General features: G+C 40.1%; 2 protein-coding genes across 4 annotated transcripts; one reads left to right on the top strand and one right to left on the bottom strand.

Annotated features, from left to right (window-relative positions):
• Positions 1-56,206: 56,206 nt before the first annotated feature.
• On the bottom strand, positions 56,207-61,810 carry GPR65 (G protein-coupled receptor 65). The gene is made up of 2 exons (XM_063290193.1): positions 61,674-61,810; positions 56,207-57,855 (listed from the first exon to the last, which is right to left on the bottom strand). The coding sequence occupies exon 2, from the start codon at positions 57,707-57,709 to the stop codon at positions 56,699-56,701; it is 1,011 nt and encodes a 336-aa protein (XP_063146263.1). The 5' UTR covers positions 57,710-57,855; positions 61,674-61,810; the 3' UTR covers positions 56,207-56,698.
• A 13,088-nt stretch (positions 61,811-74,898) lies between these two features.
• Positions 74,899-138,443, top strand: GALC (galactosylceramidase). Of its 3 annotated transcripts, none has more exons than XM_063290191.1 (17): positions 74,899-75,112; positions 76,726-76,794; positions 80,281-80,344; positions 81,414-81,527; positions 92,441-92,580; positions 96,706-96,744; positions 111,630-111,757; positions 121,304-121,459; positions 122,069-122,193; positions 124,551-124,678; positions 126,379-126,468; positions 129,630-129,719; positions 130,528-130,672; positions 131,312-131,492; positions 133,163-133,323; positions 134,052-134,128; positions 135,038-138,443. In XM_063290191.1, exons 1-17 carry the CDS (start codon positions 74,981-74,983, stop codon positions 135,179-135,181), a joined length of 1,983 nt encoding a protein of 660 aa, XP_063146261.1. In that variant the 5' UTR covers positions 74,899-74,980; the 3' UTR covers positions 135,182-138,443. The 3 variants fall into 3 exon arrangements, with proteins under 3 accessions (XP_063146261.1, XP_063146260.1, XP_063146262.1); XM_063290190.1 differs by lacking the exon at positions 111,630-111,757 and adding an exon at positions 117,867-117,997 and having other exon boundaries at positions 74,900-75,112; XM_063290192.1 differs by lacking the exon at positions 111,630-111,757 and adding an exon at positions 117,867-117,997 and having other exon boundaries at positions 74,931-75,116.
• The last annotated feature ends 5,736 nt before the right edge of the window (positions 138,444-144,179 follow it).

Below are 144,179 nucleotides of genomic sequence, written 5' to 3'. Positions count from 1 at the left end.
TTCCAGTGTAAGGGAACACCTGGAGCTTAGAATGAACAACTTGGACACTCTTCCCCAAAAGCTACTGAACTATTTAAATTTGAAAAATAAATAAACAAACAAACAAATTTGTCTCATTCTTTTATTGGTAGCACTGCCCCTGATCTTAAACAATGTGTTAAATGTGAAATGCTCATGACTGCTGTGGGCTGAGGACCATTGTTTGAATTTTAAGAGTGGATAAAGCCTACTTGAGGATTAAAATGTACTTAGACCTAGTTTCAACTGGTTTGAAGATGAGGCTTTTACTGTTATTGTCATATTTATGACTTGAATAAGTACTGAATTTTTTCAAAACCCAGAAGATTGAACTGATATTCATAAGTCAAGTTTTTGCTGAATAAAGCTGAGATCTTGGTCTGGGGATTGATTTTAGCCAAAGTTTCCTCAAAGCACAATAGTGGAGATGATTGGGCATATAAACAGTGTCCTCTCTGAATTATTACTAATAACTGCTCTTCTTTCATAAGGGCTTAATGTTTTCCATTATTTTGTATTTTTCTAACTTTTTTTCCTCATGGCGCTTGGCAAAAAGCATTTTTAGAATAGAACACATGGATTCTAAATACTAAATACACTTGTTACCATCTCAATAGGTTCTGCTATTATCCTTTTAAAAATAATTATAATATTACATTTTTCAATAATGGATAACCTTCTGGAGGTTTACAACCATCTTTCCTGTTATTTTTCTTCTCTCAAATCTTTTAATAGCTGGATCCCTTCTGTTTACCTTTTGTACTTCAATATCAATGTGTCATCAATATCATTAAAAGGTTGTGGCTTGGTGAACAGGAAATGATCCAGATGTTATGGCAATTCTCTGAGGAGCAAAAATAGGAGGGCATAAAATTATGTGTAGTATATTGGGAAAATGAATACAAAGATTTTTCTCTCTTTCTCATACTATTACAACCCAGGTAAGCTAACAAAAAGGAAAAGTTGGAGATTCAACATGCTTGGAAATGCTGCTTTCTCAGCAAAGCTCTCTGTCAATGTTGCAGGGACATCCATTGAGGGTGGTGGTCGAAAAGTCATGTCAGATGTGACTGTAAGAAACTCTGCACCCTTTTTTGCACATGTTGCACACACGTCATGCCCCCATCTTGACTTTTTTGAACCTCCTTGTAGACATCCCTGCAAGGTAGTATTTTCACAAATGAAATCTGATCAGCATACAGCACCAGCTAAACAGGCACAATCAAGGGTCTTGATGCATAGATGATATAGTTTATTAGGTACAGGGAAATGTTTTTTTTAAAGAAAAGTCAGGGGAGAGCACAGTGATGGTGAGTGAGGGTTGTTCATTGTATTATGGAGGGTACAAAATCAAACATACTAGAAAATATTGGAAGACCATGTACCTCTATAAAAGCAGTATGGATGCTAATATCTGTTTACAAATGTAGATTAGATGTGATCTCAAATGTAAATTAGGAATAAACTAGCAACTATATGGTCAAAATGCTGAGAGTGATCTTGAGATAGTGAAAGAAATCAGAGATGTGTGAAAAGAAAACTAAGTTGTATTAAATAAAATAAAATATACATACATACTAACGGGAGACACAATTACTGGCTACTAAAGGAAAAATCAATAGGGTCAGATCTCTTCCTAGTGCTTATTTAAAACAACAGTAATTGAATCTCAATTGTAATGCCTTCCAAAATGTAAGAAAAAGTCTACCAAGTCTAGAAGCATTTAGTTGTAGAAGTGAAGAAGCTTTCCTTTAGGAAATGGAAGACCTGTCCTGAAAAGAAGAATACAAGAATACAGTCTCTGGCAGAAAAAGTGGTATATACTGTATGATAATAAGGAATTAGCCCCACCCTCCCAAATAAGCCCTTGATGAGTGAATGGGGGAAAAAATAAGGGAAACAGTAAGAACTTACTTACATATATATTCAGAACAGAAAACCAGCCAGGGAAGCCATTAGGCTAGAGCAATGTTTCTCAACCTTGACAACTTTAAGACGTGTGGATTTCAGCTCCCAGAATTCCCCAGCCAGCCATGTTTCCCCATGCTGGCTGCAGAATTCTGGGAATTGAAGTCCACACATCTTAAAGTTGCCAAGGTTGAGAAACACTGGGCTAGAGTGAAAGGGATGCTCAAGAAGGATGTGGATATAGGAAAGAAACTGAGTAAATTCCTTACATTTGTCTTTACTGTAGAAAATATGAAATAGATACCTTAGTCTGTACTGACCTGCCAGTGAAGGAAATGGAATGACTGAAGCAAATTCAGGTGACATGAGATTTTATGATAATTTAAGAGACTACACAGTAACAAATCACAGGATCCTGAGGACATCTGTAGAGTTTTTAAAGAACTCAGATCTTAAATTGCTGAACTCCTAGGAAATTCATGTAACTTGTCCCTCTATCTGGGTTCAGTATCAGAGGATTGGAGGCTAACCAATCTAACACAAATATTTTAAAAGGGACAAGGGGGGAGCTGGAAAATTATAAACTTAACATCTCTTTTGAGCAAGTTGGTGGAAATGGTAATCAAAGAAAAAATGACTAAGCACATAGTGAAACAAAACTTATTGAAAGAAAACTAGGATGGTTTTTGCAAAGGTAAGTTCTGTCTCATCAACTTTCTAGAGTTTTTTTAGAGTGTTAACAGGCACCTGGAGGGAGGTGACCCTGTTTACCCTGCAAAAGTGTTTTTGAAATCCAAGTAAATGAAATTCCTTAAGCTGGCTGGATGATCTTGGGCCAGGCCTTCTCTCTCAGCCCTAGGAAGGAGGCAATGGCAAACCACTTCCAAAAAACCTTGCCAAGAAAACTGCAGGGACTAGTCCAGGCAGTTGCCAGGAGCCAATACTGACTTGAAGGCTGGCTAGATTAAGTAAGTAAGTAAATAAATGGTTTATAGCTCATTGTGATATGCAGATCTAGAAAATCATAGATCTTAATTAGTAAATGTGCCCCGTGAATGTCACATGTTTTAGGAGATTCCACTAGTATGTGGATTCTCCAAAAGTTTACTCATGTGTTGATTCTGATAGTATATCTCTTTTATATTATTATTATTATATCTCCAGATATTAATTTTATTATTCATGGAGAGAGAAGAAATGTAAGAGATAGTTAACAGTTTCCATTGAGTTGTCTAGAATTAAGAATTGCAGGTAGTTTAGGACATTACTGGGCACATTATAGCTGGGCAGGAGTTGCCTGGGCACATTATAGCTATGATCAGATTTCCATTATAACTGCATTAAATTATGAAGGAAATCCATCCACTGTGTATCAGTTGACTGATCCCTCTCCTCCATAGAAATTGATGGACTTTATAAACAAAGTCACATTACACATCACAGTAAATTTCCAAATTTGTGGAGAGGCTCTGGGGAGGCACAGGTGCACACTCTGGATTAAAACAGCAAGTCATGTAGTTACAAATTGCATCTGTGTTTACTTTAAATCTTTCTTACTGAGTTAATAGGACCTAAAAGTATTTTTCTATGGCTGGATTTTCACCAAGTTTGTGGTGAAAATTCCAATCTGTGTTGATGATGGATCAACTTTAGAACACGACATAATAGAAGAAAGTCTGTGACTCCATCTTGTTATCCATACCAGAAGAGAATTTTGTGGTTTTAAACAGCAATTTGCCACAATTTCCTGTTATTTTCATAAGGTTTTCTTTGAGCCATCCCATCACAGCAGGGACAGAAAAAAGGAAAGACACTGCCATTAATAATGCAGTATATTTCATGCCTGGATTTTAACATGTCTTGATTTGCTACTATAAGCACTCATCGATACTGTAGTCTTTTCCTCTCTTGCTGAAGCTGCTGAAGAAAAATGGTTTATAATCTCCCCCTCCCCCCACTTTGGTTGTTATTTAACTTCTTTAATTAGGTAATGTCTTCATTGCCCTTTAGTGCTCAACTACACTAATAATATCTTGTTGGTGACATCCAGTTTATTCAGCATTATGATATAAATATTTTAACTCATTCCTTTGAAAAATGATACTAGACATCTACAGTGAGTCAGATCAACAGTGTTTCTAGATCAATACCACTTATTCAGAATGATAGTTACTATTTTGTGTCTCAGGCAAAAATCTTTCTGGACTTCTGTGTGAAATGCTCAAATTATGGATTATTATGTTTCCTAATTCACAAAATATACTCTGTTCTGGGTAGAGACGAAGAATTATGAATAAGCAAAAGCTTGGAATGCCTTGCTAGATTCCCTTGAACTTTAAACTTCTGAGTACAAAAATAGAAAAACAGAACTCATGGTGGCTTGGGATTCTGAAAGTTGGCATGTTTCAAGTAGGACTTGCCCTGCCATTAGACAGAATGAAGATGCTGGGGGACATAAATGTCGGCCCTATTTTAATCCATTTTTTTTCTTCTGCACTATTTCCAGTCTTATGGAGCTGTTCTGGAAGTTCTGATGCTTACTTGTGGGTGCTTTGACAATGTCATTTAGTTGCCTTCTCTATACCTAACAGACAGTATTATTGAGATATTGTTGCAGAACTACAAGTCCTAGCAGGTCCACCAAACCTGATTCATGCTGAAGAACCCTACCAGACTAATTTAGCAACATTTGGAATACAATACATTACCTATTTCTGGTCTCTGCCCTTCTCATAATTTCTTATGTGTAAGTCAGATTCTCCTCCCAGCTAAGAATCATCATGACAACCTGTTTCTGAGTTTCCATGGCTCCACTATTGGATTATAATAATCGTGTTTACTTAGAATATTTTCTTACTTATGGAATAAAGTGGGCAAACTAAACAGCATACATTTAAATCCATGAAATATAACCTCTGAATATTTTAACCAGGAACCCACATTTTGTGATATAGTGTCCTAACAGTCAGGAACAACGCTGAGACAAGGAATAGATCTCTAGTGTTTTATTACTGCTACATTAGACAGAAAATCCTAACAAACTGAAGAAGCGTGGGAAAACCCAGACAGATGAACCCCAAGAGTCAAGGCGGGTCTGTTCTGTGTCTCTTTGAATGGCTGCTTAATTCCTCAGTACTACTCATGTGTTTTCCCCCCTGGATAGGGGCCCCCTCCTGCTCACCATCAGTACTCATGACATATAGCATAGGTAGAGTGAAGTAGAAAATTTATTCTGAAAAACAAGATAAAATGCCAACATGGTTTATTGTTCCTATGCTTCTTGGTAAACTGCCTAAAGGAAGAAGAATAGTAACCTGATTACAACTCAATATTTATTACCTAATTGGAAATCCTTTTATATTGATACAGCATTCCTTAAATGTGTACACATAGCACACATATCTCTAAAGACTCAAAGCTGTATTAGAAATTGAATGAATTGTATTTACTCTGACTTTTTAAACTTTTTTCCCCCCTAATGTTTTCTTTCTGGGCAACTTAAAATGTATACTCCATTTACAGCTATATTTGTACCTCTTGAGTGAAATGGAAGGACAGAATGTTCTGACATTATATAAGTTTAGCTGAAATGATTCCAATCAGTGTTTTGTTAAGAAGCCAGTGGAAAGTAAGCTCTAAGATAGGGATGCACAACTTTTGTTTAATGCAAAGGCTGTGCTTTGAGATGGATGCTGCACTCCCCCAAATAGGTTGAATTCAGGATAAAGAAGTAGGAAGTGGGAGTAAAAGATTTAAATGCCATTTACATTTAAATTAAGCTAGATAAATATAGTAAAATATTCCAATAGAACAGAATATTTGTAGCTCAGGGTTAAACTGTGGAGTCCTTGGTGCTCTCTGAGCCTTGTTGTTTTCTTGCAGACGTTTCATTGCCAGACTTGGTAATATCATCAGTGCAAGTGTGGGGTTTGCTCCCTGTTTATATACAGTAGCTTACCCTGCCTGTGTTGGTGGGGGTGTGGTTTTCTCCTTGGTGGTTCCTTGATTAGGGTATTGTTTTCTGCTTGCTTGTTTGACTGGTGTTAATCCCCGCTTATCTGGCTGCTTGAGAGGATGTGTTCTGTTCTTTTTGTTCACACTCGCAATGAGACATCTGCAAGCAAACAATCAAGCTCAGAGAGCACTAAGGACTCCATAGTAAAATACATTGCTCTTTATATGTTAAATTATTTCCTCTTTCCATCAAACACAAGTTCCAATTTGTTTATAAATTTTAAAGGCACTTTAGGGACTATTACCAAGCTTTCAGGCATGGGGTTCTATGGGGATGGGTCAAAATAATCAAGATGGTGGTCTTTTTTAATATGTGTTACATGCTCTTGGGTGCCGTATGGAACCCTGGGGCCTCTGATTCTGTTCTCAGATGTTCAAGAAAAGATACTGTGTATAACCAAGTTACATTTCCTATCAGGATCTCTTAAGGCTTTACAGCCCACCATCTGTTTTATTTTGGTTTACGGAAAACAATATCCTCTCACTATAAACTTGCCAGAATTAAAGAATACTAGACTTGACAATGCCAGAGGTCATTGATGTCAAATAAAGCCATTCATTTTATGTTTGAAGAACAAACCTTCCATGTATCACTAATTGGCTGATTTGAGACTAATTGAAACAGTACTGTACTGACAATTCCCTCAGGCAGCGGTTTGGGGTAACTAAATAATGTATTATCACTGTATTTTTACTGTCATCAATGGGATTAAGTATTGTAGGATTTTCTCTCACATACTAAAATAACTCGTGGATTTCAGATACTGTGAAGCTTGATTTTGGTAGGTGCAGGGCTCTATTTGCTACTTTGCCTTAGAGCAGTGTTTCTCAACCTTGGCAACTTTAAGATGTGTGGCTGGGGAATTCTGGGAGTTGAAGTCCACACATCTTAAAGTTGCCAAGGTTGAGAAATCCTGCCTTAGAGAGCAAAATGTCTTGGCCAGGGCCTGAGTGTTTGCTGTTTCCAGGCAGATCTGTCTCATGATGCAATGCTTACTTTCAAAATAGATTGCTCAGGGGATGAGTAAATCTCAAAAACAGTTCTCTCACCAGCATTCCTGGCCCTCAAGACAATTTGACCTAGATATGAGAATGTTAATGTGATCAAGCTAATTCTTCAAATTCAAATAGACACTTCAAATGTCGAAAGCTTCATATGTGACTGGGCCATATGAAAGCACAATTATGCCACTTGAGTGATAGCAACAACCTCAGAAACCAGAAATAAAGGCACAATACTAAGGATTTATAGTCAGTCAAATTTCCTTTAAATTTTAAGCATCTTTTTAAGTTCCACCCCTCACTTCAAGGATCTTTTAAAATTCTACCCCTCAGTTAGGAGGCCACACTTCATCAGGTCAGAACTTCTCCAGACAAAATTATATAAATGCCTTGATTAGTGTTAGCCATTTGAGAGCTCTCCTTCCTTTGGAAAATGTGAGCTAGTTCACAGCTGAATAAGTTTTTCTTTTGTTCATAAAGCTTTGGAGCAGCAACACAGATCCAATGTGGCTTCCATGGCAGATTTATAGTTCTTTTGATTAATGTTCTCAGAACCTGGCATGTTCCATTATAAACATCTATTAAAAAAAAAAACAAATAAAAGGAGGCTTGGAAATCAGGTACCTTCCTTGTCTTTAAAATTTATAGCAGCAAAGGACTAAATTTTTCACATCACTCCTACATGTTCTTCCAATCTCTCTACAAGCAGATACAATGGAAAAACAAAGTCCATGGGATTTGCACCATCACATCCTTTCTATTAGTTTCCTTTTAATAAGATTGTTGTGTTCTCAAATTACATTAAATTGGCACTATTTCCTGGATCTGAAAATGAGTCTAATATTTGCAATGCAGAACAGTCAAAGGAGGTCATAAATTATACAGTTTTAGATGGCCTTTCTATATGAAGATTAATCACTCTTTGAATGTAGGAACAAAAGTCTACACCAGATTGCCCTCTTCTGAGCTACTTAATTCAGTACTTTCTTTTTAAAATAATTATACTGTGCTTGCCAATATAGATGCAGAAATCTATTTGAAAATTAGGACAATTGATCTTCAAAGTGTCACATTTGTGTGTGTAACACTGTATTCTACAACCTGTAAGTGATTATTTTTGATCTATAGGAGCCATTCTTTATGCAAATTGGAATTCATTGTCTGAACAATGAGTTCAGTGTTGTGCATTACATCATGCAGGTGCAATTTGGTTTTCAGTCTGGGATGACAGACCTTATGTGAATTTATAGGAATGGTGCACACTTCAAATAAAAGAATCTGAGATATTTAAAAAAAGATTGAAGAGTTAACAATCTACATGAAAGAGGGATTCTTCTAGGTAGAGAAGAGTTGGCCAATTCAAAGAAGACTTGGAATATATAATTTGGGCACTAGTAGTTGAATGTCAGGATGAGTCTTGAGTCTGCCCTCTCCAGTGCATATAGCAGCTGTAAAAACATCAGAAACCATGCAATGTGATCAATGTCTAAATTACATGAAGAAAATGAAAAACAAAATAAATATATATTTTGGAATATATTTTTCAGGTAAAAATCGTGAATATAAAGGAGCACTTGTCTGGCTGCCTAAACATGCAGACACTCACATATGTATGGCATACCATCACAGTGGCCAATTCAAGAGTTCTAAATTGTGGAAAGGATCTACATACTGCAAATGGTATGAAGTTCTCTCTTCAGACTTTCTATCTGTTACCTGTATGGTGGAGTGTGTGAAGTGAAAGGTCCCCTGTGCAAGCACCGAGTCATGTCTGACCCTTGGGGGGACGCTGCTTTCATTATGTTTTCTTGGCAGACTATAGCAGGGTGAATTGCCATTGCCTTCCCCAGTCTTCACCTTTCCCAGCAAGCTGGGTACTCATTTTACCAACCTCGGATGGAAGGTTGAGTTGACCTGAGCCAGCTACCTGAGAATCCAGCTTCCGCTGGGATCGAACCTGGGTCATGGGGAGAGTTTCAGTGGCAATACTGTCACCTACCACTCTGTGCCACATGAGGCTGTTAAGGTGGAGTGGGAGGTAGCATATGTATAAGCACGCACAACCCGATTCTCTCCCCATTCTTGTTAAATGCCCAAATAAGGCTAGAGTTGGATAGGCAATATGGATACTTCTGTGCTCCCAAGCAGTTGGCAATTCAAATGATTGAGTGTGTAGAAAACTTGACTTTTTCTTTTTCTTTCTTTCTTTCTTTCTTTCTTTTTCTTTCTTTCTTTCTTTCTTCTTCCTTTATCCCTTTTAATTTAGAAGTTGCTATCATTCAAGAAACCGACTTTTTAAAGCAAATAATATAAAATAACAGGACTAGCTACCTATGCTATGTTTTCTACCCAGTGGCTTATTGTTGAATGCCCAGATATTGTGTTTGGATGTTTCTCCCCCTTCTAGCTTCCTTTGGTGTTACCTTATGAAGGAGATAGAAACTGCAATTTTAATTAACCACAGTTTAAAGTTGGCAGTTTATACCAATCATTTGTATACAACTTTTCACTACAACTTGCCTCAACTAGAAGCAAAACTTTCCACCCAGATTCCCTCAACTGGGTGCATGGAAGGAGAAAAGAAGTAAGCATACCAACCAGAGGTTCATCTAGGCTCATTCTTATAAAGAGTCATGAGAATCAGTGTTACTAATTTTCAGAAACTGTCTGAAAGAGAAGCCTGGGAATTTCAAAAAGGGGTTACAAGAGCCTCATGCATCCCTGCTGCCTCAGCTTGTTCATCCTTCTTAAAGAGTGTCTGCATTTTTAGACCACTTCCACAGGAGGATTATGCACCGTTTGCAGGCATTTCTTACCTCTACTTTCCCATGATGTCAGCAGTATATCTGACTTAGATACAATGCATCTGAAATGGCTGCAAGACAAGATCTTTAAAAAGATACCATACTTCATTTTCTTATTAGAGGGAACTCTTATCTCACCCCTCCTTCTGGCTTTCAAACTTCAAGTTCTATAAGGGAAATGTTACTTTGATTGTTTTGCAGATTTATCTATTTATTTATTTCTCAAATTTGTGCTACTGCCCATATCCCCCCAAAGAGGGACTCTGAGCTCTACTTCAGTATCTTAAGCAAAAGAGCAGAGGTGAAAGTGATAAATCTGGATAACTACACACTGGCAATAAAAAGAAAACTCTTTGCTTCCAACTATTGCTCATCTGCATTTTTGCAGCTCATACAGTATATGGTAGCCCTGATCACTTAACAACAATGAGAAGCTGGTATGCAAAGCACCAGTTAATGCTTGCTTGCTTTCTTGGAGTGGGAATGAAAGGTGAGGCATAAGTGAAGATGATTGCAGATTGCCTTTGAATTGTTTCTGAGGGTTTGGGAATGAAAGTATTGGTAGTGTGGAAATACGTTAAGTGAACAAACACCCATAGGTTTGTATGGTTAAGTTGCAGCCTGGAACATCAAAAATACTTATGCTAATTTTGTAGCAAGAACATCCTCATTATTAATTTAGAAGTGGGTTTGTGAACCTCAAATCCATATTGGGGAACCTTCACATAGAGATGAGATATTTATATCTTCTTCCAAATTTCAGGCCTCGCACAATGTTTCTTTCTTTTTAAGTGTGATTTTGTGACAACGGTGGCTTTAAAAAAAATCTGCTTGGAGGGAAGAATTTTGGGAAAAAGAAGCTGCAAATGGAAGGTATAAACCTCTCTCCCCCCCTCAGCTTTCCCTTTCTTCACTCTTCATTTCTTTTTTGCTTTCTAAAGTGAGCAATCTATTTTTTTTTTAAAAAAAGCTCAGCTCTTTCTTAGGAATTTGCTCTCCTTCTATTGAGAATATTTTAGGGACTCTGCTTCTCCTGGATAAAAGGAAAGGATGGAAAAACTTGAAGCTTTTATGAATGCCACGCAGCTCCAGATGGCTCTTGGCTAGGAATGTCTTTGATTGCTAGCTGTAAATGCCTGGGAGTTGAACCCAGAGTAACTACAGTTGGGATGTTGTGAATGGAATTTACTTGTAGGCTGAAAAAAATGCTAACTACAATGTTTATAATATGAAAACACATGCTATTAACCTAAGCGGAACCATCCAAATCTTTCTTTCTCCACTCTGTTGCAGATTGCCATTAGTAAATGGCATTGGTGCCTTTTAATTATTTAGCATTCCTGTGAGCCTTAAAGGTCCAGTTTCTATACTACAATAGCAGCTTGAAAGCAATTTAAAATGTAACCTTGTAGCCAGAATTCTATAGAGAGAATTTTTTCTAAATTACCATCTCATAAGTTTTACTGTTTTAACCACACCACTGTAAGCCCTTATTTGGGGAAATTGAAACTCTGCATAGGGCTATATAATAAATAAGAGATTATTTTAACCAGGGTAAGTAACTGCAGCTTTGGGGTTAACCTGTATAGGTTTTATGTCAATGGCAGGTTCTTTGGTTGTATTTTGTTCTCTTTCTCATCTTGGCAACCTCCATGGAGGATGGACCACAATTTCTGTTGTCATTAACTTGCCAAGTATGTTGTCTGCTGAGTGATGGGAGTTGTAATTCACCACATCTGAAAGGTACCTGGTTGGAAAAGGCTGCCATATCCTCCCACTGTCTCTTGATTGCCATCAGAGCTTTGCTTGCATGTTCTAGGTCTGCTTAGATAGCTTCCTCATGTGCATTTAGATCATATGTTTATGCTGGCTACATAATATAACATAACATCAAACCCAGTAATTAACATTCAATTACATATATCAGATTTTTGAATCTCACCTGGGTGGTTACTCCCCATTCATTTTGTCTCAAGATGGTACATGAACATGTGTAAGTGGGAAGGGCTTTATGCACAAGACCTGCCCCCTTCCCCCCCACAAACAGATCCATTGGCATCAGGTTTCTATTTGGGTTCTCTTAAATATAATAGAAGCTTCCATTCAACTAGGATTTCTGTTTTGTAACCATGGTATTGCAGATAAAACTTCATCTAATTATTGCTATTGTTATGGCAGAAGGAGCCAGCCAGCTAGAGCAGGCCTTCTTAGTAGCACTAGGAAGTAGTACCAGAAAAGAAGGACAGAGGGAGACAAAGAACTGATGTTAAGAATGGTGAAGCATAATTGATTGAATAATTTAATTTTTCATTTCTTGTTCCTAAGTTTAAAAATGGTTCCTGGAGCACGCTTGATTCCCACTTCTCTTTTTACAAAGTGTAGTGGATGAGAGAGATTGGTCTTTGGGCTACATTTCAACCAGCAAAATACTTAACTAAAAGCTCCTTATCTCCTTCTTCCCTCTAATAATTTGAGCACTGAGAGCTCATGGTAAGAGAGAGTGGCTCATCTACTATGAATATTGAACAGGCTAATGCACAACGTGTGACTGGAGCTGGGAACTATTTTGCACACATTTCCTTCCAATTCAGATGTTCAAACGGTGCCATTGTTTATACATCCAAATGACAATATTCATGTATAAGACAACATACCAAAAAAAGGGAACACAAAGCCCTAAAAATGAAAAATCCAAATCTGCTGCAAATAAATATATACAATGGTCAATGTCAGAGGTCATTGAAATGTTGACTACATTGATGGGAGGGTGAATATAATTGAGGGAAGGAAGCAAGAAAATGGGATGTTGTGCTCAGAATCCAGAGGTTTGCTTTTTAAGAAACAAAACATTATCAATATATGAAAAAGTTACAGCTGCAGCTCTTCTGTTTAGGGTTCCAATGACATTCCTTCATTCCCCCCCCTCAACCAATTTCAGAGCCAACCATTTAACTCATTCACTCTTGGCATGGAATTAATGAGAGGGCAGCTGCCAGACGGTGTCTGCATCATTATATCATGCTTCCTGAGGGAAACACAAGCATAATACATTTTCCCAGAACTACATTCATGGCATGTACAAATTGAGAACAGCAAAGTTGTGCTGTTTGGCTTAGATGGCTATTCCCTCCAGCAGCAAGAAAACATTAGGTTCCAGATCAGAGCCATAATAAGGAACCCTCAAACATATCCATCATTACAAGAGGTTCAATAATACTTCAATGCTCAATTTGCAACACACACATGCTTGTCTATCTGTTTATCCTAAAGACCAATTAAAATCAAATTGAACAGCATTTTTTAAATTAAACAATTCAGTACATGGTGTAGGAAAAGAGGGAAAAGGAAATTTCCCCCCCACCTTTCATAATATGAAAAGCCAGTACCATCCAACACAGCTGGAGCAGGAGATTCAGGACAGATGAACTACTGTTTCCCAGGTCAAACTATGGATGTCTGTGAAGTGGTGATCATCAACTTGTTGGGGGTTGAGCTGCAAAGATGATTGGTCTGGCATCTGTGGGGGAGGGTACATTTATTTTTAACTATGTTTTTTATGGATTGTTGTGAGCCTCCTAGAATCATCATAAGAGATAGGCAGCCCTATAAGTCCTATAAACAAACGAATAAACTTAGATGGATTTAAAGTAGAATTAGATAAATTCACTCAGTATAAGGCTTTCAGTGGTGACTGACCATGATGCCTATACTGTATATTACTATCATAAGTATCATAGACAATTTGCTATGGAATGTCAATTGCTCAGAACTATGAGCAAAAAAGTGCTACTGCACTCAAGTTCCCATAGGTAATTACTATAGGAAGAGAATGATGAACTTTGGCAGACCTAGGTTACCGAAGTACTTTTTTTCTCTGTATTTGCTTAGAAGGAAGGCTAATTGTCCTTAGTGGCATTTATTCCTGAATCAGTGATTGAATTTGTTGAACTTAAAGGGATTTGCTTCTGTTTAGACTGATATAGGATTGTTTGGATTATGTATTCGACCCTTCCTTTTTTGCTTTCCTTCAAAATTCACTTCAGCTATATATCCAATTCGGTTTATGCATTATCTTCCAATAGAATTCTTGAAAATGTTATTTTCTTTCATTTTTCTCCTGTCAGTCATATCTCACATTTTTACAGCACTGAACTTAGTTTAAAAACAAGTTTATTTTCCAGTTGAAAATTTACCGCTTCTGCAGTCTCATCTTATCAAAAGTTTTACCGTGCCAACACTGTTTCTCATTTCTGGTTATTTTTATTCCTAAGTGTTAAAATATTTGTCCTTGGTCTGCTTTTGGGGGGAGGGGAGGAATATTATATGTAGAGAGCTTTTCACTTAGCACAAGAAATATGACAATACTTGCATTTCAGCATAGTTTTCAGTGGAGTGAGCGACCATCTTACTGGCCAGTGAAAACATGATCTTGAAAAATCAAACACATTTCAAACATTCAATACTGATTTTTTAAAAAAAAAATCTAATATCCAGCAGTGACTTTTGAATGATCAAGTATGCTACAAAGATGGAAAAAGATGGTGCAATTGCTGTTTCACTCCAAAACCTAAAGCAGAAAAATGAGTGCTGCAACTGTACTAGAATATAACTCTGTAGGTAGCTGATTTTTAAAGAAATCTGTTTGCTCATGCCATCCAGCTTCCCACCTCTGCTTCCTAGCAAAATAATTCTAAGACCACTCAATAGAGCCCTCAATGGTCTATGATTGATTGTTGGTGGTCCTGCAGTTTCTCAGGTCCTACATTTCAGCTATTATTCCTTCAACAAAGGTGTTGTTTTTCTGCACTGCTTTATCATACTGTCATGCTGCTATAGAAAACCTTAGTGATAATTAATAGGCCAATGGAGGAGCAAGGGCGCAGTAAAACTGGGATCTTTCTGGATTCTGACTTTTAGTTAAAAGACATACACAATCAATAGGTTATATTTTAAAGTGACAGCAAAGAAAATACTGTACTATTTTTCTAACATACTGTAGGAACCATTTTTTAAAAAGCCATATCATGACATTTGTTTCCAATGAGATCAAAAAGAAACTTCTTTAATTAGGATAACAAATTTATTATATTGAGAAATTGGAAAGGTGATATTATTCCAGACATTACACATTGGCTCTTAGAAATGTATAATTTATCCATTATGGAAAAGGAAATATTTTCAGCTAGTCAGAGAGTGAAGCAATATATCTTTCTTGTGATATTTTATTTTATTTTATTTATTTATTTATTTATCTAATTTGTCCTTGCCCATCTCCTCCAGTCGGGGGACTCTTTTATTTTTTAAAATAACATTATTTTATTTTACAATAACACAGTGGTATTTTCACATAATGCCTTTTTATTTTTTGTATTTCATAATAATATAGTTTTATAAGGTAGCTTTTTTAAACCAGTAACATCTATGTTTAACATACATCTTAGATGTTTAGTATTGCAATCTGTTAAATTTTGTTGCACATCCACCATTTTATTTCCTAAGAATGCCCCATGGAATCTGTGTGGGTCCAGAAGAATTATTTTATGTAAGCATGATGTGCTAGGTAAGGATGGTGGCTTTAATCTACCAGATCTTCAGTGTTACCACTGGACTTTTATTTTAACATCTATATTTGTGTGGAATGACAATTTGTTTCCAGAGGCTCTCTACCAACTATTTAATTACACATTCCTGACATATTATCAAATGTGATAACTTTTACCACTGTAAATGCTAAGAGATGCCTTAGGACTGATACGTCTATTAAAACTATTATGAGACATATCAAATTATGCAGGAAACAATTTTAGCCATGTGAACAAAATAACTTACTATTAACAAGTGATCAATATGAAATGAAACCTAATTGAATGCATAACATTTCACGATAGATATAAAAACTGGTTTAGAATTTCGGAAAACTACTTTTATCATTATTAGTGTGAAAGCTGTTTGGAGCTGTCCTTGGTAGCTGTCTCATCTTAGATTTAAACAATACAGTGAGATCAAATTTACCCCTTTCCCAAAGATAGACAGAAAAATGGTCCATTAATTACAGATTCATTTACCTGTAACCAACAATCTTTATCTGGTTTGCTTTATTTCATTTTAATACTTTATTTAGACTAAAGACTACTCAAAGTAAATCCACAAAACAAACAGGAAATCTGAAAACAAATGTTTAGAATAATTTTTTCAAAACATTTAAAGAAGAATTCTCATTGTCTTGTGAATCAAAGTCCTTTTGCAGAAAAATATTCTACATGTCCCTCAGTGGGATACAAACAGAACAAGGCACCACAGCAGTTATAATAAAATCAATAAAACATATTGATTTACATGAATTAATCCTACATCATCTAATGCACATTAAGTATACTCATTCAGGGATGGTGCGTTAACTTGCTCGTGTGTCTTCCCGTAATTTTTGACATAGCTGCAACCAGCAACAATTGAGAGATGAATTGCCTGGAGCTAAACATGATCTGAGTCCCTGATAAACAAAGCAGTGCATAAAATTATTAAATGGTTCCTCTCACATTAGAGAGCAATATTTTCACTGAGAAAGTCAGGCAAACAAGGGAGCAGTTAATTCCCACTGCATATCCAAATTTGTGCTACTTGCTATGTCTTCAATCTTCTTCCAAGCTGAAATGGAAATACCAGGATTTCTTTTTGAAATTAGTAAAGGTGGAAGGCAGCAGAGAGGTTCAGTACAGCCCCACCCCCTTCCATACACAATCAAACAGATTTTCGTGGAAATGCATTTGTCTAAGGGTGAGTACGTCTATTGTATATTTCTCTTGAAGCTAAGAAGGCAAGAGTTTTAATTTTGTGGAGCTATGTAATTATGTTCAACTAACACATTTACATTTTTGTTACAGACCTTTGCATAATCAGATAAAGCTTGTGGTTGGACGACATAATTTCCCCTATTTTCTTGTGTCTGGGCCACAGAATTTTTCCTATTTTCAGATGCTAAATTATTAAACCTGGGATAGACTTGTCAAAATCATTCTGGAACCACGTACAAAGAGTTAGACTCATATAATTTTGATGGATTTACTATTGTAATATATGGCTTATTTTCTTTGTCAATTCTTGATAACTCACCAAATAGGTTTTAAGGATTTTATGCTAAGGAGTTTCCAGCTGATGCAGATCCTAAATCTGAGCTGTTTGGGGGCCAGTTCAGCATAGTTCAAGCTATTATACTCTCTGAGCATTTAATCTGGCTTCAAGCTGTGTTAAGTGGCCTACGTACAACCCTACTAATAACTGACTATGCAAGTAAAAAAAAAAATCTTTGTGGGGAGAGAGGGCAGGGAGTGGTGATTAAGATGATTAACACTGCTACATGACACATATTACCTTTTCCATTTTGGGACAGTTTGACTATTAGTACTTTAATTGGAGTGTTTGACTTTCCTGGGGGAATAATTTTTAATCTTCAAATCAAACTAATGTATAAGATTAGAGTAAATGTACAACTCCTGCTGTGTCAATTTCCCTCTCAAGAAACATGGTTCTGGATTGGAAGCAATATGTGATTTGCTACTGATTAAATTATATTGTGAGTTTATTGTCATAGGTTGTAAAAGATTCCTGCCTGCTAATCTTATATTTTCCAAATTAGAGTACCATTTAATAATTGCTGTAGGCACCCATCTTAGCATGTACCCACAGACAAATATTACAAAATACCAGCTCTTAAGTATTTGAACTGGAAGTATAAACATAAGAGTTTGAATGCTTCCTTGTTAGAGGTGCATATTTGCAGATTTCCAATCACTCTCCCTATTGTTTTTTCACAATAGACAGTAGTTAGTGAAGGATCAGGTTCAATTCTTTACAGAGTTTTCTAAGTGCTGTATCCTTTTCTGCAAAGCTCTAAAGAAAAAAATGTGCATTAATAGCACTGTAAAAATAATTCATAATATGAAATTGTTTTATCTGGAATTTCACCATAACTCATGACCAGATTTCCAGCTGGTGACCCTTTGGGATCTCTTAGAGATTATTCCCACCCTATGACACACCTTTAAAAGAAAGTTTGCAATACTAAGGATTGGACTGATTTTCTGCATGTAAACCCTGCAGTCTATTATGCAGCCCATCTTCAGATTACCATCACTGTCTTAGACGGATTCAGTTGAACTACTGGTTCATCTTGTTCAGTATGGTTTACTTACTTTGGCAATTGTTTTCCAAAGTCTTGAGCACATACCTTTGACATTACCTATTGAATTTTTGTGTATAAGTGTGCCTTTGAGAGGCTGGATTCCTGGCAACTACCTGGGACAAGTCATGAAGTTTTCTTGGCAAGATATTTAGCAGTGGTTTGCCATTGCCTTCTTCCTAGGGCTGAGAAAAAGTGACTAGAATAAAGTCACCCAGATGGCCTCTGTGTCTAGGATAGGACTAGAACTTGGGTGTCTCCAGCTGTAGACCACTCGGGTGTCTCCAGCTGTAGACCACTCTTTTAGCCACTGAACCAAACTGACTCTTATTTTTTCTGTTTATGAAAAAATTGAACTTGGGGCTTTCTGCCTATAAAATGTAGTCTCTCATGGAAAGATGACCATTTTGCCTTGGTTACTTTGGGAAAAAGATACTGGCTTGGATAGGTCTTTGGTCTCATCCAGAGCAGATTCCTCATATTTTTTAAGGCCTCAGATCCAAGATAAGGGACAGCAAGCAAGGAAGGACTGTATTGAAAAACATACATTTTATGTGTGACTTCTTCCTTGATAAGCTTTCTTTCCAACTGCCACTTTAACACAAGCCTGCTATAAAAATAGCAGGGCAAACAGGAATTGGGAAGCAACTTTTTAAAAAGTTAGACTTGTATTCCAAATTTATGTTTTTGTATTCTCAGCTGAGCGTTATGAGGTCAGTTGACATTACTCCCATTTTTGCCATTTAGAAAATAAGAGTCTACAAGCAGCAGCCAACTCAACTGGTAAGCTCAAGTGAATTCAGCTAGATTTACTTTTGAGAAAATGTATACATAGAATTGTATACATTTGAAACTTAGTTATTAAAGAGAAGGTCTTTGAATTTCACAATAAACATTGTCCAGATAGTGATGTTATGACTGAAAAATAATGATGTTTTAAAGTAATAAGTTATGTCATAACTGAGCAAGAATTTCAGTTTTCTGCCTCTAATTGTTGACTTTCATGTGAGTTTATACAAGAGAAAAAGCAAAGGATTAATCTTATTTCTAGTGTAAAGTGAGGGAGATGGGCGGTGATGGAAATTTGAAATATAAATAAATAAATAAATAAATGGAACCAAGTAAAGCCAAAAATACATCTAAATCCAAAACTCTGATGCTATAGTCATAAAACTCAAGATTAGATTACTTCTTGACAGGAAAGACGAACTTTTTTTTGCATTTCCTAAAATTAAGCATTCAAAGAAGTAAATGTGATTGCCATGGTAACTGACATTTCAAATCAAACCACAGCTGATAAAACTTTCTTTAAAAAATGACTAAAAAAATAGGAAGAACTCTTATAGCAAAGCAATTAGAATCAAAGGTACTAAAATGGTACTAGATCTGAATATTTATCCACACTCACTTCCTCTTACAACTTTGCTTTAAAATTCAAGGTGGAAAAAAATGTCCTGGCTTTAAAAATGAAGGGTGAAATATTTGAAGTATGAATTTTAAAATGTGAAGGATTCCTCCAGTGATCATCCTATTCTTCTAGTCACACCCAAGCATTAGCTGGGAAATTTTACTTTGGTCCTCTGTGTATAATGCACAATTCTGTCACAACATGAGGGCAATGAGGGGAGCCATTTTTAAAAATGAACCTCTTTGGCATCTGGCTAAAACAAAAGTGATTATTTTCCCAGCATATTTCTCACATAGTCCTTTAGCAAAAGTTATTGAGAAGGAAGGGTAAGATTCTAAGAATTCTGGCAACTGAACAGTAATATATCCCAAAGGGCAATGGTGCAGATACTTCTGTATCTGCTTTCTAACTACCTTCCCATGAACTAGCAAATCTTTTCATTGATAATGAAAGAGCTTGCAGCTGTCTGTCTGCATAGTGACCTCCTGGATCTTTTTCAGTCTGGGAACTATCTATTAAAAATGATCACATACAGTAGCTTCACTTCTATAGATCATGTTCCTCTTATTTTGGGTGCATGTGGCCAAGAGCCCAACCTCCTAGCCACTCAATATATATGCTCTATCTTTCTTATCTGTTTTGGACCCACTTGCTTGGGGAGCAGAGAAAATCCTGTGGGGAACAGGACTAGAGGATTCTGGTGGTTGCATTCCAGTAAATTATAATTTGTTATTTTCAGTTTCATATAAAGTATTCCATCCATGGCTTTGCAATATCTGGACGTGGTCTTTTCTACAAACTTGCTGCTGTTTCATCCTCTGCCATGTGAAATTCCATAGCAGGTATCAACTATCTTCTATCCTTTGAGATCTTTGCATATAGATAATAACACTGGAATGGAAACAGAAAAAATGCATAAAAACACAGAATTGGGCATGCAATAAGACGAGCAAGATTCCATTATTTCCCATGTTCTGTTGTCTTCTCCTGCTGATTATTTTGGATGTATTTTGCCCCCTTCCCAAGAGGGCAGGACCCTGGAGCCTAACCCATGTACTCAACAGTCACAGGCTAGAACAAACTGCCACATATACCAAGCATTATAAAGTCCTCCTCCTCCTCCTCCTCCTTCCTAAAAAAGAAAAAAGAAGAGAGAGAGAGAGTGAGAGCGAGCGAGCGAGAGAAATGAACTTTTGATTTATGTGTTTGGAATTAGAAAGGGTAGCATATGGAAAGAAGGAAATTATGATGTGACCTTAGAGAGAGAGAGGCTAACATAAAAATGCATTTATAACTGCTGTCCAAAAGATCAGAAGCTGCTTCTTTATAATCATTCCTTCCCTTCCCTTCCCTTCCCTTCCCTTCCCTTCCCTTCCCTTCCCTTCCCTTCCCTTCCCTTCCCTTCCCTTCCCTTCCCTTCCATTATTTATTTATTTACTTATCCTATTTCTTCCCTGCCCATCTTGTACAATGACTCTTATTTCTCTCTTTCTTTTCCTTTTCCTTTTCCTATTTCCTTTCTTACTTATTCACTATTTTTTCTTATTTTCTTTGTTTTTTTTCTAATATTTGTATTGTTTTTATCTTGTTAAAAATTTCTTCAATAGAAATTCTATTAAAAATAGCCAAATAGTGGTTTCTGAATCACCTTTGAACCATTTCTATTTCTGAGTTCTTTATCTTCATCTGAGTTTCAACACTTTTTAAGTATGGATTTTATGCAGATCTGCATATTCAGCAAATATGAGGATTCAACTTTCCCCAGGATTTGCTTTTCCTGCACCTATGAAGCATGTTAGATCAATTCCCTCAGAAAAATTAAATGTAATCTTCCAGGAAAGCTACTTAGCAGTGAGAACATTCACTTTTTGCTGTGCCTGAGCTTTCTTGATTTTGTACATTTGGTGATGATGCCTGTAGATCAGGTTCTGCTATGAAATGAATGGTTGGGAAAATATTTGAGATTAAATAAATCCTTTCAGTTTTCAAAAGACAGAATACAAGCTCTGATGACAGATAGGCAATATACAATGCAAGAATGTCTGCTTTGATCAACATGCTACTTGCTAAGTTAACAAAGAAATATTTTGAGCTTTTTCTCTTTGTTTTAAAAATATAGTGATACAGAACTATCCCTTTCAAGTACAAGAGAATGTTTTTACAGCATTTGTACCCCATCTCAGTCTAAGATTCTGGGAGGATCACACACATAAAAGCCAAAAAACAAGTTAGAACAGCATATCCTCTATGCAATTAAGGATCCTTAAAATTCAAACCCCAATGAAACCATAAAAGCATCAAAATTTAAAATAAAAATTACCAACAGCCAGGAATAACTTTAAATGAGTCCCAGATGTGCCTCCAAAAAAAAAAACTTAGGAAAGTCAGCAATGCAAAAATCTGGAGAACTGCAAAATGGCAGCACAGCCTTAGATGTTGAGATATGTTATGTTTTTGGGGTTCCCCTCCAAATGCGAGCTCTGTTTTTTATATAAAGTTGTGCATAATCATATGTATAATGCTGCTTTTTTCAATCTTTTGATGTCATCCAGACTTCTTTTGGGCAGCCTGGAAATTTGACAAACAAACAAACAACTTGTGATCTCTTCCATCAGGCAAAATGATATAGAGAGTAGATTGATGGTAGGAAAAGGAGGAGAAATAATGCTGACAACCTTGAAGTCAGAAAGTTTAGATGAAACGTGACTTCAAATAATAAAAAGTAATATTATGAACATGATATAGAAAGAAAATGAAATAAACATCAGTCCCAAGTTGTAACTAGACTTAAACCATCCTAAAGAGGTGATATTTAAAGTTCCTTTAAATCCTTGCATACAAATTGGTTTTAGAAATTGTTTCCATATAGAAAAAATCCAGAAAGCAGATAACTCCTCACCAGAAATTCTGGCTCTTCAGAAACACAATTGGAGCATTGCTGCAATGTTCTCCTAATCTTCGCTTTGCTTTGCAAATTTTTTGTTACAAGGGCTAATTTGTTTTTTTTTTTTTTTAGGGGCAGGGAACTGCTCTTTGAAGTATTGTAATATATGTTATGCTTCTCATGTAAATATGTATTTTAATGCTTATTTTGAAAAGGGCTTGATTTAAAATTTTTGAGCAAAGCAAAGCGTAGGAAAAGATGACAGAACAAGCCTTCAAAGCTTCCAGTGTGGAGCCAAGAGAAGTTGGCTGAACCAATGTGTATCCTACTCCAACTTAAAAATGTAAATGTTCAAGACATAGATTAAAATTTGAACTTTCAAAACTTTTTTTTTTAAAGTGCTTTTCTTTTCACTAGCATTTCTGGGTGTTGATTCCCATCTATTCTGGGGGGAGGATGAAGGGCTGGCAAGCGTGGCCTCTCCTGGAAAAGACCCCTCAATACTGGCTTGGAGGGAGTGCCAGGAAGCCCAGCTGCTTGGCAAGCTTGATCCCTCCCAGGAATGACCCCTTCAATACAGCCAGAACTCAGTTGTATCAAAAGTTGTGACCTGAAGGCAGTATAATACAGAGACAGCAGAAGCAGCATAGCAGAGTGAGATCAAATGCCACAAGAGTTTGGCAGGATGCAGAGAAATATATTGGCACAGAACAAACAGCTTCTATAACCTTTAATGGGGAGCAACTTTCAAGGAGGAATGGTGGTGGAGAACAACTACAACTATTTTTATACCTGGTTTTTACATTCTGTATAATTCAATTCCCACCTGCCCACCCCCCATTGATATTTGTTTTTCATTTTGTCCCAAGGCAAAGAAAGTCTCCCTAACTGTCAATGTAGAATACAACAAATTTAGAATCCCAGGAGATTTTCAGGAGAAAATTGGTTATGCTGAAAACCTGGAATTATCTAGGACTACATGGGAATTATTTCCTATGTAGTAGGACATTGTTATTTTTTTTAAAGCCATCTAAAAAGCTGCTTGTTGGACTGTTACATGTTTTCTTCTTCAGTTTATCTGTCTTTTCAGATAGTTTGTTCAACTTAAAATATAATGTACAAAAACCCCCCTGCATGCTACAATTTTCTTAAAAGTTCAAAGTCAAGTAATTACAAAACAATTTGATTGGTGGTAGAAGTTCACTATAACAGACAGAATGTTTTGAAAGCATTGGGACAAGGATCATGTTGAATTGTACAATGTTAGCCTGCTGATCAGAGTCTAGGAAGTAAAGCCAGCAGAAAGTGAAGAGAATGTGATTTGCAAACAAATCACATTCTCTTCACTTACTCAATACTCTTTAAAGCACACAAATGATGTATTTATTGCATTTTTGTTCCACCAAAGAATTTTTAATTCCTAAGTCTTTGAAAGATTTTCCCAAGAAGAACCAATTTTACCTGATGGAGCATGAAAGATTTGGATCACACTGATAATTGGTTCCCATGTTACTTATGCCTTGAAGGGCATCTTTTCAGTTATATTCTCCTTCCCTGCTTGGTACTTAGATAAGCTGTTGCCTGCAGTTGTGCCTACTTTGGAGGGCAACAGATGGTGCTAATTTTGCAAGGTTGCCAAAACTCATGTGATTACAGGTTTCTCCCACTCATCTCACAGGATGTGAGTGAGGATTCTGTTATGGGAGATCTTATGGGAGGTCAACAAAGTATCATGTCAAATCTCACAAGATTTTAAGGTGTCACTACTAAAGCCTCATGAGATTTAGCAATTTTATAAGATTTGGGGTGACTTTGGAGGGATTTTATGTAGAGTGGTATTCAGGAACTGAAAAGGTGCTAAGCTCTGAAATATACCTCACTATTTCTCTTTTACATTTTCCACCGCTTTTGTCTGCACCACACCCCTCCCCAACCTTCTTGTGTACTGTGATCTTGACAAGCTGTCAAACACTCTTTCCCAGATTTGTCAAGCCTCAGGTACTTTTACTTTCATTGTATGGAGGGTCCCATCTGTGATGTTTATTCAGATTAGTTTCTTGGAATGGGAATAGTTTCTTTGGGTGGCTTACAAAGGTTTAAAACAATAAAAGTCAACCATTTGCCTGGGAGGTACAAATCAGATATGTTCCGTCATTGCTGGTACTTAGTGGAACCACATACAAAACTAAGAACCTTCTGGAAAAGCCAGGAAAGTTCCTTCCTGAAAAACAGCAGGGTCAGGGTCATGTGGATCTTGGGAGAGATACTCTTCCCTAGGGTAGGTATGGCAACAGAGAAGGCATACATACTTCCTGGGTCCCATAAGGTGGCATCATTTAAGTGATAGGACCTGGAGCTTGCCAGCCCAGCCAGGTACCAAGATGTAAAACTGGGTATCATTGGTGTATTGATGATAGCGGACCCCATGCTATCAAGTGATCTTGCCTAGCTGCTTCGTGTAGGTCTTATAAAGAAGTGGAGAGATTGTTGAGCTCTAAAGAACCTGCATATCTTGGGCTGCATCCCTGCATATCATGGGCTCAATCTCTTGTCCCCAGTCAACAATTACTGGAACCAACCACACAGAAAGGAGAAGCCTCACTCCTAAACACCAAAACTGCTCCAGAATGTTATCATGAATAGTGGTACCAAAAGCGACCAACAGGCTCAAGAAGGTTCATGATAATTGTTCCACCCCCATCCTAGCTTTGCCAGAAGTCATCCACAAATACTATCAATGCTGTCTCAATACCTTAAAAGGAAAGATTGGTGACTGGTTAGAAATTATCCAATGCTATTGAGTCCAGTGATGGCTTCATGGTCCCACCATCAAGGCAGGTGGGACCATCTCCTACTTCGGGGATGAATTCACTGCCATTTGGAGCCAACCACATGTTATCTTCTGGAAGGCCTTAACCAGCCAGGAGAGAGAAGGATCTAACATGCACGTGGCTGGGTTCACAGCCCTGAGGACTCTGTCCACTGCCTCAAGACTCACAGGGTCAAACTCTTCCCAGATAACAGGGCAAACCTTTGCCTCAGAAGAACCTGCCTAACCAGAGTCAGATCAAATCTGAGATATGCCTCATCATATATCTATCCCATTTACTAGCCCAAGAAAAGATTGACGGGGGTGGGGAACCATTCTGATTCTTCAGTAGCAGATTCCCAGTGAATGATTTTCTAGATGTTAAGGAAAGCTTTATGTTTCAGTCCATATTTGAATAAATGAAGGAAAGAATAATAAATTCTCTAGAAACAAATATTTTTACAGTCGGGGAAAAATAATATAAATAACACACTTCATTTTTAATGCTGCAACATAAAGTATTTAAATACCAAACAGAAAAGTGGGACTATAAATTGTTTAGGGCTATTGCCTCAGGCTCCAGAGCAGTAAACAGTTCACGCTGTTCAGATACCATTATTGGATTGATCTTAATTGTCCACTCATCATTTTTATGGATCCTACACTACTGGTTGCTAAAAATGAATCATTTTTTACCTTCTGATTTTAGCATCAAGTTCACTGAAATATGTTACCTCATTGATTAACTAAAAAAAAAATTCCATCTTGTAAATTGGAAGGAGATAGACACACAGAGAAAGACATATAGGGAAAAAGACTTACTTTAGAGATTGAACTTGAAAGCTGCCTTATGGCTATCTCTATTTAGAAATAGAAATGAGGTATTTCTGTCTAGCCCAATGTTGTTTACTCTGACTGGCAGTACCTCTTCAGAAGTTCTTAGGACAGAGACTTTTCCCATTGCTTGCCAACCTCTTCCCAGGTGGCAGAAACTGAACCTGAGAATTTCTGCTTCAGGGGTGCTATTCAGTGTCATTAAAAAGTGCAGGTCTAGGGCTTTACAGCTTGGAGAACCTCCAAATACAGTGCCAGTCACAACACTGTTAAGGGAAAAAAATAGCAGAAGAGGTCTAGCACACTGCAGAATGGAGCTGCAGTCAGGCAGCTTTCTCCAGAGGGCCTCAAGAAGTTCCCACATATCATCATAGGAATCTTAGAGAAACCAGGATGATAGATACATCTGCAAATTCATTCTACTGTATGCTCTGCCTAAAAAGCTTTTAATATGATGATTATTTAAGTTTATGCTTCAACCACAGATGTAGAAGAAGAGGAGGTAGATGAGTTTTATGGTCAAGTTCAATTTGAAATTGACAGAACATGCAAGCAAGATGTGCTGCTTGTGCTTGGCAATGATAAGGAGGGAAACATATTTAGACTGCATGGCCAAGGAACCAGAAATGAAGCAGGAGAATGACATATCAGTTTATGCCAATCCATTGATTTCTTCATTGCTAACACAGTCTTCCAACAATCAAAACAGTGCCCATATACATAGACCTCAGTAGATGGAATACGAAGAAATCAAACTCACTATATTATTGGTATAGTGAGGTGAAAACTTTGGTTACAACAGCAAAGATGCAGCCAGGGGCTGCTGTGGAATAAATCACAAACCGCTCCTGTGCAAGTTCCAGTTCAAGGTAAAGTAAAAGAACAAAGCCAAACCAGTTTCCATATTATGATCTGGATCATATATAAATTTTCAATGAATTGCTTTGAAATCCTGAACCTCATTGATAGGAAACCAGAGAAACAGTGGAATGAAATCCAAGAAGTCATTAAGGATGAATGTGAAAAAAGACTGCCAAAGACCAAGAAAGCAAACTGGATGTCTGAACAAACAGTGGAAGTTGCTAAGAAGAGAAGAGAAGCCAAAGCCAAGAAAGACAAAGTTCTAAGGATGGAATTCAACAAAGAATTTCAGAGAGAAGAGACAAGAAGCAGTACTACAATGACATCTGTAAAGACATCAGAGATGAAAACAGACATGGAAAAGTAAGGAAAGTGTTCCAAAAGAACTCTGAACTCAGCAGGAGGTTCCCACCTTGAATTGGTATGCTAAAGGACACCAATGGACAAATAGTAACTAATTCAAAGGAGATCAGACAAAGATGAAGGAGTATACCGAAATTCTCTGCAGTAGAGAAGTTAATATCCCAGATAATTTAGAAGAAACTCCCTACTTAGAAGAACCTGTAGTACTGGAAGATGAAGCTAGATCAGCACTCTGATTATCAAGTAGGAAAGCTACAGGAATTGTTGGAATATCTACAGTAATATGGCGAGCATCAGAAGAAGAATCAGTAAAGGTTCTAATCAAACCATGCCAGCAAATCTGGAGAATACACACTAGTTAACAGCATGTAAGAGGTCATTTATTAGTAAATATCAAATTGTGGAGTCCTTGGTGCTCTCTGAGCTTGGTTGTTTGCTTGCAGACATTTCATTACCCAACTAGGTAACATCATCAGTGCTTAGTGAGCACCAAGGACTCCACAATTTGATATTTACTAATAGTTACATAGTTCAATCCTGAACTATGTATGTTCTCTTTCATTGGGTACTAATATCAAAGAAAGGAGAATCAGTGTGTGCAAACTATTGTATAATACCCTTATTTTCACATGCTAGCAAAATTATATGTAGGATCATCCAATGCAGATTAGAACCATATATAGAAAGGGTGATGCTGGATGTTCAAGCTGGCTTTAGAAAAGGCTGAGAAAAAGAGACATTATTGCTGATCCATGCTGGATAATTGAGGAAGCCAAAGAACACCAAAAAGAAGTCAGTATGTGCTTTATCGATTATAGAAAGGCCTTCAGTTGGGTCAACCATGTCATGTTGTAGAATGTGATTAGGAAAATGGGAATTGCAGAACATCTCATTGTCCTCATGCAAAACCTATACACAGGTCAGAAAGTTTCTAGCTTGGCAAAGGAGTGAGACAAGGCTATATACTCTTCCCTTATTTATTCATCCTATATGCTGAATTTGAGGAAAATTGGATTGGAAAAAGATGACTATGGGTTTAAAATTGGAGGAAGCAACATTAATAATATGTACTATGCTGATGACGCTACATTGATATCTGAAAATGCAAATGATCTGCGAACTCTAGTAATGCAAGTCAGGGGCACAGCGAAAAAATAAAATATATAGAAGATCAAACTCATGACAATTGGTACTGCAACCAGCCTTAGAGCTGCCAAAAATATATATATTGAAGTGGTGGATAGTTTCTGCCTTTTATGATTAACCTTCAAAAGTAAAGGAATCAGCAGTCAAGAAATATACTGAAGACTAGCACTTGTAGAGTAGCAATGAAGGCCTTGGAAAAGATATTCAGATGCCAGGATGTGTTTATACCTACAAAAATCAAAATTGTGCAGGCAATGGTTTTCCCTGTGACACTCCATGGAAGTGAAAGTTGGACTTGGAAGAAGTAGGATAGAAAGAGAATTGATGTTTTTGAACTTTGGTGTTTGAGAAGACTCCTGAGAATACCACGGACAGCCAAGATAACAAACAAAAGAATCATAGGACAAATCAATCCAGAATTCTCACTGAGCAAATGAAAATGCTCAAGTATTCTTAATTTGGACATATTATGCAGACTCTAGCTCTATGGAGAAGTCTATAGTGCTGGGAAAGGTGGAAAGAAAGAACAAAAAAGGATAATCAACAGCAAGGTGGATGGGCTCAATTACAGCAGTGATGGGCACCCCATTGGAAGATTTGAAGGACCAGGTTGGACACACAGATTATCTTGAAAAAGTTACATCTATGTTGTTAAGAGTCAACACTGACTCAATGGCACATAATCAATCAATGAATGAATCAATCAATGTGCAGAATTAGGTAGTCAGCTATGTAATTCTTCTGATGTACTTAGTGGATGGATGGCAATTGGTACCATATTAGAGTCAGATGCATATGGGCTAACTATTGTTAGTTTTGGCACCTGTCTCTTCTAAACTGCCCTTATTTTGCTCTTAGGAGATCATGGGGATCTCTCTCTCTCTCTTTCTGTGTCTGTCTGTCTTTGTTCGCAACAAAACTCCACAGTTGAGCTGTCCCCTCTATATCTCCAAAACTAGGTGGAGTGATAGTATAATAGAATTTTAATGCTTTTATTTATGACTTGAGCATTCATTGAGTAGAGGGTGATGGACTACATAGATAAAATATTCACCTGAGACAAATGGATAGGAATACAAATTGTTTATCTTCTATCCTTCATCAAAGCCTAGTCTAAAACACTAAAAGGCACTGGATGCATTCCAACATTATTACATCTTCCTCCAGTCTAGCAGGCACACACAGGCCGATGTAGAAATTAATCCAGTTTCCCACTTCTAAAATTCCAGTTCTCCAAGTACCAAGGCCTTCAGGAGAAGACACGCATAGCCAATATGTTAGTCTCTTTTGACTGAAGATAAATAGTAGAATTGTATAATTTCTGCTTGACTAATTATTCTAATAAGTGGTATTTGGGGGGAAGTATTCTTCCTTCCAGAAATGCATCAAACATACTGGACATTCCTCAGAGAATCCCTATCAAGTGATTTGATAAACTGCAACTGTTGAAAATCTTATGGAGTCATAACTCCCCAACCCAAAGTTGACCAGAATGACATAGAGAAATGATGGGTGCGTGGATCCTGATTGTAAAGTAATCAGTGTACATAAAAGTGAACAAAGTCTTCACCATGTGGTACAGATCATAAGATCTTACAGTCCCGTTATATGGAGGTTTAAAGCAAAAATAGAAATTTAAAACATCTTATAATGCCACCATAATCAGAAGGATTTTTGATTATGTATATAATTCCCCAGGTTATCAGTACTGTATGTCTGAAGTGTAGGTCTCTGATATCATCCAAGAGGATTAGCAAATAAATAAAAAAATGAAGTTTCTTGTGGGCCAAGCTTGACTCCTGATAACTTCACAGACATGTCTATGCAGTTTTCTTGGCAACAATACGACATTGCTTTGCCTTTTTGAAGGTATTTTCATCATCTCAGTTTAGTTTATGGTCTATATCCTGAAGGAATCCCATCCAGTTACTAACCAAGTCTGATCCTGCTTAGCTTCTAAATTTAAACAAGATTGACCACCTGCTGCCACTTTTGCATAAACTGCTGGGAAGTCTTTGGCAATAAGTGCAGATGTTACTGCGCAAGATGAATTAAAGATTTTACTCAATCTAAAGTAGCTTCTATACTCCCACAGGAGTCTCTCTCTTTCTGTGTGTATATATATAAAGAGAGAGAGAAAGAGTGAGAGAGAGAGAGCTGCATTAATTAATTCACTGATGTATTATATTCAGATCTATCCTACCATTAATATAATAATATAATTAATTATTTGGGATAGGAAAATCATACACTTAATCATATATGTTGATAAATTATTCTTAATATTATTAGCTGACCTACTACAATGTGGGAGATGCTCCGTGTGTTCAGACTTTCATTAGTTGGAGTTAAGCTGGTATACTTCAAAGGACTCTTCAGTGTCATCTTAGGGAATGAGAAGCTTTTTCAGGAAATTTTTCTAAATGACATCTATGGCATGAAAAACATTTCTTGAGAATTCTGGTGATCCGCTGTCTACTTTTACATGTAGGAAAGTGTACAATTAAGATAAGCTGGCAATAACTGTATTAATCCATTAAGAATGTGATGAAATTATGTATTATTAAAATTGTTTAAGGCAGTTCTTCTCTAATCTCTAAAGTCTTGGACTAAAGTTCTTGGTATCAGGAGCTAGTACAACCATAGTCTTTGCTGTTTTAAGATTTAAGGTAACTAAAATGGAAATAGATAGGTTATAGTCCCCATCTACAATTCTTCAGGGGTATGAAGAAAATGAATGTTCATTTTGTAATGATTCCTAGATTATAAAATTGAAGTGTGGGGTTTAAAGGCAATTCTGAATATGCGGATCAAAAAATATAGAATGATAAATGATTCAATTTGGGAATCTGATAATAAAGATGAGAAATAAACCTAAAACATACATTTATCTGGATATACTTACACTTCTTAATTTTTATTTCTTCTTACGGTTAACATTTGAGTTATTTTTTTCTGCTTAAAATGTTTTTTGAATAACTTTTTTATTTGTTGCTTTATTACATTTTTAAGTAAAAGCAAACTTTGGTTTGTAATATTTTTGTCTTGAGTCTTTGTTATTCATTTCATATCTCATTTATTCTGCCATATTATCCAGCAGAGAAAACTGAGCTTAAAGAATTGTCTAGGAGCAGCCATGTTTTGGTGCAAGCTAAAATTCTGGTTTTGTTTTAGTGTCTTGAGAAGATGCTTGTAATGATCAGAATAAGGTTCTCTGTATTTAATGTTGTATATTTTAATTACAATGTGGTCTCTTTTGGATAGAGAACTTGACTTACATGGTATATTTAACTTACACACATTACAAACCATCTACATTTCCTATTCTTTGTCCTCTTTTTAAAAATTAAATTTTCTGTATCCATTTGTGACTGCAGAATTCTGACAAGTTGGAAGAAAATGATCTAATTTATGGCTTTATACAAGGCAACTTGATCTTGTCTAATATTGTCTAATATAATAGAAATATTATATTGTCTAATATTCTAGCAAGAAATGCTAGAATTGGTGTTTATATATGATAGAACTAAGTGCACCCATTAAAAGAGTCAACAACACCCTTAATTAAAGGAAGTGCTCCAGCAGGATCTCCATAAATAGGGATAATCTCTGGTAACAAAGAGAGTGAATATATATTACTCAGACAAAGCTAGCTTTGTAAACTGGGGATAGAAGGACAGGTGGAAATGTTCAAAATCCACAATTCTGTACTTTTCTCCAGCTTTGGAAGAGATACACTTTAGCCATTTCCTCTTATTATTTGGATGTCTTGTAGACTGCCCCCTGGAAACAGCCTGCTATGTGAAACCTAGTTTACAATTGCTAAATAATCACTGTTCCTCATGAACAAAGCTCCTAATGCAGCCAACTTAAGAAGAAGCTGGTTTTGAATGGAAATAATCACAGTATAGAGCTTTAATCTTGCATACATAAACCAATAATGCACACCTTGGTTGAAATTCAGAAAGCAATATAGCCTCCTTTATCAATTAATATTGACTCTTCCTCATTGGCTCTCAGTTGTACACACAGCTAAAATACTTTTGAGAGATGAAAACAGAACTGATCAATAACACCCATTGGGCTTATCAATGTGTCCTGCTGACACAAATATTTGCAATGGAAACAAAAGTGTAGCTGCACAGTTTGAGGGGTCAAGGTCCTAACCAAAATTCTAAGGCAGAATTTAAGTTTATTTCCTCTTAGGTATACAGAAATGCACAGCTTTAAACTATGTATCCTTTGCAACACATTGTTTTTTAAAAAATGTTTTAACTGTTCATCAGTATTTCTGAGCAACTCTAGGAACATAAATACTGAAAGGCTGGTAGATAATGAGGCAGTGTAGGTATCAAGCCCAGTTTTAGTTCGTGGGATGACATGGATAGTTCCAAAAGGACCTGGCATTGCATTCCTTTTTCATATTATTTTAAAACATTCTAGATTTATAGATGCTTATTTTTATTACAAAACTGTCTATTCTGACCAGTGTGCATGTAGCTATCCAGAGGGAGCCTCGTTATAGGCACTGATCGTTGTAAGAAAGAGAAGGCTGCGCAGTCTAGTCAGCTTTTTATGGAGATCAGTATTTGGGTTTCAATATGTAAGTTTTAGATTAGTTCATGAAATACCTGTTTATTGCTTGGCTATGTATTCTGGTTGGTGGAAGAAGAATGAGGAATTGCACTTGTGGAAGGCTGTTTTAAACATTCTTTAAACTACAGGTTTCTTTAAACTCCATTCTTTAAACTACAGATCACACAAGTGGAAGCACAAAGGGTGGGTAAGTAGCTGTAAACAGAGTTGTATAATACTGATAAGCAAGCACAGTATAGTCCACTGTTCGTCAACCTTGGCAACTTTAAGATGTGTGGACTTCAGGTTGACAAACACTTGTATAGTCATTCAGGAGGAGGGCATCAGACGGGCGGAGTCTGATCCAGCAGCAGAAAATGGTTTGCTATTCTTTTGAAGGAGACAGCTGCCAATTACATAAATATGCTTTCCTCATATCAGGAGGAATGCAAGTTTATGTTGTACTTGTGTTTTCAGAATCCATGTACAAGTGTATTGTTGGAGGAATGTTAAGTCCCACAATTTGTGGGGGGAGGGGTAGAGTGGAGAAACCAGTGTTTTTCTCCATTGCATTTCAATGATTTCCCTCATTGTGTATTACATGTATATCAGAGATAGGAGCCATGGCCATATGCTTCTCCTTGTAACTTTGGTTCTATATATTAAGCATTATTCTTTTTTCCTATCTCCTTGTCTTTGGCTATTCAACAGGGTACTAAATCAGATTTATGAATTCTTCTCAGCAGAGTTGTATCATTCTGATTGTAAGATATAGACAAGGGAACTAATCGCAGAGACCAGAAACCATTTATTTTGCAATAAAAGCACTGTAAGAAACCATATAACTACTTCACACTTCTTCTAGAGCACATTATTGATCTTGCAGGCAAAATGGATGGCCTGAAAGTCTAAGCTTTGCTAGCATAATGGGGAAAATGGGATCACAAGAGAACAATTTAATTTCTACTTGATATGGTTGGAAATCAATCTGAAGCAGCCACTGAAGAAATAAGGATTCAGTCATTTTATCTAAAGTTTAATTTTGAAAGAGAGAGAGGAATGTTTAAAATATAATGATGCAATACTATTGTGAAAAATGAATGTGCTAGAATTTATATATTCTTGAGATTAATATCTATCCTTTAGAGTGGTCATTGATATATTACCAAAAAAGGGAAATTCATCACCAAAAGAAGGACAAAAAGGACCTTGATTTGCATGGACTAATGTATATGTATAGACACAAATTTAGACATAATTACCTGCTATTAATTAGAAATGCATTATGTATTGCTGTAGTAGAGAAACTTTGACCAAATGACCCAGGAGCTTATTTAATTTGCTATCTAGATGCAAACCATTAATGGGGAACTAATGATCTCCTTAAATCAGACTTCAGAGAGAGGACACCTTCAGACAAACAACAACAACAACACTTTAAATAGAGAAGTCTTCTTTGTAAAGTAGATATGCAGCCCTGTGCTATTCTCTGATAGTGACAGCTCTATAGACAAGAAGAATGTTTTTTTAGAGGACAGTACAGGATCATTCCAAAAGTATATCACATATGAATGAAACAAGGGAATAGAAATCAGGAATGGAAAAGTAGAGTAAGATGGGACATCCATCACATATGTTATGATAATTAAACAGAATATATTCAGAAGTAGTATATTTCTAAATTTATTTCTTTCATGCTTTGCATTTGGCTACTTTTAAAAATAAAATGCTGTACTAGATCAATCTCTCTCAAATTTATAAATGCAATTTTTAAATATAACAACACTCTGTGTGTCTGTGTGTCTGTGTGTGCACATGTGCAGGTGTGTGTGTATATACATATACACACATAAAGACACAATAATTTTCCTCCCAGAGCTGATTGATCCATAAATGAAGCAATAACATGTTTTGTGGGGCCTGCAGATGGTATCAGTTAACTTGTTGCAAAGCGTTATAAAAGATGCTTCTGTAAACTTCGTGAGTGTAAATGAAGCCCCTTTCCTCAAAGACTGACACCAATAGAAGGCCTGTTCAGTTGCTTCAAAGGCTGTTTCCCCTCCCCTCTGTCTGTACGCGCATGCGCAGCCACTTGCTTTTCTGGAAATCCCAGTGGGGTTGTTCTTAGTGCATGTTCATGTGTCCATCAATACTGTACACTTTCATAATAACTATTAACATTTGCTAGATTTTAAAACTGTTTTTGTATTTGCAAAAAAAAAGAAAAAGAAAAAGAAAGCCTTGAGCCTATTGTACCATGCAGCAGGAGAATGAGACACAAGAATTTCAGGACTTGATTTCTTTTTAGCAGTCACTGAAATGCTTTCTTAATGGCCTTACTGGTTTTTGCAGTAGATTTACTTGTCAGAGATCTGTATCCTTGCATCATTGCTGCATAACTTCTTGTTCCAGTATCAGCTAAGAGAAATGTGACATTGTATTCAATTTTCTCCTTCCACAGTATCATAAATCCCAAGATGATATGTTCAATTTCACCCAAGGTTTCCACTATTTTCTTGTCATCAACCAGCTTCCCCCTGTTCACGGTGATCAGATTAAGATGCATGTTTTTTCTTCCAATTTGGGGAAGATGAAACTGTCAACAAAGCAAGTCAAGAACTTCTTAGATATTTCATTTAAGTGGGGTTGGACTTGCATCAAATATCAGAGTAGTATCTCATTACTGCTAAACAAATGTTCTTAAACATTTAATAATCTGAATTACTAAAGTATCATTCCACTATTCTGCCAGGCTTGATGGTCTGCAGCATATCACATAACACTCCTGTGTTTTCCCATCTTTTTATTTTTACCCAGATGGTATCAACAGGCTTTCCATGTCTGGATCATCCCATGGATACCTATATCCCTTGAGCAGCTGATACCTGTCATTTTCAGTATGCCAGGCAAGAATTTCATTTAATAATATCTAAAATTTCAAGTTTATCCTGTAGTTCCCATATGTCATGCATGTGGAAAATCATGGATTGTCATTCCAAATGTTTTCTTTTCCTTCAAATTAGTAGACATTTGCACTATAGTCCCAGTGTCTTAAGTTCCCCATCCTGGTTATTTAGTGTCATGTTACCTTCTGAGATTTTGTCACCTCCATAAGATTTAATTTAATGGCCTCAGATGCAGTTTTCAAGACTCCTGCCAAATTTTGTTTAATTTTTGTAAAGTTAGGGTTAGGGCCAATATCTTGCTAGAATATTATTCATATTCTGAGGTTGCACAAGCTGAAAAATATCCACAGAAAACTTGCCCAGATAGTAATCACTAATAATAACCATTTTAGTGCAGTTCATCAAAATAGTATCTATACTAGAACAGATAAAGTATTTTATGTGCTAAGTATATTGCAGATTGATTAGAGAATAATCTAATCTAGTTCTCATGAAGTCAGGACTAACACATCATAACATTCTAAATTAGGCTCTAAACAGTGCTGGAGCGGATTCAGTGTGAGAATTTAAGCAATAAATAATAGATTTTAATTTCTTGGAAGTCAACAATTACACACTGGATCTTCTGGTGAAAGTTCCTTTCTTTGAGAATAATTACTTAAGGTCAGCATCAAAATCTTCTGGGAGACTGAAATGCTATATTACTGGTTTTTGAATCAGTGGTATTTACAGGAGCTAAGAATCTTTTGTATGTGTGTACAATATCTATCTACAAAAGGAGGGGGCTGCTTTCATTCTGACCCCCTGATCCCTCCCCAGTGTACTCTGCTGCTTTGAATACCTTCCATACTGATGTCAAATTTGTGCCCAACTACTGACAGTTTATAGCACTTTTCAGTGGAAGATGAACAAGTGAATCTTTAATGTTGAGTCCAACATTATTAGGTCCTGTAGTAGTCTGTTGGTTATGTAGATAGACTTTTTGAAGTATCTGGTCCCTATAGCCTATTATACAGCTACTGTTGCTAATAAATAGCTGTTTGAGTTTAGAGGGCTGCCTGTAAAATAGGATAGATCTGTCATCCAAGTCAGGAAGGAAGTATTATTGTCCATGAAAGGATGTATATCAAAGCAAGACTTGCTTGTTCTTCATCTTTTTCCCCCCCTTGGAGTTCATCCTTATGAACATGACAAAATACATCCATTAGTATGACAGATGTGCTGAGGCAGACAAGTCCCTGCTACATTCCATTAGACCAATTGCCCTTATTTACATGTGGTGCACATGGGCAAATACTGAAGGTAAATGATCATTTATTTTCATGATATTTCCATTTATTTTGAAAGTTACCCTAGAGACAACAATCTCACAGTGAGAGATTCATTCACAAAATAGCTACAAGACATCAGAAGCTAAATCATATATTGTGTATGCTTTTTTAAAAAGAGGTGCCACCTTTTTCAGTACCAGTAAAAGCTATTGATGAGAACTGCTTATGGCAGCAGTTTAGCTTTTGCAATTGCAGTTGGTACATTTGTTTGTCCCCTGACACTTACAGTCAAAATACGCTATTTTGCTGACCTATTCACATGAGATGTTTTTAAAAAAGACCTAAGGCTCAGAGATTCCTGGAGGACCACAGCCTCAGACTCTGTAATTTTGCTATTCTATTTCTGTACAGTAATTCCAGGTCACTGGGCTTCATGTTCAGCAGTGTGAATTTAGGATAAAGCTCAGTGCTGGTTAGCATTTCCTTCCAGGAATTCTGCCCATTAAGGTTTAGTTACGTAATTTTTGATGTGCGAAATCCAGATTTAAAATCTTTAAAGTTTGTTCAGAACTAGACACATTTGTCCTTACAAGACCACAGGCAATTTGCTAGACAGGACTCCCTCTAATGCCCCTTGGGATTAGGGTAATCAAATTCAAAGAAGAGCAGGTCTGCCCTTCCCTAAGCACTTCCTAGGTCAGGAGTCAAGGGGTGGTGCCTGCAAGTGCAGAAGCGCTCATGAAACCCTTAGATCAGGGGTTCCTGTCGATTGGAAGGTCGGCGGTTCGAAACCGCGCGGCGGGGTGAGCTCCCGTTGCTCGTCCCAGCTTCTGCACACCAAGCAGTTCGAAAACATGCAAATGTGAGTAGATTAATTGGTACCGCTTCGGCGGGAAGGTAACGGCGTTCCGTGAGTCATGCTGGCCACATGACCCGGAAGTGTCCTATGGACAACGCCGGCTCCAAGGCTTTGAAACGGAGATGAGCACCGCCCCCTAGAGTCGGACACGACTGGACTTTACGTCAAGGGAAACCTTTACCTTTACCTAATGTACACACCTCCCCTAAAAATCCAAATACCAAAATGAACACAAATGAACAATAAAAACAATACAATGTAATGTTGGCAAAGATGGATTTATTGTAACAATGTATTATTAAAAGGTGCTTCACACCTCCCCTGACATCTCCACATGGTTGTCTCTATATAAACATACTCAGTGGCTTTAAGAGTTCCTCATATTTTCTTTTTAATTCCAGATCATTTATCATCTTAGTTGACTTTCCAGTTTGTCAGTACCATTCCTAAAGTGTGGTGTCCAGAACTATATGCAGTATTCTAGATGTGATCTGCCCAATGTAGACACAAATGATCTCGTGATCTTTACACTGTATTTCTGCTGAGGCAGATTGAGACTTCGTTTGCTTTTTTTGCTGCTGCCTCACACTGTTGGCTCATACCCAGCTTGTGATCCATCCAGATATCCCTAATAGCTACTTTGGAGATCAATCTAGATATAATGGCCTTGACAGAGAATACATAGTGTTTTGAAAAATAGCCCCAGGACACTGAAGAAAATCAACAGTCTGCAACTTTGCAGATATTCAAAGCTATTCCATTGTCTGTGTCACATAATTTTTCATCTCATTATTCTCAGTTACTCAGCAGCATAAATCTGATATCTGCCTCTAAGTTCAGAGGATGTTTGATTTGATTCCATAAAATGGAATCCAGAAATGGACTCCAGAAAATAGAATAACTGACACTATTAATTCATTTGTAGATGGATGTAATTATAAAAAAAAATGGACATTAGAAACCAGTACTGATCTTTAATTCAAAAAACTATGGAGAAGCTCAATTTGCTAATCATTATCAAGCCATTTTTAGATGCCATTATACTGGTATCATGCTGCCTAATTTTATTATGACTGAACATCAGTTTCTTTTCTAATGATCTCCAACCTACTGGGTTACCACAAACTCCACATGTGATAATGTGGGAAACATTAAATATCAGTTTCTTTTTTCCAGAAGACAAAGAGTACATATAAAGTCATATTTCAAATCTGCAGTAAAATTATTGGTAGCTTAAAAGTGGAAGGAATATAATAAAATGTGGGAACTGTAAAAGATTATGTGAACATTGGAAGGAGAAACTTCCTGAAAACCTGAGCTTGTATGAACGGGAGTCCCAATAATATGGTCAGGGGCTCAATGGGTACATGTGATACCAGGAGTAAGATCAGGGAAGTTGTCCAGTCTCCTCAACTTATTAACTAGCCCTACTCCTGAGTGATGAACAGAACTTCTGTGCAAGTGCCAAGTTAGAGCTTATGCAGGTGCCGTATTAGTATCTGTGGTAGCACAGAGCAGTGTGAGCAGAAGCAGCCATTTCAGAGGTCTGGCAGCTGTTTTTTTAAACTCTTCCATGGAATTATCCACTTCAACAGTGATGGAAATAAATAAATCCCTTTAAGTAGTCTGCAGTTCCTGTGTTCCGTGCCCCTCCCGATTATACTTACTCACGTGGTGTAATTTTGTTTAAAAAAAGCCAAAGCAGTTAAGAAAGAGGAAGAGTTGTGCAAGACACTCCTTCTTCTAAAAGGTTGTGCATCTGTCTTGCTGAATCCTTTCTGGAGTACACTTTCGGTACAATTTAAGTCCACCTGAGCGGTAGGGAGACGAATACTGAGTTGGACACTGTTTGTTAAGAAAGACCATGGAGAATAAGAGCCTTCTTCACACGGCTTGTGGGAGTGCATCCAGGTCTTCTTTTTAAACACAAAGGAAGGTGAAATACCTGATAAACTTAAGGTGAAATCCTGTCCCCAACCTCAGAATTCTGACTGGTATTTCAGTCCAGGCCAAGGCTTTTTTACTTTGATTTTGGCCTTCTCCCTCATGAAAGTGAAATACAGGATAAAAATCCATAACAAACACTGGGACAAATCAAACTCATGAGAATGAGTATGGGTTAAGAAAACAGCTAATCATAAAAAGCTGCACTTATTTTTAAAGAAAATCTAGTATTTGTGTAAAGTATTTTAAAATCTTTGTAACTGTTAAAGCAGTAATATTTACAACTGCCTCATAGATGGTTATAAGTTTAAAATATGTTACACACTGGAAACCTAAATGGAGAGAATAGTTGCTGGCCTTAAACAACCCTTTCAGATGATGACTAATTCATATGGGCTTGAATTTTCCACCTGTCCTGACTAAGCAAGAACCACGCCGAGACGAGGAAGAAGTCTCTAGTGTTTTATTACTGCTACAGTAGACAGAAAATCCTACCAAACTGAAGAAGCGTGGGAAAACCCAGACCGATAAACCCCAAAAGTCAGGGCGGGTCTGTTCTGTGTCTCTCTGAACGACAGCTCAAACTCCCTAAACTGGGCATGGGTTTTCGCCCCTGGATAGGGGCCCCCTCCTGCTCACCATCAGTGCTCATGACACCACCTCAGTTTTGAATGTACCGTACTTACTTAAAAGTGAGTCCTGCTGACTTCAGAGGGGTTTCCTCAAAGCTAAGGGCATAGAACTGGAGCCTCAGTCACTAAGCTACAAACTGCTCTAGCTGTTATTAACACTGTTTTCTCTTTCAGGAGAAAGTCAACAGGATATGCATAGTTGAATGGAAAGCTTCTCTGGGCAGCACTTCTTAAATAGTGGTCTTTTTGTCTATAGAAGCTGGATTCAAGCCAGACATCCTGAGAAATGGAAGGACTTTAAAAATACTACCTGAATAATGAAATTATTCACTTTAGCCAGTATTGGTGTTTATTATATATGGTCTCAATGATTTCCTGTTTATTTAGTCTTCTTGTTTAAGGAAAATAATACAGTTCCTGCCTAGGTTCTTGAGTGGTGTGTCTATAGCTCTTCCATGATAGACGTCCCATCGCATCCCATCCCATCCCATCCCATCCCATCCCATCCCATCCCATCCCATCCCATCCCATGGTATTAAAATGATTTTTTGATATGCTTTATGAAATTAATAAGTGCAAAAGCTGGCTTGCAGCTAAACCTGAAAAAAACCAAGATTATGGCAACCAGCTTGATTGATAACTGGCAAATTGAGAGAGAAAATGTAGAGGCAGTGACAGACTTTGTATTTCTAGGTGCGAAGATTACTGCAGATGCTGACTGCAGTCAGGAAATCAGAAGACGCTTAATCCTTGGGAGAAGAGCAATGACCAATCTCGATAAAATAGTTAAGAGCAGAGACATCACACTGACAGGTTGGAAGATGGCCAAAATGCTACTGGGGAGGAACAGAGGATGAGCTCAACTAGCCCCAGACGTGCTGACGCAGCTAGCTCAAAGCCGAAAGGACGGCTAGCGGCTGACGGTGCTGGTGGCAAACAGCGAATCCGATTTTCTAAGGATCAACACACTATTGGAACCTGGAATGTAAGATCTATGAGCCAGGGCAAATTGGATGTGGTTATTGGTGAGATGTCAAGATTAAAGATAGACATTTTGGGCATCAGTGAACTGAAATGGACTGGAATGGGCCACTTCACATCAAATGACCACCAGATCTGCTACTGTGGACAAGAGGACCACAGAAGAAACAGAGTAGCCTTCATAATTAATAGTAAAGTGGCTAAAGCAGTGCTTGGATACAATCCAAAAAACAATAGAATCATCTCAATTCAAATTCAGGGCAAGCCATCTAACATCACAGTGATCCAAATATACGCCCCAACCACAAATGCTGAAGAAGCTGAAGTAGAGCAGTTCTATGAGGATCTGCAGCACCTACTGGACAACACGCCTAAAAGAGATGTTATTTTCATCACAGGAGACTGGAATGCTAAGGTAGGCAGTCAGATGACACCTGGAATTACAGGTAAGTATGGCCTGGGAGAACAAAACGAAGCAGGACATAGGCTGATAGAATTTTGCCAAGACAACTCACTCTGCATAACCAACACTCTCTTCCAGCAACCTAAGAGACGGCTTTATACATGGACTTCACCAGAGGGACAACACCAAAATCAGACTGACTACATCCTTTGCAGCCAAAGGTGGCGGACATCTATACAGTCGGTAAAAACAAGACCTGGAGCTGACTGTAGTTCCGATCACGAACTTCTTCTTGCACAATTTACGATCAGACTAAAGAGATTAGGGAAGACCCACAGATCAGCTAGATATCAGCTCACTAATATTCCTAAGGAATATGCAGTGGAGGTGAAGAATTGATTTAAGGAACTGGACTTAGTAGACAGGGTCCCAGAAGAACTATGGACAGAAGTTTGCAACATTGTTCAGGAGGCGGCAACAAAATACATCCCAAAGACAGAGAAAACCAAGAAGGCAAAATGGCTGTCTGCTGAGACACTAGAAGTAGCCCAAGAAAGAAGGAAAGCAAAAGGCAACAGTAATAGGGGGAGATATGCCCAATTAAATGCAAAATTCCAGAGGTTAGCCAGAAGAGATAAGGAATTATTTTTAAACAAGCAATGCGTGGAAGTGGAACTTCTTCCACAATAGAATAGGAAGGACAAGAGACCTCTTCCAGAAAATTAGAAACATTGGAGGTAAATTCCAGGCCAAAATGGGTATGATCAAAAACAAAGATGGCAAGGACCTAACAGAAGATGAAGAGGTCAAGAAAAGGTGGCAAGAATATACAGAAGACCTGTATAGGAAGGATAACAATATCAGGGATAGCTTTGACGGTGTGGTCAGTGAGCTAGAGCCAGACATCCTGAAGAGTGAGGTTGAGTGGGCCTTAAGAAGCATTGCTAACAACAGGGCAGCAGGAGACGACGGCATCCCAGCTGAACTGTTCAAAATCTTGCGAGATGCTGCTGTCAAGGTTATGCATGCTATATGCCAGCAAATTTAGAAAACACAAGATTGGAAAAAATCAACTTATATCCCCATACCAAAAAAGGGAAACACTAAAGAATGTTCAAACTATTGAACAGTGGCACTAATTTCACATGCCAGTAAGGTAATGCTCAAGATCCTGCAAGGTAGTCTTCAGCAATTCATGGAATGAGAATTGCCAGATGTACAAGCTGGGTTTAGAAAAGGCAGAGGAACTAGGGACCAAATTGCCAATATCCAATGGATAAAGGAAAAAGCCAAGGAGTTTCGGAAAAACATCTATTTCTGTGTTACTGACTATTCTAAAGCCTTTGACTGTGTGGACCATAACACATTGACGATGGAACAATGGATTGGTTTAAGATTGGGAAAGGATTATGGCAGGGTTGTATACTCTCACCCTGTGTATTCAACTTGTACGCAGAACACATCATGTGACGTGCTGGGCTTGAGGAATCCAAGGCTGGAGTTAAAATCGCTGGAGGAAACATTAACAATTTCAGATATGCAGATGATACCACTTTGATGGCTGAAAGCAAAGAGGAACTGAGGAGCCTTATGATCAAGGTGAAAGAAGAAAGTGCAAAAGCTGGCTTGCACCTGAAAAAACCTGAAAAAAACCAAGATTATGGCAACCAGCTTGATTGATAACTGGCAAATCGAGGGAGAAAACATAGAGGCAGTGAAAGACTTTGTATTTCTAGGTGCAAAGATTACTGCAGATGCTGACTGCAGCCAGGAAATCAGAAGACGTTTAATCCTTGGGAGAAGAGCAATGACAAATCTCGATAAAATAGTTAAGAGCAGAGACATCACACTGACAACAAAGGTCCGCATAGTTAAAGCAATGGTATTCCCAGTAGTAACATATGGCTGCAAGAGCTGGACCATGAGGAAGGCTGAGAGAAGGAAGATAGATGCTTTGGAACTGTGGTGTTGGAGGAAAATTCTGAGAGTGCCTTGGACTGCAAGAAGATCAAACCAGTCCATCCTCCAGGAAATAAAGCCAGACTGCTCACTTAAGGGAATGATATTAATTGCAAAACTGAAATATTCTGGCCATATAATGAGAAGATAGGACACCCTGGAGAAGATGCTGACGCTACGGAAAGTGGAAGGCAAAAGGAAGAGGGGCCGACCAAGGGCAAGATGGATAGATGATATTCTAGAGGTGACAGACTCGTCTCTGGGGGAGCTGGGTGTGGTGATGACTGACAGGAAGCTCTGGCGTGGGCTGGTCCATTAAGTCACGAAGAGTCGGAAGTGAATGAACGAATAAACAACAACAAAAGCTTAGATCAATGTTATACTTTAAAGGTCCCATTCATGTCTCTTATGCCTGTTATGTCCTCCGGTGGGGGGGGGGGGACAAATGTAATAAAAAAGTAAATAAATGAGGTCTAATGAGGCTGAGTTGCAGACAAATAATGTAATACCTTTCCTAGCATGATGCTAAGCTGCTCTGTGGTTTAAAAAAATGCTTTAATTTATTCTACCTAACATTAATTGGATTTGCATTGCAAGACTGAGTGGTCACAAGGTTATATTTCCTTCTGAGAAAGCATGGCAGTGAATATTAAGCAGGCACATTTTCTACCTTTTGTTTGGTAATGTTAACCATCTTTTTTTTTTAATTGTGCCTCATAATCACACTATCATTTGAGGAATCACATCCTAAAAGGTATTTAAGATGAACGACTAGTTATACACGATTGTAAAACTGGAAGACTAAATAAAGGAACATTAAGTCAGTGGAGGAAGGGTAGCTACCCACAGGCTGAATGTGACCCTGAAAGCTTTGCAAGCCTCTAGGTCCCACAGGTTTGTGCTTCTGAAATTAAGTGGCAAGTTGCAGGAACAATTTTTCACCATGTTTTGTAAAAGTACAAACTAAGAGTTAAAATAGTTTTGTTTAAGCCAGCAGTTGATTTGAGATACCAGTAAAAACCAACCTTCCATTTCCAAAGAGTCAACTATTCCAGGCTAACCCCTTTGATGGCATCACTGCATCACTGTTGCAGCAGACACTGTCAAAGCACATGCAGTACTTGGTTGCAAAATGGTTGCTCATCCCTGCATTAAAGCCACCCCAGGTGATTTCTGCATTGCCTATATAAAAGGGAGCAGGAGACCTGGCATGCCTTTCTTGGGCATTAGGCCTGGGTTTCCATTAAGGAGAGAAAAACAGTTTCCTCCTGTTGATAATTTTTAAGTAATTTAATTACTTTAATTTCTTAAGTAATTTAATTACTTTAATTTCTACTTTTAAATTTCATTAATTAATTTAATTTCAAACTGTTAGTTATTTTAATTTGTGTTTGTTTAATATTGTTATTGCCTGGAAGGATGAGGCAGGCACTTGCGGGATTTTCTTCCTCAGATGCTAAAATAATGGTTTTTGAGTCACATTAGCTACTATGCACTGGCTTTGGCCTTTGCTTCAGGCAGCAAAGTATCTCTTGTTACTTTTGTGGGAGATTATTTCAGATTTCAGACACTGGAGCCCAAAAGGCCATCTCTGGAATACTCACTTACCATATATATGACAGCAGAGAGTTCTATAGAAGTTCCTCAAAAGTGAAATGGAGTTTGGGGGCAAATTCATGCAGAGAATAATGATATATGGTTTTAACTGTATAAGTCATGTTTATATATTCTAATTTGTTCTATTTCTCTTCAAAAATAAGTTCCAGTAAACTTTCTTCCAAAAGGACGTAGAACATATCTTTAATGTCAGGTTGTCACATGGATAATATTTTGTACTTCTTTACTGTTCATGTGCTGTTCTTGTACCCTGCCCTGAGTTATTATCTTACCAGCCAGGTCTTTTTCTCTGTTCATTTACTCATGTTTACATTTTCTCCCCGTCTTTTTTTTAAATCTTTATAGAAGCCAAATAAATAAATACTTGGCCCAAGTATCAAGTTGAGTCCAGAACTCTGCTTTCAGCCATGACCGACCAGTTAGAGTCAGTTACCTTAGTCCATCCAGAATTCTGGCAGTGATAGGACCAACATATCTAAAGGACCCTAAGTTGAGAATGGCTGAGATAGAATGGTACAAAGTGTTTTTTTTTTCAGTGTTAACACAAGACTTTTTGTTGTTGGTATTTGAGCAACATGGTGACCATCCCATTCCCCACAATCAAGTTGTATAATAGTGAAGATTAGCGTTATTTGTCACCTAAGACAGAAAGTCCTCAAAGCATCACTTCTCATCCATGAAAATCGAACTGTAATAACAGTATATTAAATTATATGTGACAGTTTGCTGAAGATCAAAGATCTGACATGCCTCCCTTACTCTAATGATAAGGCCCTGCAGTTTCATAAAAGATAATATCTTCAGGAGAAGATAGCTTGAACACTGCAATCAAGAGATTCCTCCACCCCATTTTCCTTAGTAGTATTTTCAAGATTTCATTTTATATCCAAGTATTAAGCTGCCCTCTAGTGAATGAAGTGTTCAAAAGCTTTTTGAGCTACATTGCAGAAAAAGAATTGCAGGAAAGAGTCTTTGGAGATACAAATCATACAGTACAGGAAGTCTTCCAAATCCTGGGTTTAGTTCACATTGCCATGACCAGTGACTTTAAATGTTCACTATTTTTTTAAAAATAGACTGCCTCTTAGCACTGTTGCTTCTAGGACAACTATCACACTTTATATTAATAATACAGAATCACAACAGTCAATTTTAAAAAGTCACAAATTAAAAACTGGGTTAAAGAAAACTGCTGTCTGCCTTCTTGTCTTCTGTTCCTCCCCCTGCATAGCAACAGAGGTTTTGTTTTTATGTTTAGTCAAGTTAAACTTAAACTGACTTTTAAGTTTATGTTGTAGACTGTTGAAGTTTTGGTATCATTTTATGGTATATTATATCATTTATTTTGTCAAATAATAAGGAATATTTTTACATGTACTGTATGTTCCCTATTTCTGAGCAGGGAGAGGTTTTAGGGTACAGCCAGTCACCTAGAATTCATTTTCTCTTGGAAGGACATCATAGAAAGTTTGTGGTATTCTGGAGCATTCCCTCCCTCTCCCCTCCAATATACAACTTAAGATAAGATGGCTTTTCAGGCATTCATTCAAAAGAAGAAAAATAACTACTTTCCCATAAATTTTTAAGGAGTGCCTCTAGGCTCTATAATGTGTGACTTTCTGGAGTCCAGACTTATCATATTTTTATGTCTCTTTCAATCTTACTACCCAAATATGAAGTTTTTCCTAATATTTTGTACCTCTGTTGTTTAGTAGAAGGAAAATAAATAAGTTTAATTTCTCCTGCCCATCCCTTATGCCTACTTGTGCTGTCTTAGCTCAGATGCTTCTGAGACAAATGCTTCTCCACAATTGAATCCCAATTCTTTAGAACTTGGGGTCTTAAATTTGATAGTGGGTGTTGCAATATGGTGGCAATTGAGGATGTGGCAAAGATGCCTACTTTCCTTTTTTCCCGCTCAACTCCTTAATAAAAATCAAGGGGATTGATGAATTTGGTTACTGCAACTTGGTTCCACCTGCTGTCCATTAAAACTCTTGTTGTGGCAAGTTTTTTTTTTTAAATATGATGACCAAAAAAAGACAGTATTTTTTCCTTTAAGACCCTACCCATAGATCATTTTGCCATAAGGGCTCCTTGAATTGGATCAAGTAAGATAAATGGTAATGTACAGCTTATTTATTCAGAATTGAAGTGAATTGAACTGAATTTAGGAGACTGATGCATTGATTAATGAATGGAAACCAAGGTTTCCCAGTGCGACTTACACATAAATTTAACTTATGTGTTTGTTGTCCTAGTTAGGCACACATTTATCTAAAGTTATTTATGGCTATTTAAATGAAGAATTAATAGACCTGTTTTTTGTGAATTGTAAATTATAATAATTTATTTTGAACTGTACATATCTAATTAATATATGCAGTTTGTATGCTAGTGTGTGTTGTTTGTGATTCTTTGAATGAAAAATTAATGGTCTTGTCTTTTATGAATTGTAAATTATAATAATTTGAAGTGTATGTATCTAATTAATATATGCAATTTGTATGCTACCTTGTATCTGTAGACCACAATCTTTTATCTTTACATACCTTATAATGTTCCTGATGATCTAAACATTATGATATATGAACAGTCTTTTATCTTAAAAAGTATTGCTTCTATATATGGACTTTGGATAGAAATCTTAAAGCTATGAATTATAGATATGTTAGACAAGTGGTTTTTGAAACTATAACACAGAAAAACAAAATATTAGTTTGGTTATTGTGAAAGCATTATGAGGGTTAGGATTTTTTTTAACCTAATCTAAGTTTTAAATATTCTAGCATGCCAAATCCTTGGGCACACACACTCTGGAAATGGGTGATAGTATTGTATTCTCCTCCTATTGTTGCTCCAAGGAGACTTCTTTCTTTCTTTCTTTCTTTCTTTCTTTCTTTCTTTCTTTCTTTCTTTCTTTCTTTCTTTCTTTATCTAATTTGTCCCCGCCCATCTCCTCCCGTTGGGGGACTCTGGGCGGTTTACAACAATTGATTAAAAACCATAACCATAAATACACAGAATAAAATACTGTAATAAATATTACAGTACATATAAAAATATTCCTTATTATTTGACAAAATAAATGATATAATATACCATAAAATGATACCAAAACTTCAACAGTCTACAAAATAAACTTAAAAGTCAGTTTAAGTTTAATTTGACTAAACATAAAAACAAAACCTCTGTTGCTATGCAGGGGGAGGAACAGAGGACAAGAAGGCAGACAGCAGTTTTCTTTAACCCAGTTTTTAATTTGTGACTTTTTAAAATTGACTGTTGTGATTCTGTATTATTAATATAAAATAATAAAATGAACAAATAATGGAATAATTAAAATAGGAGACTTTAACTCTAGCTTCATGCTTTCGACTCTTTCTACAAAAGTTAGACAAATCTTTTCTGCAGTGCAAATAAAAATACAATGTGGCTTCATTTCGATTAGATCAAAGGAAGCATTTTTTTTCTTCAGCTGAACGGAACTCAGAGTTTATCCTTCCTTTTTCAACATATTTCTCACAGACTGTTAACTATAATAGGCAGAAAAAAGCTAATGCAGTAAATCTGCATTATTTTCAATCTGAAAATACAGGTACTCCTTGTTAGCGATCACAATTGGGACCAGCAACTCAGTTGTTAAGCAAAGTGGTTGCTAAGTGAAACTGTGACTGTGCTTATGATCCTACTTTAGCTTTGCTTTGCTTTACAGACCTGCAAAGGTCGTAAATATGAGGATTGGTTGCAAAGTTACTTTTTCATCACTGTCGTAACTGTGAATGGTCAAGGCAGTTGCTAAACGAGGACTACCTGTAACCACAAGGACAAGGTCTTTCCTTAACAAGGATTTGCTGATTTCCACGTTCAAGCATTGCTGTGGGCATCGTTCATAATCTTTAATCTGTACAGGTAGTCCTTGCTTAACAATGGTAATTGGGAGTGGAATTTCCACTGCTAAGTGATACAGTTGTAAAGCGTGATGTCACATGACCACATCACTTACCAACGAAAATCCTGGTAGTCCCCATTGCCATCATTAATTGAGGATCATGGGTCGTTAAGCGAGGACCCCACATAACCAGGACTTGTGATTTCCTGCTGGCTTCTGAGTGCAAGTAGGGGGAGGATGGGTGCTGCAAATGCTGTGTGAGTATGGGCAGGCAGGGGAGTGGGTGCTGTGGCATGGTCCGAGTGTGGGTGGGCAAGGGGGTTGGGTGCTATGTGTGTGGTGTGAGTGTGAGCAGGCAGGGGGGTGCTGCCTAGGGTCCGCACTCACCCTGTCTCCCAGGGACTCCTTGGGAGAAAAGGCATGGGAGCAACTTAGTGAAATGACTTACAACCTCCTGCTAGTTTCCCCATTGACTTTGCTTGTGGGAAGCCAGCAGGGAAGGTCCCAAATGGAGATCACATGACTGAGATGCTGCAGCCATCCTAAGTGCGAGCCGTTTGCCAAGCACCCAGATCATGATCACTTGACTGCAGGATGCTGCAATGGCTGGAATTTAGAGGACCAGTCATAAGCCCCCTTGTTCAGTGCTGTTGTAACTTTGAATGGTCACTGAACAAGTGGTCATAACCTGAGGACTACCTGTAAGCACTTGGTATGCTTTATAGAAGGCTACAATAACCGAGTACTTGCTCCAGTTTCAAGCTGCCATACCTGGGTAAGAATCTAGTTATTACTTTAAGATTTCTGTCTCTCCTTGTGTCCAATTTATAAATCAACTCTTGCAACTCCTTAGATTTCGAGGGAATAGATGGAATTGAGAGTGAAAAGTTAGCCAACAATTCATTTAAGGCAGATTTATAGCTCCTTTAACAAATCCCCGTGTTGCCTGACCAAGAATTTGGGCTCTTTTAGAGAGAAAAACTTATCAAAACTGAGCAGGACTTCGATATGGGTTTTAATTAAGGGCGATGTCATGAGCACTGATGGTGAGCAGGAGGGGGCCCCTATCCAGGGGGGAAAACGCATGCGTAGCAGTGAGAATTTGAGCTGTCATTCGAAGAGACACAGAACAGACCCGCCTTGACTCTTGGGGTTCATCTGTCTGGGTTTTCCCACGCCTCTTCAGTTTGTTAGGATTTTCTGTCTAATGTAGCAGTAATAAAACACTAGAGACCTATTCCTCATCTCAGTGTGGTTCCTGACTGTTAGGACAGGCAAGCCCATTTCTGCTCATTTTAAATTAATGGGATTTTATGGATTGTATTGGGATGAGGGGCAGTGAAGGATATTTTTACGTTTGAGGTATTTCTTGGTTGTAAATTGGTTGGAGTCCTGGTATCTTGGGTGGCATATGAATTTTGCAGAAAATAAATAAATATTTATGCCCAGAATATCCAAGAAATGTGCAAGGAGGATCAATATGGACCTAAGCTGAGAGATGGATTATTTGATCCTTTCTAAGTGACTTATGCTTATTCACACATCCTACTGATCTCGGTGAAGAGAAGCCTCATTAAATCATTTGTGGAGGACACACTATTGCAATCAACCTGCTCTGACCTGTTGAGAAGGCAGCCTCTACCCATCATTTGTTGCTCTACTTCAAAAGTGGTACTTCCACTTTTGGAAAACAACTCTAATGCTCCATTCCAATTGGACAGTGTACACTGTTGCAGGCATGCCCCTCCTCTCCCCTCCAGTCATTGGTAGCTGTCCTCCACAGCCAATTCATCTTGGGCTGTTGGTATGCCTGCTTCTTTTCAGGAGGAGCCCTTTCTATGTAAAGTCTGGCCATGATTCACTTTTCATGAGCATGGGGCCTGCAGGTGTCTATTTACAAAAACGTCCTGTGAGTCCTGCTCAGTCTGAGAACTAACCCTTAGTGTTCTTTACATACTTAAAAACACCAGTGTTTTGGAACTCTGGCAGGCTAGTTCCTATATGGGAGAGGCACCCATGTGCCACAGGATAATTCAAGAATTTCAGTCTGTGTGCATGGATAATATGGTAGCTGCTTTCACATAATTGTCCCTTTGTGAAATTATGTGGAGGGCACAATGTAAATTCAGCAAGGCAGTGCCATTCTGCCTATTCTAACACCATTTTGTATACTCCATGGGATACCTCTTACCATTTGCCAGCATTTCTTCCAGTACTTGGATTTGAGATACTTGGAAACGGGGGTGAAAGTGACAAGAGTTTTGCTAGTTTGTCTTCCTAGCTCATCTAGTGGTCTGATTAACTTTTGCACAAGAATATCCCAGCTGACAAGGCAACAGACTGGATGAGAGATTCATCCCATGCCTTCCCTCCACCACAGCGACCTCTCAGATGAGATATTTTGGGGCAGAGTTTTATCAGTGAAGGTTGGTAGACAGGTTGATTCTTCTTCCTGTCACTTTGGCTTACAGAACACCAGTAGAACTGAGTTCAGAAATAGCCCAAGTGATAGATTACTGGTGCAGAACACCTCTACGCCAGTGACTTGTCACTTGGGCAATTTGACAATTGGCTAAAGCCTTCTTCCCAGGCACCCATTCACAGTCGGCCATGGCCAACTCTGCCATACTTTAAGAACAGTGATTGGTGGCAGTTTCCTACTAGCACCTGACATTGGGTGGGAGGAGGAACAAGCTGGAGAATCTTGCCATGGGTGACAAGTGAAGGGAGGAGAGAAGGAGGAGAATGGCTTCAGTGGTGCCAGTTTGCTAGTTCCATGGAGTGATAACTCTGGGATAGAGAATTAAGAGCCAACCATCCATGAATCTTCTGTTGCCAGAAACCGGAGGCGTTCCTCACATTGCTTCTGTCCTCTTCCTTGCTTCTTGCGTGAATAGCAGCCCTGTATGCTTATTGGACAGTTGCATTACTGGAGGAGCTGCACTTGTATTTTGAAGTGCTATTCAAAGTGCTGGTTATTATCTATTAAGTCTTATATGGCTCAGGGCCAAGGTATCTTTGAGACCACCTATCCCATAAATCCCAATCCAAGGGCATAGAAAAAGCCTGCTGAAGGACTCCTCCTTTCAAGAGGTGCAATGTGAGAGTGGGGACCCCAAAACAGGGATTCTCTGTGAGGCTCCCATTCTTTGGAACAACTTGCCCTCCAAGGCAAGGGTAGCTCCTACTCTTTCCAAAAGATGGTAAAAAATTTGGCTACTCTAGAAGGACTTTGGGACTTGAGTGCTGCAGAGTTCCTGGTACCATGAATTTTAAATTAATTATAATTTTAACCATAATTACATATTGTATTTTTTCATTGTATCTTTGCCCCTTTCTGTCATGAGTGAGGATGGCGAGCAGGGGGCTCCCATCCAGGCTGTAAAGCGCATGCGTAGTACTGAGGAATTAGGTGGCCATTCAAAGAGACACAGATCGGGCCCGCCTTAGTCTTTGGGGTTCATATGTCTGGGTTTTCCCACGCTTCTTCAGTTTGTTAGGATTCTCTGTTATGTAGCAGTAATAAAACACTAGAGACCTACTCCTTGTCTCAGCGTGGTTCCTGGCTGTTAGGACACTTTCAGTCTCTTTGACTGAAGTAGTTTATAGATAAACCAACCAACCACTTCATTACTGAGGCAGACTTGGGATTGGAAGTGTGGATAATTCTTCTTTATGGTGGTATATTTTAAGCCAACTTCTGCACTGGATAATAGGACTTGTAGAACAGCCCTTAAACATTGGAAGCTGTCTTATAATGAATCAGATCATTAATCCATCTGCCTTGGCATCCTATACATTATCTGATGGCAATTTTCCAGTTTTAAATGCTAGGTGCTGAATTTTTTTCTTGTGCAACATGTGTTCTGTTACTGATTTAACCACCTCCGAAGGTGTTACTAACCACAGCCTGGGGATTTAAGCTGGAGAAACAACAACAAGGGAAAGTGATATTATCTATCATGATCATGATCCAAAGAGCTCCTTGGCGGCTTTGACCACTGGGAAAACATATCATAGGTCTTTCACGTCAAGGTGTGATATGTTGAATTTACTTTTCGTAAGTCAGTTTTTGAATAAAGGCCACTAATTTGTCCATATTTATTGTGCACAATGTGATAAAACTGCACTGGGATAAATAAAGTATGCCATTTGTTTCAGACATTAAAAAATTGGTGCCAGGATATTTTCCAAAATAATATTTAATGCACATTTGCAGTTAATTTCCATAAGAACTAAATTCCATCATGTTCTATGGAGCTTACTCCTGAATTATAATTGTTATGGTATTGTAGCGTTGGAATTAAAAATGCACATAAATTATCTCTATTAACCAAGCAATATGTTCTGAAGGTCTGAATAACTGAAGGTTATTACTCCCTGATTATTATACACTATCCCCATAAGAAGAATGGGAACTGCTATACGATTTGCTTAATATTATCAGCACGGCATTTATTTTCGTGGAGAGATTTGAGCTAGAGATCTCTTGACTTACAGCTGTCTGTCACAGCAGCCCACTTGGCCCAGATTTCAAATGAAGAGCCTCACAAGTATACTCTGAAACTCTTAAAGGTTTCTATCATCAGATGTGGGTGCTGGTTGCTGCTAGATCAGTGAGAATACATGTGTTAAAAAATATAAGGTGCTTAATGAATTCCTTATGAATTCCTTCTGGAGGAATTCATAATGAATTCCTTATAGGGAGCAGCTGCAGGCTACACTAACAAAAACTATTCCCAATCGAACAGAAGGACCAAAAAGCACCAAGGACTCCACAAAAACTACTCCATAAAACCTGGATAACATTGTTCTTGTATTATGTCTTACATCAACATATACTGCAGCTCTGATTTAAAACTGAAGGTAATTGGTAAAGGGAAATAACATCAAGACACGGGCATACTATATATACTGTATATACCGTATGTATGTATACACACACACACACAGTATGTATGTATATATGTATGTGTGTGTGTATGCATGTGTGTGTGTGTGTGTGTATGTGTGTGTGTGTGTGTGTGTATGTATGTATGTATGTGTATATATATATATATATATATATATATATATATATATAGCTATCCCCTTTGGAATAGGGACGCGGTGGCGCTGCGGGTTAAACCGCTGAGCTGTCGATCGGAAGGTCGGCGGTTCGAAACCGCGCGGCGGGGTGAGCTCCCGTTGCTCGTCCCAGCTTCTGCACACCAAGCAGTTCGAAAACATGCAAATGTGAGTAGATTAATTGGTACCGCTTCGGCGGGAAGGTAACGGCGTTCCGTGAGTCATACTGGCCACATGACCCGGAAGTGTCCTATGGACAACGCCGGCTCCAAGGCTTTGAAACGGAGATGAGCACCGCCCCCTAGAGTCGGACACGACTGGACTTTACGTCAAGGGAAACCTTTACCTTTACCTTATCCCCTTTGGAGGTAAGCAATGTTATACAAAGCACAGAAAAAATAAGTCAAATAAATTAAAATAAGCCTAATAAATTAAAGATAAAAGAAAAAGGGAAGGAAAAACAGTTTAATACAGTATACACCAACACCATTCACTATACCCCTCCACAATTCGATAATGTCTTAATTTAACAGCCTCTTCCCCATGTAGAAATGTGAGATGAGAGAGAGAGAGAGAGAGAGAATGAGCAAGAGAGAGAGAAAATACTTTTTCTACTGCCCAATCTGGCAATTTTCAGATTCGATATTTTCTCTCTCTGGTTCTCCTCAACTATCGACCTGATTGTTTGAGGGCAAATGGAAATTGCACTTCTTTCTAGAAGATGTAGAAGACAGCTGAGGGATTTCTTCCAATTTTATTTCAATTTAAATAAAAGAAAATAAATTATTAAAAAAACACGGGGTGCAGTTTTTTGCAGAGAGATGCTTAGCTTTCTCTGGTGTTTACTAGAATGACCATGTGACATGCGATCATATAGTTAGTCTGAAGAGGGCAGCAGAAGAGCCTAGTCCTGTTGTAAACATGCTGGGCTGTTTAAAGAGTCAACAGAATTGGAAGCTTCCAGCAGATTTACTTTGAGAAGAGGAGAAACACTCAGTAACCAGGCCTTTCTTGTGGCTTCAGTTCAACTGCCATGGGTTCCTCTGGGAGAAACCCCCAAACGCCAATCCCAGAAGAATTTATGTTAGGAATTCTTTCACATGCACCAAGTAGATCATCCTCTTCCTTCTCCTTATATTGCCAATGTCCTTTATTCACCAAGTTGACTACTACAAGATAAGGCAATGGAGGCTAGTGCTCCCACTGAAATGCTTAGTGAAAGCTGCTGAACAGACAGTAATAGGGATGAGGAAGAGGAGGAGTAGCTGGTCCAAGAAGCCCAGGAGTCAGCAGTGGGCTAGGTGGATAACCAGTGATACCAGCTCTTAACCCCAGTACTGTATGGAAGCCTTGGTGCATTCTTAATGTGCCAATTATAGTTTCTTTGATCATCTGAATTAACTATGGTAAGACAATGCATTGAAAAATGAGGCTTTTTGCAATGTAAGGACCCATTTTGGGGGACATTTTCAGAGCCTCCCTCTATAGACCATGCATATGTAAATCTCAACTTGCAAGGAGCAGTGAGCAGTCCCTTTCTTCTCCAAGTGATATCACTGTAGAACTAGTCTCCTTGGGTACAGCATGGTTGTCTGCAGCACAAAGGCTTTGAATGTATGTGCAAAGACTTCTCAAAAAGCTGGAATCCAGGAATTGATCCTTCAGTGACATTAGCAGCATGTTTTAGAGAGGGGAGGTGTTGCTCATCGCCATTTTGCATACTGAGATCTACATGCCTGACAAGGCATTCTTTTAAAGAATATTCAAATATTGAAATGAAGAGAGTTTAACTTCAAAGTGAATGGAAGTCCAGAATGTCTGGAGGTCCCCTAGTTGGAGAAAACTGGTTATGCCTCAAAATAGTTGAATACTGTAATATCTTTCCATTTAATTCCATATTTTTAACATAATGATATAGCTTTTCTGAGAGCCAAATACTGTACTTTTACAACATAAAATATAGCGAGTCATAAGTCCATCACAAAGATATAGGCTGGGTTCACACTTTATGCTATGGTTTTTAACAAAAGCTGCAATGGGTAATAGAATGGGGCTTTCTTCTGGTTCTTGGCAGTTAATTATCCAAATTCTTTCTTCCTGGGAGAGAAGCAGAAAAAATTGCAGTAGAACTCAGTAATTTAAACATGTGCTGCTAATCCCCGTAAGTCGCCCCCGTGTTGATCTGCAGATAGATCTGGCTCTTGGTTAGATTTCAGGATGATTAAGACTCTTCTTGCATGTCCTTTTGGCAGAGTGCAGCACTGAAGATGTACAAGAATAGAAACCCTGTGACACACCGGATGTTGGTAAATTACAACTCCCAGCATAGTTCAGCGACATTAGGAAGGCCACAGGTTCTCCTGGATTATATGAATACTGCCGATTCCGAAACCTTTATGGTCCTGTTTTGTGAAACACTGGACTGCTGTGCTTCTGTCTGGCTCACCCGAAAGCCACACTTGATTATGTTCCAGATATCTGCTCTTCCAGTTTCATTCACAAAACAGTAAAGAATTGGGTCAGCTATGCAATTTATGCTTGTCAAGGCTGTTGTAATTCTATAAGGTATAAATAGATTCCAGGTATAAAAACAGCCATTTGGCTCAAAGATACTACGCAGGAGCAGGACAACATGATATGGAGTAAAACAAAGAAAAAAGGTTATGATGATGCCTAATAATAAATGATTGATTTTCTTCTTGTCCCTATCTTGAGTTGCTTGATTATGCTTCACAGCTTGATATATTTTGAGGTAGCAGAAGATCATGACAGCTAATGGGAATGCATACCCCACACAGATGCGGTAAAAATTGAAGTAAACTTGCCAATTTTGTAGAGGATACGAGTCATAGCACCAAGTATGGCTGCTTTCATTTGCAACCATCAAAAATCCCGAGTGCAAGTTATTTTCACGTAAAATCTCAGAGTTTGATATTATTTCAAAAGACCAAACTAAAAAGGACATCAGCAGGGCAAATCTTCTTGTTCGCAAACAGTGGAACCTCAAAGGATGAACTATGGCTAAGTATCTATCCATGGAGATGCAGGTAAGAAATCCTGAGCTGGTGTAATAATTTAGATATTGGAAAAAAGCAGATAACTTGCAAAGCTCTTCAGAGAATGTCCAGTTATCACTGTTCTGAGCATAATAAATCCATAATGGTAGGGTCATAGTGTATAATAGGTCAGCTAAGGATAAACAGAAGAGATAGATGCCCAGCTCGTTTTTTTTCCGGATTTGACAGCAGGAAATGTAAAGCGATAGTAGATTAGCAGGAATGCTGATAATAATCAGAGTGCTGTAGAAAGTGGGAAACAAATTTTTATCTAATGTGTAACTAACATTACAGGTAAGATTATACCTTACAATGCTCATTGTTAATATTGGTTGACTCGACTGGGAAGGAAAGGCACAGAAGGTTACGTATTTTTTGTGGCCTTCATGGTTGAAAGGCAGGAAAGATGAACATAAATTTCTGTTCTTTGGATTATAACTGTTCAGTTAAAAATCCCATACTCAGGCTGCAAGACAAAAAGAAAAGATTAAATAGGTTATTTAGCTACTTTCAGAAAGAGAAATTTCACAAAATTTCAAAATATTTTTTAAAGTGATGAAATAGTAATACCCCCTCTTCCCCCCTGCCCTGCCATACCTGGCAGATGACTTCAAATCCATTTCTTCTCTCCCTTTTAAAAATGTGTTAAGTGAACAAAAGCTGGATTGGCTATTGAATTACATAAAGAATTGGCTAGATAAAAACGCAAGGAAAATCTCTGAGAGGAAAAAATAGTATTATATATTTGCCATTTTTTAAAAAAATCTGTTCAATCATGTCTGATTCTCTGAGACTGCCTGGACAAGTACCTGCAGTTTTCTTGGCAAGGTTTTTCAGAAGTGGTTTGCCATTGCCTCCTTACTAGGGCTAAGAGAAAGTGACTGGCCCAAGATCACCCAACTGGCTTTGTGCCTAAGGCAGGACTAGAACTCACAGTCTCCTGGTTTCCAGCCTGGTGCCTTAACCACTACACCAAACTGGCTTTCTTTATTCTCTAATACTTTGGCAATACTCAGAACCACATATAAGAGGAATAAGAACAGCAATGAAAACCTACTTAGCTTCATTGAGCCAAATGGGAGAAGATGTACAGGCAAATTAGTCCCATAGACTGCAGGTTCCTCATCCTTGGGCTAAAGTTTCTGATGGTGGAAGAACAACCTGATTGTCTCAATTATTTGCATATACAGTAAATAAACATGCCGTTGCTTTTATTTGGATTTCTGCACTAAGCAATGGTTTGGACTCCATGGCCTAAATGTTCTTTTCCAGCACAAGTGATCCAATGATTGTACTAATTGTTGCTGTATTTCACATATAGGAACTAAAAGAAAGAGTTCAGAAGGGCCAGGAATGGAGGTGTGCAGGGTTTTTTTACTAATTTGTAGACACCATTGTGTAAGCATTTGTTACTCCAGAATTGGCATATTTTGAAAGAAATGTACAAGCCGGAAAAAAATGGTCATTTCCAAACAGCTGAATATTGTCAATTTGTTGATACTTGAAAAAAGATGGCTTTGCAAGGATGGCATTAGTTAATGTCATCTGGAAGCAACCTTGAAATATTAACAGTGCTGTTATTAAGAACTACTGCTTGGTTTGGCTTCTACTGAGTTTTAAACTAGTAAAATTAGTTCCACTTAATATAAGCATAGTTTAGTTTTTCTGCTTCCCCTCCACTTACAAATCATTGAACCATCAAATTGGAAAAGGACCGAAGAGCTCATCAAGTTCAACCATCTGCCCACTGCAGGATTTACTACATGATCCTTGATAGATGACCATCCAGCCTGTTTGAAAACCTCCAGTGAAGGGGAAGAAACCATTCTGTGTGATAACCTATTCCTCTGATTGAAGCTCTTACTGTCAAGAAGTTATTCCTAATGTCTAATCTGTATCTACATCTCTGAAGTTTCATCCCATTAATTCTAGCCTTACCCTCCAGAGCAAGTGAGAATAAATCCAAACCATCTACATTGTTACAGCCCTTCAGATAATTGAAGACAGCTATAATGTCCCCCCTCAACCTTCTTTTCTGCAACTAAACATACCTAGGTCTTTTAACTGTTCCTTGTAGAACTTGGTTCCAGTCCTTTCACCATCTTGGCACGGAAGAAGGAAGGGTGCATTCCTAGGTGGAGCGTGGGGGGGAAGATGGGAAACTTGTGATTTTAAAATGTAAAATGTGCGGGAAACCACCATTCACAACTTTTACCTTGTACTGGATGCTTCCCTCATTAAACAGATTTATAAGAAACCCTTATGAGTCGTAATTAATGAAGCTTGAGTGACCAGCCTCTGACAATATTTAATATTTAACATTAAATATTTTAGAGTTTTATTATACTTGTATATTTATATTTTTATAATGTATCTTTGTAATTGATATTCAACTGCTATTGTTTTAAAATTTTTGTAAACTGCCCAGAGTCATTTTGAGATGGGCATATAAAAATACAATAAATAGACAGATAGATGATAGATAGATGATAGATAGATATAAAAAAAGAGAATACTAATAAAGTCTCCACATCAGCTTGGTGAGTACCATCAAGTGAAGAGTCATTGGGCCCTGTGCTATTCAACATGTTTATTAATGACCTAGATGAAGGAGTTGAGGGAATGGTTATCATATTTGCAGATGACACAAAATTAAGAGGTGTGACTAAGGAGAGAAAATAATAATAATAAAAAAAAATCTAGTCAAGCTTGAACAAACACAACAACAAATAGGATGAAATTTATCAGGGAGAGAAGTAAAGTCCTGCACTTGTGGTGATGGTGGTGGTGGGAGAAAGGCACAAGTACAGGATGAGGGGATAGTTGGTTTGGCAATGGAATTTATGAAAAGGATCTGGGTGTTCTAGTAAATCACAAGTTGAACAGGAGCCAACAGATATATTAACAAGAACATAGAGTCCAGATCACAGGAAGTAATCAGCCCATTCTATCCTGCCTTGGAATACTGTGTCCACTTCTGGAGCAAGTTCAAAGAATGTCTGCCAAGATGATGAAAGGCCTGGAAACTAAGTCTTAGGTAGAACAATTGAAGAAACTATGTTTACCCTGAAGAAGAGATGACTGAGGATAGATATGACAGCAGTTTTCAAATATCGAAAGGGTTGTCATATAGGGGAAGGGGTGGACTTGTTCTCTGTTGCCTTGGAGGATATAGAGTAGAATCAGCTGGTTGAAACTACAGGCAAGTAGATTCAGGTTAGATAACAGAGAGAATTTCCTTATGGTATCAGCTGTCAATCAGCTCTGTGAAAAGGTAGGTTCTTCTTTACTGGAGGTCTTCAAACAGTGGCTGAATAGCCATCTGGCTGAAATACTTTGGCAGATTCTACACTGAGCAGGTTCGACCCTGCTTAATTTTTTCTACAGCATCCAAGTTTGGCCTGGTGTTCTTTCCATTTCCCACTCTTGACTGCTGGGAAACACATGAGAACTGTCATACAGGTTTAAAATGGGTGCAACAGGCTTAGTTTTTAGAAGAAGAAACCAAACCAAACCAAACTACTGAAAAACTGCCTCCAAACCAGATCAACCTGCCATACCTACATGGATCACAGCCCCACTAACTGTAACCTATATATAACCTGTGACCATGAAAAAAATCACCCACCCCTGCTTTAGAGAGACCGATCACAGATGATCTGCCTGCTCGACTCATGGCTCAGAAAAAGGCTCAACCAGCCCCTTATGTTACAGTGTATTGTTTTACAGCTGGTAGCAAGACCTCTTAACAATGCAAAGCTCTGACGGTGTACTCTGAATCATCAGTTATGTATGACTAATATAACTATGTTTAAAAGTCACAATTCCAATCAAGGCAATGATAATAACTGATACTGAAAAACAGGGGATTGTTTTCCTTACTGTAATGGTTGCCTATTCTAAAACACCATCAGACTCATGAGTAGGAATTCAAACATATCTGATTCATTAAAGAATAGTATGCAGGATCACAGAGAAAGCTGAGAATGATGAAAGCACACCAAATTCAAACTAAAAACCCTCAGTGCAAATGAAATCCCTCCCCCCGTAGAATCTTCTCAAGTCCACAATCCCAGGTGCTCCTAACGGTTTCTGATGGTCTGTGGGAAAAGTCCTTGAACAGAGAACATAACCCAAACACATTCCATTGTCCTGATTTCACATACAGAGCTTGGCACAAGGTCTCACAGCAGCTCCCTCCCAAACAGAAACACGCGTCAGCTCCATGGCATGTGAAACGTTACGATGTATAAACTACATTGAATCAGTGAACATGACACTTACCCTTTGAACCAATATTAAATTGACTGTTGTATCTCTCCCCTTTTATGCAGATTGATCTTCTTGTTCGAAATTTTCAGGAAGCCATGCTGAATAGCACAATCCAGAAGTGTACTTTGTGGTTCTGCTTCTTTGTATGTTTGAGGCTACTGATTAAATTTAATTCTCACAGAGAACAGGAAACCTGTGGGCAGAAAAAAAAGGAAGCCATCTAGGGAGGAGACTTTTAGCAATCCTATTCTCTAACCCCCACCACAACACTCTGGGTTTTGAATTCCCATTTTTGCTCAGGAGGCCTCAGATTTGTGCCTCCAGGAGAGTTTTTTAATGTATAAAGCTATGCTAATCCATTTTTTTTTCTTATGTACTAAAAACAAAGCAATAATAAATAATGTAGCATAATATGGGGCAGTGTTTCTCAACCTTACTAACTTTAAGACATGTGGACTTCAACTCCCAGAATTCCCTAGCCAGCCATGCTGGCTGGAGAATTCTGGGAGTTGAAGTCCATACATCTTAAAGTTGCCAAGGTTGAGAAACACTGATCTAGAGTTTTATCAAAATTAGCTTACAATGATAACTTCTTTCTCTAAATCCTCTAACTCAGAGGATCTTCTCATGCAATAATAAAACATGAAAGCCTTATTTGTTTGCCAAAGTAAAGAAAGTCTGTCAAATGCTCTGATGAACAGATTATCACTCCATGACTAAAACAATTCAAAAGTTGTTCCCTGCCTTCTCCATCTATTATATTATTCAAAAATCTAGATTGTCGCTCATCAAACTTGGTTTAGTGCCAAGTTCAGCCTCACATTTTTAATCAATTTCTCACAAGAGGTTCTTGTCTGGCACATTGATAAAGATACCTTCTCTGACTGCCATCGAACACAGGCATAGATATGCTGACCCATTATCGATGGTCCTAGCCATGTGTAAGTCTGTGAGCATTTTAAGAAAGGAGAATACTATTATTTACCCATAATTCATTACTTGTGTGGGAACAGCTCAGTTCTGCTTCAGAGAAGCTATCACAATTCCACTCAACTTTTCATAGAAACCAAAAAGCTGCTGCACTTTGCTTTCTTTTAAAACAATCCAAAGCATCCAGTTTTATATTGGGGGTAGGGGGGAGACTTTTAAAAATCAGAGCTGTTTATCAGAAAAGTCTGCCTAGAGCAATTGTCAAGTGAAGTCCACAGTGAAATGTGCTGTTGTCTAGAACATTCCTATTTAGAGTACTCCATTCCATCCCCCCATCCCCTCAACTCATTCAGCATTTTATAGTCTTTTTCTGACAATTACATTAAAAAAAAATATCCTCCAGCTTTTTATCCTCTCAGCTCTTACAAAACCAATGGAGAGGATTCAGAAAGAATATTGGAACTGATTGTTTTATTTACAGGGCTTGTGGGCTTCTCCAATCACCCAGATTCTGAATGGCATAAAACTCCCATATCCCTAATTTGGATCAAAACAAATACATAACAGGCAAAAATTAAAACCAAGAACACACAGTACATATAAACAATTATGTGCACCAGAATTCCAAAAACACAGTTTTAAAAGTTGCTCATCCAGAGGGACAGTCATAACAGCCCTGTACGTGCAGCTTGGTAAAATATGTATGTATGTAGGTATGTATGTATGTGTGTATGTATTGAGTTTATATGGCCACCAATCTCAAATACATGAATCTGGGCAGCAAATAATTCTTAAAAACAGAGTGAAAACAATATAACATAATAGCCAAGTCATCACTACATTTCTGAAGATCAGGAGAAAAGAAGATCAGATCTGAATATCTGGCCAAATATCTTTATGTATCACATTAAAACAACAAAAATGGGTTTTAATTTAGAGTTTTGTATATGGAAATAAATTTGTGGAGTTAATAAAAAGTAGAATTCAGTTTCTACAAGGAATAGTGAGGAATATGGCAAGAGTTGGGAAATTTGGGTCTTGCATCTTCAAATTTATCCTGAAGATTTAATTAATCATATGCCATCAAGTTGTTTTCAACACCTAGTGACCACATAGATTTTTCTCCATGACGATTATTTCTCCATGACAATCCAGGCCTTGATTCTAAACCCAGATTAAGATCTGCCTTTCAAAGGCCAAATCTCCCACAAAGAACTACTGTTTTCAGAATGGTGCAGATTGTTTCACTTCTCACTCTGGATTGTCTAAGACGTGATGATTCATAATTCTAAGTGTGTGAACTGACTTTGTGACCTCAAAGCTGGGGGAGGGAACAGTCATATTTATATTTATTTATTTATATTTCAAGTTTCCTTCACCACCCATCTCCCCCAAAAAGGAGACTCTGAGCAGTTTACAATCAAAATTAAAACACATAAATTACAATATAAATAACTCTATAAAAATAAAATAAATATAGAATATAAAATATAAAATCCAGCAGCTTGGATCTTGTTAGTTGGGGAGAGATCTATAATAGCCACCCCCAAATGAACTGGTGCCCCTCCCACCCCAAGCGAGGTGGCAGAACCAGGTTTTTAGGTTCTTCCCGACGTCCGGGAGTGAATGGGCCAGTCTCACCTCTGGGGGCAGAATATTCCAGAGGGCAGGTGCCACTGCAGAGAAGGCCCACCTCCTGGACCCCGCCAGGTGGAATTCCTTTACCGGCGGGGTTCGTAGCATGCCCTCTCTGCATGACAGGGTGGGGCGGGTCGATGTTATGGGGATGAGACGGTCCCTCAGGTACCCTGGTCCCATGCCATGTAGGGCTTTAAAGGTGATAACCAATACCTTGAATTGGACCTGGAAGCAAACTGGTACCCAGTGCAGCTCGTGCAGCAGTGGTGTCACATGTGCCGATCTTGGGGCACCAATAACTGCTCGTGTGGCCGCATTCTGGACCAGTTGAAGCTTCTGGATACTCTTCAAGGGTAGCCCCATGTAGAGTGCATTGCAATAGTCTATGTGGGAGATGAACAGGGCCTGAGTGACTGTTCGGTGGGCCTCTCGATCCAGGAAAGGGCGTAACTGGCGCACAACACGAAGTTGCGCAAAGGCCCTTCTGGCCACAACTGCCACATGCTCATCGAGCAGGAGTTGTGAGTCCAGGAGGACCCCCAGATTACACACTGGGTCTGAATGGGGCAGTGCAACCCCATCCAGAACTAAAGATGATAACTTTGCGGATACAGAGGAACCATCAACCCACAGTCACTCCGTCTTACCAGGGTTCAGTTGAAGCCTGTTGTTCCCCATCCAGACCCCCACAGCCGCCAGGCACTTGGAGAGGGCAGCTACCACATTACTTACCTCACCCGGGATGGAGATATATAACTGAGTATCATCAGCATATTGATGATACCTCATCCCATGGTGATGGATGATCTCACCCAGCAATTTCGTGTAGATATTGAATAGGAGAGAAGAGAGAACCGAACCCTGCGGCACCCCACAATGGAGGGGTTGAGGGGCAGATCTCTCCTCTGCTATCACCACCGACTGGGAATGGCCCTGGAGGAAGGAGGTGAACCAGCGCAAAACTACGCCACCCACCCCCAACTCCCTGAGCCGACCCAAAAGGATACCATGGTTGATGGTATCGAAAGCCGCTGAAAGGTCAAGAAGAGCCAGGATGGATGCACTCCCTCCATCCCACTCTCGCCAGAGATCATTGATAAGTGTGACCAATGCAGTCTCTGTCCCATATCCTGGCCTGAAACCTGACTGAAAGGGGTCCAGATAATCCATTTCCTCCAGAATCCTCTGGAGCTGCAATGCAACCACTTTCTCAACCACTTTTCCCAAAAAGAGAAGGTGAGAGACAGGATGAAAATTGCCCAGTATGGTAGGGTCCAGGGACGGCTTCTTGAGGAGGGTGTGTACCAGTGCCTCATTGAAGGCAGCCGGAAACCCCCCCTCCCTCAAGGATGTATTAACCAACACCTGGACCCAACCACAAGTCACCTCCTGGGCCAATTTTACCAGCCAGGAGGGGTAAGGGTCAAGATGGCATGTGGTTGCATTTGCAGTCTGGAGGATCCTGTCCACTTCCTCAGGCCCAACAGGATCAAACCATTCCCAGATAACCGGGTAAGTACGTCCCTTCGGCATCTCCCCAGACTGTGCCTCACGCTTAGAGTCCAACTTAGAACGAATCTGAGTGATTTTATCCTGCAGATGCTCAGAAAACTCCTCCGCACGGCCCTTTAAATGGATCGCCAAATCCCCCTTACCCAAGAGGGATTAGGTAATTCTAAACAGGGCCATCAGGCGGCATTCTGTGTATGCAACAAGAGCGGAGAAATATTGGCATTTTGCCACTCTTACCGCCACAAGGTAGGCCTTAATGGCGGCTCTAGCTTGTGGTTGGTCAGATTCGGTCCTTGTCTTCATCCAGTGGTGCTCTAGACATCTCTTAATCCTCGTCAGAACCTGCAGATCCTCCGTAAACCACGGGGAGTGCCAGGTTGGATGAGGCAAGAGAGGTTGCACAGGTGCAATCCTGTCCAAGGCCCCCATCGCCTCCCTATTCCAGGCCGCGCCTAGGGCCTCTGCTGGACCGTGCAGTAGATCCTTGGTATAACCCCCAGCTCCCTCTGAAACCCTACCGGGTCCATCAGTCGCCGGGGGCGGACCAATCAAATGGGTCCTGCCTCCCTGCGGAGTGGGGCAGCACCAGAGAATCTCAAGGCCACGAGGGCGTGATCTGACCATGACAATGGGGACAGATCCAACTCTCCCCTCAGATCACATTGCCACTGCTCCAACAAGAAAACCAAGTCTGGGGTGAGGCCATATCCTTTGCTCTTGAAGACTGGGCATAATCATATACCAACATCTTATACTCTGCATTATGTTCACAACAAACATATTGGCGATGACTTTTTGGCTTAAAAAACTGGTCCAATTTCTTCCTTCTCTATTCTTTTGTTTTTTGTAATGTCTTGTCTAATGAAGAATTCTGGAGGCTCAATAGCTTGCACATGCGTTTCTGTGGATCTTGATAATAGTATCACTCACCTCTAAATTTTGTATTTTTTTTTCCTGTAGACCAATATGACTGCAAATGTGTATTCTGAAAAAGCACTGCTGTGAAGTGGTATAACAGATGTTGATGTTTGAAACAGCATAGGAAATTGTCTCATTTTGCCAAGCCAAAGGGCATAATATCTATTAATTACCATAGGGGGCATATAGATGGAATATGAAATAAAACCAAGTGTTGCTCACAGTGTAGATACGGAAACTGAAAGCCAAGAGCCTTAGAACAGGCTAAGGGCATTTCTCAGTATGGCAAGCCAGAAAGTTCAATACATTACAATTCTGAAGGACAGCCATATGTTTTTAATCTGAATCAGGAAATTTTACAACTACTTCTGTCTGAGAGTAGAAATACTGTAAAAATAAAATTAACTAACTAGTAAGTTTACTGCCTTTTATGAAATTAAGGTCATTTGCCTCACAGCCTAATGCAGGTCCTAATTTCTGATAATTCAAAAATTTCTTTAGAATATAATTTGTGCCAGCACAGCACCACCTACAGCTCACCACTTGATGTAATTCAACAAAAATAATTCTCTGTGTAGTTGGCTTTGGGTTGACTACACATTATTTGACATATGAGTATCAAGCCAGAAATGGCAGTGGATTTCTTGCTCACATAGACAGCAGAGTAAGTAGCCTTCATCTGATATAGGTCACAACTGACATATACTGTATATCTCCAAAGTAATATATGCAATTATCCCAATAAATTCAGAATGAGTGTGTGTCACAGGATTGTTGTTGTTTATTCGTTTAGTCGCTTCCGACTCTTCGTGACTTCATGGACCAGCCCATGCCAGAGCTTCCTGTTGGTCACAGGATTAGGGCAAACAATTTGCAGCCTCCTCATCCAAAACAACTTTATTTTGGAAACAAATATCATTTATTTTAGTTGGAATAAGTAAGCAATTCTATAGACTTTTCTGAGCCAATTCTACAGATTTTGACTATGGAGTGAGTATTACTTTACTCAATGGAGCATGCTTCTAAGGAAGAATACAAAAGATTGTTGCTCCATGAAATGGATACTAGGCAGGGTTAAACTCCCTGAAGCCAAATTCTTTCACAATACATATTTGCATAAGGCATTGCTGAAACCTTTTAAAGACCTAGGCAATAGGAGTAATTAAAATAGAGGAAACAAAGGTGACATTTCATCACACAAGCTTGCCTGGTTCATCTTTTATAACCTGCATGTTATAAAGCATAAATAATTAACCTTTCTAGAGTAGAAGCAATTATCTTTCAATCTTTGACACACGGTCAATGTAACTTCAGGCCAAAGACAGATCAAACATATTGACATTTTGCTTTGGATTCCCACAATATTATGTACCTTTCCTTTATCTAAATTATCTAATTTTATTTATTATTAAATTTTTATATTTGAGTACTGAAATCTATCGGCAGTTTACAATAAAAGAATCAGAGTTAAAAGCAGAGATATTAAAATCAAAATTAAAATAATGAATTACATGCTAGTTTAAAAACGTTTGTTCATAAGCCTTTAAAAAAAATCACAAAATGATTTAATCCCCTCAATTCAGCAGAGAGACATCAGCCACTATAGAGACAGCTTGAATCCATATTATAACAAGAGGAGCCTGCAGCAACTTTAGGGTATCCTCCTGAGATGATGTTAGTGATGGGTGGTGTGGTGTGATGTCATATAGAAGGAACCATTCGGTCAAACCATCTGGGCCCATACTTGCCATAGAGAACTTTAAAAAAATAACCCCCTCCCTTTATATTTCACATTGGAAACAAATAGGCAGCCAGTATAATGTCTTTACTACAGATGTCCTTTGGAGATATGAAAGAACAGTCATAGCACTGAGGTAGAATCAGTTTCCCAGTAATCATACAGCACTATAATTGCGAACAAATTTACCCTATTCCAATGCCAGTGACCTTGTATATGAGGACGAGGAAATGCTTAATGAATGCAATTTTTTTTTAAAAAGCCCAGTATCACTGACCTGTTCTGAAGGATGATCTATTTTTTCATTTGTGAGTATTCTTTATTTGGTCTTTCAGCTCTTGAGACCCCACTGTACTGATGTGCTGGCATGGTTGGGAAAAGCAACCCAGTGCAGACATGCCGGTGCACCAGAAGTGGGGAAGGCTCTCATGATGAGTGGGAACACTTGGAGAGTTTTCAGTGTACTGTATTTATTTATAGTATATTTCTTAATAATTCAGTTTCTTTTACACAGCTTCACATTAAATTTCCTCTGGGATTTTATTACAAAGCAATAAAACAAATATTTACAATAAATGCATAGAAACAATGGAGTAGAAAGGAGAAGGATGCTGGTAACTTACGGTTGTAATGATTGCCTATTCAAAATCACCATCAGACTCACACAGGGCTTTCATGGATATCTGATTTAATAACGAATAGTATGCAGGATCACAAGCAAAGCTGAGAATAGTAAAAGTGCGGGATGTCTCCCAATAAATCCCCAAGCAACTCCCAATCCCTCCCCCCAAAGTCAGTACAATTCCATGCCCACAGGTGCCCCTAACGATTCCTGACGGTCTCCGGGAAACGTCCTTGACAGGGCAAGATAACCCAAACACGCATTCTTCATTCTTCGGTCCTCGCATCACAGCCTGGTACAAGGAACAGGAGCAGCCCCCTCCCATACAGCAACTCGTGTCAGCTCCATGGCATGGGAACCCGTTACGATGTTTTTCAGGAACATTGGAACAGTAACCATGACAACTGTCTTTTTTATATGTGATGTGAAAAAAGTAATTTTTTAGGTGCATTGCAGTGCAGCTGAAGGCATGAAACAACACACTGTTCTTGGCTAGCTTGAGAAGAAAATAAGTGAACACTGTTGGCTGGCAGTTCTCTGTGCTCAGCTATTGGCCAGAAAGGGTATCCACCGATTTGTGGATGGCTCTTTATAGAGCCTGGACTTGCACACTCATAAATATGATTGTATTTATATCATCTGCAAATACTCAAAAGAATCTCAGATGCATTTTAAATTGGACTAAGAGTGGTTTGGAGATGAAAAGACTGATCATCAGATAGAGGTATGGTTTCTTTCAGTTCCTTGTGAGGCCAATATGGATGCTGAGTTCTGCACTAACTGACATTTTCTCATTAGGCACAAAAGCAATCGGAGACAGCTAGAGCATGCAAAAGTTTAAAGGGCATTTTCTGCCTGGCAAAACAAACTTCATGAGGCACAATAAACTGACAAAAGAGCCATGCCTTTCTCTGAAGCCCTTACTCCAGAAACATACCCAAACCCCTTAGTTACAAGCTTACACTCTTGGGGAGAGTATAGTCGCATTTAGAACAAGGAAATCTACCTGGAATTATGACCCCAAACAATGAGTCCCTCCCTCTTGTATGGATTCTATTTCACTTCCCTCATCTAACTTATTAACTACAAAGAGTCATTAAGGAAGTTATCCCATTTTCTGAAAATTTCAAAAAATGAGATTTGGGTGCTACCAACATACTAAAAGTATCCAATTCCTGTTGAACTGCTCAACAGTGGAGAGCAGTACGTATTTAAAAGAGACACATCTACAGCTCTCATTCTGAGGAATAACTGTCCCCAAGTGATCCCATCTGGAATGTGGATCAAGATAGAACCCTGCGAGATAGGAACAAAACACAGAGCTTTCCATCCCCAGTTTTTCCAGGTGATCCAGGAAAAATGCCATAGTTAATGACATCAAAAGTTGCTGAGCAGCCAAGAACCATACTCCCTCTGTACCATGGGTTCTTTTTTTAAATCATGCCCAATTAGATTGACCCAGACGCAAGAGACAAAAGCACTGGACCATGGACCAGGTGGTTTCTCTGTATCTCCCTATAAGGGATGGGGAGACTTTTGATTTGGCAAAATCAAAGGTGTAAAAGTGATGTACAGTATATGTACATGCTTCCTATAACCTCTATACTGCCCTATAAACTATTTCTATTACTACAGGAAGCCCTCGCTTAACACCACAATTGGGACTGGCAATTCCATTGCTAATTGACATGATCATTAAGCGAGACATCATGTGACCATGATGGACTTATGACCTCACTTCCGCTGTGTCCGTTAAGTGAATCACCCATCATCATTAAGCAAGACATCAGGTGACTGCGACTTACGATTTTACTGCCAGCCTCTCCATTGACTGTGCTTGTTGGAAGCCAGCTGTGAAGCATGCAAACGCTCTTTTATGCAAATACCCACTGCTTGCAAAGTGCACCAGTGCGCTCAATCACATGACTGTGGGGACGCTGTGACCATCGTAAGTGCAAGGACTGGTCGTAAAGTTACCGTTTCAGCACTGTTGTAACTTTGAACAGTTGCTAAACACAGCAGTTGTTAAGTGAGGACTACCTGTATTACTACTACTACTATACAATTACTATTACTATTAGAATGTTTCCTCTATACTATACTCTATACTATTACTATTAAAATTACAATGTTTCCACTGTACTCTACTCTATACTCTATACTCTTGCTAATGCAATTACTGATTTACTATGCTTTATACTATTACTAGTATACAGTACATCAATGTTTCCTTCTTACAGAGCCTGTTCTGTTGTTTTTCCTCTCTCTGGAATTTCTCCTATTTTCTATTATGTCATTCTCTAAAGATGATTCATCAGGATGCAGTACAGGATTCTAAGAACAGGTCTGATCATCTCTTTTAAGTAAAGAGGCATTCTGCATTCCAGAAAGTACAGTAGTATTGATTATACTATGACATATTTAATAACCCCTGGCTAGAAATTACAAGCCAAGAATAAAGAGAACAACTGGGTAATGAACCACACCCAACAGCCTATCCACTTCTTTGGACATCACAGGTGGAAACTGATTCATTCGAATCAGATAGGAGTCATTACTAAACACCTACAGTGCATAATTTGACACTGCATCAGCGCTGATGCATTTATGCAACCCTGAATGCATAAGATTTTATCAACTAGAAAACAAACCCAACCCACCCCAAAACCAAGAAACCCCCAAACGTTCTATGATTAAACTTTAAGAGTTGGAGATTGAAAGGAGGACAGCCTGAACAGCACAGCAAGTACTGAGCTTGCCAATGCAGTGTGTGCGTGTGTGTGTTTGTGTGTGTATGTATGTGTGTGTGTGTGTGTGTGTGTGTGTATGCACCAATGCAGAATCCCCCACTGGGAAGAGATGGGCAGGGACAAATAAATAAAATAAATAAATAAATAAATAAATAAGTAAATATTGCTTCTCTGCTGCATGTATTACCACAATGTATACTCTCAAGTGGGTTTTATGCTGTATCGTCCCGATCTGAGTCATCTTCCACTTGTTCTCTAGTCATCTAACTTGCTTTTTCACCTCCCAGAGTTCGTACATCGAGAAGTCATTTGTGAAACATGATAGAAATTAGAAGTGATTGTGTGAACTGCCCTAGCAAGTCCCCTATTCCAGGGCATCAACAGATTACTAGTGGGATTAACCACAAACCTGTCCAAGTCCTCTTGAAATCCAATGTGATCAACAGACATTTTCGGAAGTCTATTCTAATTGGCTTTATGTAGAAGCTTTTGTTGTTTATTCGTTTAGTCACTTCCGACTCTTCGTGACTTCATGGACCAGCCCACGCCAGAGCTTCCTGTCGGTTGTCAACACCCCCAGCTCTCCCAGGGACAAGTCCGTCACCTCTAGAATATCATCCATCCACCTTGCCCTTGGTCGGCCCCTCTTCCTTTTGCCCTCCACTCTTCCTAGCATCAGCATCTTCTCCAGGGTGTCCTGTCTTCTCATTGTGTGGCCAAAGTATTTCAGTTTTGCCTTTAATATCATTCCCTCAAGTGAGCAGTCTGGCTTTATTTCCTGGAGGATGGACTGGTTTGATCTTCTTGCAGTCCAAGGCACTCTCAGAATTTTCCTCCAACACCACAGTTCACAAGCATATGTAGAAGCTAAATGGACTTTAATAAGTCCATTGCTTCTACAGAAATGAGTTGTAGCCACTAATCCAACCCTAACCAGATAATGGCCCATTCATGACAATCACAAGGCCTGAGGCATCCCCATGCAACAAACAGGATGAAATGTTCAACTTGTGTGACGTGTGTTGTGTTTTGCTCAGGATAAACCTAAAGTTCTCATTGCTGCTACGATCTCCTGACCTGCTCCAGGCAAACCAACTCAAAGTGGTTGCTGAAGTGACACAGCACCATAAAGCTGAAGGACATGATAATTATTTAGCACTATAAAGCTGAATAATGATAATTATTAGATGATAATGACATCTAAGTATGTAAACTAATCTGAGTAAAGTGCTAATAGTAAAATAGAGCCAAAATAGGTCTCTCAAATTTAGAAAGAGCTTGGGGTTAAAGGTTTGGGGACAGAACTGGCAGAACCAAACCATCAGCAGGAATTGCTCAAAGCATAGTTCACAGGAAGTATCTAAAATGCATAACTATCGTACATCCTGACAAGGTTCCTGACCTTAAGCAAAACATTCAAGCCACCACAGGTCATCCTAAAAGAATCCAGACTGCTCTCACAAACACACTGAAAGAAAAAAAATGCATACATAATAGCAATATACATTTAAAAGCACTATAATATTAAAGCACTAGTAAAGGTAAAGGTTTCCCTTGACGTAAAGTCCAGTCGAATCCGACTCTAGGGGGCGGTGCTCATCTCCGTTTCTAAGCCTTGGAGCCGGCGTTGTCATAGACACTTCCGGGTCATGTGGCCAGCATGACGACTCAGAACGCCGTTACCTTCCCGCCGAAGCGGTACCTATTGATCTACTCACATTTGCATGTTTTCGAACTGCTAGGTGAGCAGGAGCTGGGATGAACAACGGGAGCTCACCCCGCCGCGCGGTTTCGAACCGCCGACCTTCCGATCGACAGCTCAGCGGTTTAACCTGCAGCGCCACCGCGTCCCATTAAAGCACTACACATTCAAAATACCTTTTAATGATTATCTGAATTAGGCTCCTATCAGAAATGTGCAAAACAGTAAGTGCTTATAAATGTATTATCTTGTAATACTTCAAACTCCATATTTCAAAATCTTTCCCAAGACAGAATCCCTTCAGTGACGTCCTCAATGTGACCAGATTTCTGAAGTTACCGTATGACTTACTGACACTATGTATTTAGTTGATGAATGTACACATCTGCATTTTTTTAAAAAAAACATACGCCATAGGTGGATAAACTGGTCTAAAGTTTATTTACCCCAAATTATCCAAAGCCATCTGCTTCTCAAAAACAATTCTCTGCAATGGCAAAAGACTGAACAGATGGAATGGATCATTTCATTAAGGCTTCACAGTACTGTTTCCCATCCATTTTGTAGATTTGTTCTGATACAGATGTGGGGGAAAAAATTAGTTAAGGGGCTCAGGACTCTGTCCACCAGCAGCATAACCCTTCCCAAACAGCATGGAATAGGACTACATTTGGCGTGGCAAGAGAAGCCAACAAAAGAAGGATCGGGTTTGAAGACGGGCAGCATAAATGAAAAACTATAAAGAAAAAAACAAAAACAAAAAACCCCGCAGCGCGGCAGCTCCGAATGCTCCAGGCCGCTCCGTTCTAAGCCCCTTCCCTCCTCTTTCCCAAAGTGTCAAGGAAGTGAAGAGCCAAAACACACACACACACACACACACACCGACCCCCCACCGCACTTTGTTACACACAAGGAGATACAGTGGCTTCCTGTGGCTAGAGGGGCTGGAAGCAATGCCAGAAGCCATGCTCAGCATGCTTTCCCTACCTTATTTCCCTGCTGTATCTTTAATAGCCTATTCTCTATAGAGGTCTGAAGCTACCGTACAAGTAAGCTGATTCTCATTTCCTCTTAAAATCACTGCAAGGCACTTTAATCTTTAAACTCCTCAGGGGCGTTACAGTGCCGTAGTCTGCAATGGTCAAGATCGCAAGGACCCCGATCTCCGCCCCCGTCCGGATTTCGTACGCAACCCCCTTCCTACATAACCCAGGCTTGACAGTCGCCGTCACGTGACCTCGAGCGGAATAACTCGGCGGTCACGTCATCACCGAGGCGGGAGTGGGGGCCGACACGCGACTGCACCGCCACTCGGCGACCTCGCTCCCTTTCTTTCCGCGCTGCCAGTTGCCCGCCTGGTCAGGTGATCGCGTGTCACCTGACCGTGCTGCGATTTGGAGCGGCGCTGTAGCCGCCTCTCGCGGATTTGTTCCGGGATCTGGGATGCGGGCTGGGTCCTGGTCCTGGTCCTGGTCTTGCTGAGCGCTGCAGTTCGTTCGACCGGCCAGGATGCGGCTTTGGTCCTTGGTCTGGCTGCTGGGCTGCAGAGCGGCTGCCTGGCGGAGCGGCAGTTACTGGCTAGATGATGCCGTCGGGCTGGCGCGGCAATTCGATGGCATCGGAGCCATTAGTGGTGGCGGGGTGGGTGAACTGAGCGACCACGCGGGCTGGGGGTGGGTCAGACAACCTGTACTCGAGTGGGGGCGGCGATGTTTGCGCGGAGTCGCAGAGGCATTTCAGCGGGACGGAAGTCTGATTTAATGCCCAGGAGAACCTGCGAATTGTCTGATGTTCAGGTTGCTTCCTTGTCAGAGCACCGCTGATCATCCCAATCCTTGGGATGTTGACCTTTGTTGACCTTGGGGATGAAGTAACAACCACGCTCAGCTCCCCTAACGCAAAGCAGAGAACCCGTTTGGCGTTCAGAGGCACTTCCTGTAAAAAGGATCTGAGCTCTCAGCTTGCTCAGATCCTTTTTACAGGAAATGCCTCTGAGGGGATCTGAGCATGGTTGTTACTTCATTTGGTCTGTATATTATATGTATATATTGTTCATGTATTAGATGCATCTAATATATAATGGCAAAAGGAAGAGGGGCCGACCGAGGGCAAGATGGATAGATGATATTCTAGAGGTGACGGACTCGTCCCTGGGGGAGCTGCGGGTGTTGACGACCAACAGGATGCTCTGGCGTGGGCTGGTCCATGAAGTCACGAAGAGTCGGAAGCGACTGAATGAATAAACAACAAAATACATAAATAATAATAAATAGCTTCATGTGCTAATTGCTGTAACCAGCATGGCATTTTTTATATTTTATTTTTCCAGTGAGGGTGCTTACATCATGAACAGGGTTTCTTATAATAAGAACTTATAATACCCAACAGACAGATTTTATTGTGCCAGAAGTTTCCCAAGTTGAGTAGCCATTTCATCAGGTAGGGGCTAAAGAAACAGACCTAACTTGGCAAGTGTGTTGCACAATGTATTTAGTTAGGATGTATTCCCCAACTTTATTCAGTGGGGGCGGAGGAGACAGAGAATCAATTTTTTTTTTAAAGCTGGAAGTGAATTTTTGCCATTTGGATTTCAATAGGTGAAGCTTTGTACATTGGTTTTCTAAAATAACTAAATAGAGACAGGGTATTTCCAGGTAAGATCTCGGAAGCAGGAGACAGAAATGATCAATGTCAAGAGTGGATAAGCAGGGATATATTGTTTCATTGTGAGGGATAAGGTGTAAGAACATAATAAATGGAAGCTGAGAATAAGACAAGTTGAGTAAAAGTAAGCTATACATTATAAGGTAAAATAAAGACTCCCTCAAGTCAGATTCTTATTTTTAATGGATACTTGGACAAATCCTTTTGGTTTTCTTTGGCAGGAATATGGAAGAAATTTGTAACTGCCTTCTTTGGGGAATTTTTTCAGAATTCCTTGTCTAATTTACAGATCTGGGATTTTCTCTTGATCTCCAAGTTTGATCCTACTTAGTATTCTGAAATCATCAGCCAAGGCTGGCTAGGTGCTGCTATCTGCTAAATTGAGTATTTGAGAGGAAATAAGGAAGTAAAATAAGGCTAGGAGAAGATGTTATGAAGATAACAGGGGTAATGAAAGAAGCATGGGAAAATGGGCTCGAAAGATAAATGGGGTAAATATGATTATTGGATCATAAAGTTACTTCAGATCAGTAGTATCAACATGTATAAATATTAATCTAAATGTTTGTCTTCCTATTTTTTTTTAATAGGCCACCTCACGGCTTTTGGTGGATTACCCAGAACCTTATCGGTCTCAGATTTTAGATTATCTTTTTAAGGTAATTATGCTTTACTGTTCTTGTATTATTGTTTTTTCCCCTGCCTCCACTAAAACCTAGAAGGATGCATTGTTGTCACATCTAGATTGACTTTAAGGTAGAACTTTAATTTTTTCCTTAAAATATTAACAAAAAGTTGCTGTGATACAAATGAGAGTGGCAGAAACATGAAAATAAAGTTTCATGCACGTGTTCATGTCTCTCCCTGTGCATTCAGTCTTTTGCCATGATATTTACTTCTCTTCTTGATTGATATATGAGATACCATTGCAGTTGCTTTTCTGCTGTTTACTCGCAGTGTGTAAAGTTCTGACACTGTTGACTCAATCAAATTCTGACTTATGCATCCAGATGTAATGCAGATTTCAGATTTATTGGTGATGTGTACAGATGTTAAGCAAAAAGCCATGACTAAAAAAGTTCTCACACAGCTATCTGATAAAAGACACACAGGCACATCAAAACCTCCTCCACACTCCCCCGCTTTTCCCTTAACAGTCCAGCATTCCACTCCTGGCTGGCTGGTACGACCTTGGATTTCTTCTCACTCCCAACCCCCTCCCCATCCGGAGCTTGAGATTTGTTGCTTCAGTGGCAGAGAACACAATCAACAGATCTAACAACTCTTTGATTGTGGGTTCTGACAGAGTTACTGTGGCCTTTTGGGTTAGTGCAAAGCTGTGTGTTGTAACTATGGCAGAATGAGATAGATAGATAGATAGATAGATAGATAGATAGATAGATAGATAGATAGATAGATAGCAAGAGAGAGTGAGAGCCTTCAAGTCAGTTTTCTAGCCCAGAACCTTAACCGCTAGACCACTAAAGCCATTCAGAAACCCAAGAATGAATGAGAATTAATATGGTGAGTATCTGATGAGAATTAGGTGAGTATCTGCTTAGAAAAAAGTCTGTTTGGAATACTTAGTTTATCTCTTCATATGTACCTGTGAAAAAGGAATGAATATAAATCTAAAAACTTGATTGTGAGGAAAATTTGAGAGAATTCTTGAAGGACCCAAGACTCATGAGAGGTTCTGAATATAGGACAGATCACTTTTTGCTCTATCAAGAGGGGATCACAGGAAAAAGTGGACAGTGAAGGAAATGAAAGTAAAAGAAATTAGAGTGAAAATTGAATGACTGCAGGAAGAGAAAATACAAGTCCCATATTAGAAGTTAGGTTTATCTCCCAATAGAAAACAAATGGACATAAAGAAAGAGGGTATGGAAGCTGTTTGGAACAAAGTGAAGAGGATTATTAATGGAAAGTATGAAGATGCTTGGTCGAATGATAAAATGAAAGAGGATGTGGATTTTCCTTCCCTTTCTCTTTAATTTCTTTTGCTTACAAATTTACTCCTTTTCTGTACTTCACATAATGCTACTTACCTTTAATGAAGATGGTACGATGGTTATATAATCTGGCTGAGCAATGAGAATTATTTTTGAAGGCACTGAAAGGAAAAATACTAATGACTGGAGAAGCCAGAACTTTTTTCCTTCCAACAAGTTTTATAAAATATTTTCAGAATCCCTTTCATAATTCTGGTGTTTCTTGGCAACAAGCTCCCAAATGATATAAAACTGGTCTGAGGGATACATTTGGTTTATGGCCAGTAGTATCTGTTACGCTTATTAAATGACTCACGTGAGTAACAATCTCAGAAATGATGCAAATTTACATTATTGTATAATGACATTAAATGACGCAAGTATGTAATTCACATCAGTTTCCCCGCTCGTCCCCCTAGTGAATGCTTATGTGTATTAGCTGGCACAGCCTCAGAAACCTCTTAATCTTATGGCTTTTTTTGCTGTAGTTCCTTTAAGACTAGTGTTCCTTTTTCTCCAGTATTGTTGGATGATATACAGGTAGTCCTCGCTTACTGACCACCTGTCCAGCGACTGTTGGAAGTTGCAGTGGTGCTGAATGAGTGGTACTTATGACTGGTCCTTGAAGTTCTGGCCATTGCACCACCCCCATGGTCACGTGATTACGATCAGAGAGCTTGGCAACCAGCTCACACTTATGTTGGTTGCAGTGCCTTGCGGTCACATGATCACCATTTGCGACCTTCCTTGCTGGCTTCCCACAAGCAATGGGGAAGCTGGCGGGGAAGGTCGCAAGTTGCTCGGGTAAGTCTCCCCTACCTGGCAGGAGCCACCCCGGACCCGAAATTGCTTGCGCACTGCTGGGGCCGCGACGCACCCTCCCCCACCCAGCAGCAGCCATGTACTTGTCTGCTGGCCTGCTTGTGAGCCACCTGGGACTTGCAGCTTCCTGCTGGCTTCCCCACTGACTTCAGTTGTTGGAAGCCAGCTGGAAGTTGTGAGGAGGTCCTCACTTAACAACCTGCAATTCTCGCTTAACGATGGCAATGGGGACTTCTGGGATTGCCGTTGCTAGGCAATGTGGTCATATGACGTCACACTTTACAACTGCATCGCTTAGCAGTGGAAATTCCAGTCCCAATTACTGTCATTAAGCAAGGACTATCTGTAGAAAAATGAAACCTAGTTTGTTGAGCTTTCTGAAGTGGTCCAGGGAGGAAATGTGAATAGAAGCAGAGGATGGGTTCATATTGTACTAAGCCATAGTGTGTTGGCATACCATGTCTGGGCTAAAAAACTTCAGATAATTATCTAGAGCAGCCTTCCTCAACTTTTTGACCTGGAGGAACCCTTGAAATATTTTTCAGGTCTCAGAGAACTCCTGCACATTCAGGCTCAAATATAGGCCCGAAGTTACAAAATTATTATATTTGTTTCATGTGTAGGCCTGTATATATGCATTAACAGTGTTCTTAAACTAAAAATGAAGGAACTTACCTCTTTAATGTGAAGTTGCCCGAATTTGAAATAATTTTTAAAATAAATTGTGATCTCCCAGGGAACCCCTAGTGACCTCTCACGGAACCCTAGGGCTCCACAGAACCATGGTTGAGAAACCCCGATCTAGAGCACAGCAAAATTATGAATGCTAACTCTTTGCTGCCATGTAGTACTGTGGTCTTCTGGAGTTTTGCAGCTCAAAATATGGATGACTAATAGCGTATTGAATGAATCCAGTTATTGGGATTTATAAACCATGGTTTAGGTCTTAGCATTCCATGTGAATTCATCTACAGTGATGTGTGAATTCTACTCGGTTGATTTGCCTGGCTGAATCATCCATAATGAATAGAATGTTTTGAGAAATGTTAAGGTTCTCTAAAGTTCCTTAGATGAATGTTAACAGCCCTGATGAAAAGGAAGGAAGGAAGGAAGGAAAAGGAAAAAAGAAAAAAGAAGCCAATGTAGAGTGCTATCATTTGCATAAAATATGGGGAGGGAGGAAATAATGTAATTGTTCTTTTTAAAATCATGCGGGAACAGCGTTCATGTTAATTAGTTGAAAACTAATCAAAATGGGTGTGATAGTAGTGGAATGTTGTTTACCAAATAGAAATACTAACACTTTTTCTCTCATTCTCTTGTTTTAAGCCAAATTTTGGTGCCTCTTTGCATATCCTCAAAGTAGAGATTGGTGGTGATGCACAGTCTACAGGTATTTGAACTTGGGGTTTGCAGGAAAGGATTGTAGCATTAGTGAATGGGATCTAGTGGAGTAATTGTGTTGATATTTGCTGTTCTGCAAGTGAATGGCTTCTTCATAACCCTCTCTTGCATGCCTTTCTTGCATATGTTCTAGGAGGCACGCATGGGAAATCCTGTAGCACACCGATATGCACTTGGTTAATGTTGGATGCTGCCTGCTGTAATGATAGGTCCTTAATTTTAAATGATACTTGCAAACATGCTCACTTCAGTTTTGCATGACATACCATGCTTTTTCCCTACTTCCCATGCAAGATTGTATTAATTTCACTAATGGAACAAAATAGGGCCAATTTCTCACTAAAGAAACTCAGCAAGTAAATCTGATGCCAGCTATTGGAATTGTGAGGTTCTTCCTTATAACATGTTTATTCCAGTTGTGTAGGCACTTGGAAAGTGGAAAAACACACTTAGCCTATGGTAAAGCATGACAGGCAAAAAAAAGGTTAAAAAAATGTATTATGCAGGCTTAGTATCTGCCAGTGGTAAATATTTGAAGGACAACTTGAGGATCTGGATGGTTGCCAGTGAGGGTGTATTGCTGCCTGTAAATTCTATGATAATACAGAATTTCTATGAAATTCTGCTCTGCCTATGTAACTGCTGATAGAAGAAAACTCTAAATCCAGTTTGAAATTTGGTATCGTACTTTTAGTTATTCCATTTTTAAAGGTCCATATTGAAACTTATCTCTAGACGATAGGAGTGACCTGTTCCTGACACAAAACAGTTTTCTACTGAGCAAGTGCTTTGTGATATGTTATTACTAGTTAGTCATACAGTTATGTTTTTAAAATGAAGATTTTGAATATGAATGTGATACAGAGAGTTATCTGTATTAATGCTTCTGCCCTTGACATTAGCTGGTGGGATGAAACTGAATAAAATAATGTTTCATATTCAGTCTCATTGCACAGATGTGGTTTTCATATGCTGTTGGAAAATATGCTGGAGTAAAAATAGATGACAGGTCTTGCATTTAATGAAATAGAGAGGTAATTTTTATTTTCCTTTCCTAGATGGTACTGAACCCTCACACATGCACTATGAAAATGATGAAAACTATTTCCGTGGCTATGAATGGTGGCTGATGAAAGAAGCTAAAAAGAGGAACCCTTGCATTAAACTGATCGGTAAGAACTACAGACTGTAGAGATATGATGCTTTTGTATCTTGATACTATAATTTGAAAACAGCTCTGTGATTCATTTTTAACTATGATCTCTTCTGATGCCAAGCGCCATATCCAGTTATAAATAATTTTACTCTGTACTCACCTGGATTTCAAACTAAGCCAAATTCCTAGTTGCTGTCTCTGCACCCTTGCTGGCAGTGGGTAGGAACAGGAAGAGGTTAAAAAAGGGCTGGGGCTTTGATCACATGGTTGTGAAAATCATCTCACCTTTCGGTGCTTGGTAGCCTGCCCACATTTATGACCACGGGGTGTGCTTCTACTTCCCCCACCTGCCTGCCTCCCCACATCCCTGACCTTTTGGCTGCCCTGGCTCTGCCATCCTTGCTTCACTTCTCTGCTCCTGCCGCCCTGCACTCTGCTGCCCTGCTGCCCTGCACTCCACCACCCCTGCTGCTCCCAGCTGACCTTTGCCGTCTTTGTCCTCCCACTGCTGATGAAGTGCACCTGGCCTTGCCCTTCCTGAGGCAGCTGCTGGTGGTGCGAGGCCATCTTCTCAAGGTCATGTGTGGCCTTCTTGAGGCCTTGCAAGGCTTTGAAGCCACCTGCTACTGTGGCAGGGATGGCAGACACAGGACGGCAGGGGAGGTGGAGTGCAGGGTGGCAGGGACGGTAGAATGCAGGACGGCCAAAAGGGCATAGATGGAGATAGGTGGACGGAGGTTGTTGAAGCGGAGGTGAGCACAGCAGGGCAGGAGAAGCGTGAGGCCTAACAACCATGAGTGGGACTAACTCACTTCCTCCGTCACTAAGTGGTTTGGTCACATGATGTTTCGCCTAATGACCGCATCGCTTAGCAGCAGAAATTCCAGTCCCATTTAGGGTCGTTAAGTGAGGATTACCTGTAAGTAAGGAGACCCCTGTCTGGAATTGCCTCACTTCAATCATGGTTCTTCTGTTTGACCTCTATACTTCAGCCTGTCTCTGATATCTCCTTGGGCATTGTGACTCGACTCATTGACACAGTAGAGTCAAGCTTGGCTCATAACTCATCAGCTCAAAGCAATGAATTGGAGAAGGCTGTAATTCAGAACATGATTTCGAGGAATAAATCCTGTTGCATAAGATTGGAATTTGCCTCTGATCAAATCTTTCCCCAGTCATTGTAAAGCTTAGAACAAGGGGGTTTGTAGTTTTTTAAAGAAATGTTTTTCCTCACTTTTGCTGTTGGATAATGGCAGAATAATTGTTAATAATAAAGTAATCCGACAACATTGAAAAGAGTGCAATCTGAGCATACTTTCTGGGAGTAAGTCCTAGTGCACCGTGGTGGATTGAATTTTGAGTACTCTTTCTTACTACCAATCTAGATGAACAATACCATCTACTTCTTCCTCTGCAATGGCACTAGGCTTCTCAGGATGTTAATATGAAGTATATTAACTAGAGCTGGAATCAGTGATAATTATGCTTCCAAGAACTTGCTGCTTTTGTGAGAATACTGAAAGCAGCACTGTGGCAAACTGCCTCTTTTTGGCATGTGTGCACTTCACAAGGCACATAGACAAGGGGCTGGGCTGGTATCATGCAGCTGCAGTGTTCCCTTCATCAGTCTGCCCTCTGAGGGTCCCCTGCCTGAAGATGCTGCTGCTTCCAAATGATTTGGGGGAGAACAGTTCTCTCTCTCTTTTTAAATAATTTTATTTAAAGTTTTTTTAAAAAAGCAATAAAACAGTACAGACTAAAAAAAGAAAAAAGAAAAAAAATTGCAAGAAAGCAAAAAAAAAGAAAAAGAAAAAAACCCTCCACCCTAAGAAAGCGGCTTTCCACCCTCATCATGACAAATATAAACAATTCCATGAACTCTCCACCTCCTCTTAATTAACAAATATAAAATTCTTGTCATGAGTACTGATGGCGAGCAGGAGGGGGCCCCTATCCAGGGGGGAAAATGCATGCGTAGTACTGAGGAATTAAGCAGCCATTCAAAGAGACACAGATCAGACCCGTCTTAACTTTTGGGGTTTATCTGTCTGGGTTTTTCCCACGCTTCTTCAGTTTGTTAGGATTTTCTGTCTTATGTAGCAGTAATAAACACTAGAGACCTATTCCTCGTCTCAGCGTGATTCCTGACTGTTAGGACAGTTTATTTGGAAAAGAATCAGTAGATTGCATAGAATGGGATCCATCTGCCAGCAGAACAGATACTGCTAATATAACCAGTCTGTTTTCCAATGTCATCACAAATCTGCTTGAGAGATAGAGGATCCTTCAGAGTAGATCAGAGGGACAAGCAAGGGGATGGCAAGAAGGATACGAACAGAAAGCTCCATGACAGTAATAAAAATTAATTCAGTTGATGCCGGATGTGGTTCAGTGACTAAGTTATAAAAATATTATTCTTTGTTAAATAATTAGTTCTTGTGGACAGACTGTTTTAACTTCCTGGACTCTGATCTGGGTGGATTTAAGACTGGCATACCTCATTTTATATATCAGTGTTTCTTAAACTTTTTTCTCTCAGGACCCCTTCCCACTTTAAAAAATTATGATGTTCCCCAAAAATGCTTTTGTTTGTATGGGTTATACAGGTGGTCCTTGTTTAATGACCATTTGTTCAGCGAGTGTTTGAAGTTAAAATGGTGCTGAACGAATGGTACTGATGCCCAGTCCTCGAAATTACGGCCCGTGCACTGCCCCTGCAGTCATGTGACCAAAATTCAGGGACTTGGCAGCCTACCCACATTTACAATCACAGGATGCACTTCAACTTCCCCCATCCACCTATCTCCCCACCTTTGCCCTTTTGGCCGCCCTGCGCTCTGCCACCCCTGCTGCCCTCATCGCCCTGCACTCCGCCACCCCATCACCAGGCACACCTTGTCAGCAGCAGGAGGAGGAAGACCGCAAAGGTTAGCTGGGGCTGACAAGGGTGGCAGAGGAGCAAGGCAGTGTGCAGGGCAACGGGGGCAGCCAGGATAGCAGAGCGCAGGGTAGTTGATGGGTTTTTGTATTGTGGATTTCAATTCTGTAAGCTGCCTGGAGTCACCGTACATGAGTTGGGAGGCCATATAAATTTGTTTAATAAAATAGAGATAGAGAAAAAAACTTCAAGGACCAGGCATAAGTACCATTCATTCAGTGCCACTGTAACTTCAAACACTTGCTGGACAAATGATCATTAATCAAGGACTACCTGTATCCCAAATTACTTTGTTCTCACCTTCCTGTCAGCTGCAATAACCATATTTATCTCAAAAGCAGACCATTCTGATTTTAATACCACCACATTCAAAATGCAAACAAATGAAAAAAATACTTTGGGAAGAAGAACACTATAAAAATAAATCATAATAATCATTTGCCTCCATCATTTTAAAGGCATATTATTTCTAGAAAAAAAGAAAACTAATATTCCTTTCAGATGTTGTTTATTCATTTAGTCGCTTCCGACTCTTCGTGACTTCATGGACCAGCCCACGCCAGAGCTTCCTGTTGGTCTTCAACACCCCCAGCTCCCCCAGGGACGCGTCTGTCACCTCTAGAATATCATCCATCCACCTTGCCCTTGGTCGGCCCCTCTTCCTTTTGCCTTCCACTCTCCCTAGCATCAGCATCTTCTCCAGGGTGTCCTGTCTTCTCATGATGTGGACAAAGTATTTCAGTTTTGCCTTTAATATCATTCCCTCAAGTGAGCAGTCTGGCTTTATTTCCTGGAGGATGGACTGGTTTGATCTTCTTGCAGTCCAAGGCACTCTCAGAATTTTCCTCCAACACCACAGTTCCAAGCATCGATCTTCCTTCTCTCAGCCTTCCTTATGGTCCAGCTCTCGCAGCCATATGTTACTACGGGGAACACCATTGCTTTAACTATGCGGACCTTTGTTGTCAGTGTGATGTCTCTGCTCTTAACTATTTTATCGAGATTTGTCATTGCTCTTCTCCCAAGGATTAAGCGTCTTCTGATTTCCTGACTGCAGTCAGCATCTGCAGTAATCTTTGCACCTAGAAATACAAAGTCTTTCACTGCTTCTACATTTTCTCCCTCGATTTGCCAGTTATCAATCAAGCTGGTTGCCATAATCTTGTTTTTTTGAGGTTTAGCTGCAAGCCAGCTTTTGCACTTTCTTCTTTCACCTTGATCATAAGGCTCCTCAGTTCCTCTTCGCTTTCAGCCATCAAAGTGGTATCATCTGCATATCTGAGATTGTTAATGTTTCTTCCAGCGATTTTAACTCCAGCCTTGGATTCCTCAAGCCCAGCATGTTGCATGATGTGTTCTGCGTACAAGTTGAATAGGTAGGGCGAGAGTATACAGCCCTGCTGTACTCCTTTCCCAATCTTAAACCAGTCCGTTGTTCCGTGGTCGGTTCTTACTGTTGCTACTTGGCCGTTATAGAGATTCTTCAGGAGGCATACAAGATCACTTGGTATCCCCATACCACTAAGAACTTGCCACAATTTGTTATGGTTCACACAGTCAAAGGCTTTAGAATAGTCAATAAAACAGAAATAGATGTTTTTCTGAAACTCCCTGGCTTTTTCCATTATCCATCGGATATTGGCAATTTGGTCCCTAGTTCCTCTGCCTTTTCTACACCCAGCTTGTACATCTGGCAATTCTTGCTCCATGAATTGCTGAAGTCTACCTTGCAGGATCTTGAGCATTACCTTACTGGCATGTGAAATGAGTGCCACTGTTCAATAGTCTGAACATTCTTTAGTGTTTCCCTTTTTTGGTATGGGGATATAAGTTGATTTTTTCCAATCTGATGGTCGTTCTTGTGTTTTCCAAATTTGCTGGCATATAGCATGCATTACCTTGACAGCATCATCTTGCAAGATTTTGAACAGTTCAGCTGGGATGCCATTGTCTCCTGCTGCCTTGTTATTAGCAATGCTTCTTAAGGCCCATTCAAGCTCACTCTTCAGGATGTCTGGCTCTAGCTCACTGACCACACCGTCAAAGCTATCCCCGATATTGTTATCCTTCCTATACAGGTCTTCCGTATATTCTTGCCACCTTTTCTTGATCTCTTCTTCTGTTAGGTCCTTGCCATCTTTGTTTTTGATCATACCTATTTTTGCCTGGAATTTACCTCTGATGGTTCTAATTTTCTGGAAGAGGTCTCTTGTCCTTCCTATTCTATTGTCTTCTTCCACTTCTGCGCATTGCTTGTTTAAAAATAATTCCTTATCTCTTCTGGCTAACCTCTGGAATTTTGCATTTAATTGGGCATATCTCCCCCTATCCATGTTGCCTTTTGCTTTCCTTCTTTCTTGGGCTACTTCTAGTGTCTTAGCAGACAGCCATTTTGCCTTCTTGGTTTTCTCTTTCTTTGGGATGTATTTTGTTTCCACCTCCTGAACAATGTTGCGAACTTCTGTCCATAGTTCTTCCGGGACCCTATCTACTAAGTCCAGTCCCTTAAATCGATTCTTCACCTCCACTGCATATTCCTTAGGAATATTAGTGAGCTCATATCTAGCTGATCTGTGGGTCTTCCCTAATCTCTTTAGTCTGATCCTAAATTGTGCAAGAAGAAGTTCGTGATCTGAACTACAGTCAGCTCCAGGTCTTGTTTTTACCGACTGTATAGATGTCCGCCACCTTTGGCTGCAAAGGATGTAGTCAATCTGATTTCGGTGTTGTCCATCTGGTGAAGTCTATGTATAAAGCCGTCTCTTAGGTTGTTGGAAGAAAGTGTTTGTTATGCAAAGAAAGTGTTCGTTATGTAAAATTCTATTAGCCTATGTCCTGCTTCGTTTTGTTCTCCCAGGCCATGCTTACCTGTAATTCCAGGTGTCATTTGACTGCCCACCTTAGCATTCCAGTCTCCTGTGATGAAAATAACATCTCTTTTAGGCGTGTTGTCCAGTAGGTGCTGCAGATCCTCATAGAACTGCTCTACTTCAGCTTCTTCAGCATCTGTGATTGGGGCATATATTTGGATCACTGTGATGTTAGATGGCTTGCTCTGAATTCGAATTGAGATCATTCTATCATTTTTTGGATTGTATCCAAGCACTGCTTTAGCCACTTTATGATTAATTATGAAGGCTACTCCATTTCTTCTGTGGTCCTCTTGTCCACAGTAGTAGATCTGGTGGTCATCTGGTGTGAAGTGGCCCATTCCAGTCCATTTCAGTTCACTGATGCCCAAAATGTCTATCCTTAATCTTGACATCTCACCAATAACCACATCCAATTTGCCCTGGCTCATAGATCTTACATTCCAGGTTCCAATGGTGTGTTGTTCCTTCGAACATCGGATTTGCTGTTCACCACCAGCACCGTCGGCTGCTAGCCGTCCTTTCGACTTTGAGCTAGCTGCGCCATCACGTCTGGGGCTAGTTGAACTCATCCTCTGTTCCTGCCCCGTAGCATTTTGACCATCTTCCGACCTGGGGGTCTCATCTTCTGTTGGTATACTGACATACCTCTGGTTGTACTGATCCATTGAGTTTTCATGGCAAGAATACTGGGGTGGGTTGCCATTACCTTCCCCAGGGATCGCATTTAGTCTGACCTCTCTGTCATGACCTTCCCATCTTGGGTGGCCCTTCACGGTTTAGCTCATGGCATCATTGAGGCACTCAAGCTCCAGCACCACGACAAGGTAACGATCCTTTGCTGAAGTCCTTTCAGATAAATACACTATATCTAGAAGAATACAAATAACCATACTTTCCAAGAATATCCAAAGTTCCTTAGAATAAGATATTAATCCACCTAAAAACCATGATTCAATATCCATCTGAAGTAAAATGGGAAATTATGGCTAACTGAAGACCTCCTGGCTTGTTCATTGGTGTCAAAAAGGGAAGAAGAAAGGACTGACGTTCTCAGGCAAAAAGCCTGCTGCTATCTTGGCCTATTACACAAAATAATACTGTCTAAATTTAGCATCTGTTTTCCTTTGTTTTGATTTTTTTCGTATTTAAATTACCTTGTAAACTTGTTTCTCTCTCTCTCTCTAGAGCACACACACACAGAGTTCATTCTCTCTAGCAAGTTCCAATATTTTAGAGCTCTTCACCAAGTTGTAGTATTTTTCAGACACTGTGTATCTGCTTCTGCACAGCTTCAATATTAACATACGTTTCTTAGGAAAAACTAGTTCGCCAAAACAAGAAATCAGGAAATGACAGTATGGGTGAGAAAATACAAAAACAGGAAGACAAGTTAACATGTTTTTACTATTGGCAATCCACAAAGAGGAAGGCAGTCTGAAATATAGGTCAGTTAACCTCACTATGAGGAAGGTTAGCTGGGGAAGAATAAATTACTTCATAATGGCTACAAGCATGCATATATCTACACTGATTGCAACTCCTTCCCAATGCTTTTGTAACTATTTTGCAACTGTATGTTGCCCCAACAAGCATCACTTGCTTCTATTTCCTTTTCCAAGCAATATTCCAGTTAGGTGTTCCAGTATCTACCCCAAAATCCTGCATGCTGTATAGCTTAATTCACTCATTGAAAAAATTATGGTGATGGAGAGGATACTCAGATCTCCTATTACATACCCAAACCATAATTCAAGGAAACAGACTGTTTGGCTGAAAGTTGTCATAGCCTGGAACACATGCATTCATTCAAATTAAGTTTTGGCATCTCTTGCTCCATCAACAGGAGGAAGGTTAGGATAAAGGGAATAAGACTGATCCATAGCTTATCGGCTTATTCTAGAAGTAAAATTGGAGACCCTGGCCACTAAGGTTATGCACGGTTTGAAGTTAACTCGGGTATTTCAGACCTCATAAAAGCACAGTGTAACAGTTGCTAATTAAAGCAGTATTGTTACAAAAAAAGCACATTCTTTTTTCCTCCACAATCCTGAAAAAGAGATGATGCTTTAAGAATCAAATGGACTCTTAAAACAGCAACTTCTTTATCCAAGTTTGCCCAGAAGCCTGAAAAAGGACATGGCTGCTTTAAATGAAAGCACAAAAGAGGTGTTGGGTTTATGTAAAGTCCCAAGCACTTCTCAATCTTTTTCAAAGCATGCATAACTCTAACAGCTACTTCAACGTTAGGGTCCTTTTTCACTGCTAGAGAATTGTTCTCCCTGGACTTCCTGGTGAAGATGGCAGACTGAAGACAGCTCCATGTAAAATGGAGCCAACATTTGTGGACTTAATAAGGAGCTGATTAGCCTATTGGCTCCAACAAACCTCTCTGGATAAAAGAGAGAGACGTGAGATCACCCAAGCTGTTTCTCCTTATAGTTGTTCCTTTTCCTCATGAAGAGACTGCAAGACAGAGATCTGGGGTGGGGGGTGGAATCAGGAGACAGGGGGATTCTCCGTAATTGCTCAAGCTGCAAATGGAGCCTTTTCAAAGGTCACTAAGTTCATTCACTTCCCTTGCTATTGACCTCCAGAAATTGCTTATTAACTGCTTCAAAGAAGCACCTGCAGAATGACAAGGCTGGAGATACTTGGTGAGTGTCTTCATTCCTAACTACAAGAATATGAAGATCTAATTTTATGATTTTTAAGAATTTCAATATACAGTAAAAAGCAAGACAAGGTTTTGACTACAGAAAGCTTGAAGTAGGAGCTCGGAAAACATTTTGAATTTTAAGACTTTGAAATTACATTTGAAGAATAAATACATGGTCGTGAGAACGAAAAATTGTTTTTGAGATTGGGGACATGGCAAGACAAGTGACCTATTATGGCATTCAGAGACATCTTTGAGGAACTGCACTGGGATCTACACCAGGAATTTGATTTAATTATGTCAGCTTTGTTTTGTCTTTTTGAGAACAATTTGTTATCTGAGGAAGATGTTGTAGAACAGGATACACAGCAAAATTTACCTAAGAAAAATATGAATGAGACTGAATAAGAATTTGTCAACGGATATAAAGGGAAAACTGGATGAGGCTTTTAAGATTAAGGAGCAGATAAAAATGATAATCCCGGAGAGCAATTGGAATAATTTCTTTTTGTTGGATTTACGAAAGAGGCTGTTTAAAGTACTGTTTAAAGTATTGAAGAAACATTTAACAAGGATCAACAACCATCCAAATGGATTACAGAGAAAAATTGTTTTGTATACTGTAGAACAAAAAAGGAAATTAAAATTGGTTATTTGACCAGGGATAAAATGAGATATGCTGTTATTATGGGTGGTTCTTTCTGAATCTACTAATATTTTGCTATTTTAAATGGAGAAATGTGATATACTGGATTTGACTGTATCTAATAAGGTGTTACAGTTTTTTCCACTATACTTACTTTATGTATCTGAAGTTTATAGTACCTAAACTGGCTTTGCATTTTACTGTCTTTTTATTCAAAGTAAGGAAGTTTGGTGAACTTTCCTTTTTAAAGGAGGAACTATCATTGTCGTGCGAAATTTCAGATTTTTGTTTATCTTAAGATACTAGGATTATCTTATATTTAGGAACTGTAGATTTGTTTATGGTTTAAAGTTAAGATAAGGAATGATTATTTGAATGAGATAAATTGTTATTTGGGGTGGTTTTTTCTGGAATTATTGGTATTTTTAAATCTGTAAGCCACCTGGAGTCACCATGTGTGAGTTGGGCAGCCTTATAAATCTGTTTAATAAATAAATAAATATTTTGGAATGAGAAAAGTGTTGTGTATTGGAGTTTGTCTTTCATAAAGGAGAAATGGTTTCTTTTTGTTATGTTAAACTTATATTTTATATATGTTAATTAATAATTTAGAGCTCTGTTTATGTCCTAACAGTCAGGAACCACGCTGAGACAAGGAATAGGTCTCTAGTGTTTTATTACTGCTACATTAGACAGAAAATCCTAACAAACTGAATGGCTGCTTAATTCCTCAGTACTACGCATGCATTTTCCCCCCTGGATAGAGGCCCTTTCCTGCTTGCCATCAGTATTCATGACATCAACTATTTTTATTTTCGGTCTTTTGCTTATTAATTCTGTGTGCCTGATCCCACTCTTCAGCTATTCTACCTTCCATTAACTCCAACATCTGACCCCTCTCATTCTCTCTCCATTTCTAGCTCATTTGCATTCCCTTGGCTTCTAATCAACTCTTTCAGTGGTCAAGGGGCACATGAGAAGAATGAGAACCACAAAGTAGGTGGGGCCTCATCACTCATGTCATGTTTGTTTGTTTATAAAATCTATAAGGTTTCCCAATTCAAAACTACTCTGGGCAGTTCACAATATTGAAAAAAGATAAAAACAAACAATTAACAAGATGATTGTAACACAGAAGAATCAAAATACTCCCACATGGGCAAGACCACTTTAAAGAACCTCACCATCCAAATTATCCCATGACCTGGGAGAAACAGGTTTTCAGGGCTTTTATAAATAAGACAAGGGAAGGGGCCATTTTAAGTAATTTTCAAAACAGTTATATGGCAGTTTTCAGCAACTGTAATCAGGGCTCTGAAAAATATACCCCTTTTTCTCAGTTTGTTCTTAATTCTATTCATTGTTCCATCTAGCTCTTGTTGGCAATTATTTTCTGCCACTCATTCTTCTGTTTCAGTGAATTATCCTGTAATTAGTAATGCAAACTATAACTCTATCATTATTGAAAAAGAAAGTTAAAAATGCATAGAATCTAGTGATTCTTGTAGGGGTGTGATAAATATTTACAATGAATAGAGTCTTAGAAAATGTGGATAAGTTTGTTTATTTATTAATCAATCAATCAAATTTAGCCACTGCCCATCTCCCACAAAAGAGGGACTCTGGGCGGTTTACAATAAAATCAAGCATGAAATATGAACATTAAATGCTTTCTACAATAACTCTATTTAGTATTTGAACACCCCCCCCATTATCTACATTTTAAAGAACATTTTAGCTCCATGTAGTTGATGTATTAAGCATAATTTTCCTTTGTTTTGTTTATTAATATGTATATTTTTGCTTCTTTTTGCAGCCTTGCCCTGGGCTTTTCCAGGATGGATTGGGAGGGGTAAGAATTGGCCCTATGATTACCCAGATGTCACCACTTATTATATTGTCTCCTGGATTATAGGTGCTAAAAGATTTCATGACTTGGACATTGACTACATTGGGGTTAGTAAAGGAGTTTCTCTTCACATTCTGTTTTTTTTTTAAAATTTAAATATAACTTGTGTGAGAGAATGTTGTACCATATGGTTTATGATGCAGGTATGCTTCCAGGTGTTTTTTTATTTAAAAATACCCCTCTTTCTGCATTAAGCAATGTATCTATGAGTGATTTGGTCGAAGGGTATAATTGGGATGGTGAAATAAAAGTTAATGTAAAAGAATTCAACTAGTAAAGTAAATTTGACTTGTGCTAAAATGTGTTTGGTCCATAAATAAAAATAGCTTTAGATTACTTTAGACTGATTGCAGAGGACAGTCTGCATTCCAGTAAGCCGTGTTTTTTTCTTGAATGCTTAGAATTATGTAGATTATATGCAATTGACTGATTCAGAGTAATTCACATTTTTTTTATTAGAGTACATAGAGACTGGTTTTAAAAGTCATGACTTTGCTGAAGTGGAGATGGCCAGTATAATTTGTCTCTTTCTGCTACACCAGTGTTTCTCAACCTTGGCAACTTTAAGATGTGTGGACTTCAACTCCCAGAATTCTGGGACTTGAAGTCCACACATCTTAAAGTTGCCAAGGTTGAGAAACACTGTGCTATACCATCTCATTTAGACAGGACAGCACAGAAACCAAGTAGGCTGGCAACTCCTAGTCAAAGGTGTTCCTCATATTGAAAGAAAAGATCTCAGGTAGTGTTTATTTCCTCTTATGTGTTACTGTGAGTTCAGCATTCCAGGAACGTGTGTTGTTGTTTATTCGTTCAGTCGCTTCCGACTCTTCGTGACTTCACGGACCAGCCCACGCCAGAGCTTCCTGTCAGTCATCAACACCCCCAGCTCCCCCAGGGACGAGTCCGTCACCTCTAGAATATCATCCATCCACCTTGCCCTTGGTTGGCCGCTCTTCCTTTTGCCCTCCACTCCCCTAGCATCAGCATCTTCTCCAGGGTGCCCTGTCTTCTCATTATGTGGCCAAAGTATTTCAGTTTTGCCTTTAATATCATTCCCTCAAGTGAGCAGTCTGGCTTTATTTCCTGGAGGATGGACTGGCTTGATCTTCTTGCAGTCCAAGGCACTCTCAGAATTTTCCTCCAACACCACAGTTCAAAAGCATCTATCTTCCTTCTCTCAGCCTTCCTTATGGTCCAGCTCTCGCAGCCATATGTTACTACTGGGAATACCATTGTTTTAACTATGTGGACCTTTGTTGTCAGTGTGATGTCTCTGCTCTTAACTATTTTATCGAGATTTGTCATTGCTCTTCTCCCAAGGATTAAGCGTCTTCTGATTTCCTGACTGCAGTCAGCATCTGCAGTAATCTTTGCACCTAGAAATACAAAGTTTTTCACTGCTTCTACATTTTCTCCCTCGATTTGCCAGTTATCAATCAAGCTGGTTGCCATAATCTTGGTTTTTTTGAGGTTTAGCTGCAAGCCAGCTTTTGCACTTTCTTCTTTCACTTTCAAAGTCACTTTCTTTTGTGACTTTGTTGTTGTTTATTCATTTAGTCGCTTCCGACTCTTTGTGACTTCATGGACCAGCCCACGCCAGAGCTTCCTGTTGGTCATTGCCACCCCTAGCTCCCCCAGGGATGAGTCCGTCACCTCTAGAATATCATCTATCCACCTTGCCCTTGGTCGGCCCCTCTTCCTTTTGCCCTCCACTCTCCCGAACTCCCAAACTGCACAGGGCCGACGGGGACAAATTCAGGTCCTTTTCGTTCGGTGGAGCGTTTTGGCCGCTGCCAGAGGCCTTTGGGGATTCTCATCGAAACCGGTCTTGCTGTTCCCTAAATGCGTGTTAGAATATGGAAATTAGAATATGGAAACATATTCCACTCAGGGAAAGAAGTCATTGATCTTTGGCCTAAGAAGAGGTAGGCAAGTTGTCTAGTGCAGTGTTTTTCAACCCTGGCAACTTTTAAGTTGTGTGGCATGTTGGCTGGGGAATTCTGGGAGTTGAAGTCCACACATCTTAAAAGTCCCAAGCTTGAAATACCCTGATCTAATGGAACTGCTACCAGTCGGCTACAGAAGGAGAGAGCAAGCAGAGATGGGGAGAAAGCTGGTAAAACTTTTGCTCCGTGTGGGTTAAATCACTATTTACACAAATATACTTGAATCTTATACTGTTTCTCTGGCTTAGCTATAGTTTTTCACTTTTGTTTGCAGAGTGTTGTGGTATTGTGGTATTTTAATTGAGAAAAAATGGTAATGATTTATTTGAAGATACAGGTAGTCCTTGATGTACAACCACAATTGGGACTGGAACTTCCATTGTTAAGCAAGATGGTCGTAAAGTGAGTCAAACCTGATTTTATGACCTTTTTTGCTGCAGTCGTTAAGTGAATCACCATGGTGGTTAAGTGAATCTGGCTTCCCCCATTGACTTTGCTTGTCGGGAGCCAGCTGGGAAGGTTGCAAATGGTGATCACGTGACTCCGGAATGCTGCAGCTGCCATAAGTGCAAGCTGGTTGCCAAGTGCCTGAATTTTGATCATGTGACCACAGGGACACTATGATGGTCATAGTATGAGGTCCGGTTGTAAGTCACTTTCCAGTGCCATCGTAACTTTGAACAGCTGCTAAACAAATGGTTGTAAGTCAAGGACTACCTGTAGCCAATTTAAACCCTAAAACCATGAGTGCCCTACATGGCACAGGGCCAGGTTACTTGCAGGATTGCCTGCCCCTGAGGGTATCTGCCTGTCCTACTAGATTAGATAGGGTGGGCATGCTCCCTTAAATATTGTCACCTGATGGGACCTTGGAGGTGTGCCTTCTCGGTGGTCATCCCAGCCCTCTGGAACAGCCTCCGATCTGAGATATGAGGGATCCCTACCCTTTTAGCTTCCCAGAAGGCTGTGATGTCCTGGCTCTTCCCCCAAGCATTGGGCTAGGATGGGGGTTGAGCTGGGAGGATGTTTGGTCTGGCACCTGGGGAGAAGAGTATCTTTGTTTTTAAGTATGTTTTATGGACTGTTGTGACCTGCCTAGAGTAATTGTATGAGATAAGCGGCCATATAAGTCCTGTAAACAAATGCATACAAACATACATACATGGCATAAGCCTGAAACTTGTCTGGATTTGCTCATGCTATGCTAAATTTGAATTTTGTGTAACATCTGAAAATGATCCTTTGAATTAGAGAAAGTTGCCTCTTCATATGTAATGGGCTGGCAGGCTATCCTCTAGCTATTTGCCAATAACAAATGATAAATAACTGCTGAAGATTATAGTCACTCACAGGAGTCCCTTTACAGCTAGACACCGTTAGAGACTCTAGCATGGAATTTAATTTGATGCTTTCATGGACAGTCTGTGCTTGTTTTTGACTCCTTTTTTCAGGGTCAGAAATGATGCAGTATCAGTCTCTATGGTGACCATTTTGATTTTTATTTTAAGCTTGAGTTCTTGCTTGAGAACAAAGTTGCATCTCTGAGAAGAATGAAATTCAAAAATCAGGTGTTTAAAAAACAATGCCACAATAATAAAGCAAGATTAATTATTATCTAAGAAAACAGGCCATATTTATAAGTGACTTGGCATGCCTCAGAGTAGTCAATTATATTTTATAAAATAGTAAAAAGAACATGTTAAAAATGGACAAAGAGGAATCTTCACTGGCAGCGTATTCCAAAATTTTGGTACCTCTGATAAGAAGGCCCTTTCCCTCATTGGAACAGAGGACAAGCCTTCCAGTGCTAAAATTAAAGGGTACACATTTTTTTAATGTGTTGTGAATGACCTAGTTCAGTGTTTCCAATCTTGGCAACCTTAAGAAGTGTGGATTTCAACTCCCAGAATTCCCTAGCATGCTGGCTGGGGAATTCTGGGCGTTGAAGTCCACATCTCTGAGTTGTCAGGGTTGAGAAACACTGACCTAGGTCATCTAGACTTGAAAGAAACACTGTGGCTGAGGCATTCAGTTGCTCCATTTATGCGTCATACTCTGACTGTTAGGGTTCCAACTCAGGTTATTGTGCTTTGGGGTTGGGAACTGGATTTAGTGGGATTTTCTTGTAATTCCTGTTCTAGTCTTGATGGAGATTAAATTTTATTACTAGTTTTTAAGCAATTTTATAACACTTCTAAATTTCTTTTCTTTTCTTGGTTTAAGATTTGGAATGAGCGGTCTTTTAACAGCAAATATATCAAGGTATGTCAACTACTATCCTTTTCTTATTCAACCAAGTAGGATTACTGTTCTGGCTTTAAAATGGAATAAAACCATGCAGCAGAGCAAGAGTGTAGGCTTACTTTACTGCAGCTAAACAACTGATGACGAGTTGCATGACTTGATGTGTACTAAAATGTACTTGCATTTGTAGCCTCCATGCTGATTTAGATTTGCATGCTTTCCTCTTTACTAGTAACATCCGAGTCATTTTGTATTGTCCATATAACACTGACTGGAAATTGAAAGTAAAATGTAATGATGTTCATTTTTTGTGACATTTGAGTTGAAATATTTTTAATTTGGATGCCTCCACTAGTGTCTGCTCACCATACTACTGACTCAGAAGGCAGTATCCTGGTCCCAAGTTGTTTAGGACCTTGAATGTCATAGCCAGAAATGTGATCTGAGCTTAGTAGCTAATTAGCAGCCAGTACAGCAACTTAGCCATGTTAGTTGCCCCACTTTACAGCTGAGATCGCATCCTATAGCCGCTGCAGCTTTTGGGCCAAGCATAAGAACAGTTTCACACAGAGTACACTAGAGTGGTCTATGGATGAGGTTTCCAGCTCTGGATTGTTCTTCTTCAGAAAAAACACCTAGGTGGTATATTATCCGGTTGACATTAAGCACTCTTAGCCATGGGGAGCACTTGCGCCTTTAGTGACAGTGATGAATCTAGGAACTTTTCAACACTATTGGAAAGAAGGCATAATAATTATTTCTTTATAATATTCATGTGTCACTTAATTGAATGTTTAGCTTGAAAGTTGTTGTAGAACTTAATCTTGAAGGGAATGGCTAGGGTTTAAAAGAAGTATTTCCTATTTTGATGAGATACACATTTCTGTTTTACAACACTTGCACCCTTAAATATGACTGTATTAGTGTTACATTTCTGCTCTGGAACTGAATTTGTTATTTGCTTTTGAAAATACACTGTTTAGCATCCTTGTCTAACTTGCTAGGTTCATCAGCTTTATGGCCAATTTAGATAAGGTTTAGTGCTGATTTAAAATAATAAGGCTATGGAATATGTAAAGAGGGTGAATATTTGATAGTGAGTGACTGGATTTGAAGGCTGTAGGCAGCTGTTCAGTTCCTAAGGGGAGATGTTTTCCTAAGCTGAAATGTGTAGGAAAGCTTTACTATTTAAGTTTTTAGTAATTGAAATTGCAGCTGGTCCAGAATGTGGCAGCAGGTATGGACAGTGGCATCTCTTGAGGTCACTGGTTGCCATTTGCTTTATGAATGCAAGTTAAGATGCTCACTGTGATGTACAAAGTTTCTTACATGATCCCATATTTCTTTAGACCTTCAGGTCTACAACACCTCTTGCAGGTTGCACCACAGGTACATCTGCAATTGACAGTAAAGTCTGATTTCTTCGTAAAGGGCCTTTTAGTTTAGAACAAACTTTCACTGGAGTCGAGGCAAGGCAACACTGCCCAGAGCCATTTGGGAATGGGTGGTGTAAATAATTTGCAACTTTAGTTATATTTCCATATATTGGTAGTCCTTGCTTACCAACCACTTGCTCGGCAACCGTTTGAAGTTGTGAAAGCGATGAATGAGTGATACTTATGACCAGTCCTCAAAAGTCTGCCTGTTGCAACACCCCCAAGGTCATGTGGCTGCAGTTGGGGCACTTGGCAACCGGCTTGCAGTTAAGACAGTTGCAGTGCCCCATGATCACGTGATTGCCATTTGCAACCTTCCCTGCCAGCTTCCCATTTTCCTGGACAGTTGGTGCACAGTCTGGGGGTCCTCCTGGACTCTGGCTTCTGCTCTTGGAGCAGGTGGCAGCCATGGCTAGGGGGGACTTTCCATGGATTCATCTTGGGCACTAGTTGCACCCATATCTGGACTGGGAGGCTTTCCTCATAGTCACTCATGCCCTAGTCGATACACTCTACATGGGGCTACCCTTGAAGATCACCTGGAAACTTCAACTTCTCCAGAATGCAGTGGTGTGTGAGGTTGGGGTATGCCACAGTTTGCCTCTGTAACACTGCTTCTGTGTGAACTGTACTGGCTCCCTATTTTTTTCCAGGTTCAATCCAAGATGTTGGTTATCACCTTTGAAGCCCTATATGGCATGGGGCCAGGTTATTTGAGGGACCGCCTCTCCCTGAGGACATGTACCTGTCCCACTAGATTGGATTGCATACAGTGGGTTCACTCTAGGTCTTGTCTCTTAAATGTTGTCATCTGGTGGTACCTACGAAATGAACCCTTTCTGTAACTGTGCCTGTCCTGTGGAACAGCCTTCTCCCAGGATACAGGCAGGACACCTGCCCTCCTTGCCTTCTGGAAGGCCATTAAGAACTGGCTTTTTCCTCAGGTGTTGGAGCAGTATGGGAGGTGAGCCCAACAAAGTGTTTTCAGAAGATAGTGTTATGGTATTTGGTGGTCTTATTTATAATCAACTAATCAATATCTACATTTATTAATATTATGTAAAATTAAGACAAAGAGGGGGGGATCCTGGACATTTGTGCCATAGATAAAACAACTTCCCCCCAAATTATCCCAATTTCATTAAGTTTTTTTAAATTTTATTTCTTTGTCTAAAGAAGACTGATTGAAATGTTGATAAACAACACATATCAACAGTCAACTTCAGTAATTCATGTATTGATTTATATCCTTCTGGTGTTCATAAAAAGGATTTTTACTGATTTGCACCTGGGCAAAAAATAGATATATTTTAATAGATTCTAGACCAGTGTTTCTCAACTTGGCAGCTTTAAGGGTGGACTTCAACACCCAGAATTTCCCAGCCAGCAAGGGACTGTACAGGAAGGCTAAGATTACTGTTATTGAGAGTGGCTATAATAAAAGCTTGCAAGTCTGATTATGCTGTGCCTCCTTCCCTTGTTATACCCATGTGAATTAGGGAGGTGTGTGTCTGAGCCACCTATGCATACAGGCAGTCCTCGCTTACTGACCACTCGTTCAGCGACCATGCAAACTTAAAAGAGCCCTGAAAAATGAGACATGACTGGTCCTTGAAGTTGCAGCTGTTGCAGCATCCCTGCAGTCATGCGATTGCAATTCAGGCATGTGGCAACCAGCATGCATTTATGATGGTCACAATGTTCTGCAGTCACATGATTACCATTTGTGACCTTTGCAGCCAACTTCCAACAAGCAAAGTCAGTGGGGAAGCTGGCAGGAAGTTGCAAGTCACGGTCACGTGATGTCATGCTTAATGACCTGTGGTGATTCACTTAATGACTGCAGCCAGAACTGATGTTGGAAGTTGGCATGGTCACGTGACATCACAGTTAATGACTGTGCCGCTTAGTGACAGAGTTGCCAGTCTCAATTGCAGTTGGTAAGTGAGGACTACTTGTACTTTCTGCTTGTTTTGGATTTAAGCCATGTTTTTCTCCTCGTTGCTTTGGTAACAGATCTGGCGTATATCTGTTAAGGTCATCTTCCTAACTCTCTACATCTGGGGATGTAGCCAAGTGAACATGTGTGCCCTTGACAGGCAATAATTGCTCAAGTCATGTTGTCAGTCCTTTGACTTTCAGAGCAAAATGGGGTAAAAGTAGGAAAATTCACATCATTTGAGTCTGTGTCATCTGGAGTTTGAGTAGGTAGCATAAGAATGCTGGTAATAAAAATAAATGAAATGTTCAAACTCCTGTATTATATTTCCAGTAGAATTCAACAGTAACTTGATATTAATACCTTTAATTTACAAAATGTTGCCAATACCTTTGCAAAATTATCTAATAAGTGAAGTAGAATTTTTAAGCTGTCATAGTTATTCTTGTTTGCTTTGTTAATGTTTAGGAAAGTCTGTGTGATTTGGAGCAAGACTTTTTTGTTGAGGCAGATCAATCTCTTGGCAGTCATCACTTGCTCTGTGTAATATGGCTTAGTCTATGAAAAACTTCTATCTTGCTTAAAATGGAAATTTATTAGATAGTAAATAAAATAAGGCTTAATATTTCTGGAGAACTTCTGTGTAGAACACTGTGATTTAGTTTAGTTTCTAAATTAAAGCAAGTGTCAGCACTAGACCATTTGAGCATTTATACAATGACAGTCAGGAGCCCAGAATCCTTTAACTGTTTAATGAAGTGAAATGACTAGGACAGAGGTAAAGCAGCGAATGGAGAATTCCCACTAAAACTTACATTTAAAACCACATTCCCTTGATTGCCTTCCTTTCCCACGAAAGTATGTCGCCCCCCTTTCCCATCCAGGTGGTGTTGCTGGTGTAACTCTACTGACTGGCCTTGATGTGAACCATCATAAATCTGTAGCCATTATATTGCAATTCACACTCCAGTTCAACACCCCCTCCCATCTGGCAACAGAGAGTCTACCCCATTGATAAGGAAGTGAGGGAAGATGCTCCGATAATGGGTTCTGTGAACCTTTTGATCGGAGGAATCTGACATATTGCCCCTCCCCCAAAAACACAAGACAAAAGAAAAAAATACAATAAATGCGATAAGAAGGAGAAAGGATAGGGTGGGGAATCTCGTTAGTAAGGGGAGGGTTTGGAAGGGTATCTTAAATGAAATTTCTTTGTTAGAAGGGGTGCGTTTACATGACAAGCATCAACCCATTCAGGATCTGGAAAATGTTTCCATTGGATTAAATATTGCAATGATTTGCGATGAAAACGAGAGTCCAGGATTTCTTTAACTTCAAAATGCTGATGGCCGTCAGTCATGATGGGTGGAGGGGCTGGTTCAGGCTGGTGCCACTTAGAATGGTCCGGTGCTGGTTTAAGCAAGCTGCAATGAAAAACAGGATAAAGTTGCTTAAGAGTTGAAGGCAGTTGCAATTGCACAGTCACCAGATTAATGATTTTAGTGATAGGAAAAAGACCAACAAACTTAGGAGCTAATTTCTTTGAGGGCTGCTGAGACTGGAGGAATTTAGTGGAAAGACAGACTAAGTCACCAACCTCATTTTCCACTCCAGGCGCCTGTGCCAGTCAGCAAACTTCTTGTGGGTGTCATGAGCATGATCGCCAGTCTGACGAATGATTGGCCACTCTGTGGTGATCTGGGTAGCCCAATCAGTGACAGAAGAGTCAGGGCGGGATTGTAACTGAAGTTCAGGAATTGGAACAAAATCTTGGCCATAGACAATGCGAAAAAGTGAAAATCCAGTGCTTTGATGCACCGCATTGTTGTAAGCCACCTCAGCGAAGGGGAGGAGATCAACCCAATCATCCTGCTGAAAGCTAATGTAGCAACGCAGAAATTGCTCTAGAGTAGACTGAGCCTGTTCAGTTGCCCTGTCCATCTCTGGATGGCTAGATGAGCTAAGGGATTGTTGGACTCCAATTAATTTCAAAAATGAGTGCCAAAATTTTGAAGTAAACTGGACACTGTAGTCTGAGATCACATGTTTGGGACAACCGTGGATCCTATAGAAGCGCGTTACAAACAATTTTGCAAGTTGCTGGGCGGTGGGGATCTTGGCGCAAGGGATGAAGTGGGCTTGCTTTGAAAATAAGTCAGTAACAGTCCAAATTGCAGTCTTATTTTTACTCTCTGGCAAGTCCACAATGAAATCCATGGCGATTTCTTTCCATGGGGCTTCAGGGGAGACAACAGGTTGTAAAAGTCCCTGTGGTTCCCCCCCTTCCTTTTTGCTTGGGCACAGACATGGCATGAGGTGACGTAGGATTGCACGTCAGAGCGAAGGGAGGGCCACCAAAATTGGCACCTGACCAAGTGTAGAGTTTTGGTGAAGGCAAAATGCCCTGCAGACTTAATGTCATGGGAATGGTGTAGAATGGTTTTGCGCAAACATTCAGGCGCTGTAGATTTTGTTGTTGCAATATGAAACGTTGTCAATTTCAGTCAATTGGGCTTTGTTACATTGTAGCCAAGGATCCTTAGAGGGTGCCTGAAGCAGTTCCTCTTTTAGGTCTGCCTGCACTTTCACTTTCCCAGCTACTGCTTGTTTCCGCGTTACACAAGCCTTTCCAAGCTGCTTTTGGGAAAAAAACAGTATCTACAATTTCAGAGGTAGTTGTATTATATTGTGGAAGGCGAGAAAGTGCATCAGCAAGAAAGTTCCTCTTTCCAGGGAGGAAATTAAGGGTGAAATTAAAGTGGCTGAAAAATTGAGCCCAGCAAATTTGTTTGCCATTCAACTTTCTGGGAGTTTGTAAAGCTTGGAGGTTTTTATGATCAGTCCAGACCTCAAAGGGATGTTTGGAGCCCTCAAGCAAATGCCTCCAATGTGTTAAGGCAGTTTTGACAGCAAAAGCCTCCTTCTCCCATATGTGCTAATTGCGCTCAGAGTCAGTGAATTTGCGGGAAAGGTACGCACATGGGTGGGGGAAATTGTTTTCATCCTTTTGAATTAAAACGGCCCCTACTGCTGAGTCAGAAGCATCTGCTAGTACAATAAAGGGGCTGTTTGGGTCTGGGTCAGCCAGAATGGGCTCTTCTGTGAATAGAGCCTTCAAACTCTCAAATGCAGCTTGGCAGTCATTCGACCAAGCAAGCTTCGCCCCCAGGGAAGTTACTTTCCGTGTCTCCCCCCTTCCTCTAGTTTTTAATAAATCTGTGAGAGGCAGCGCAATCTGAACAAATTGGGGGATAAATTGTCTGTAGAAATTGGCTAAGCCAAGAAAACTTTGCAATTGCCATCTGGTGTGAGGTGGTTCCCAAACCCTTACGTCTTGTAGTTTATCCTGGTCCATTTCAATGCCATTCGAAGAGATACGATAGCCCAAGTAGTCTAGTTGGCTCTTGTGAAACTCACACTTGGAAAGCTTAGCATAGAGTTGGGCATCCCTTAGTTTTTGCAGCACTTGCCTAACCAAAGGGATGTGGTCCTCTAAGCTTTCAGAGTGGATTAGAATATTGTCTAAATGCACCAAACCCCCTTTGTACAAATGCTCGCGGAAGACCTCATTGATATATTGCATGAATACTTCAGGGGCCCCAGCCAACCCAAAAAGGAGAACTTTGTACTGGTAGGAGCCCAGCGAGCAATTGAAAGCCATTTCCCACTCATTCCCCTATCTGATTCGGATTCTGAAGTAGGCTTCTCTGAGATCAAGTTTGGTGAACACCTTTCCCTTCGATAGATGTGAGAGCATGTCTTTCGTGAGAAGGAAGGGGTACTGGTTGGTTACTGAGATGGCATTTATTCTGCGGTAATCTGTACATAGTCTCAGGGAGCCATTTTTCTTTGCCCAGAAAAGCACTTGGGCGGCCAATGGGGAGTTAGCCGGTTCAATAAAGCCTCTAGCCAGGTTTTTGTTCATGAACTCCCTGAGGACCTTTTTCTCAGTCTCTGACATAGCGTATAATTTTGGCTTAGGTAGCTTAGCTCCGGGGTCAATTTCTATGGCACAGTCAATTTTTCGGTGAGGCGGCAACTGGTCAGATTCCTTTTCATCAAACACATCAAGAAAGCCTGAGTATTTGGCTGGTATGGCTACCTCTGCCTCTGGCTTTCCCATGGGTATCTGATTCAGGAATATTCCCGCCACCTCCCTCTTTTCGGGTGGTGGGACCGGTGGGTTGCTGACATAGTCTTTAAATGTTAGAGTGCCCATCCCCCAGTCTATGTGTCATTTTCTGCTTTTTAGCCATGGGATCCCCAATATGATTGAGTAGTTTTCTGTGGGGGCTACAATGAATTGCAAGGTTTCCTTGTGCCCCCCCAACCTCATGGCTACAGTCTCAGTTCGAAACTCTGCGGGGCCCCCGTAGGCAATGGAACCATCCATCTGTGTAAAAATGATGGGCTGTTTAAGTCTCTTAGTTTTGAGGCTTAGCGTGTTGATTAGTGTGGGGTGTATTAAGGATTTAGTGCACCCCAAATCTAGCATCGCCGTCAGGTTGGCTTTGTGGCGTGTTCTTAAGTTTTTTAATTCAACCCTGACTAGTAACGTGGGACAGTCATCACTCACCATGGGTCCTCTCTTTCCTCCTCCTCAGAAGCAGGCATGTTGCGCCCGGGATTTTCCACCTGCTTGCAGGCGCGATTCAAAACAGGTGAAATCTGTTTCCCGCTGGCTTCTGCTCTTCTGGCTCAGAGTCCTCACTTGACTCCAGCAGTGGCCCCGCATCTAGGTCCCTGCACGCCAGCGTGGTTGCTGCGGTTCCCTTGCGTTTGGTTGGTGGGGTCTTGGCCAGTTTCGTTCCTCCCTTGGGTGCCTCTGGCTCTCTGCAGGGACACTCTGCTGCACGATGGGTGTCCTTACCACATTTGAAACAGCTGCCTTTCTTCCAGGTGTGGTCTTTAGGGTCTTCTTTCTCTTGGAATAGCTTTCGCCGGGCAAAGGGGAACTGGCCCAGAGCCCCGGTACTCCTCTCTGCAGCTTGCCCTCTGAGTTGTCTATGAAGTTGGGTATTCTCGACCTCCCCAGCCAGGCAATGCATTCTTTTAGTGTGTGGGGGTCTCCTCTGCAGAGTGCCTATCTTAGGACTTCCAGCTGCAAGCCCCCGTTGAAATAATCGATCTTGGTGGTCTCTGACCAGACCATAACTTTCCCTGCCAGGGCTTTGAATTCCATGGCGTAGTCTGCCACACTTTCTCCCCCTTGACTAAGCTGCTAGATGGCCGATTTCACCTTCATCTTGTCAGCAGGTCCTTGAACCTCTCCCTCAGGGCTTTCATGAACTCCCTCAGACTGTGTAGTTCAGGGGCCATGGCATCATGCAGCTGCACATACCGATCTGCTGTGGCTCTGCGAAGCTTCGCGCTGACCTGTCTCACTTTCTTATATTCTGTGGGGAAGCTGGACCCAAATTCTTGCATATAGATGGACATGGTCAAGAAAAAGGCCAACTATTGGGGATCCCCATTGAATTTAACCTGTATCTCTTTCAGAGTCCCCAGAGGTGCCGCCTCACCTGCATTGGGTCGCCCCAACTCCTCTTGGCTTTCTGTGTAGCCTCCGCTCCTTCTTTGCCTCATTGGGGAGTCGAACCCCCTGGGTGGGGTGATGGTGCGGCGTCTCCCTCGCGGGTCCAGCAATGACTCCCTGGAGAGTTGGATTGAGATTTCCGCCAGGGGATATGCCATAGCGTCAAGGGTTTTCGACACATGCTGCATCATCACTTCCATGGCAGACATCCTTGCCTCCAGCCCACGAATTACTTGCAGGGTGCCATTGGTGTCTGTTGCAGTTCCACAAGACCCCGGGCTCAACGCCCTCATGTGTGCCTCCAGGGGTGGAGGTGCTCTCCCCTCTACCTCCTTGGTGTCCGACTGTGAAGGTCCCATATGGTTCTTCCAGTATCGCGTCTGGAGTCTCGGGCTCTCTCACGAAGTCTAGGGTAAGGAGCACACTCTCCAGCTCGGTAGCATTGAGCCGGGTTTCCGTTTCGCACTCACTTTCCCCACTCCCGGAGCTCCCTTCTGACTCTACCTTCTCTTCTTCCTCCTTGGCATACAGCACCGTCCTCTCAGTGGAGGTTGAAGGCGATGGCTGCTTTGCCTTAGTTCTTCCATGTTTCGGCATTATTTCATCAACTCTCAACTGAGTTACTTCCCCAGGAAGAGTTTTCGAACACAATGGGATTCGCAGCTTAATGTCAGCACTAGACCATTCGAGCATTTACACAATGACAGTCAGGAGCCCAGGATCCTTTAACTGTTTAATGAAGCGAAATGACTAGCACGGAGGTAAAGCTGCGAATGGAGAATTCCCACTAAAACATACATTTAAAACCACATTCCCTTGATTGCCTTCCTTTCCCATGAAAGTATGTCACCCCCCTTTCCCACCCAGGTGGTGTTGCTGGTGTATCCCTACTGACTGGCCTTGATGTGAACCATCATAAATCTGTAGCCATAATAATGCAATTCACACTCCCAACTCAACACCCCCTCCCATCCGGTGACAGAGAGTCTACCCCATTCATAAGGAAGTGATGGAAGATGCTCCGATAAGGGGTTCTGTGAACCCTTTGATCAGAGGAATCTGACAGCAAGATACTTAAAGAATTCTAAAATTCTTGAATTCAGGATGTGCTTCTTAATGATCAGGCTAGTAAACTGATGTCTATTAATTGAAAACTCTAGTAATTTCATTTAAATTGGTAATTATCTGTTGTACTGTTGCCAGGATTGGTATTAAATTGGTATTACATTCATATTAAATGTTTAGTGTTCAAGTTCTAAAATAAGAATGGATTATGGTTAGGTGATGTTGGTACTGATGGCATCTAAGTACCGTTCAACCTAGTTCATGTAGTTCATACTTTTTTTTTCTGTTGGTCACTTAAAATGGATTTGGGGGAATACCTCAGTAGGTTTCAGTCTCAAATGCTACCTAAATTTCTTCAGGTGTGCCTTGGAATCACTGGCCCTTTGTCTGGCTGTGATCTGTGTATTAAGTAGCCAGTCTCATACAAGTAACATAATTTCTTAATAATTGATTCTAACCAAAAAATATACAGTTCCTACTGATGTCTATAGAATCCAAGATGGTGACCGGACGCCGGGCACCACTCTAGGGCGGGAGACTCCTGTTATTTTAAAGTTTTTTAGAACCTTTACCCCCAACCTTGGCCTTGGGCTAGGTTATTGGGGGAGTTCGGAAGAGCTTGACCCCCATACCTGATGTGTGGGTGGTGAGAGCGGGGGAACCCTCCTGGACAGAGCGGCTGCGGTGAACAGCAGTAGGTGGCAGGTGGCAAGGAAATCTGATTGGCCCCTTTGGACTGCGGCTTGACAGCTGCTACCTCTAACATTGTTGGAGGTGTGAGCTCCCTTCCTTTGCTGGAGTTTTTCCTCCTCTCCAGCCTGGCGGCGAGACCAGCAGAGCAGCGGAGTAGTGGAACAGCGGGCCAGTCCTGTTGGAGCTACTTTTGAGTAGCTGTGTGGCACAAGAACAAGCCCCGGCGAGCCCCCCCACAGGTGGAAGATCGATCCCAGCAGCGCGGTATGAGGAGGGCTGGTTGGGGCGGCGTGATGAACGGCTCGATGGATGGTCGGCCCTGGAGGAGATGGAATGGTAGACTGGACCGGTCTTGGCCACCAGCTGAGCCCTGTGACAGCAATTCGGCTGGGTGTGGTGGAGGATGGACTCTGGCCTGGACCTTGTCATTATCCTGGACTTCGTGGACAGCTGGCTGCACAGAGGGACTTTTTGAGGTCTCTGTTGGCTACATCACAGACAACGCTGGGGGAACTGCCTGGGGCCTTTGACCTCTAGACTGTAAAATCGCTAGAGTTTGGCTATCCCCTCCCAATCTCCTTATCCTTTCAACAACGAGGTGTGGTAGAGATTAATAAGATTCCTCCAAGGTGAATGGAGGTTCCTTCCCTGTGTGTGAGAGACGAGGGTGGAGTCCGAGTGTGAATGCACTGGTGTGTTAGAGCACTCCCACCCAGAGTGAGAGATGGGGGGAGGGGTAGTGGATGTGATGCCTCCTGTTGCCTAGTGAGAGAGGCTTGGGGGCATATTGAGTATCTGGGTGATGGTTGGGCCTTTCAGCGCCGAAAGTGAGAGCTGGTGCACTGGATGGCCCACCATCCCCTTGTGCTTGTGGGAAGTGTGTATGGTTGTATGATTGTATGAGAGGATGGAGGGACCTCTACCTCAAGCCAGGAGTCCTAGAGATCCAGAACTGGAGGCAGCTGGACTGGTGGAGCTGGTGGGGGATATAGGGTGGGACATTTTGTCGAGGTGGTGACTGGCAGGGGATGTTATGACGGAAGCCGGAGGGTGAGTCATCATAGAGGAAGACGCCCCAGGTGTTTATTACCTGTGGCATGTTCCGGCCCTCCAGACTTAAACCTATGCCCTGGACAGCAGACTCAGGGGCCCTGGCTTCCGGCTGCTGCTTAACGCCAGATCAGTGAACAAGGCCCCCCTCATATGTGACTTGATCACAGAGGAGGGAGCAGACCTGGGGTGTATTACCGAAACCTGGCTGAGCCCGGAAGGGGGTGTGGCTTTGTTGGAGATGTGCCCGGTTGAGTTTCAGGTGTGGCACCAGCCGAGATGCCGGAGGAGGGGTGGTAGTTGTCATCAGAGAGTCTCTAGTGGCCTTCAGGGGCGCTGCTCCACAAGTAGCTGGTTGTGAGACCCTGTTTTTCAAGTTGGGTGCCCGAGAGCAGTTGGGAATGTTGCTGCTCTACCAGCCTCCCTGCTGTGTAGCAACCTCTCTGCCTGAGCTGCTGGAGGTGGTCTCAGGGTTGGTGGTGGAGTTCCCCAGGCTTATGGTTCTGGGGGACTTCAATTTGCCATCCCTGGGGTGGGCCTCGGAGGCAGCTTGGGAGTTCATGGCCACCATGGCGGCCATGGGCCTGACTCAGATTATTCAGGACCCGACTTGAGACAGTGGCCTTACACCAGACTTAGTTTTCTTGTCAGAGCAGTGGCAATATGATCTGAGGGGACAGTTACATCTTTCCCTGTTGTCATGGTCAAATCACGCACTCGTGACCTTGGGATTCTCATAGGCCACCCCCCTTCGCACGGAGGCAGGACGATCGGTCCGGTCCTGGCGACTGATGGACCCAATGCGGTTTCAGAGGGAGCTGGGGGTTATACCCGAGGATCTGCTGCATGGTGCAGGGGAGGCCCTGGCTGCTGCCTGCAATAGGGAGACGGCCGGGGCCTTGGATAGGATTGCGCCTGTGCGGCCTCTCTCATCCTATTGAACCCGACACTCCCTGTGGTTCATGGAGGAGCTGAGGGTTCTGAAGAGGATTAAGAGATGCCTAGAGCGCTGCTGGAGAAAGACAAAGACCGAACCCGACCAGACACAAGCTAGAGCTGTGATTAAGGCCTACCTTGTGGTGGTAAGAGCGGCAAAATGTCCATATTTCTCCGCTCTTATTGCATCCGCAGAATGCTGCCCAGCAGCCCTGTTTAGGATCATCCAATCCCTATTGGGGAAAGGAGATCTGAAAAATCATCTACAGGACCGTGCTGAGGAATTTTCGGGGCATCTGCAGGATAAAATCGCTCAGATTCGTTCTACGTTGGACTCCAAGTGTGGGATGGAGTCTGGGGAGATGCCTGGGGAGCATACTTACCCAGTTATCTGGGAACAGTTTGATCCTGTTGGACCTGAGGAAGTGGACAACATCCTCCGGACTGTAAATGCTACCACCTGTCAATTAGACCCGTGTCCCTCCTGACTGGTGAAGGCAGCTTGGGAGGTGACGTGTGGTTGGGCCCAGTCAATGGTAAATACATCCTTGCGGGAGGGGGTGTTTCTGGCAGCCTTTAAGGAGGCGTTCGTACGCCCCCTCCTCAAGAAACCATCGCTGGGCCCTACCGTGCTGGATAATTTTCATCCAGTCTCCCACCTCCCCTGGTTGAGAAGAGGATCCTGGAGGAAGCAGATTATCTAGACCCCTTTCAGTCAGGTTTCAGGCTCAGATATGGGACAGAAACTGCATTGGTCACACTTATGGATGATCTCTGGCGGGAGCGGGATGGAGGAAGTGCATCCATCCTTGCTCTCAGTGGCTTTTGCTACCATTGGTCATGGTATCCCTTTGGGTCAGCTCAGGGAATTGGGGGTGGGTGGCGTAGTCTTAACACTGGTTTACCTCCTTCCTCTAGGGCTGGTCCCAGTCAGTGTTAATAGGGGAGGAGAGATTGGGCTCACGGCCCCTCCTTTGTGGGGTGCTGCAGGGGTCGGTACTCTCTCCTCTCCTTTTTAACATCTACATGAAACCGCTGGGTGAGATCATCTGTCTCCCCGGGATGAGGTATCATCAATATGCTGACGATACTCAGTTATACATCTCCATCCCAGGGGAAGTAAGCGATGCTGTGACTGCCCTCTCCAGGTGCCTGGGGGCTGTGGGGGCCTGGATGGGGGACAGCAGGCTTCAATAAGGTGGAGTGGCAGACCTGGTGCGTAACTTGGGGGTCCTCTTGGACTCATGACTCCTGCTCGAAGAGCAGGTGGCAGTCGTGGCCAGAAGGGCCTTTGCGCAACTTTGTGTTGTATGCCAGTTACACCCCTTCCTGGAGTGAGAGGCCCTCCGAATGGTCATCTCCTATATAGACTACTGTAATGCGCTCTACATGGGGCTACCCTTGAAGAGTATCTGGAAGCTACAGCTGGTCCAAAATGCAGCTGCGTGGGAGATTTTGGGTGCTCCAAGATCAGCACATATTACTCCATTGCTGCGCGAGCTGCACTGGGTGCCAGTTTGCTTCTGGGTCCAATCTAAGGTGTTATCACCTTTAAATGATTACATGGCATGGGTCCAGGTTACCTAAGGGACCGTCTCATCCCCGTTACATCAACCTGTCCCATCCGCTCATGCACAGAAAGCATGCTGCGGACCCCGTCTGCACAAGAATTCCATCTGGCGGGGTGCAGGAGGTGGGCCTTCTCTGCAGCAGCTCCCGCCCTTTGGAACACCCTTCCCCTGGAAGTGAGGCTAGCCTCCTCTCTTTTGGACTTCATGATTGAAGACCTGGCTTTGTCACCATGCCTGGAGTGGGGAGAGGAAGAGCCACGCTTGGGGTTGGTTGGCTCCCTAGTCCTGCCGAGGCCAGTCTTGCTCCCCTCTGGGTGGTATTAGATCTGCCATTACTTGGATCTCATTACATTTTATATTTATTTATTGATATTGATATTTATAGATTAATGATATTATTATGATTTTATCAAATTTTAAACTGTTTTATTGTGAACCGCCCAGAATCCTCCATATGAGGGAGATGGGCGGTGATAAAAATATGATTGATAGATAGATAGATAGATAAATAAATAAATAAATCCAGGCAAGCCAACATCATATGATTTTAGCTTTTTAACATTTCATTTTAGAACTAGATTATCTTGCCCTCTTGCTCCCTCTTTGTTCTTTTACGGTAATGTCATGCTCCTTAATTGATGAAAATTATACTTCAAGTAATATTATCTGTTACCAAGGTACTTCGCAAAACTTTGGACAGAGTGGGTTTAAAGACCATTGGCATCATTGCTGCGGATGGAAATTGGGACATTGCCAGTCAAATGCTAGTCGATCCTTATCTAAATGATGCTGTTGAGATAGTAGGGTAAGTGTGGAAATACAGAGGAACAGTGATACCTCTACTGTATTTGAAGCTTTGTATTAATTAGAATTTGGATGCAAGCTTGACTATTCTGCTCTTCTTAAGCATGGGCTATAGTACCATTCCTTTCCAGTTCTGCACCTGACACTGGGCAGCAGTTTACTTCCTGCTGACTATTGCTGTAGCTTAATATGATACCTACATCCTTCTGCTATCTTCTATAGCTTTTGGACTCTTCTTTGACATAGTATATTCTATAGGTGCTTCCCAAATAGTTACTTTCTCTCCTGTGAGTACCCTGCGAACCTAAGGCTTCATATCTTTAACAGAATTCTCAGTACCTTCGCTATGTGAGGATCCTTAAGAGAAACTTTGACAATTGGTGGCATAAAGTCTAAGAGTTATTGATATGCTGATATATATAGGATTGTGTGGAACGTTGGGGCTTCCGGTGAGGATTCATGATGAACTAGATGTCTCTGAAGGAGTGGGGATGGCTTTGGGGCGGAGATCGGTGGCTGAGCAGCAAATTCTGGCCACCGAGGTCTCTCTGGAAAAAGGAGAGATTGTGAGATTTCCCACTTGCACTCTGGACAGCTGCTCCTCATGAGTAGACTCAGGAACTGAGTTTTCTGCAGTCAGCTTGTGAGTTGAGTGGCTGGAAGTCAAGGGATTTCAATCAAACACACAACCATAATGTAGCCTAAATGGACATAAGATTCACATGAGCCTCATTTCTTAACCACTTTTGGATGACATTAATTTATAGCTAAAGAGAGATTTTCTGAGCAGCAGGATAAGAAAATTGCACATGATGAGTTATAATTTTTTCTGGATTACAAAGGAATAAAGAAAAAAGGGTTTTAAAGACTTAAAAGCTTGTGGCAAAAAGCTTAACAAGGAGTCAATGTAAGAAAGTTTAAAACAGATAAAGGGGACAGTTATTTTGAAATATTATTTTTTGGTAAAAGTGCTTTTGAACAAATTGGAAATAAATTAGACTAATGAACCAGACTTCCGTGGGAATGTTTTTTGTTTACTGTTAAAGAGTGTAGACAATTCGTGCATTTTACAAAACAAAAGATAAAGGTAATATGAGCCAGACTGTGATGCTGACTGTAACTATGGAAATGTTGACTATGATGCTACTGTAACTACGAGTGCCACTTGAGACAAAAGTATTAAGGGCACAGGAAAACAAAAGAGGAAAGAAAAGGGGAAGCTTGCCTTCTCTTTTTTCCTTGTTTGAGACACTTTTAGTTTTGGATTATAATATAATGGCAACCATGAGAAAAGCAGCAAGAATGGAGGGGGGGAGAGGATTGCTAGAGCAACCTGCAGAGAGAGGAATTACACCAGACTTGTTTCAGAAACTGAGCAACTGGGCAGTAAGTTAGCTGTATCACTTGATACTAAATTGACAGCTTTTGAAAAAAGAATGGACGAAAGACTTCAAAAGATGAAGGAGGAAATGAAAGAAGACGTTAAGAAGATGGAAAGCTCTGTAAAACAAATGTCTGGAGATGTAAACCAAATAATGACAAAGTGGAAATTTTGGAGAATAAGACAGAAGTTATAGACACACAGTTGGAAAGAGAATTTATTCTCTATATTCTCACTTCTTTGTTTTTATGGCTATCTAATGAGTAGTCTGATGCTAAGTTAAGTGTCCAGCATTAATTAACTCTTTGACTAAGCTAAAAACCATTAGACAGTAGCTACAGTTGGCTTAATGTAGATTCATCCAACAGTTATTGATCAGCGTAGGAAAGTTTCATATATACCCACAAGTGCCACTGTTCAGTGGATAAATTCTTTTAAAACATTTAAAATGGAACAATTTTTGATTTCTATTAAAAATGAGTTTTATGAGAAATGATGGCAAATTGTTAAATAATAATCACAAAATTTATATTTGAATGGACTAATGATGAAGATTGCTGTGGATCATGAAGTTTGTAGTTTAATTTTCTGCTCTTAAGAATTAAGAATAGAAACAGAAACTTAGAAACTTTAGTTGTGGGAATGCTTCTAAGGCTAAATCCAAATTCTGGCTATCTTGCCATTGGCTGCTTGTTTGTGATATTCAAGATTTCCTTACTCTCACCCTCATCTTATTTATTCTCCTTCCTAATGTTTTTTCTGCCAGAGATCATCTGGGAGAATGTTAATGATGACAGGGCTAGGAAAAATAAATGTATTCTATTAGATGCTTTAGTGAACTTGTCTTGGGAGCAAATTATATTGTAAAGCCATTGTAGTAGTTTGACTAATTTGAATTCAGTAGAGATAAATGTCAGCTGCTGCATTCTGTTGAGGCTTACCTGATCCAAGTTAAGTTTTAATGGAAAGCTCAGGATTTTTTTGGGATTAGACTAGGATCAGGGAAAGATAATAAGTTTTGGAGGCCAGCTATTGTACCATGGCTTGCCTGATCTAGATGCTTTCCAGCTCAGCAATGTAGCAGGTATTCCTAAGTGAACTTAATGGAGCCAGAAAGCATGCATCTGTCTGTCTGTCTGTCCGTCCATCCATATATCCATCCCTCCATCCCTCCATCCATTTTGGTGTAATGGTATAAGATGCTGGCCTAGAAACCAGGAGACTGTGAATTCTAGGTCTCTCTTAGGCATGAAAGCCAGCTGGGTGACTTTGGGCCAGTTACTCTCTCTCAGCCCAACCTGTCTCACATGGTCGTTGATGTGGGGAAAATAGGGGGCAGGGGTATTAGGTATATTCACCACATTGAATTGTCCAAATATATATATTAAAAAGGCAGAATAAAAATCTAATAATAATTATCTGTCTACCTGTCTACCTATCTACTTATCAACCTATCTACAGTACCTATCTACCTTGAAGAGAAGGTAAGGAGAAGGATGAACTATTTTGTACTGTTCTTCTTTCTCTCTCGTCCAAAGTAGAATGTATAAGAAGTCTCACCAGATCAGTGTTTAGGGAGTTGCTGAAGCTGGCACCACCTCTGTCAAACTCCCAAGTGGCAGTGCTATCATTGCCATTTGCAGCTGTTAGAATTATTGTGGCTAACAATTGTTCCCCCGTTCATGGGGCAGACATCACTGCCTCTAGATGGCAGGGTGACTCTCTTCTCATCTCCCAAAATGCAGTGCCCTCTTTGGCATTGCATTTGAGGAAAGTTAAAATAGCAACTTTTTCATTGGCAGTCTATATAGCTACTTGGTTCCCATCAAGACCAGCATTTGCTACTAAGTATGTATATCAGAAGAGCCTCGTGTGGCGCAGAGTGGTAGGCAGCAGTATTGCAGCCGAAAACTCTCCCCATGACCCGAGTTTGATCCCAGCGGAAGCTGGGTTCTTGGGTAGCCGGCTCAGGTCGACTCAGCTTTCCATCCTTCTGAGGTCAGTAAAATGAGCACCCAGCTTGCTGGGGAAGGTGACGACTGGGGAAGGCCATGGCAAACCACCCCGCTACAGTCTGCCAAGAAAACGTCACGAAAGCGGCGTCCCTCCAAAGGGTCAGACATGTTTCGGTGCTTGCACAGGAGACCTTTCACATCACATGTATATCTGAGAAGAAATGGGTGAATCTCAGTTGCAGCATCACCTTAGAGTGTCAAAATAATTATACTGAAGTAAGTAAACAGAGAACATCAGTAGTTTAAATTTTTGCCACCAAGCTTGTCAATGCTTAACATTGCTGTACTGTAATTTTCCCTGAATGTGAAGATGAGAATAAGGTTATTGTAGAGTTCAGATCCATCATTTATTTATTATTTTATTTATTTTATTTTCTATCCTGCCTTTATTATTTTTATAAATAACTCAAGGTGGCGAACATACCTAATACTCCTTCCTCCTCCTGTTTTCCCCACAACAACAACCATGTGAGGTGCACCACAAGGTTCTGATTCCTTGGTGTTCAGCGTCATGTTATTATTAACATAGAAACAACAAATGGCTAACAGGTGAGCTGAAATGAAGGCATAATTTGATTTGTTCTGTTTAACCACTGTTTAAACCATAGTGGATTAATAAGAGGGATATCTAAGAAAGATACATGTATTTGATGTTCATTTACCTTCTTCATAAAAAAAAGACAAAAACTTTGATGTACTTCACTATTTGTGTATATTGCAGACTTTACACTAGTAGAGAAACACCTTATATGTATACATGTGCAATTATAAAAAAATCTTGTCCAATTTTAAAATGCCAGTTTTCGTAAATACAATTGATTGGGTTTATACCATCTTTTTATTATGTAGACAAAGTACTTTTTTCCTGCTTAGAAGCCATTTCCTTTTCTAAAAGTTCTAAAATGCAGTAGGGTATTAAAAGTTTCTAGAATTCACCTGTTTCCATGTTATCTTAGCTGTTCTGTTTTTTAGAGTGTTATGTACCTTTTCTTGACCTTTACACTATCTCATTTGATTCCAGTATTTCAGTGTTTGTCAAGCCAAGTCTCAGATTCTTTTGTCATAGGCTATATGCACCTTATAAAGTTGGCTCAAATAGCAATTTTGTGGATAATCTCAGGTCCTGAGCCTTATTCTGGGTCTCTTCTGATAGCTTTGCAGAGAATTGGCAGTGTTTATTCAAAGATGGCTAATGGTCTTCAGTCAACTGGTGTACAAGAGTTAAGATGCTCTGTGATTTTTAATGATAATCGTTTCATAATCTGCATTGCAATTTGTTCTGCCAAGTGTCCAAGCAGTGATCAGGTGCTCAGGCAATTGGTTCTTTTAAATCCAGAGGCAATAAGCACACCAGTGGATACAGGGAGTTTAAGCTTTATTATTTAACTCTGTTTAACAGAGTTAAACAAACATAGTTTAGCCAGAAACATAGTTTAGCCAGATTAAACAGAACCATACACAGCATAATATAAAGAAAGAAAAATCATAACATACCAAGCAAGTTGAAACCCTACTGCCCATAGGCTGTCAGGACCTCCTTAATAAGGACAGTGGAAATACCCCAGGATGGCTCAATTTTCACAGCACCCAGCTCTCAGGTCTGTGCAGAAGCTCCCAAACTCAAAAGGCAATCCTCAGGTTTTTATAAAGTCTGGCCCTAAAGCCTCGTAACCCTGTTTCCATGGTGCTGAGGCTGCAGGATCTGACCTTGACTGGATAGTTCCCAGGGATTATGGGAACTATCCAAGACATAATCCAAGAGCCTGGGAAGCTATACAGATAAACTAGTGTTAACATAAACAATCTTGGGGTTTTCTCTTCTCACCCACATTTCAAACAGAAATAAAAAACAAGCCAGCTAAACATTTATGATGTTGAGGTTTTAAGGAGAATTTTATTGTAAACCTCCCAGAGTCCCCCTTTTGGGGAGAGATGGGTGGTAATAGAAATGTGAATAATAAATAAATAAATTAGCGTAACTCAAACTCTAAGCTTCTTCGTGTGAAGGAGAGAAATCAAAATATGTCACTTAAACTCCTCAAAATACAATGCTCTTCCATGTTGTCATTACACAATTTCATTGCAGAGCTTTGTTACACTGCTAAGTAACTACTGGTGGGGAAATTCAATTAATTTCTTTCATTGGCAGCATTGCTTCCATTAGTGGGAGAGAGAAGAAGTTATTTTCTCTTCCTCTGCCTCCACCCCACTCCCCGTGCATCCTTAGCATCTGTTCTGTGGGTTGGGAGCATCTTCTGGGATACATTCGGGAGAAGAACATTCTGTTGTGTGAGCAGACACTGGATCTTGCCCTGATTCGTTTATTCTACATGATCTTATCCTGGCATCTGAAAAGGCAGCTATTTGCCTACAAAAGACTTTTTAATCTTGCTGCAGGAGATATTCCTTGGTTATGTTTGGGGAATGAGGCCTGCCTCTTTGTTTCCCCTGTCTGTCCATGGAGTACTACTATGAGCTTTGTCCACTTGAAACTTTTAGAAATGAAGCAATTTACTGAAGACCATGGCATCTTGCTCTGTTTTTCCCTTTGGCTGCAGGTATTGTAACTTCACATTAATGCAGAGGTCATAAAGAGGGAAATACCTGTTTTATTTCTAGACTTCAGTTGAATAAACTGCACAATTTGGCATTTTAAATATTTATTTCTTACAAATGGGAAAAATGCTACCTTTTTTGTCTCTTTCTTTTGAAAGACTTTAAGATACACTTTGGATAAACAAGAGCTTCAGCGGGTGCAGATCATAGCCAGCGATGACCTCTGGGAACCAATATCCTTTTTCATGCTTGTTGACTCTGAGCTCCGTGAAGCAGTCGATATTATTGGGTAGGGCATCTTTTCAAAGCTGATTCTTTTCTCATAACCCCTTGTGGTCACCATGTGTAGGCAGCACATTTTTGAAAAAAAATCTTTCTGGAATATTAAATAGTAACAGTCTTTAGACTCATGAGCTTTCAAAGTGTCAAATGATGTGTGCAAATATGACTATACCCATGACATTCATTCATTCATTCATTCATTCATTCATTCATTCATTCATTCATTCATTCATTATTTTGTTTGATTTCTTGTCTTTTTGTCCATAGTGCTCTCAGTGCAGTTGTCAGGAACTGGCAATTTTGCATAGGAAAGTTCAAGGGAATGCTTCTGTTTTCTTTTTCAATCTTCTGTTTTACCACTCAGGCTGCTTATTCCCTTGAGATTCTTATATAGGTAGTCCTCAAGTTACGATGGCAGTTGGGACTGGGATTGCCACCACTAAGCAATGTGGGTGTAAAGAATGACATCACATGACTGCATCGCTTAGTGATGCCAATCCAGGCGGTCCCGGTTGTCGTCGTAACCCCACAAGTGAGAAGCAGTGGGAGTCCCAGGTAAGGAGTGCGGGGGTGCTACAGGGGGGTGGGGAGGCCCCATGTAGGCCATGTATGAGTTGGGGGAGGGGGGTGCTGCAGAGTAGTGTGAGCACAGGAAGGGCAGGGGGAAGGAGGGCATGGTGCGTGTGAGCAAAGGGGGGGCATGGTGCATGTGAATGAAGGGGGAAGGAGGGCATGGTGTGTGCAAGTGAAGGGGGATGGAGGGCATGGTGCGTATGAGCGAAGAAGGGAAGGGGGTATAGTGCATGTGAGTGAAGGGGAGAATGAGGGTGTGGTGTGTGCGAGTGAAGAAAGGCCAGGGGGGTTGGGGAGACTTACCTGAGTGACTTGTGACCTTCCTTGCCAGCTTCCCCATTGACTTTGCTTGTGGGAAGCCAGCAGGGAAGATAACAACTGGCAATCACATGACCGTGGGACACTGCAACCAGTCATGTGAGCTGGTTGCCAAGCACCTGAATTTTGTTCATGTGACTGCAGGGGCACTGCAATGGCTGGAACTTTGAGGACTGGTCGTTAAGTCCCTTCATTCAGCACTGTCATAACTTCGAAGAATTGCCAAACAAATGGATGTTAAGAGAGGACTACCTGTATTCATGAGATTTAACTTACTTAGTTTCCCATAGGAAAAGGTTTCCACAGAAAAAGGAAGGGATATTCTGCTGGTGTTAGAAGTGAAAAATTGAAAATCACCAGATGCACTCTGAGAAGGAGATCTGGAAGAGAGCTAGCTAGCTAGCTAGCTTGCTTGCTTATTTATTTATGGTTTTATGGTTTTATATTTTAATCTTGTTTTATTGTAAGCTCAGGGACGCGGTGGCGCTGCGGGTTAAACCGCTGAGCTGTCGATCGGAAGGTCGGCGGTTCGAAACCACACGGCGGGGTGAGCTCCCGTTGTTAATCCCAGCTCCTGCTCACCTAGCAGTTCGAAAACATGCAAATGTGAGTAGATCAATAGGTACCGCTTCAGCGGGAAGGTAACGGCGTTCCGAGTCGTCATGCTGGCCACATGACCCGGAAGTGTCTATGACAACGCCGGCTCCAAGGCTTAGAAACGGAGATGAGCACCGCCCCCTAGAGTCGGATTCGACTGGACTTTACGTCAAGGGAAACCTTTACCTTTACCTTTATTGTAAGCTGCCCAGAGTCCCCCCATTGGGGAGAGATGGGCGGTGAATAAACTTATAAATAAACTTATAAATAAATAAATAAATAATGATTATTTTCTATCCCACCTTTATTATTTTTATAAATAACTCAAGGTGGGGAACATACCTAATACTCCTTACTACTCCTATTTTCCCCACAACAACAACCCTGTGAGGTGAGTTGCGGTGAGAGAGAGGGACTGGCCCAAGGTCACCCAGCTGGCTTTCATGGCTAGGGTGGGATTAGAACTCTCAGATGCCTGGATTCTAGCCTGCTGCCTTAACCACTAGACCAAACTTCATGGAGATGTGTAATGGCTGGCATCTAGGATGGTGGTAGACAGTTTCTGGCTGTTGAAGATTGACTGTTGGTGTTAGGAAAATACATGGATGTCTGGTAATCCTAAAAGAGGCTAGGCAATGTTACTCTGCTAAAGCTGTGTTGTTTCTGGCATCTTGGTTTGAGGGGAGTTTTAAGCCTCCTGAAGCAAACAAGAGCAAGTCCAGGGAAAACCTGCCAAAGACCAGAGGAGGAAGAGGGTCTGCCTTTCACAGATGATCTCTGATGGAGGCTGAAGATGATGGAAGAAAATTGGTTTTACCAGCCTGAAAGTGGGGTGGGGGACAGCTGCCAGCTTTATTGACAAAGGAAAATCTTTAAGCCTTCTATTAATTCTAGATAGTAGAGGGCAGAGGGTAGAATAATTAGATATACCCATAGGGATATACATATTAGAGAGATTTATAGCTTACAGTATATCCATGAGATGGGTGGCCATATACATTTGATAAATATTATCCAAGAGTACAGTAAAAAAAATTAAGCTGCAAGGTCTTTTTAATCTTAAGCCATTAAGTGGGCAGCAGAAATGAGGGGGACAGGAGATTACTTTGCTTGTGAACAGTCTTGCTGAGGAATGTGGCTGGAAAATGAAAGTAATTGTTGTGCATCTCTAAATTATTTTGCATCTCTACATTTCAGAAGGAATTTAGACTCCTGTTTTAAGATACATAAATAAAAAGCACTGTGACCATAGACATTTATGTCTCTGAATTCTGCTCTGAAATAATAAGAGAATGCTGGCATATTGGTAAATAAGTGGAACCCCAGAAGTCCTTATTTAAAATTCTGTCTTCACTTTGATCTCACTAGACAATCACAAAGAAAACTGAGGCTAAGACTTGCCAACTGCAATCCAGGGATTATCATATTGATTTACCTTTCAGGATTTTTCAAAGATTTCTGAGTTTTAAAATGCTGTATACATGCTGAGCATTCGTATTGTAAATGGTAGCCTTTTAGTGCTATTGCTGAATTCATGGATGAACTGTTTTGTTTTCTATGTCATGGCTTTACTATTGCTGTAAATGTGAAAGCTAAGGGGAATAGATGGGATCAAAAAGATTGCTGGAGTGTCCCTGGAAGAGCTATGAGATACTCTTTGAAACAAATTGAGATAGTGCACATTTGTCCATATAGCCATCAAAAGTTGAAGCCCTGAATAATACCGCTATAAGAAAAGACACCACACCTTACATACTTTCCTAGAATGTTATTTAATTAAATGCATATGCATTAGAGTTAAAATGCATACTTTTTTTCTGTCTAGGGCTCACTACCCAGGAACAGAAACAGTAAAAGCAGCCCAATTAACTCTAAAGAAACTCTGGTCTTCTGAAGATTACAGTACTTTCAACAATGAAGTGGGTGCTGGTTGCTGGGCTCGAATCCTGAACCAGAATTATGTAAATGGGAACATGACTGCGTATGTGTCAGCATGCTTGGTGGTATAAAAGTCTATTTTATGACAATATATATGCATGACTATAATACTGTGAAAGCCTTGCTTCACTCTTGGCAGTGGCAATTGGGTCAATAATTTTAACAAATGAAATCACTATGTGCATGAAACTTGGACCAACTAATTTTTTTCTAAAGCTGAAGTAACCATAACAAGAGCATTTATTTTGCAGATACGCTGTTTCCCCTTGTAAGTGTGTTTCCTAATAAATGACTTGAGATACACTCATGTTATGCTTGAGTATATATAGTAGCTCTTCTGCTGAATTTAAATAGGTTGATTTTTGTTAAACCATTTATTTGTATAAACATCTGTGAAGCCCCTCCCTTCTACTTTTTGCGCTATTGCCATCAGCTAAAGAGTCTCAGAAGAGAGTGAAAGGCAGGCAGATAAATACCACACCAAACTTAGTCTGTGTCAGCATTTCCAGCTTTGGCAACCATCTCTCTCCCTCCTCCCTCTCTCATGCATGATTACTGCTGTTTCCTATAAGCTGATTCTAAAAACTTGGGATTATGAATAGAGGAATATAATTAATAATTTTCCTCCCTTTCTCTTATTCCCTGTTCCTAGCACTATCGCTTGGAATTTGGTGGCTAGTTACTATGAAGAATTGCCCTTTGGAAGGTGTGGTTTAATGACCGCACAAGAACCATGGAGTGGACATTACACTGTGAATTCTCCCATATGGATCACAGGTACATTTTTAGTTAAACGTAAACTTTTCTAGTTATTAAATGCATGTTGAGCTGCTGCTTAAAATGTTACTGATTACTATATAACTGTTGTAGCATATTGAATATCCACTGTTTTGAATTGTAATGCTTGTTGGAGTAGAGCAGAATACAAATCTTTGTAAATGAATAATAAATAGTTTCTTGCTAAAAATTGTAAGTGTGTGCGTGGAGTAAAACAGTTTGTTTCAATGTATGTGCAGGATTTTGCATGATTGGGGTAGCTTCCTAGGACTACTGTTGATTTGAAAAGATTTCAGACATTTTGTCTTGTCAAGATTGAGGTAGTATGCTCACTCTGTTTCCCATGTATAGATTTTTTGGCTCAACCAGGTTTTGAATTCAAACTATACAGTAGATGTACTGATTCAATGCTTATGTTTTAGTAAGCTCTGATGACATTATGAAAAAAGTGAGTTGTATGAGAGCTGGGCTTGATGAATCCCTGGAGTTAAGATCGCTGGAAGAAATGTTAACAATCTCAGATATGCAGATGATACCACCTTGATGGCTGAAAGTGAAGAGGAACTGAGGAGCCTTATGATGAAGGTGAAAGAAGAAAGTGCAAAAGCTGGCTTGCAGCTAAACCTCAAAAAAACCAAGATTATGGCAACCAGCTTGATTGATAACTGGCAAATAGAGGGAGAAAATGTAGAGGCAGTGAAAGACTTTGTATTTCTAGGTGCAAAGATTACTGCAGACGCTGACTGCAGCCAGGAAATCAGAAGACGTTTAATTCTTGGGAGAAGAGCAATGACAAATCTCAATAAAATAGTTAAGAGCAGAGACATCACACAGACAACAAAGGTCCGCATAGTTAAAGCAATGGTGTTTCCCATAGTAACATATGGCTGCGAGAGCTGGACCATAGGGAAGGCTGAGTGAAGGAAGATAGATGCTTTTGAACTGTGTTGCTGAAGGAAAATTCTGAGAGTGCCTTGGACTGCAAGAAGATCAAACCAGTCCATCCTCCAGGAAATAAAGCCAGACTGCTCTCTTGAAGGAATGATATTAAAGGCAAAACTGAAGTAGTTTGGCCACATAGTGAGAAGACAGGATACCCTGGAGAAGATGCTGATGCTGGGGAAAGTGGAAGGCAAAAGGAAGAGGGGCCGACCAAGGGCAAGGTGGATGGATGATATTCTAGAGGTGACGGATTCGACCTTGGGGGAGCTGGGAGTGTTGACGACCGACAGGAAGCTCTGGTGTGGGCTGGTCCATGAAGTCACGAAGAGTCAGAAGCAACTGAACGAATAAACAACAAAATGAGAGCATAATGCTGTTCTTACTGTACTGTTTAATCATTCAAAATACTTTTTCTTTCAGATGGTTGACAATCAGGACTGATCTTTCCTAGCCTGGAGCCTTCCAGTTTACATCATCTGTGATCTGTCTGGGATTTATACGAAATACACTTTAAAGTAGCTGGAGAGCACAGGCTGGGAACCATTGGTCTAAACCACCGCAATTTTATTGAGTCACAGACTGGTGCTGCATTCATGATCCTGCACATTAAGAAGGAGCTCCTCTGAATTAAATCCACACCCCTCTGCCTTCCTTGTACCCATCAGTACTCAATTTTGTAGGAAGTTACCCCTGTACCTTTGTTTGAGTTGTAACTATGTGTGGGCACTGAAGCCAGAGGAAGATGACGCTGCAAATGATTGCTTACTTGCAGGAAAATTGAGCTATTTTCTTTCTTTATGTCATTTTGTGTTGACTTTATCCCATTCTTCTCTTGCTCTGCGCTGAAACCATTTTTTTCTTTGTCAGGACAGCAGCTGGTTGTGTGCATATGCATTTAGCATAGGGGTTACTTTTAAGCAGGACATCCAACCAGCAGAATATTATAATTTTGCTGTCTGTGTCCAAGCTTCAAACTGGTCCCTCATGTCCTCTTCAGGAATGCTCCATTTGATTCTCCGTTGCCCACAGTTTTCTTCCTTCTACAATTCCTCAGCACGTTAAGTGCTCATTGAGCATATTCCTGTCATTGTTGGGTTCTGGGGTGGTCTCCCACTCTCCCATTTTCTGATTTTAGCCTTCTCCCAAACTTCCCCATTTTGAGTGTGTCAAAATCCACATCCGAAGAATGAATTTACCATTAGAAAAGATAATTATTCTATCACTTTTTTCTTATTCTGTTCCTGGAAATGTGAAGTGATAGCTGTTGTATAGGGGAATCCTTTTGGCTTTGCGTTCTGTGTGGATGAGTGCCTGCCCTCTTCTGCTTTAACTTTTGAGAATTCCTCCCTTTAGGGGAGGGTATCTTTTTCTTCCCATCAGAGAGGATTTCACTACTCTTTCTTGTTTTGACACAGCACACACAACGCAGTTCACACAACCAGGCTGGTATTACCTGCAAGTAGATGGGCATCTGAAAGGAGGTGGAAGCTTTGTGGCTCTGACTGATGGGCTAGGCAATCTGACTATCATCATTGAAACAATGGTAATGTTATTTGGCAAACTTCATCTAATGTAGAATGGATTTCAAACACTAAACTTTATGGAAGTTTAACAGTACGAATGTATGGAAGTAAAGTGTTCTTTGAGTTGCTTTTGACTCCTGCTAACTTCATGAACACGTCTATGTAGTTTCATGACAACAATATGAAAGCAGTTTGCTGTTGCCTTTCTGCAAGATGTTTTCTGACTTTCCAGTATAGTCTATAGTAGCCTTTCTCAACCTTTGACCCTGGAGGAACAGTTGAAATATTTTTCAGGCTCTGGGGAAACCCTGCACATTCAGGCTCAAATATAGGCCAGATGTTACATAACTATTGTATTCGTATCATGGGTAGGTCTGTATATACGTATTAACAGTGTTCTTAAACTAAAAATAAAGAATGAAACTTACCTCTTTAATGTGAAGTCTGAATTTGAAATAATTTTTTAAATAAATTGTGATCTCCCATGGAACCCCTAGTGACCTCTCACAGAACCCTAGGGTCCCACAGAACGCTGGTTGAGAAACCCTGGTCTATAGCCTGGTTTCTCCCATTCAACTAGTAACCCTGTTTAGCTTCTGAGCCCTGACAAAGCCAGCGAAGTGCTGCCACCTGCTGATATTTTGGAAATGAATGCTTCTATTTAATTCTCTGTGAAGAGCACGGTACTAGTGTTTTTCAGTTGGTCTAATGTAGTCCCTAAGACTGAGTTGTGAGTGAGCAGTGCCCTTTTTGAGTCTCAGTTCTGATAGAGCTTCAGGAAGTAGCCTTAGACAAGCACATTTGTCTTCTAGGAATAATTTATACTGATTTACTTTATAGGGTTGTAGTATAGATTATTGGTATAAACTGCATAAAGGCCTTTCAACATTTTGACATGCCATATTAACACTGTATATCGGAGCACATCTTTGTAACTGGTGCTTTTTCAGAGACTGAGTGGATAATAAGGAGCTTATGACTTGTTTTTGTTAATCACAGTTGGTTCATTATATTCTTCAATGGTCTTCGAGGTGTGGTCTTGAAATATGGTCTTGCATTATGCTCTATGAATTCAGCTGTGCAAAACTGGTCTGTGTTTCTGCAGATTATGTGTATGTGTGTGTATTTTGGGGGGGCAGGGTAAGTGTAATTTCTCTTTTCGCAATAGGCTGTGTGCTGTTGCTTTAGTTTCCACTTCCTGATTTGTTTGGTATGTCAGATAGGGTAGCCTAGTTCCCAGGATTTCCCACTCCCAGACAATACTGCATTTGATAGGGATGTCCTGGACATAAGTTGCACACAGAATTATTATTGCAGAATATTGCATTATGGATTACTCCATCTTTAGAACACTGTAACTCCATTCCATTTGCTTTCTCCCTCTTCACTTTTCTAAGAAAGGGAGAATCTTCTCCTCTTGCCCCCGTCAGTATTTCATGGTCACGAAACATACTCAGTCCTCACTGAGCTATTCTAAGATTTCTCTCTCCTACCTCCTCTTCACCCTCCTTTAAAAAATGTTTTAAAAAATCTAAATCCTTTTGTATCTTTGTCAGCCTCAGGATTCTCCAGAACTTGCTAATTTCACTTCTATAGGGGTGACACTCTTTGTCTAAATAAGCAATGTCACGTACAATCTGGATGATGGAAATAAAAGGAATGATATGTTTTCTTAGACTGAGATGATATTTGATCTGTGCAACTTTTTCTTCATTTTCAGACTCATAGCCAGTCACAGTGCATCAGGCCACCGCTTGCTTCCTATTCTGTGTCTCCCCAAAAAGCAGTTTTCTACCTGAAAGGATCCTTTGTAAGTAATTGAGCTGTACCTCATTCACAAATACCGTGTTGGGTGCCTTAGAGAATAAATGATCAAAGCAGGATCAGGCAGTACTTTGTTTTGTTTATCTATAGCAATTATAATGATTGGCATTTTTGAAGTGACTATGTAGTTGAATGTTACATATAACTAATTCAAGGACAAACTCCATTCCTATGCTCCTAGTCTTATTGGCTGTTGTCAGAAGTTGTCCATGAACAAATAAACATGGCGCAGTCTCGATTCATGGCGCTTCATTGTTTTGCCTGCCTATGCCACAACTCAGATTTCCATTTACCTCAAAATGAATTAAAGTGTGGTTCATTTATCTTCAGTTCTGCTGCTGTTGGTTCCATTTAATTTTTTTAAACCAATTGATAAGCTAATAGTTAATTTTTTAATGGAAGGAACAAATACCCAGAATTTTCCTGTTCAAGTTAGGTCTTTCTTATGATAATGCCTTTAATTTTTCTCATTTTAAACAGTATTATGAGGCTTATTTATTAACCTCAGTCATGCGTTGGAACAGAAACAGTATTGAATAAATACCATTGTGAGCTAAGCTTGAGTGTTATCTATCTTGGCAATTATTCTAGTTATAATTATACTATAAGTTTGATTTTTTTCTTATTTTAAAATGACTAGTAATTTTTTTTTTAGAAATCATAATGGAACCATTATCCTTAACCAACTGTTATGTCCAGGTAGTCCTCAGCTTATGACCACAATAGGGACTGGAAAATTTATTAAGTGGTGCAGTCATTAAGCAAGGCATCACGTGACTGCACCCAATTTTACAACATTTTTTGCAGCAGTCATTAAGCGAACCATGCAGTTAAATGAATCAAGAGGTTCTTCATTAATTTTGCTTGTTGGAAGCTGACTGGGAAGGTTGCAAATGGTGATTGTGTGACCCTGGGACACTGCAGCCATGGTAGATACATGCTGATTGCCAAGTGCCTGAATTTTGATCATGTTGCAAGAGCTGTAAGTGCCTAAGAGGACTGGTCACAAGTCACTTTTTTCAGTGCTGTCATAACTTTGAATGGTCACTAAACGAATGGTCATAAGTTGAGGACTAGCTGTAATAGAACTTCTGAGATTCTACAAAAGAATTTTAAAATGACAATAAATACCATTAAAATATTTGTTATCTACTTGGTTTGCTACTTTGCCATAGCATTAAGGGATACTTCAGAGAATTTTTTTTTTAAGTTTGGGTCTGTTTCTATGCTAGATTTATAATAGATTTTGAGCAATTTTGGTAAATATATAATTCCTTATTGGTCAAATATTATAGCCATGGTGAACCAGATTCTTTAAAGGCAGTTAAGGATTAAAGATATCAATGTATTGTTAAATTATCTTTCAAAAAAGTGGAAATGTTCAATCTGCAAAGAACTTTGGATATATTGTGCTTGGATTGTGGCAAAAAAGATGATCATGTACTCATGGAAGAATGGTTGAATTCCAAACTGTAAATGCTGGTTGTATGAAATTTGTCAACTTTACTTTGAAGCTTTTAAATCAGCTTTGTATCAAGAGAGAGTCAAGACTGGACAGTGTGATTCCATATGGTCTAGGTTCAATTCATCATAAAAAATTGAATTACAACATAGAAAAAATGAAGAAATTTGTGTAATTTCAATAGTCTGGTATCAATCTTTACAAAAAGGTATTTTGCTTTGTTATTTTGACTTCCTAGTTTAGTTTTTTTCCCCTTCATTTTCTGCTGCTGTGTCTACCTAAGCCACCACAGCAGGATTGTGGTGGCTGAGACCAAAGGCCTATTTAGGCAGCATCCAGTGGATCACAGTTGCTAAAAAGATACCAGTGGGTAGCCCACAAAGAGGATATGAGCACAGTGGCATCTTGTTGTTCATGTTCTAGCTAGTAACTAGTAATTAGAGACACAATAACCTTGATACTGAAATGAATATACAGTCATCCTAATTAATAGACATCGTTAGCCTTCTCCATACATTTGATCAATTTCGTTTGAAAACCATCCAGGTTGATGGCCATCAATGTATCTTGTGGGTTCAGCTATCCTGTACCTGGACATTTATGCTGAATGGTAGCATGTACCATAAATTATAATATATAAGGAAATTGTTGAGAATCTGTAGTTTTAAAAGATAGGATGATGTAAAGATCTGTAGTTTTAAAAGAAAGATCTACTTTCATAGAAAAAGAAGGGGTCTATATATTACTTAGTGCCATTGTCTAATCTGATAACTTCCCAAAGTTCAAAATAATAGAATCCTATTTGTTCTATTTTAATTAGATTTACAGTATAATGCAGACCAGCCAAATATTTGCAGAGCACATTAGCATCCCATAGCATATTTCTTCTGAGTATATTATTTTTCTGTATTGTGCAGAGACGATAAAGGGATAGAATTTCCTCAAAATTCTAGCTTGGGTAACTTCGTTAAAAGAATCTGGATCGGCTTCTTTTCTCATTGGAAACTACTGTTTGTACTAAACTGATTATGCACAATTTTGCATTAGTTTGTCTGATTTGCCCACATCTATACATTGATGTTCATACAGAAATAATTCAATTCTCATTATTGTTTTGTCACATTTCTGAAATATATCAAATTATTTTATTTTGTCTTGAATGCTACTCTGCAAACCTGCTGTTTAGAAGAGATTTGATGAGGTGAAGGTGATCCTTTGCTGCATGCGTATGTGTGTGTAGAAAGTTCTATAGACCTTGAAATGGGAAATTCAAGATGAATGAGTAACAGCTCTTCAGAGCCTGGCTTGGATCTGCTGGATCCATAGCCTGTGAGAGGACTTTGTGTTAACAGAAGTGTCCTGGAGAGATAAAAATCAACAAAAGTGATATAGGCCTGTATTACAGGGAACAGTCCCCATCTCCTGACTGACTGCCTCCACTTTATTCCTCTCATCTAGGATTGTTCTATCCATGCAAAATCATTTCATCCTCTTAGAATGATTACCTCACATCATACTATATCATCTTTCTCTCTGGCTGGGAATTTTGGGAGTTGTAACTCCAAAACTTCTGGAGGGAATGAGGTTTGATAGAGGTTTTGAGGGGGAAAGTGGACATCTTTGACAGTTAAAAAACGGTTTGAGATGTTATAAAGAAAATCTAATGTGATTTTTTTTCTCCTCAGAGCAAGTTGAAATCTCTTCAGATGTGGTATTCCAAGCTTGAATTTTCTCCTGCCAACTCTACATTATTTCAGTCACTTGGGCCTAAAAATGTGAGTGTGCCATAAGTTACAGGGTGAATATGACTATGATAGAGTTGATGGATATTGCCTTTAAGAACTAAAGGTATACAAAGGAAGAGCATTTGCCTGCATGTTACCTTCTACAAAGCTGCCTCTGTAACATAAGAGGGAAGCTGTTTAAGTAGGAGGAATCTTATGAAGTTCCCATGTCTGAAATACATGCATCTTGACACTGCAGGTAACATATTTCTGCTTTTAATGAGGCAACCAGAATTGAGAAAAGAAATGTGAGCAGTCTCAGTTCTTCTCTCCCACCCAGAGCTGTAGTGTTGTTTCAATCATATATTATTGTGCCATAGCTCTATGGAGAAAAAAATTGCAGTTTGAGTTGAGTCAAGTGGGAGATTTCTAGCTTCAGTTGATACCCTTCTGCTGCATGTGGCTCAGTGTTCATACTTTTTTGCACTCCTGTTTCAGAGCATATGTTTGATGCCTCATGATAGAACTGTAAGGCCTATGTATGTATGTATGTATGTATGTATGTATGTATGTATGTATTTAATTTATTATATGCACCCAACTTCAGTGGACTCTGGGCAGCATACAAAACCAAAACTTTAGTCTGTCTATAACTCCTTATAGTGTCACAGTAAATTGCTGATTTGGGGACACTGTATGGCTGAAACTTAGTAAAACATTTGGAATAATAGTTTGAAGCTAGAGCCCTATTCTTGTCAGTGTTCCAAGAATGAATCCTTTCCTGTATACCCACACTGGAAAATATCCCTGTACATGCTGTTACTAGTGGGTCACTTGTTCTCTCCTTCTTGCTGTGCAGATCTCTGAAGGAATGTTGACACTAAACTTGGGCTTGGATGAGATCTATACTTTGACAACTCTAACAACTGGCCATAAAAGTTTTTTTTCAGAACCTCCTCCATCTCAATCTTTTCCTTCCTCTTACAAAGATGATTTCAATATCCGTAAGTCAACATAAAGCTGTTTTGAGAGAATTCCTTATTTGATGATCCTAGGCTGTCAGTCATCTTTGCCAAGGATAGAGCCCTTATCAATAGTATAAATTCTCTAGCATTCCTGATAGTAGTTGAACAGAAACCTATAATAGTAAATATAGAAATCAAAAGATTGGGAGAATCTACTGACATCATTAAGTCTAATCCCCTGTTTGGGACAGGAATCCAAATTAAACCATCCATGATAGACAACTGTTCAGCTCTGCTTGGTGATTATTGCTGCAAATTGGGCAGTCCGCGCACTTGTTCATTGAACTGCTTTCCGTAGCTTTCTAGTTTTGAAAAAGCCTTAGTTTGGTGTAAGTCACAAATAGCCATGAATACTGAGATCTGAACCCACCAGATTTCCCAAACACTTGCAGATTTCAGTTGACTGTCCTTGGTGGCCTTTCTGTTTTTTTTTTTCCATTTAGCTTGATAATGATGAAGAGATGACCAGTTAAGACAGTAAAAATGAGTTTTTCAGTAGGTATGGTAATAAACTATTATAATGGGTTTTTTTGGAACTAAGAAATTGCTGCTTTTGAATAATGTGAACACCTGTGATTGTGAGGGATTGAAATAATAAAATTTATGTTCTTCAAATAGGCAACCCACCTTTCAGTGAAGCACCATACTTTGCTGATCAAACAGGAGTGTTTGAGTATTTTATTAATGCTTCTGATCCAGGGGAGCATGTCTTTACTCTCCGACAAGTGGTGACTCAGAGACCTGTAACCTGGGTTACAGATGCAAAGAACACAATCAGCATTATAGGCAACTATAAGTGGTATGTAGTGAATGTAGTACCTTGTATTTACAGTCTAGTCCAAAGTTTACTATGAAATGTGGTCACAGCAGTGAACTTATAGTTGCAGAGAAGAATCCTTTGCTGATGACTTGTTTATTGTGTTATTCTTCATTCCATGCCATTCCATTCCATTTATATAGCTGCCCATCTCACTTATGTGACTCTGGTGGCTCACAAGTTAAAACAGCAAAGACAAACTCATACAAAAAAAGTAAAACAATTAAAACAATGAACCAGAAACATAAACATGTGGGAGAGTGCCATCCTACAACTCACAGACAATACAGCCACCTTTCAGGGTCCCCACATCCATGGGATCCCCAGACCTGATGGCACAGCCATGTCTTCTGGGGCTTCCTGAAGGCCACAAGCTTGGAGCCCATCTATCCTCAGAGGGGATGATGTTCCAGAAGGCAGGTGTCACAGCAAAAAAAAGTTCTCTTCCTGGGTCCTGCCAGATGGAACTATGGGTAGATGGGACCCATAAAATGCCTTTTCTGCTGAATCTGAGGTGTCATCGTGCTTATGTAAACCTAGTGCTACATAATAATGTTTTTAGTGTGATCCAAGATTGCCACCTACTGCCTCCTTCTGTGTAATGAGAAGCTGTTGAGTGCAAGCCATTGCTAAAAGAGAACTGAACAGATTTCCTATGAAGGAAATTATCCTAGCCAGTATTCTTGAAAGTAGGTATGTTACAAAAATACAAATTATAATTCAAAGCATGAATTACTTGCTTTCTTGAGTACTGGAGCCTCGAAAATAAACTTACTGTAAATAAACTGATTTAATTTATTTTAAGAGACTCTGGTGCCCTTCAGTTTAAAAAAATGAATATAGAATGGTTTACAAATAAATTTGTAAAGAACAATCAGATAATTGCTTATTCTCTTCCGTACTATTCTTTCCCTTGACCTCATCTTTGGTGCTTGTTTCTTCCTTGGAGCTATACCAAGCTAGAAAAAATTGCACCTGGCAATAAAGTAGAGACCCATATAGCTAGGATAGCACGGTAGCCAGATAAATAGAACATTGCATTATATTTTTGGTTATCTTTTTAGATTCAGTTCTCTTAGAGAGGCTGATAGGTGCATATCTGTTGCTCTTGGAGGTATTTCCAGGGTATTTCTGTAATTTTATAATACAGGTAGGTAATATAACACTTTCAATAGCCCTAGATAGTATTGAGTGAGCTCAAATTAAACTTAAAAAACTCCTAAAGTATTGTGAAGTGTTGGCATTGTAGGAAACAAAATTTCAGAATATTGTAAGATATCAGGCAGTTTTGAAGATGGATTTTGCCTGGTCCCTACAAAGATTGTTGATCTTGTCTATAATATGTCCTGCTTCATCTTTGCTAAAAGGCAATCTAAGATGAAGCAGTTCCTATTTGGGAAGTCTTACATGGAATGACTTTTAGTACTAAATAAAGCATCATTATATTTAGAGTATAACTTTAGAGGTTTAGGGGAGAAATAGGAAGAAAAGATGTCCCATGACATATTATAATTGTGATCTTGATCACCTTTTCCCTCCCCCTTCTGGGGTTACAAATTCTAATTTCAAAATAGGAAAACATTAAGATTATTAATATTCATTCCTAAAAACCTTCAGTCTGAAATTTGACCATCTTCCTTTTGTTCTTGCAGGGTAAATTTCACAATAACCTGTGACATTTATATAGAATCAAATAAAGGAGGAGCATTCATTGCTGGAAGAATTAAAAAAGGTGGCATATATGTTGCAGCTGCTGAAGGAATTTTCTTCTGGGTTTTTCCTGATGGCACGTATCGAGTCACAGGAGATCTTGGTGAGTAGTTGCTTTTAAATGTGTTTTGTGGGGTGGGGGAGGGTTGGATGGATGGATGAATTGCCCTCTATTCTTAGATTCTTGATAACTGCACTGCAAATCTTTCATGCGAATACCATTATTTCGCACATTTATTTGAAGAAGCAGATAAATTGTACCGGCACCCAGGCTCTAGAACTTCAATTAATCCCTCAGCTATACAACAATAAGTAAATTACAATATTGAAAACTATCGTTTAGTTATTATTCTTAGCTTATTTTTAAATTTGTCGCTGTGTCCCGAAGTTTGAGTATAATGTACTAATTGTATTTTTTTTTTAATCGTATGGCATAGCAGTTTGGTGTTCATGCTGCTTTTTCTTGTTGGGAAATTCTTGTGAGGTCCAGCAGCCAGATGTGTAGACTATTTAGCCATGACAAGTCACATTGCCCGGGGTGCACCACAAGGAGGCTAGTCTACATTGCACTGAGTTGGGCTGAGAGAGAGGGACTGGCCCAAGGTCACCCAGCCGGCTTTCATGCCTCAGGCCGGACTAGAACTCACAGACTCCTGGTTTCTAGCCCAGCACCTTAACCACTAGACCAAACTGGCTCTCTATTGTATTGTATTCTATTACACTTTTAATTTTGTTTTGTTTAATTTTGTTCAGGTTTAGAACTTCTGTTGCACATAATTTCAGTTCCTTTCCTAAATAAAGAAAACATTTTAAAATGTTATTCATTTGTAGCTGGTGACAGAATCTTGATGAAAGGGTTATCTGGTGTGCGAGCAAACAGATGGCACACACTCACTCTGATTCTTAAGGTAAGCACTGAAGTGCCATCCAAATACTGGTAAGCTGATCAACTCCTATAGAGGGAAAAAGATCTATCTCATTAAAGCACAGGTATTAAAATTCAACTACCTGACAAGCTGCAATTCAGTAGTATCATGCTGAGAGGTTCCTTTGTTCAAGAATAGCCTCATAGAGATCAGTACAAGAATATCCCAACCTGCCTATCCACATATTTTCTGAGAACAGCCCTTCCTGAGTTCAGATTTTGATCTATAATGCATTTCTTGGGATGCAGCGTAGATACAGATTTTCATATCATTTCTACAATCTGGACTGTGCAACATGAGGTTGCTTTTTGTGGGGTGGGGATATACTCTGATTTATTCCTCTGAATGAAGTGAATAGAGGAAAAAGCATGTAGTTTTCCTCCGCTTAGTCTAGCTTGCAGAAGACTTGCTCCTGTGACATAGCAATGACAGGAATTAATCCTGAAATAGCAAGATACGCCAGCTTTTCCCTAACTCCCCCCCACCCCGATGTGCGTGTTTTAATTTTCAGAAGTCTCAGAAAGGGTCAAGCTGGCTGGGGAATTCTGGGAGTTGAAGTCCATATCTCTGCAGAGTATCCAGATTGTGGATAAGTAGGCATGGTGCAAATAAAGGTCAGTGGGAGGGGTATGGAATCATGGAATTATGGAATGTGGCCATGATTTGGTTTCTGGTTTTCATCAATGTAAGTAATCCATCAAGCAACTATTTTGTAAATTTGTTTTCAGTGGAGATCTTGTACTGCATTTGCCTTGTGGGAAACGAAAGTATTTTCTAAACAGAGTAGAGAGATTTATTTTCTGCCTTGCAACGTGCTCCATCATTATACTGAAAACAACGCTGACTCCTGTAACTACATACAAGTTTGTGCTCTTCCCTTCTTTTTGACAGGGATCCAATGCCTCTGGCATGTTGAATGGTTATCCTCTCTGGGAGAATGTCACCACACACAGTCCAGAGAATGGCTGGGCAGCCATTGGGACCCACTCTTTTGAACTGATACAATTTGACAACTTTTACATTCAGGCCAGCTGAGGTTTCCATCATATGTAGTCAATTCTTTACTCCTTTGAGCCAGGTCAAACTTTCTTCTGACTAGAAATTGCTTCTTTCCTTGCAGGAAGTATGAGATCAACATTAAATATCAGATCTATGTTAAAAAAAATTTTTTGTAAGCTATAAATGGAAATGTGACACGGTCATATCTCTTTAATTGATTGAAATGTAACACTTTGTAGCATAACTTTAAGCAGTTACACTTAGTTAGAATTGCTGCTTTCAATATTTCTGGGAGGCGTGAAGTCCGTTTTTTTGGTAAAATTCACCTTGCAATCAAATGAAATGCCTCATATATCTATTATGAAGCACTGTAATTTTTAAAACTTTTTGTATTTTTATCCAAGTTGATGGAATAAGGATTTCAGTGGATTTAGATGTCTTCTCCCAGGAAATGAGATTTTACTCCTAGTTTTCTAATGTCTTAATACACTTACCTAATTTTAATGAAAAGAAAATACCCAGCTTATGGCTAGCTGGTTTATTGATGAAGTGCCTTCTTTCAAACTACCTCTTGTTGACAACAGTATAGAAAATGTATTGAAAATGCCTATTATTAATCTTAGGTTGATAACCCAGATAGCCTTGTAGTTTTCCTCTTTGTGCTTGACCAGATACATTGAAGGAGAAAAAAGTATAGCTGAGGAAAATTCATGAGAGCTTTTTTTTCCCCTCAAGTCTGCAGGCCAGTATACACATGAAGGTACTATGACACAATGACTTTACAAGCAGTCAAAGGTTTCAAATTTACAATCCAAAGAGTTGTACAATGATCGGTATCTGTGGATGATGTACATATCAAGGCCCTAGCTTTCATGAATAAGGAAAAAAAGCATACATAAAAGCAGTATTTCACATACGCTAGCTTACAGATGTCAATGGCCCTCTATGCTTTCTGGTGAAATTTGATTTTCAAGGGTAAAATAATTTGTACTATCTATTGACCTGCTTATATGAGTGGACCAATTTCAGTTTATTTTGTTACTTGGTATTCTGAAGTATACAAGTTAGGTGCCAAATGCCAAATAGTAGAGAATAAAACTAATTCAAACTGGCAGTTTATAGGGCAGAACAAATAGTTCTCTGTGAGAATGTAGTTAGTCATCCTGGATATATAATTACAAAGCACTACTGGATTATTATAGTTGGGGAAAAAACCTTAACACATCATTCTAAAACTGCTCAACAGAAGTATATAAAGTTGTGATCAAAGTTCACCACTTCATGTTCGTATTTTGCAGATGACAAATGATGAAGCTGAGAGATGAGTAGTTTGTAAAAGACAAGCTATGGCAGAGAGGGTTGTTGTTGTTGGGGTTTTGTTTTTTGGGGGCTTTTTGCTTGTTATTGTAAGACTACTGGCCATCAGAAACCTTTGCAGTGCTGTTGCAAAGGTCATACAGGGTGGTACCCCTGAATCTTGGTTTGTTTTATCAACTTTTATCTACCAGTGAAGAAATCCTAATGTGTCTCTTTCTCTCTTAGTGTTACAGATTACTGGCTTCATAGAAAGAATAGGGAACTACTTAAAACCATACCCCTTTATAATAAAATAGCTCAATTTGGTGTCTTTTTAAATTTTATTCTAGGGAATGTCAACTTATGGTATGCATTAAAAACTAAGTGCATGTGTTACCCTCAAAGCTGATTCTGATAAAATGTTGTTTGTACTGTAGACAGTGTTACAAAACTGTCTTTCTTAAGTGATGCATAGCTCTCTGTCTCTCCTAGTTCAAAGAGACTTCTGAGACAAGATGCTATGGTTGATAACATATTGGCTTACCAAACGAGTATGACTGTGTTTGTCTATTTCAGACATAATTAAATTACAAGCCCCCAATTAAACACTTTTTCCATCCCATCCAAATCAAAACACTTGTTTCCTAGCCAGGATATTGAGTTTTAATTTTAAACTAACAGCCTAGCTTGTTTGTACTGATGATAAAAAATTTTGATTACCAGTTAGGCAAAGTCAAAATGGAAAAGTGTGGTTATTGGAAATTCCTTGTATGAGTAAAATGCCAGTCCATGTCTCAGCTTAAGGAGACTAAAGATGATCATTCAGGCATGGCCAATGGGAAATATACTTACATGCAGCTAATAGTAATATAGGGAACCTCTGTCCTGTTTTGAGAGTTGGATATTGATAGTTGATCAAAATAAATTAGGCTATCAGATTCTTCTGAATTATGGGCCAAGAAAAGTAACTTTCATGATTAAAGACTAATGGCTTAGCAACTAAATAAAAAAGAATATTTTTGAAAGATATCAACAGCTGTGTTTAAGTGACATTTTGATACCTTATGTTGTCCAAATGTCCAAACTGAAGGCTGAGATGATGTTAACTGTCTTTTCCTTTGGTAGTCTGAGGATATAAGGGATGGACTGCACAGGGGTTTTTTTGTTTGTTTTTGCCATTCTTTTTCAAATGGACTCCAAAGTTGCTGATGAAGTCACTCATATCTTAATTTTGAGGTGTTTTTTTTTTTACTTAATTTCTATTGTATTGTATTTTAAGCTTATTATGATTACTGTTTTTAATGTTTAATGGATTAATTTATTGTAAACCGCTCAGAGTCCCTCTTTGGGGGGAGATGGGTGGTAGTACAAATTTGAGAAATAAATAAATATCACCAGAGCAGACAGGGTCAAAATGTCTGGCTTTGTTTTATTTTGTTTTGCATGGCAAAAAAAAAAAAAAGCAAAATGGGTGCCTTAAACTTTTCCCCCTTAATGTCCCCAGACAAATAAAATCAATCTTGGGATGGATTTAAGGGGTGAAATTAATACCTTAAGTTACTATGTTAATGAATATTGTAAGGCTGCAAAGTTAAGACTTTGCTATCCCCATTTTACTTTCTGGGGATTGCAGAAAGGCTACTGGGACACATGACATCCTTTGCGTGAAGTTACCTCTCCCAACCAGTTCATTCTGGGAAGTGACGCAGTCCAGCCAGTCTGAAGAACACTAGTTGGGGAAGACTGATACATGGATATGCCTGGCTGCCTTTATTCCAAAAGCTTTAAAAGTTTTGCACTGCATAAATGGTTCTGTTTTTGCACTGTGTACTAAATGTAAAGAATTTGGTTTCTTGTTTATTTATGGAATTTTAGATGCTTGTTATAAAATTGGCTTGTCTAATTAAGAAGCTGCTTTGATGTTTCAACAACTGATGTATGTGGTTGATTACTGCAATTCCTAATGTTTCAAACAAAAAATAAATATCATTTAAATCTTTGATTTGTGTGTGTGTGTGCAAGTCCACTCTCAGCCATGAAAGTCGACTGGGTGACTTTGGGCTAGTTATACTCTCTCAGCCTAACCTACAGCCTAACCTGTAGAGTTCTTGTTGAGAAAAATTGGAGGAGAGAATGCTGTTTAAGCCTTCAGGTCCTAGAGGAAAGGTGGGATTTAAAACTAGTCAAAAAATAGCTGCAGGAGATTAAATTATTTTCAGAGGTCACCATACAACATAGTGCAGAACATGGCTCAAAAAAAAAAAAAAGGAAAGAAATTTCAGTGGTCAATAATGTGTTTTACAAGCAGAAGGTTCAAAGATAAATGTCTGGTAGCTCATGATGGAACAAAAACAATCCAAAACACATGCCAGTCAGTGGCTGGGTTACACATGATTGGTTTGGTTTGGTTTAATGGGATGTATGAACCCAGCCAAACAATCAACTGTGGTTAAACAATGGCTTAGTGCAATGTGCAATACTAAAGTATTGACAATATTGGCTAATGACAGCTTCCTATTTTTAAACAAAGTACCTCCCGAGAGCTTCTCTAACCTGAAAAAAAACAAACATAGAGAAGGGGGGGAATTGGGAACAGGATGCAAAGAGGAGGAACTGGATGTGCCTGTCATTAGCAAAATACCTTTGTTGCAGGGAAGAGATTTAATCAAACTTCCTGTCCTGACTAAGCAAGAACCACACCAAGATGAGGAATAGGTCTCTAGTGTTTTATTGCTGCTATAGTAGACAGAAAATCCTAACAAGCTGAAGAAGCGTGAGAAAACCCATACAGATAAACCCCAAAAGTCAAGGCGGGTCTGTTCTGTGTCTCTTTGAATGACAGCTCAAATTCTCGCTACTACGCATGCATTTTCCCCCCTGGATAGGGGCCCCCTCCTGCTCACCATCAGTGCTCATGACATCACCCTCCCCTCCAGATTCACATTCCATTTCAGCCCCCTCCTCTCCAGAGTTCCCTCCTCCCTCCAAAGTCTCATGAGAGTCCATCTCCCCCTCCAAGCTCCCATGGGAACTGGGCAATGATGGAAATTCTTCAAAGGAAAACTCCAAGGACGAATCACTGCTGTTCTCCAGTTCTGATAACGCTTCTGGCCCAGGTGGCTGCTTCTGGAAAATAGATAATTAGAAGATTCTTCCCCCCTCCCCCTTGGGAAATGCAAGCCGGAGGTGAAGGGCTGCGGCTCCCCCTCCTCTCGCTCTGACCTCAGAGCCTCTGGCGGGGGTGTAGGTTGCCAACTTATGAACTCCTCTGCTTGGGATTCCTCTGCTTGCTCAGCCAAGTGCGGAATCTCTGGGAGAGTGCAAGGCTTGGGTTTGTGAAGGAAAAGCTGATGAAATCTATGAACCAGCGCTGGTGCGTGCACATCTCTGGCATTTTCCCATGTGCGCTCTACCTCAGGGTACCCTTTCCAGTGTATTATATTGGATGCCCCTTCCCCTCGTCCTAGAGTCCAGAATTTCCTTGACCTTGACTTTGTATTCCTCCTCCCCATCCACAATTACTGGAGGTGGGGTGGGGGGCATTTGCAATCGTAAGGCACTTGGTGGAGAGTCTTTGGCTAGCAATGATCTGTGAAACACAGGATGGACTTTCATGGATGCTGGCAGCTGTAAACGATAAGCCACTGGATTTATCTGCTGCACCACAGTGAAAGGGCCCACAAACGTAGAGTCCAACTTCTTGGAAGGCCTGGTAGAAGTACAAAACTTGGTAGAGAGCCACACTTTGTCTCCTACAGCAATCACTGGCCCCTCTTGTCTGTGAGCATCTGCAGCTCTCTTGTAAGTATTTTTTTCCCTGTTCAGCTGCTCCTTTAACAACTCCTGTGCGGCTTGTTGCTCTTCAAGTAAATCAGCCACCGCTGGAATAGTTCCCTGCTGGAAGGAGGTGGGCAACACCGGAGGGCTAACCCCTTAGAGTGCTTGGAAAGGAGACATCTTGGTAGAGGACTGCACAGAGTTGTTATAAGTAAATTCTGCCATGGGGAGCAGGGCTGGCCAATTGTCTTGCCGATAAGTGGTGTAACACCTGAGATACTGTTGTAACCATTGGTTAATTTTCTCAGCTTGTCCATTACTAGCAGGATGATGCGACGATGATAGGTGAATCTGGATCCCTAATGACTGGAAAAGGGCCCTCCAGAACCTGGAGGTGAACTGAGGGCCTCTGTCACTCATCAAGTGATTTATCATGCCTCTATATCTAAAAACTGTTGGCAGAGTGCTAGAAAGCATTTGGCCCAGGAGAGATCAGAAAAGACACACACCAGGCATTTCTATAAAAATACATTTATTTACAGAAAGCACAAAAACATATTTACAGGCTTCTGCATTCTCACAGGCTCTCAGAGAGGAGAGAGATCTCCGTCAGCTGCATACTCTCTACATGCCTAAAGAGAAGGAAAAACTGAAACCAAGCTAACTGCCCTTGCTTCAGGCTATTAACAACTACTAACGCCTGAAAAGAAGACAATTAAATTCAACCTCCTCACCTGGCCAAAATCATTAGTTACCACAGTAACCTTAATCTGTAGCAGAAAAACAATATACCAATAAAAACATGGTCTATAAACAACTGCTCTGTGGCTTGTGCAGATGGGAGGCCCTTGCAAGGAATAAAATGCACCATTTTAGTGAAAAGGTCCACCACCACTAGTATGGAAGTCAGCCCCTGGACCGGGGGTAAATCAGTGATGAAATCCATGGAAACTGTATCCCAAGGCCCACTGGGGGTGGGTAGGGGTTGCAAGAGTCCTGCGGGCTTCCCTGGGAGAGGCTTGGCTCATCTACAGGTATGACAAGAAGCTACGTAACCCTTTATGTCTGCAGTCATCTTAGGCCACCAGTAATCTCTCAGAGCTCTATGGAGAGTTTTGAAAACACCTCCATGCCCAGCTGTTTGATGGTCATGGCAAAGTCTCAGTACTTCTTCCCTCAATGAGGGGGGAATGTATAATTGCCCACTATGCCAGAGGATTCCTGCTTCCACATTAAATGGGAATGCAGTGTCTTGTAGACCCTTCTGGAGGTCATCCATCCTGGCCCTGGCATACGGGTCCTGTGGCTGCTGAGCTTTGACCCTTGCAAATAGGTCCTCTGCTTGTCTGCCTGCTGCTAAAATCAGTCTGGTTCCCCCTCACAGACTGATCAAAGTTGTGAGGTTGTAATATAGTAGCCTGGACCTCCTGGTGAGTAGTGGGGGTTGCCTGAATGGATCAAGACAAGGCATCTGCCAAACAGTTCTGCACCCCGGGAACATAGGAAATAACAAAATTGAAATGGGAATAAAACTGGCTCCATCTGATTTGGCGTGGGGTGAGCGATCTGGTGTTTTGTAGAAGCTGTAAATTCTTGTGATCAGTGCAAACCTTCACAGGAAAGGTCACACCCTCTAGCCAATGCCTCCACTCTTGAAATGCTGCTTTAATTGCCAGCAGCTCCTTGTTAAAAACATCATAGTTTCTCTCTGCTGGTGAGAGCATGCGAGAGAAAAAGGCACAAGGAAGCAATGTCTTCCCTACTTTGTCAGTATATTGCAATAAGACAGCAGCAATAGCAAAATCTGAAGCATCTGAATGCATTATGAATTGCTCCGTGGTATCAGGATGCTTTAAAAGCAGCTGGGATGCAAAGAGTTGCTTAAATTCTTGGAAGGCTGCTTGCTCCCTCTCCCCACAAAGGAATTTGGATCCTTTCTTCAAAAGCTGTGTGAGAGGCTTGGCCCTGTCACTAAATTTATGTATAAATTTTCTATAGAAATTTGCGACTCCTAGGAATTTTTGTACGTCTTTCACATTGCGGGGGGGGGGGGGGGTGCCAAGAGAGAATTGCCTGGACCTTTGAAGGATCCATGGATATGCCTTCTGTTGATATTCTATAGCCCAGGAAATGTAATTCCATTAAATCAAAGGCACACTTCTCTAGCTTGGCAAACAGCTTGTTCTCTCTCAGTCTTTGTAAGACATTATGTACATGGGTTACATGAGTTGTAGCATCCTCAGAGAATATTAATAAGTCATCTAGATAAATAACTAGATACTTATCTAGTAAATCAGATAAAATTTGATTCATAAATCAGGAAAATATGGCAGCAGCATTAGCTAAACCAAAAGGGACCACAAGGTACTCAAATTTTCCATACCTGGTATCGAAGGCAGTCAGATATTCATGCCCCTCTTTCATCCAGATCAGATTGTACGCATTCCTGAGGTCCAACCTAGTAAAAATGCGTGCTTTCTGTAAGTGATGCAGCAGGTCAGCTATTAAGGGAAGTGGGGAATTTTCTTTGACTGTGACCTTATTGAGGGAGCTGAATTCATGAACAACTCTCAAGGGTGCCTCCTGAGCTGCCAGTGCCAATAGGTCAGGCTTCTTTGGTACGAAGAATGTAGGAGCAGATGCTGGGGAAGTAGAAGGTCAAATGAAACCCTTTTGGAGATTAGAATCCAAGTAATCTTTCAAGGTGGCTAGTTCCTTGGGGGACATGGGATATTGTTTCCTTGATGGAACCTTGGCTCCTGGTATCAACTCAATAGTGCAATCACAGTCCCTATGGGGGGGGGCGGTAGTGCTGTGGCCTCTTGTTTGCTGAAAACATCTGCAAAATCTGCATACTTGGCTGGCAACTGGACCCCCCCCCCCGCTTCAGTGACTGCATTGGTTGCTGGAGAGAGAAGGGTGGCTTGATCTTGTGGTGCTGGCATTCCTTAGCTGGGAATGAGACTGTTCCTGTAGTCCAGTCCAATAATGGGTTGTGGAGCTTCAGCCAAGGTGTGCCCAGGATTATAGGTACATTAAGTGATGCAGTAACATAAAGTTGGATCCACTCAGTGTGGTCTCCCTTTGTTAGTTGCAAAGGTTCTGTGAATCTTCGAATCGGTCCTGCCTTGAGGGGCTGGCCATCAATGGTCTCAACTTCTATGGGACGTGGCAATTCCATGGTTGGGATATTCAGGTCTTGTACTGTCTGTACATCAATAAAATTGGTGGAAGCTCCGGAATCCATGAGAGCCTCTAACTTGACATGGTGCTCTGGGTTTACGTGCACTATGACTGGTAAGTAGAAAAAGGATTGCCTGGAATCCTCCGAATGAGCCCTTCTTAATTGATTGATGGTCTCCCTGCTGAGCTCTGTGGAGGGAGACCGATGGAGTTTCCCTGGTTGGAAGTAGAGGTGAAGGTGGCTCTTGGTTCTGCTGCTTGCCCTGGGGCTCTTATGGAATTTGCTTGGCTTCTCGTTGGGCAAGCTCTCACCGTGTGCCCCTGGACTCCGCAGTAGAAACAGAGGGCTCTCTCTCTCCTTCTCTGTCTCTCAGCCTCGGAAATAAGCCTCCTGCTTGCCCCAATCTGCATCGGCTCCTCTGGTCCCGAGTAGAGAGATGCTGCAGAGACAGCTGGAAATCCTGGAAGTGCTCTGAAGCCCCTGCCTCTCCCCGGCTGCATCTGTCTGAGCTCTTCTAGCCTGGCATCTATGACCACAGACAGCTGATATAAACCTTCTAAAGTAGCTGGTGTTCCCTGGCGCACCAATTCATTTTTTATTTCCTCAACCAGCCCCTGTCTAAATTGGTCTTTCAAAGCACTCTCATTCCAGTCCAGATCTCCTGCTAACAGCTTGAAATCAGCAATGTAAATTCCCACTGTCTTGTTGCCTTGCTTGAGCTTCCGAATTTCCCGGCTGGCAGTGACCTCTCTGATCGGGTCATCAAAGTATGCTCAG

Source organism: Candoia aspera, chromosome 1 (genome assembly GCF_035149785.1).
Source record: "Candoia aspera isolate rCanAsp1 chromosome 1, rCanAsp1.hap2, whole genome shotgun sequence".
NCBI lineage: Eukaryota > Metazoa > Chordata > Lepidosauria > Squamata > Boidae > Candoia > Candoia aspera.
This window is presented reverse-complemented; position numbering and strand designations above follow the sequence as displayed.

Coding starts and splice junctions, on each gene's coding strand:
- GALC (XM_063290190.1), top strand. CDS start 74,981: ATGCGGCTTTGGTCCTTGGTCTGGCTGCTGGGCTGCAGAGCGGCTGCC. Junction 81,528..92,440: donor CCCTTGCATTAAACTGATCG/GTAAGAACTACA, acceptor TTCTTTTTGCAG/CCTTGCCCTGGGCTTTTCCA. Junction 126,469..129,629: donor TCTACCTGAAAGGATCCTTT/GTAAGTAATTGA, acceptor TTTTCTCCTCAG/AGCAAGTTGAAATCTCTTCA.
- GPR65 (XM_063290193.1), bottom strand. CDS start 57,709: ATGAGCATTGTAAGGTATAATCTTACCTGTAATGTTAGTTACACATTA.